A 124,596-nucleotide genomic window follows, 5' to 3' on the forward strand; every position below is an offset into this window, starting at 1 on the left:
TCTTAGCTACAATGTGTCACATTAAAGGGAATGCTATAAAAACACTGCTGGGGCTCTACGGTGTTCTTTGAGAAACATTGACACCTTGTGGAAGCTGACTGTTGCTGCAGTCCAACAAGATGCTGCTACAGCTGCACTAAAACTTCAAGTTAAATTCTCTTTTCATTTATTTATTTCATTTTCCTTTTCTTCTATATATTTAATGCATTTAATGTTTTATGCAAAGCAATTTCCCTTGTGTTTCATAGGTGCTTTACAGAGAAAGGTTTCTTGCAGTGTGGACTATTGTCTTACTGTTTACCAATTTCTTTTATATATATATATATATATATATATATATATATATATATATATATATATATACACCTTTTTATATATTTATTTTTTACATAGTGGTAAAATATTCATGTTTTTAGCTGTATGTCTATTTCTGTGTACATTCTGAGCAACCTTGTACACATACTTGGCCAATAAAGCTTATTCTGACACTATATTAATTCTCCACAGCTGACAGACAGCAACAAATTTGATTGAAAATCTGACAAATAAGTTACATTACTAAAATACTAGTAAAATACTTAAAAAAAAAAAGATTAAGGACGATAAATGACAAAATAAAAGCCTTCATAAATCCTCATCCTTTTCTTTCTCACCACGCATCCCTCACAGTTCATCCTTCCCAGCTCCAATGGGACAAGAGACTCCAGTGCCTTTGAGGCCACAATAGCCATTAGGTACCTTCTTCAGGTACTGCTGGTGATAGTCCTCTGCGTAGTAAAACGGCTGCCCCTCCCGGATCTCTGTGGTGATGCGACCGTAGCCTTTTTTATCCAGCTCCTAGGCACAAAATACAAACATAACCCACAATAATCACTGTACAGTTCCAAGTTTCCAAAAACTAAAGATAAGCTGCAGAAAAATAAAATGCCAAATAAACTGTATAATTAAGATAGTTCAGCTAAAAATCTTCACAGATTAAAACATGTTTTAACCTATCTTTCTATATATATCACACACACACAGTGGTATGACAATGATTATGAGGTTAGATTTAAGTTCACTTAAATTCGGAGATGCAGAACTACTGGCCTCCTTGATCAACAGCAGTGCTGTTAGAGGTTAAAATCACTAAAAGAGACCCATCTGTGAGGAAAACATTCCAAGTATGCAGCACCTTCATGTGTTTGGTTTCCATCACCACAGTCGTGACATACTTTCAGCACTACTTTCTCCGTTTTGCCTAACTTCCTCAAAATGAACACACCTCTTTAAATGGTTGTTCTATTCTGTGGTGTATTGGATGTGAACTTTCAATACCTCTCACTAATACAGTAAAAAGGTTTTGCTCCGTGGCTAGAAAGCCGGGTGATTGAGTGACAGAAGAAAGGAACACCTTTTTCTTTCAGTAGTGCCGCTTGCCTCTGTGGCTCTCTCTGTGGGACAAAGCATCAAAGAGTATCCGCTCTCTTTGAGAACTCCTTAAGACACTTTTATACTTATACTTTTCTAAACACCTTGAGAAAAGGCTTCAAACACTCAAGAGCACACTCACATAGACACAAACATGCACACTCCAAACACCTCTGACAAATATATCAAATACTGTACCTGCTGGGCTGAGTGGTTTTCTCTATCAAATAATACAAGCACTCAGCCCTCTCTAGATCTGTGCTCCTGAGAGCTAACAAAACAACAAGTTTGGGGTGCACTGAGAGTGTCTGTGGGCAACAAGTAGCTTGCATGTAGCGCGCTACACCTCAGAACCGCGTGCAGCACTGAGAAGCTTTGCTTTATGGAGGCGTCAATTGGCAGGGTTCAGCAAGCACCATGAAACAGAAGCTAAATGAATCCAATCCTGGCTCAACGTTTTCTTATCAGCTCCTGCACGATACTGTCATGGATCCTGCTGGAGAATTTAAGGATTCTTCATTCCTCGTAAGGTGGTAAAACTTTAAAACTGCCTGTCAAAGTTTGTAGTTTGCTCCCTTTATGGAGGCTATGGATAAGCTTGAATTCATGATGGATTCCAAGTTTTCAAGGCAGGAAAAAAGCAAAAGGTCTTATTAAAGCTTCTCAAACGACTAAAGCATCATCCACATTTCTATTGTTAAACTGTAATGCTCTTCATGTTCACTTATGAAATATAGTGAAAGACACAGCTTTCATTTTAATGTCAGGCACAACAATGCAGACTTGTGAGACATGTCCCAGAATAGATGTCACTGTATATGTGCAATATATATATATATATATATATATATATTATATTGGCAATCAATATTTTTTTATATATTCAATGACTCAAATGGTGTGTAACGTAAAAGGTGTTGCTCATAGTGATGAACCCACAGAATTATCACCCAACCTTGCAATCCTTGTGAGCAGGTTCTACATCAATGTTTTGGTTTTATGGAAAGCAATGTCACCGTTTTGGTTCACTCTCACTGCTCTCATTAACCTTGTTTCCAGCAACAGCCGGCAACTATTTTTCAGTGAGAAAGCTCTGATAAACCCCTATATGCTACCTGCCCAGCACCAGATGGCAAATGGACAACGTTGGTGAACAAAGTACATTTAGCAGCTAAAAAGCCAGATATTCCCTGAAAAAAGGATCGTAAATATAGGACTTGAATTCTCCAGTTGGCCAAGAACAACTCTTAATTAATCAAAATGTTCAGTGTCTGCTGGGTTAGCTGCTTTGCAACTTCATAGAATGAGAACATGTCACTGTTGTGTTTACAGGCTGTTCTGCTTTCCCCAAGTGGCCATATAAATCAATTAATAAAAGATGTAAATATAAAATACATATATGGCGACAATTTAGAGGACCAACCAACATAAAGTGTCTTTGTAAGAGATTGGATCAACATGAGCCTCCAGAAACTCCCATTGGTGTTTACCTGGGTTGAGAGCTGATGACTGCAAAGACCATAGTATATTATTCACACCGTTTTCATACCCCTTGTGACAAGTATGGAAGCATCTGCATTTGTTATGATCTTCCACTTATGTATTCGGGTTCAACTTAATTTTTCGCCTACCTGTAACTATTAATTGCGAACCTTTCCATTCTTTAAATGTCAACTGTTGGTCAACCAGTTTCGGGCTGCAACTAACAGTTCTTTTCATTATCTATTAATCTACTGGTCATTTTTAATGGACTGCGTTGATTATTGTCAATTAGTCTTATAATATAGTGAGAAATGCCCATCATAAATTCCTCACATTTAAGAATCTGAAACCAGAGAATATTCCAACATTATTGCTTCATATGAGTTTATCATGTAATCCATAATCAGAATTGTTGGCGATTAATTTACAATAAGTCGACTAACATTTTACGCACTTATATTTGCAAGTTAAAATAAGATACATTTTCTGTTTCTAACTCCTGAGTTAAAACCAAATCAAGCCACATATGCTACACATATTTTGCTGATGGTGTAACTGAAGCTGAATAAAAGTACGGAAATGATCATTTTGGACAGAACAAGTTGGTACTTTTAGATCATCTGTAATGTGCATGTAAGAGTAAGACCGTGTGTATGAAAAATAAAATATCACCACTAATTATAAGATGGAATAATGTCAGTGAAGGGCAGCAGGGTAGTGTATAGTTGTATCCACATGGAGGCAGTGTGGCACTAGCTGTGTGTGTGTGTGTGTGTGTGACGGAGGTGATGCAGTAGAGTCAGTAAATCAAAGCTCTGCGCCCCACAGAGAGGCTGAGGCAGCGGCTGACCTCTAAGTCCTCAGTGGCTGCCGCTACAATGTGAGGGCTCTAATCTCCCTGCAGGATGGACCCAGCGTCCACAAAACAAACTACAGCCACAACCCCAACCTCACAAGCATGTACATATTTACCTTTCAAATGCACACTGTGTGCAGTCTGACACAGGAGAACCCATTTTTCCTGCCTATATCCAACAGCATTGTAGTAAACCAGCCGACACGAGCGTGGAAGCTTTGTACATCATGGCCTAATTAATCAGTCATCATCATCACCAAACCACTGTAGTAGCAAACCCTTCAGGGCAGAGGACGCTTCATGTGAGGAGAACACAATGTCCAAGAAAAGGTCTGCTATTCCGAGCAAACGTACACCCCCGCCCTAACACCCACATGCACAACTCCCTCGCTCTCCATCCAGCCCTCTACAGCAGTCACAACACGGCGGCCATTTTAGATCTATAAATCAGAATGCATGGCGTCACGCCACTGTGTATAACCTTATGTGGCTTCTCTCTCTCTCTCTCTCTCGCTCTCTCGCTCTCACACTGCAGCAGAGGAATTGAGGGAAGGATGTGGAGTGTAAAAAACAGCGAAGATGGAGGAGAGAAAATTCTAGAGAGGACGCGCAAACGAGATGTCCTCAAGTTGAGCCTTTTGATGCTGGTGATAATGACGTCCAATGATGCTACATAGAGGGAGAGAAATGTGTTCATCAGTGTTTGTGTATGTGATTGTATTTATGTTTAAGTGTGTGTGAGGATTGAAACAGAGGGTCATGAATCCAGGACACATTAGGTATAGTTCAGAGTGTGTGTGTGTGTGTGTACATCTGTATAACAAATCCCATCACACAGCCACATTATTGGGTCTCGCCTCCTATTTGACGACAAGGTAAACCTTTACATTTTGGGGCAAAATTTGGTTTTTAGTTACAGTTAGAGTTGGGATTAGGCATGTACTGCTTATGGTTAAATCACCAGGGAATGAATGTAAGTCAATGCAATGTCTTCCTGAGTGACAAAAACATTTGTGTTTGTGTGCGTGTGTGTGTGTGTTCACTCAGCCCAGTCAGCCCTTCCTTTCTTCACGCCTGTCGGAAAGACTCCCCTGTCAAAGGCATGGCTGAACGGGTGCATCTCTCTCTCTCTCTCTCTCTCCTCTTTTCTGACTCTCTTTTTACCTCCCTCCATTGCTGACTCCCTCTCTCTCTCTCCCATGTGAGCACAGACCATCGCTTCGTGCTACCAAGTCCTCCCTGCTCTCCAGCCAAGCGAGAGAGCCCCTCTCGCCATCACCATCGCCAGAGAGACGGCCTCGGGACACAAATAGGACGTGACACCCCGAGAGAGGGTGGAGGTGGAGGAGCAAGAAGAGGAGGAGGATGAGGAAAATGTACTCTCTCCTCTCGTCCTACCCTACTGTCTTGTCTCTCTCTGTCCCCCCCCCTCGGAAGGCCTACGGCTGCAGAGTGGTGGGGACGAGACGCGCATTGACATAGAGTTTGTGACACGCGATGACTCATGGTGAAGCCATTTGAGGAGGGATATGACCTCAATTCGGCGATTTATGTAATCATCCCTTAGTCCACTCCTGTTACTGGTGTGTGTGGTTACCGCCATTTATCATTTCTCTGGTTACTCTGCATCAATTTATTCATTTTTTGGTGTCCTCATTTCAGTCTTAATCACAAATATGTAAATAATGTCTTAGGCTTACAAATGTATATATAATAATTTAGCAGTGGTGGAAGAAGTACTGAGATCTTTTATTGCAAGCAAAATTGCAAAGTCCTACATTCTTATTTTACTTAAGTAGAAGTATAATAGTACTCATTAGAAAATCAAATGATGCCTGTAAAGGTGTTACGTTATTGAAGTATTTGGGATTATCATTGTTGATGCATTAATGTGTAAGCAGTATTTCATATTTTAGCTGGTCTAGATGAAGCTAATTTTAACTACTTTATATACTGTTCTACTACTATAATACTGCATATTTCATTAGCTGATCACATGTTTTTCATGTAAAAATATTGATCTTTAACTAGTAACTACAGCTGCCAAAAAATCTTGTAAAATAAAAGATTCCCTGTGAAATGTAGTGGAGTATAAAGTATAAATAAAATAAAAATACTTCAGTAAAGAGCAAGTACCTCAGAAAACAGAAAGTTGTACTTAAATAAAGCACTTCAATTTACTTAGTCAGAATGTACAGACAAACGACAACAAATGGTTTGTACGTTACTGCAAACTCTTGATCTCATTTGCACAGACCTAGAGCCAAGGTATCATTCCCTGCAGATGCACACCTCAACTTCGGCGCATGCAAAGCCCTTCAACCTGTTAAAAATGTAAATACACTTTGAGTACTGCCGAAAGCAAAGCTACTCTGTGGTACAATGCTGGTAACAGATAGACTGTGGTTCTGCCTGAAAACACATGAAGTAGGCTGACATGATACTTATCGACTAGTCCACGGCACCCCGCTTGCCCTCGATGACCTCAGGGAGAGAGACGGAGCGGGAGTGATGGAGAGAGGACGAAGAAGGAAGACAGACGGGGAGAGAAAAAGACAGTGATGGTGCAGAGACACGCAGGGAGAGACTGAGGGAAGGAAAGGAGGAGAGCATGGGAGATTATATCCAGAGGCTGACAGAATGAAAACAGACTGTAGTGAGGTGGTGAAAAAGCAGTCTGAAAGATAGAGGATATAATGAAAGAGTAGTACAATATGCTTCTTGTTCCTGCCAGGTTCTGTAAAATGCCTTATATGTAAAACATTAGTATACATCACTGTGTGTGTGTTAAAGGATGTGCATTTAATCTGTGAGTCTGTATGCACAGAGGATGAAGAGTTTTTTTTCCCCACTGCCCTGCTCTGTTCATCTCTCTTTCTCCGCGCGGGTCAGGCATCCATTTTAGCTGGGCTCTAATCTTCAGCGAGCGAGGAAGCCAACACTCCTACATTTTGAGAGGGTGAGAGGATGCACACACTTCAGTCTCGGAGCGAGGCGGTGCGCGCTCCTACGTTGTTTTGTTGTTGTCGTTTTATTTTCCCAGGGCAAACAACAAGTAGCTCAACATCCGAAGACTGAAAAACGCAGAAGATCATCCCTGCATTCTTGTGAAAAGCGATCGCCTTATAACATTTCAGCTGCACTGTACATAATGTTTTAATATCAATATCTCACGGAGGGGTGGCCATTTACCTTCTGGCAATTAAAAAGTTATTTGTGGACAATATCCCTCATCATTTTCTATTAACAGGTTACATCTTTGCGATCGATCCCTTTAGCACAAAGCAAAAAGATTTCCATGTAAAGCACAGACCGATTATAAAACGCGGGAGCTGGGGAATAGCTGGAAGGGTAAATCTACTTTTGAAGACATTCCAAAATGAGAGACGTGAGCTTGTGTGACCTGAAGCCCGATTATGAAACCTGCTGATGCTGCGCCCCGTTTTAACAACCCCCGGGCTTCTCCTCTAGACTTCTAGCCCCAAACGATCCCCGCCTTTTTTTTTTCAGCCATCATCTGAACCCCAGCTTCCCCCTTTCAAGCTCATTAAGTTAGGATGCCTTATCAGAGGGCACACTCACCCCTCCAAGGCCCTACATACATGCAATATTCAAGCTGGCTTGATAAAACCTATTGTTCATACATGCACACACACACACACACACACACACACACACACACACACACACACACACACACACACACACACACAGAACCCCCGTTCTTCCATTTTTCACTCCAAACCCTAACCCATCTCTAGCCCACCCCCCACCACACTCTCCTCCTAATCAACTCTTCCCAACCATTCTCTCTCACCCTCCACTCACCCCCACTCCCCCTTACCAAGCTCTGGGGAGACACATTTTAGCAGAAAGGGAGGGATAGAGAGAAAGAGAGAAGGGGAAAAGAGAGACAGAAAGACGGGGGAGACAGAGGGAGAGAAAGAGATGCACTCCTCCTCTCTGCTCTGCTGCCACAGCGGCTTGGCTACAGAAGCCTTTGATGTTCTGCAAATTTCAAATTTCATTATAGAGAACCCCCTTCTCCTCTCCCCTCCCTTTCCCTCCTTCTCCTCCCCTCGCTGCTCTTTGCGCTTAAACAAGCTTTTCTGCCCCCGCCCTCCCCAATGCTGAAGTTAAGAAACTGAAAGCCCTGCAGAAGAGACTCTTCATATGGGTTAATTATTCATTGGGCTGTGCGTGTATGTGCCAAATGTATGTCTGTGTGTGTCTGTACGTACATGCGAGTGTGTATGAGTCATGGGCTGGCAGTGGGGTGGAATACTGGATTTTGTGATGCCTGTCTTATCTCCGATCGTCTTGGAGCGCCTCCACGCACTCACTCTTGTCACTCTACCGAACAAGCACTCACTTCCCCCGATACGAGAGCATTGGCCTTTAAGGATAAAACACACAGTCGCACACAACCTCGCGTGCACATACGGATACACACAGAAAGCCCTTCCTCTGTACAGATGCCATTTTCAAGCCAGGGCGTTCTTGAGACTCAGCATCAATGCGGCAAGGCAACCATTTCAGGGCAGGAAGCTGCCATTTTGGTTGAGAGCGTGTCAGCTGCTTTGAGAAGATATGTGTCCCAGTGGCCCTCAGATGAAACTGGGGTGCCACTGAAGTGGTTGACAGATTGGTGGTGTCAGCAGTGTTGGTGGGGAGAGAGAAGGGGAGAACAAGAAAGAAGGAGGGAAGAGTCTGAGTGCTGTTTCTCCTCTGGATGTTCATAAATGAGTGTTTTTTGAGTGTCTACTGTAAACTGGGTTAAGGTTCTCAGCCTTTCCCCGGCATGGAGGTTTTCAAGAAGATAATGCTCGATATAACAGCCTTTTTTGTGCTGTAACCTGAACCCATTGAACCTTTGGCTGTTTTTGGTTGGTTTTCACACCGTTTATTCAAGGGCTTATGGTGTAGTTATTACATGTCTTAGCTAGGCATTACAAGGCTTCTAAATAAAAGAAATGCCATCAATTGTGATGTCAGTGGAACTATAGATAGGACAGTTTTTTGTGAATTTCTAAAAAAAGATATTATCAATATTTTTAGGGAGGGTGGAGGGGGATTAACATATATTTGTATACTGTATGAATCGATAGATATAATCATCAGCAGATGGAGTTTGCTCAGTTGTTAGAGATTTTTTTCAGGGGATTTTATGAACTTGTCATGTTGGCTAAAATTTTTGGTTCAAGCGCATTAAATGATCATTATATCAACATTTAATGATTAACAATAACGTTTAACACACCCAGTAGAGTGTGCGCCCCATGTAGACTGAGTCCTTGGCAGCGGCCTGGGTTCGAACCCAACCCGCGGCCCCTTGCCGCATGTTGTCCCCCCCTCTCTCCTTTCCTGTCTTCAAACTCTCCTATCAAAAAAGGCCATAAAAGCCCCAAAAAATGTTGGCCCTACATTTCCCATCAAGCTTTGAGCAATGCATAAAGTCTGTGCGTTCTTTAATTTCCGGTTTTATGTTTGTAAAGACAGCGATGGTGCATGGCTTATAAACCTGGGTGGTGGGTGTGTGTGTGTGTGTGTGTGTGTATGTGTGGGGTCACCGTCAGTTGATAGCCTGTCAGTCAGTCATGGCCCTCTGATCTGATTGCCCCCCCCCTCCTGCTTCCTGGTCTCAGCTGCCACTCCTCTTTCACCTCTGACCCCAGCCCAAGATCAAGGTTGGGAGGTTGTCGCCCTGGCAACATGAACAGGCCTGTGGCCCGTGACTGCTGACCCCGGGACCCCTAAGTAACCATGACGATCATAATTTGCTCCCCTCTGCCCCCCTGCCAGCTTCTCCATGAATACCATTTAGAAGGGGAGCGATGAACAAACCAAAGTGATGCAGGGATCACTGGATTGACGGACTAATGGACGGACGGCCAGATGGAGTAAAGAACAAAAGGGGGACGCGTGTGCCACTGAAAGGACTAGCTTTAGAAATTAGTGTCGATGATCTATTGACCCTCTTCCTCTCTTAGAGTTCAAGAAAGAAAGGGTCACCGATTGGACAGAGGTGGCTTCGCTTGACTAAACAGCATCAAACTCTAAGAGGTCACCACTCCAGAGACTGTATTTTAATTCTTATTCAAATAACTTGGACAACGCCACGCCAACGGTGTTTTGAGTGTTTTGCTCATTCTCATTTTGTTACAGACATGATATACAAATCACAAACATCTAGTATTTAATGTGGCTGTTTGTAACTTTCAGTTTGTGGTGATTCTAGTGACCAATTTGGTCAAAAGCGGTAGTGTTTTTACCACACCTGCTGTCGTAAGAGATCTTTTGTTTATGGTGCTGTATTGCCCAATCTTTCATTTAGGCTACAATAAGACAATAAGTTACAGATGCATCGTTGCATTTCAAGTGTTGTATACGGTAACTTTAGCCTACTTTGGATGAATCGAGAGCTAAACCGGATATCACTGTCATGAACCAAAGCAGCCATTACTACAACAGATAACTTCTAAAATAAAATACAATAGGCCTAAATGAAGAAATCTCCTGCTACCTTTTACCTGGCTGCATGAATGTGTTACTGTAGAGCCGTTCTGCTTGCCGTAAACCATTTTGTGACTTTGTGGGAAAAATCGTATTAATGAAAACTAAAAATAGCGTTCTTTTCACTGTTAGTCTCGTTTGCTGTTACAGGTCATTTATGATCATCAGATGAAAAAATAAACTGTTTCAGAAACATTAAAAAGTTACATAATAGTAACTTTAAAGTTACCTCAGAACTGTAGACCTGTATGATGTACGTGAGGTTGGGGCAATGGTTTGTATGTTATGCATCGACACTGAACAGCAAATTACAGAAAATGTTATCCATTATTCACACTTTTTCAACAGACGCTTAACTTTACTTCACATATGGTTTGGTTATATGCAAAGCCATGCTCGGGTAAGTATCATAATGAAACCTTCTGATGTGCGTGTGTGTGTGTGTGTGTGGGTATTATACCTGCTGGAAGGCCACTTTGCTTCTCAATGCAAGCTCCTGTTGAGTGGGGTTGGATGTGTAAATGGCTGAACGATACTGAGTACCACTGTCATTCTGCTGCCTCATACCTGCGTAAACACACAAGACACCCCACAAATAAGCATAATTACCACAATCGCCACAGACACAATGTCATTTGCATGTAAAAGGTTTTCACTATTATGTCATCATCCTGCATCTTGAATTCATGAAGCCAAATTAATTCAAAGATCAGAGCAGATTTAGGCTATCATTAGCGAGGCGGTGTGTAGGTGTATGGGCTCATGTACGTAGGTGGGTGTATTTTCTTTTTCTGTCATCTATGTGGCACTGTCAAAATTTTCATCAGCTTTACATCAGTGTGTTTAGAGTAGGGCCAGGCTTAGTGTACCTTGACTAGGAGGCCAAACAGCTGCCATCATTTCTATGCTTTTCAGAGGCTACAATCCTGAGCAGCTCTGGCATCCATGGCCCACTCCACTGCAGGTTTCTGTCTGTCTTTTTCTCTTACCCTCTCTCTCACTCAGCCTTTGTTTCTTCTTCTTTGGTGAAGAGTGTCATTCTTCTCTTCATCTAGCCTTCTAAATCCTTGTCTTTCTTCAATCTTTGGCCTCCAGTTTTGAGCTGGGGCGAGTGGCATGTGTGTGTTCTTTAAGTCTTTTACAGCTTTGCTTTTCAGCCTGCAGATAGCAACTGTGGCTTAGTTTGTTTAAGCAACACATTTCCTTATCTTCCAGATAAGTGCCACTGCCACTTAGGTTGGACAAACTTGAACTACTGTTCAGTGATTCTCAAAGATCAATGGTATATATATCAAAGGCTACATCAATGGAGGAGGTGATTCTGCTTCTGTCGAAGTATGTTGAAGTGTATTTGTCATGCAACAGTATTACTGTTTCTATTTCTTGTTATCCATTTCTTCTTGTTTTCGATGGAATTTCCTTAAAGTAACTATACGTAACTTTTTAATGTTTCTGAAACTGTGTAATTTTTCATCTGATGATCATAAATGACCTGTAATAGCAAATGAGACTAATAGTGCAAAGAATGCTATTTTAATGTAGTTTTTATTAATGCCTCTGCCCGGGTCCGATTTTTCTCGCAAAGTCACAAAATAATTTACGGCTAGCAGACTGGCTCTAAAGTGACACATTCTAATGGGTCACAGATTTCAGCATAACACCGGAAAAAAGCCTCTTAGAGTATCCAGCCAGGTAAAAGGTAGCAGGAGATTTCCCCATATAGGCCTAATTGTATTTTAATGTTATTTTAGAAGTTATCTGCTGTAGTTATGGCTGATACTGGGGCAGGGCCATCACAGAAAAAAAGGAAACTAAACGAAGAACAACTTTAGCTAAAAGGAAAAGTGACAGACGACGGGCAAAAACCCGAGTCAAACTGGGTTGGGCTTTCAACAGATGGAGACAATTATGGGATTGTAAATTATTTAAAACTGACCTCGAATTGGCCCTCAGGTAGCCTATGTAACATGTCTATTTCATTCATGAAATAACTTTACAATGCGCAATGTGGTTCTACATCAGTAGCCAACATTAAATTACATCCCTCTTCTATTTAGCGCCCGATTTTTATTTATTTTCAGTCTGTGTTTGTGTTGGCCTACTATTTTCCTTTCCCTTGTCCTCCTGTACTTGTGTAAAGCGTCCTAGGGTTTCATGAAATACGCTATATAAATGTATTATATAAAGTTATTATTACATTAGTTGCTACTCCTAATGCTTTGGCAGGGATACCCGGTTTAGCGCACGATACATCCAGAGCAGGCTAAGTGACCGTATGCAATACTTGAAATGCAACGATGCACCTGTAACGTTTTACCTTATTGTAAATGAATGATTTTCTGTCTGAGCAAAACATTCATCGCAACCATATGACCTCCCGGTAACACTAACGCAGTAATACAGTGGGCAATACAGCACCATAAACAAAATACCTTTACGACAGCAGGTGTGGTAAAAACACTACAGTTTTTGTCCAAAGCGGCCGCTAGAATCAACACAAACTGAAAGTTACATAAAGCCACTTTAAAGCAATATTACCTAATTATTTTATGTTAGCAAACGGTTGCCTATTTACACATCAGATACAGAGTGGCAATAGCATTCGTTCGGAGTCGTGTTTGTGTCCTTCCAGAAAACTTGAGTCATTGACTTCCCTTTTTGCTCTGTTTTGGCTAAATGCCAGCTAGTTGGTTTTCTTTATTTCTGTTAAAAACAGCTGTCTGCTGAGGTTGGAAAGGGGTTGCTGAGAGCGGTAAGAGTGAACCCAAACATTGAGCTGTAAAACCAAAGCAATGAGCAGAAACATGCTAAAATGAGGGGCAACTACAGAGGTAAGTGATAATTATCTGTGGGTTGGAACCCCTTTCATACTATACATTATTGTTTAATCCATTGTAAATATAAAATATTGATTAGTACTTATTATTTTTAGTAATTAGTAAAACAGTTCTTCTCTAAATTGTAATGCGTGATGAAGGAAGTCAGTTTGTGTGAAGAAATGTCTATTGTGCTCTAACAGGAGAGGGAAATGTGTCAAGTCTATCTATAGGAAGCACAGATGACACGATAACATGATGAAGAAAACAACATAATTAACCAATCAGATGTGGCCACTGTAAGGCCAGTGTTCCTTTGCCACATTTGTAGTGCTCGTCCCCCGTAGGATTTTCTTAAGAGATAAGGTCTTTTGCCCATATAAGCTTTAACACGTTCATTGTGTTCATGTACATTTTGTCAAACAACATACCGTAGGTCACATGTTAATATTTCTCTATGTTGTTTTCTATTTATATTGTGGGAGAAAAACTGATTTTCACTGAATATGCTGACAAGCTGGAGCCACAAGATGCTGGCGTCTCCCCAACACAGTGATCTGCATATCTTGTTCTCTTTAGATTATGTTACCTTACATCATAGAGTGTCACAATCTATCTGGGACATAGTCTGTTTAGATATAATATAATGGCTATAAGTATTCATCTGGTCTTCAATCAAATCAGAGCAAACAAGCAGACGTTTCCCGCTCTCCGACACACTCTGAATGCCTCAAATAATTTGCTTCACTGAAAATTTCCCCAACAATATTAAATGCTTGAGTTGTTCAAATAGATAAAACCTTGTATTGTGGAGTTTACCATGTTAAACAAAATGTATCATTCTCTGTTTAGTACAGAACGTATTGCCTTTAACATCTTCTCTATCAAAAATACAATGCATTTTACATTTAAAATCTTTTATGGCAGCCCTAAGTAAAGGTAACTGACATCTGCATCACCTTAAAGTGAATCACACGGTTAGCCTTAGGGAGAAAAACAAAAAGGAGTATGTGTACCTTCCTCTTTTCAGATTTTTAGAGTTTAAAGTGAAACATTGCAGATTTTCAACCAGCTCTGTGTCACTGCAGTGTTTGCAGACCATGTCAATTTTGATTGGTTGCCAGGCTTCAAGGAGTAGGGTCTTACCTAATATGAGCCTGTCAGAGGTCAGACACCAGTTGAGGAAAATTTTATTTAATTTTTATTTATATTGATTCCAGTGGGGAAATTACAATTTACACTCTGTTAGAAATCACCACACACACAGAAAAACAGATGTCAGAGTGAGTGGGCTGCCAGTGCTGGACCAGCACCCTGAACAGTTGGGGGGTACGGTGCCTTGCTCATGAGCACTATGGCAGTGCCCAGGAAGTGAACTGGGATCTCTCCAGCTACCAATCCACACTCTATATTTTTTGGGTCGGTATGGGGACTTGAACTAGCGACCCTCCAGTTCCCAACCCAACTCCCTATGGACTGAGCTACTGCCACCCCAAAAAGTAGTGGAAGAAGAGGAGAGGGGCGTGCTAGACGATAACCGCAACTCAATGTTGAGACCTTGATGGACCATGAACAATAACCCTCCTTTCTGAAGTATTTGGTTTTTGTCTGCAATTTGATAGTCTTGCATTGCCAGACCTTTCTCCACAGCGCAGCAGAGGAAGGTCTGGCTAGTCCACACAGCAGTAAGGGATGGGAGAAAAACATGCTCTCGTTTATTGGCATTTCTTTAAACCACAATCCTCTTGGGAGGTGCTAAGTTCGGAGCGGAGCCACGGTGCCTTGTGGAACATGTGTACGTTCAAAGGTTGTTTTAGTCGTGCAACAGAAAACTCAGATTGGACAGATAATCCAGCTAGCTGTCTCGAGTTACCCTGCAGAGATCTGAGGAGCCGTTAACCATAGTCCTCAGAAATTGACCGGAGTTTAAAATTACAACACAAAGAAAGCGGAAAGTACCGGGACATCTGAAAACGGACATCCAAAAAGATTGACATCCGGCAGAATTTCCGGCAGAACGAGAGCAATCCGGAAAGTGGAATGCCGTGGACATAGACTAGCAATTTGTTAACCCAAAATTGAAACTGAACCAAAGCTAAGCTTAGTGCAAGATTGGTTACCTGAGAGGACTGGAGTGGGCTGTCCTAACAACGTGGGTAGAGCTACGGAAAAACAAATTTCTTTTGTGTAAGGTCTGCACCCTTTCTTGTTGCTGGCAACCACAGGCATTAAGTGTATGTTGTGGTCTGTTAGTAGCTGGTAGTCATAAGGCTTAGTTTTAATTAAATCCCCTTAACCTAACAACAAATCATTTTACCAGTTGCAATGACACAATCACAATGCTAAAATGGTGATGTTTAGCAGCTATAATCATTTCCACTGTCACCCTCTTAGTTAGTAGTTAAAGTATTGAACAACATTTTGATTTGGTGATCCCACTAAGATGAGGAGTCAGCACCGTCAAAATTATTCCAATTCATCATGAATGTCTGGACCAAAGTGGTGGACCGACCTACATGTTAAGGAAAAACAGCCCAACTCATTACAGAAGCATTTAATGAATTCTCAATCAAGGAGAAATTCAGATTACACAGTACAGTGTAGGTGCCATCCTGTAAGGTGTATTTAAACTCATGCTGGAGGCGTTAAGTTTAGCTGAACCTTAAATGTAAACAAATATATTGTGGGCGCTGTAAACACATATGCTTAACCCAAATTTATCAGCACAGACAGAATGTGCTGTGTTTACTTTCTTCCTGACCTTGCCAGGATGAGCAGCAGTGTGTTATCATACATCTGTTACGTCTCCCGTCTTCTATGGAGACAGAGTTGAACTACTGCTCTATCTGGAAAAGTTAGAAGTTATGTTGGACACTGAACTGAATGAGACCTGGGGTACCACTGTCTCAACTTACATTGCATTAGTTTGTAAGCTGGAAATTCCACCGTACTACAGACCACCATTGCCATCCAAAATGTGCCATGCTGCTAGCGTGGCTAAAGCCACCTGTAATATCATATTCTACATATTTCATAAACATGTATTTTCAAATGTAACTTCTTTCCATATATTTTGTATTTATTATTCAACCCACGCTCTCATATGTCTGTCTCTGCATCCATCTCTACCCTCACCCTCTTTCTCTCCATCTCTGCAGTGCTGGATGTCGGCCATCTTGCCCCCAGCGCTGTTGTTCAGTGATGAGGCTAATGGTGGTCCCTGAATCAAAGGCCACCGAGCCACTCTGCCATTGGCTGTCCACCAGAGCCTTTACTCTGATTGGCTGGCTGGCAGGGGTCTTGTAGCTTTGCTGCTCCCTATGACCTTCCCTGCTGACCCCAAGCTTCTGACCCCACACACACACACACACACACACACACACACACACACACAATCATGTGTGGACAAAACATGCATTAAATCATGAGGAAAGCCTATATGATATAAACATTATATATCATGAAACTATAGTTGGACAGCTGTAATTTGATTCCAGCTATTTTACAGCAGAACAAGGAATATAATGTCTACCTAGCAGGAAAGGTAGACATTTAATATCTCATATAAGAAAGTAAAGACGACAAAGGCTTTTTATCACAAAGAAATAGTTAATGATGTATGGAATGTCAAAGAAAGGTCAAGAGACAAACACCCTTGAGTAGTAGTAGCTGCTTCAAACGCATCAGACGAGGAGTTACTCCCTAATCAAAAAATTAACACCATCCAAAACATCAGCCTAGGATTTGACTATACTAAGTCCAAATGCATTCCCAAAAGCATTCAGTCCTCAAAGAACTACAACGGCAACAAATACCAGCCAAAAAGCTCTGATTCCCCCCCATCCTGCCTCCGCCGTCTCCCTCTTGCTCTCTCCATTTTTAACAGCCCCCTTCGTTATTTTCTCCATCCATCAAAGGCGGCAGTAATTATTAATGAGAGCCTCCCTGTTCTCTCTGCATTATGCATGAGAGCCTTGCCTCTGAAAGCAGAGGGTAATGGGGGGTGGACAGAAGGGGAGGGGCTACGGGTCACACACACACACACACACATAGCCTCTCAGGGTCAGTGACCTACGCCCACAAAGCCAAAAATATTAATTAATATACCCCCCCCCCCTAAATAACAAAATTTAAAAGTAGCCCCTTCAACACAAAAGCCAAAATCAGACAAAATGGAAGGGTGGTGGGGGGAGTAGCTGCTCTCTCGAACAGACATTCATGCACACACCTGCGTACACAAATGTCCATGCATACACTTTTGGGCTTGCTGTGATTAAACCTGCTGAGATTTCTTGCAACTGTAAAATCTCTTCCAGTGTTTTCCCTTGCACACACAAAAAAAAAAGAAAAGAAAAAAGGCACCGCTCAGCTTGTCCCTGCTGGCTGTTGAGGATAGAAGCCTGCCATTTCTCCCATTGCCAACTTCACCTTCACTTCTTCCTTCTGCAAATTGTGCTCATTCAGCCTTTTGTCTTTGGCTCTTGCCTTATCCCTCCCACATTCATTTCCCTCCACCTTCCATTCCCTTTTCTTTGTAACCACAAGTACATATATCTTGTGTGCATAGTGTGGTAGAGGGATAGTGAAAGAAGGGCTGGGGATGCACAGCCAGGCTTGTGATTTTAAGTTGCAGGCTAAAAAAAGGAGAAACAGCAAGAAGGTACATTAATCAGATTAAAAGGGAAGCTGCAGAAGAACTGGTAAGGAGGGAGGTGAAGATGAAGAAACAGAGGTAGAAATTACAGGCCGGCATACGAGTGAGAGCACTGTACCAAGGCGTGCAACGCCCCTCTATAGAACCAGTGGCCTGACCCCGGCTTATTCTCCCTTAGCGTCTTTTTACACGACGATCCTTCATCCATTAACCACTGTAAGAGCTGAGATTAGCCTCACCTCTCGACCTCTTTATGTACCGTTGCAGCTTTCCATATGTCTCTTTCAGCTCCCTCTCTGTATCTCAGGAGCATTCAAATGGATGTCAAACAAAAAGAAAGATTGCAAATGATGCAAAAACCCCAACCCTTTAATCACGGAGACGAAAGAATAAACATTTCAGCAGTCAAGCTATATTGTCAGTGTCCGCCATTGTTCAAAATGTTTTTGCATAATTGGCGATTTTTTGCATCCTTCTGAGCGTGGAGGACAAACATTCAAAGTGAATTCGGAATTATCGCATTTGGCAGTGCTTACCAATTAGACTGCAGCAGAATGAACACTAATGAACAATCTGATGTGGTTTGTTTTTTTCTTCTTAATTTACCTCTTTATGCCTACCACCTACCTGCATTTCCCTACACTGTCACACAATGTAATACTTATTCACCCACTTCAGGTTGAGAGAGAGAACCCTGACACTGCCCTGCGCCCAAGCTGAAACATCAGTGATGATTATTTGGTGTTTTTCACACTGATGGAGTCTGACCAACAATCGTTAGTCCTACTATTTTGTCATAAAAGTACATCACAAAATAAAAAAGAAGTATAATGAGTTATAGGGCATTATACTTATAATTTTTTATTTTATACATCCCTGTGTGTGTGTGTGTGTGTGTGTGTGTGTGTGTGTGTGTGTGAGAGAGAGATAGTACTCAGGGTTGTGCCGTGCCCCGCGGTCCTGTTACGACTGTGTGCGTGCCAGCAAAGCCCTCTCCTCCTCTCCCCTCTCAGCTGCTATTTTTGCCCTGTTATTATGTAAGCCGCTCCTGACGCGAGAGAAACAGAGGCAGAGTACGGAGTTGGGATGGTGAGAGCATCCCCAGTGGACACACATGTACACTCGCCTGCACATGCAAACACACACACACACACACACACACACACACACACACACACACACACACACACACACACACACACACACACACACACACACACACACACACACACACACACACACACACACACCATCTATACTAAGGGGAGTAAATATGTGACATATGCAAACATACAAAGCAAAACAGAAAGCAGTGTGCTGCTGGCTGTCAGATCGCGACACTAACCTACGGAGGCAACCTTTGACCAACAGCAGAACTGTGTGTGCCTTGGCAATAGTATTGTGCATGTGTGTGTGTGTGTATTTAAGGTGCACATGCACATCATGTAGATTACTGCAGTAACTATCGTCATGCGTTTCAAAAATCTGTTACATAGCTCTTCTTAGCTTCCATTTAATTCTCACTACTGGAGCAGTACTCTCTAACATGATCACTTCATGGTTCTGGGCATGTTGTCAGAGCACTGTGACTCTGGCCCTTACGCTGTTTATTTTTAAATCTAACAAGTAGAGCTTTTCCTACTGTTGTACTCAAATCAGTCCAGATGAGATCACAAGTTGAATTTCCTGTATTTAAATCTGTAATATTGTATGTTAAAGTTTGGCCATGACAAAAAAAAATACAGTGTTCACGTCAGCAGTTTCAGCAAATTCTGCAAATATATGGCGAACATTTCTATAATAACCTTCTGTCACTCCCACAACTAACACACAGCTTTGGGATCAATTTGTATACATCTATCATTTAACAATTTAAAAATTAAGTAAACTGAAATGTTATGACTATTATCCATTTCCCTGTAGGCAATGCATTTCTAAGACAGTACAGATTTTTCAAATGTCGCACATCTTATTTCAGAGCAAAAAATCTTTTAATTACAGTTTGTATGATTTTGTGTGATGTCGACTCAATTTTCCAACATTCAAATGACAATTTTGACAGCCTGAAATTAACACTGCAAATATTTAGGCTCTGTGTGCATTTCTGAGTTTGTGTGTGTTATCTGGTGGTAGTCATTATTATGCAAAACACTGATGCTGAGGTCTCTGTCTCTGATCAACAATTACAGCACAGGGTGGGATCTGATGTTTTCTTGTTTTTTGAAGTTGTAACCATCTTTCTTTTTGTTGTGCTCTTTCTTCCTTATCACTACCCCAACCGTTTTCCTTTTTCAATTTTATTTCTCCCATATTGTTTCAATTACTTTCTTATCTGGGAGTGTATTTTTTTCCATGCAAGGTGAACAAGTGCACAATAAATGCTGAGAATTATAGAGTCTTATAGAAAAATACTTAGGTTATAAAACGTATAACATAATCAAACGGAAACACATAACTCAACCCCCACAGCATGCACAGTCACACACACGTGCCGCAATCTCCATAAATTAGGACTGTCAGTGTGTGTGAGGGTGTAATAACTGACACGTGCTAATGAGAACGCCATTCTCAGCCAACCAGTGGACAGGGAAGGGGTTGGGTTAGAAGTGTGGGGGTGGCAGAGGTCACAGGTCAGGGGTCAAGGCCACCTCCTGTGGGGTTTGGCTTTAGATGGCTGGGGCATCCCCAAATTGAGGGATGTGGTGACACAAGGGGGACATGGGGGTACCCCAACAGGGAATTGGCGTGTGTCGTAGCCAGCTGGGGTGAAGATATTATATAAGGGAATATTCATGCTCATTTTAATTGTCAGAAAGTAACTGCCACTAGCGTGACTCGGCAGATGGAAGACTTGGCTTGATTTATGTCTATTTTGTGACCTGACCATATCCATGCTGGTGTATATGTGATAAGCCATTTTATACTCTGTGTGATAAGCTATTTTTTTTAGCTAAAGACAGGCTATAAACCCTATGCAGAAACTACACAACACAGCTTACAAAAAAATAAAAAAAACATAAAAAGCTCAAATGGATAAAACTGGGCACCATCACTGATTTTTGAATTTGGCTTGCTTATTTAAAAGACCTGTAATATATTTCTTTTCTGCTGTGTGACTCCACCGTCTACCTACAAGGGTGAGCGTGCATGTACGTGCAGGCGTTATCAAATGAGGACAGCCGCCACGGCCATCTTAGCTGTGCATTTGTGTTTTTGTGTCTATCGCTGTTCACTGACGCAGCATCAACAGCCCACACCATAAATACTGCATGGCCTCAAAAAATAGAGAGAATGGAGGGAACGAGGCAAGAGGAAGGAAAGGAGAGGAAAAGAGATGAGGAGGAAACAAAGAGGAGGGGAAAAGCCTCAGTTGTTAAGAAGAAGGGTGGCGGAGGACGGGGGGCGGGAAGGGGGACGGGGGGGGGGGAGGGGGGAGAGGAAGAGATGGGAGAATGGGGAAGGGGGGCATGAGGAGCTGGGAGGAGAGCGTTAAAAGTGGAGTGAGTGGATACAAGTCTGTTTGTGTGATGAGCGGATGGCCTCGGGGAGCGGTCGACTCACTGCGCTGCTCTGCGGATGTGCTGACGGGCTCCAGGCCGTTTGCTCGCCCCTCCGCTCTGCATGCTGCAAAGAGGACAGGGGTGGGGGTGGGGGGTGCAGGTGAGATGGGTGAGGGGGAGAGGAGACTGGAAAACTGGGAGAGAATGTGGAAAATGGATGGGGGAAGAAACTGAAAGGTGGAGGAGAAAAGAGGCATAAGAAATCACAGGGAGAGGAGGAAGGGACGTGACCTTATGTTTGAATAGGTTAAGGAGCAAAAAAGGGTGGTAGGGCAACCATGGGAGTAGCAGTAGAGTAAAAGAAAGGGATGAGATGACAGGTTGACAGGGTAAAGAAGTGGTCAGATAAGATGTGTCTATCCTCCACTGGGAGCTGAGGGTACGAGGGATAGAGGGAGCGAAATGGGGCCTATGTTCTGTAACAAGGAAGTATCCAATACACCAACTGACATGCCATTGGTGCAGCTGTGTGCACCCTCGGCATGCACGTGTGTACGTGTGTGTGTGTGTGTGTGCGCGTGTGTTCTGCCTATTTGCATGTACGCACAAATGGAGTAAAAGCTGTCTACAAGTAGGCATAATGACCACTTGTGCATAATGTGAAGTGAACAGTATGGTCCTGTATGGAAATGTGTGCGCAATTGATCTGCAGTGTGTGAAAGAACAGCAAGATGTGTTTGCATCTCACTAGTGATCATTCTAAATACATAAAATCATGTTTTCAACCCCCCACGATAAAACAGAGCTGCTAATGCCCTCTGACATTCAGATGTCACTTTGACTGTTGAGAGTTTACTCATGCTCGAGTGTTTCCATGCACACAAGTGTGAAGGTATGTTGCTGAAGAGTTGCAGACATAAGAAACTTCTAATATAAGAGCAAGTTAAATGGGGGGGTGGGTGGGGGGGTCTTTATGCAACATCCCAGGGAAGCCAGCAGATTGAGACTAGTGTTGCTGAATATGGAAAGAGGGCATACAGCAAAGGCTGCTGGGAGTTTCTGATTGGCTGCTAATGTTGCTATCCAGGCTACGATTGGTGGAGCTGGCGCAGCCCGACATCACGTTGTCGGGACTAAACCCTTTTGAACTGAGGCAAAGCAGAAAGGCACAGATCTCAACATACACACACACACACACACACACACACACACACACACACACACACACACACACACACACACACACACACACACACACACACACACACACACACACACACACACACACACACACACACACTAAAAGGAAGTAATGCATGCAACTGAATATGCATGTGAACAGTGTGTATATAAACCAGGCTAGGCTCTGTGTTGATCGTGTCAGGAGAAAACAGAATTCATAATGTTCCTGGGCTCGTCTCCATATATGATGATCTCTAGTGAATATGTGCAGTTGAAAGTGAAAAGAGCGAACTTCTTTAATTTCTCCATTCTCTTTTAAGCCCGGCTCTAAGGTGGACAGAATAAATTGGAGCTTAAGCATGCGTGAAGGCACAGCCAGCGGGCCCCTTTCCACCACTCCACGCCACATTTGTCAAATCAGAGGAATTTCTGCTACACGTGAACCCAGAATCGGAGAAGAGAGAAGCGGGAGGGATTCACATTTAAGTCACGCACAAGAAGTAACATTCCCATAAAAGAAAGTGTATTTGAGTTTGTGTTATTTCGGAATATGTCGCCTGGTCTCAACTGTAACAAAAAAAGAGAAACTAGCAGAGTTCATAGTCAATAAGCTGCATGCTATTAATAAAACATGAGATGAGACAAGGCAGTGAGTCAGGGGAAATGCATCACTACTCTTCTGGCCTCACTGCCTTTGCCCCGTAGCGTGTCGGCTCGACTCTGCCTGGGTCAGTAGTAAGACGTGTCTCTGCCCTTGGCTACAGTGAACAGGAGAATCTCCTCAGATCGGGATGATGTGGTTCTTGGATGAACCTTAATAGTTACTTGCGCCCCTGCCTCTTATCTTGTCAAAAATGTGAAGAACCTATGAAAACATAGAGCTGATCTGTCAGCTTTTTGTGCATAAACGTGTATTTAGGTCACACGGTGTATGAGAAAACAACCATGACAGATGCAAAAGAGATGACAGAACTGATGTGGGCAACGTCACTGAGTGTGTGAGTGTGCAAGCCTAAGGCTGAAGGTTGGGCCTATGAATCTTTGATCCATCTCTTCTCCAACTTGTCATGCTCCTCCCTACATTCAATGAATGAGCAGAGTACACACACACACACAAACACAGTACACACACACAGTACACACACACACACACACACACAATACACACACACACACACACACACACACATTAATGTTCTTACATCACCTCCTTCAGTGAGCAGAGAAAACAAGAGACTCGAAGAGATGGAGAGATGGGTTATGGGGGATGGGGTTCTTGTCGCTGCTGGTGGGGAGGGAGGACTGAAGAGAGACGAATGTCATTAAAGAGGAGAGGTGAGGAGACCAAGATCCTATGAAGATAAACATATTCGGCATGTTGTACAGAGTGTGTAGAGAAGGAATATGGAACCCAACCTCAGCCAAAAAGTAATTGCTAATAACTCCGTTGAATCATTTTGGGTAAATGTTACACCATCACAGCAAAGCCTAACCAGTTTCCCTTGATTAACAACTTTAGAATTGCTGTCAATGGATTAAAACCTGCCAATTAAACGCACTATGTACAATAAAATTAAAAATTAAAAATCATCAACATTACTCAACCCAGAAAAGACCAAATATAGCATAATCATTGCATCAGTCAGAAGCCCTTATGTGAAGTAAATGACAAAAGGCTGGTTTTACGTTGGATTAAGTACATGCACATGTTCCAACACAGAGGGCTATTCTGCAGTTAGGGCTTGGAACATGCACCACACTTTGCTCTCCATGGATGGCTGGATCTCCAACACATTAACACTGTCTGGCATTGACTTGCACCCAAGAGACCTCCCCCCATCCAACGTCTGGCCATCATCCTTCTGCTCTAATACACCCTGTGACCCTCGGGACGGGTCTTATTTGTGGGCGACTTTTGGGTTTGTGTGTACGTGTGCATGTTGCTACCTTGTGTAGGATCGTGGCTTTCCCAAAAGCGCTTCAACAGTTCCTCAAGGCTGACGTCTTTCGGGGAGAAGACAACCCTCACCACCTCGGTGTGACCAGTCAGACCTAAAGAAGAAGCACAAATTTGCATTATTCAAAATTAGTGCTGTACAATTAATCACAATTTTATCGAAATCGCAATGTGGACTAGTGCAATATCCAAATCGCAGGAGGGGGCACAAAATATGTGTCAAACCATTCTGAATTAAGTATTGTGGTGCTGCAGAGACATCCCAGCCTACAAATTGTATTCTACAGAGTAAAGAAAAAAAAAATCTTTGTTTTGTACAGATCCCCGTATCACACTTTTATGATTTTTATTTTATTTTAATATTTTTCAATGAAAATAAGAATGATAGAGAAATAATCATTCCCTCCAACATTGTGAAACATGTCGCAATATCAGTCAAAATAATACAAGTTTTTTTTCCTCATATCATGCAGCCCTATTAAAAATCAAGTTGTATGACATTTACACTCATTGCTCCCCCGTCCTCCTCATTCTACTCTTTCCCCCTAAATGCTGCAAAATGTTGGACACAATCATTGAGTAACACCCAAGTCATGTCTTCTCAAACTGGAAAAATTGCCTGTTGAAAACTGCTAAGGACAGATTATGTATAGCATTGTGTGTTCGGTGTGTCACTGAGTGCATGTGCCACGGGTAAAAGACATTCAGGATAAATCCACACTTATGGCACAATGGTAGATAAAGAGAGGTGCAGATAGAGCTAGAGAAGGTATACAGTCAAGTTTAAGGCTTACGGTGAAAGTTGCCAAAAAGCACACAGACACTGGCTCTTGTCTACAGCTGCCAGGACCCCAAAGCTTCAACAAGCTGCCTGCAGGCATTCTCAAACTGGTGGAGGCTTTAGGTCTCACATGCAAGTGCATGTGCACACAGACACACAGACACACACACACATTTCAATGCAAACATATACCTTTGCTGGATGTAAATACAGAGGTGTTAGCTTAGTACTGTATCAATAATAGCCATTAACGTCTCTCAAGGACACATGCAAACGCAAACACGCACACACACACGCATCAAGTGCTATGCAGACAATAGGAGACAATGGCTGCCAAATTCATGCATCTGGCCTGAGACCCACTTACTGTCTCTGAACCATACTTTGGCATCATCATTTCATGCCAAATGAACATGGAAGACTTCACCTGTTTAAACAGAACAGACACACCTTTCACTGGATAATAGCAGTCTGTCATTAGTCTCTGACAACAAATAGTCAGTGTTTGCTGGAGCCCTTCACCTTGTTTTAATTATAAAATGCCAACATACAGTATAATAAGGACATGTTATCAACATTTGTGTGCCTTCTTTACTATGTATATAATGTCAAAACGGGCTCAAAGAATCTGCCAAGAAGGGAGTCCATACGTATCTGAAAACAAATGGAATGTATTAAAACTAAGGTCAACACAAATAAGCAATACATAGTCAAAGTCAGAGACTGCAGCCATGAAGGCAATGCATGGATGTGTGGCACGTGTGCTCTAGAGGTGTTGAATGTGAACAAAAGAGGAGGCTGCAGGGTGGACATCAGCTGTAGGAAGCAAGAGGCAAGATAAAGGGCATGTGCCAGTTTATAGTCAAAGGCCCAGGTGAGTTGTCAACCAATTTTCTACTGGAGGTTGGCTGGGACAGCCTTCACAATACACTAACTCTCACCATATGCATTTTTTTTCTGTGGTTACAGTGAGCAGTGAGTTGGGTTGTAGGCTAGCAGTCATGGTGCAGGAAAGCCAACAATAATGGTAGAAAACAGAAGCAGTACAAAAAAGGAAAATGATGCATAACTAGCTGTCAAGACCTGTTAGAAAAACAACATGAATATGCACCATGATTTTCCATACTTGTCCCATCTGAAGGGGGTAAAAGGCTGAGAAGTGATGCCACTAAAGCTGCTAGAGATTTAATGTTTTGCTGAAGGACACTTCAGCAGGGTGAACAGCCTTCTAGGTGAGAATGCCGTCCCAAATCACCAGGACATCCTGTTGCCCTTTTTTGTTCAATTGTCCTCTGCTGTTGGATACAGCAAAACTTGACTACATGAAGAGAATGTCCTCAGCAAAAAAAAAAAAAACAACAGCACTGGCCGCTAGTTCTAACATTTAAAAATACCTATGTTGAAGTTTTCCTTACAAGCCTCCTCTTGTGGTTGTGAGAGTAGTTACTGTCTTCGATAAGTCAGAAAGAAAGAAGTAGCATGGTGTTGTTATACTGTCTGTTGGGTCAACAAAACAGGTGACGTTGACAAAGAAGTTTACGCCTAGTCCCATGCCAACAGGCAACATTGGTTTAATTTAACTATGACCACAATATTTCCCTAACCTTAACCAATTGTTTCAGTTGCCTAAACCTTGGCAGCGCTTTGGCAGAGATGAATCCTTTTTGGAGAGATCATCGTAAGGGTTGTTTTGGAAAACGCTGACAACCTCAGCAAACTATTTGGTCACTTAGGTATGAAGATAGTTGGATTTTACCCCATGCAACACTGTAGAGCTAAAGCACAAAAGGTTCCAGCATCAACTCTTGATTCTGTATTGTAAACACACTGCAAAATGGACTGTATGTGAATTAGTTGAGATAAAATATGCTGATTGGTAATAACATCTCATTCTATCCATCTGTCAGCTGTCCGCGTGGCCTGTCCTCACAAGACAAATTTGACACACCTCAACCTCTCCCATTTCTGTCTGTCAGACCAGCCACCTATCTATCTGCCTGTCCTTCCATCCTTCCTTGGCTCTGCTGACAGTTCCATCAGCTCCTTCTTTCTGTCCATCTGTCTGTCCATCCAGCTGTCTGTCCTGCCCTGGCTGTGTTGACAGCTCCTTGGTCTCATGCCGTCGCAGTGTTCTGCTCCGTCATGGCCACTGGAGCGACGCCTGCACTCTCTCAGCCGATGGACAGGCAACCATTCTCTCTCACACTTTTTTTTTTTCCTCAAATTTTCTTTTCCCTCAAAAGTTTATTTTACCCATTTTCTAACTTGCTGCAGCACTCTTTTTTTTCTGTCATCTGTCTCCATCTCCATCCTCCTCCCATAGCTGACCATCCTGTTGCTGGGAAGCTGACAGAATGAGAGACTTAGAGAGGCAAAAAGATAGAAAACGTACAATCCCTTGAAGGGTTCTGCTCAGAAAGTCTGCCAGCCAAGCCCAAAGTGTCTTTCCCCTCCTCTCCATGTCCCCCATGCTGCGCCTGCACCTAGACACTATCCCTGCCTCTAATGATGTGCCCTCGGAAACGAAGGAGCCCCAAACTAACAGCTCACGACTCCTAAAACGCAAGAGAGGCACATAGAGCTACACATCTTCATTTGAATTATATATGAACTCCCTACATGAATCTACACACACAAAAGGAGGAAAACGGAAAGAAACAAATCCGTATGTAAACAGGTAGCCAAACATTTTCAAGGGCTTTGATAGCGAATACACAGAACTCAAGTTTGTATCTCCAACATCATGTTCGCCAAATCACAGTCTCATGAAAAGAAGCCCGTTTATGGCGCTTCATACAGACTAACCTCTGTTGGCAAAAAACGCCGCAGTACAGCACAGTACAGAGCCCAATCCTTACAAGTAGGTCATGGGGGGTGGGGATGGGGGGTGCAGCCCATCTGGAGCAGTGCATTCTGAGTAGTTGACTGCAGATGAAGGGAAGGCGGCGAGAGGATGAGTGCGCTGTACTTTCAACACCCTTTCCGATTCTGTATCTTTTTCTTTTCCCTTTTCATTTCTTGGTCTCTTGAACCCCGACTGATTTCACAGAGAAATGTCCTGCCAACACACTTCACCTTTTCCCAGGGAGAGAGCACGCTCAGGTAACAAAATCAAAGTGTTGAGGGAATGCATATGGGAAAATGTGCAAATGCGCATGAGGTGTCGAGTATATTACCTGAGCGGACCTCGTGGTAAGTGGGGTTGGGTGTAAAGCCACCGGCGTAGCCCACCTGTGTGGAGAAGACTCCTGGAAGCCGCCAGAAAAGTCTCTCAGGTCCCCAGAAACAGCCTAAACCTGGACATAAAGACAGCATGCAAGCACACACACACACACACACACACACACACACACACACACACACACACACACACACACACACACACACACACACACACACACACACACACACACACACACACACACACACACACACACAGTATTAGTGCTTCTGTGCTACCATAGCATCCACACATTTTATCAAAATGTGTCAATAACCACATATAACAAATGGTAACAGAGGATTCAATATTGGGTTCATTTTGATTACAAGAATGTGTGATTGTGCGGTCTCACCAAACATGATGGTCTCCATGCCTTCTGGAAAAGGCTCAACAGTGGGATTCCCATTGACTGCATGCTTGTCTGTAAAACAAAACAGTGTGCAAATGTGAAATCAAATCATAACACAGCGCTTCAACAGCACAAATTACAGTATGTGTGTAAGGAGGCCCATTAGCGGCCTCAACTAGGCCTTATAGGTCTGCACTTCATTATAGGCTAACCCAGGCCAGCAGATCACAGCCGGAGGCTTCTGTGCTGGAAGACATTTAAGAGATTACACGGCTTTGCCCGGCAGTCTATCCCTTCTGTCCTCTCCTCAATACCTCACAATTAAACACTATAACACAGTTATTTCCTGATTTCTCTCTTACTCAACTGTGTATGTGTATTAAAGTGCTGGGCTTGGCACCATTGGGTATTCACAAAGTGAATCAATGGCGACACTTCCACGGCACGCGCCTGTATAACCTCACGAGCAGGGAAGGACCTCGCAACTAGACCCAATGCTGTCCTAATCTTCGCCATGTTAAAAATACCCGATAAGTAAAACAAACTGAAGTGCTGAGAGGTGGCAGGGGGGTGGCACTTTACTGCCAACTGTGCTGCATGGAATTAGAGCGCTAAAAAGGAAGTGTGTGTGTGTGTGTAGTCCACAGATGTGTAAGGAGGATTAGGGTTTAAGAAGACTGAGGTGATTTAGCATGCAAATCTCCACTAAGCAAGGCTGGTTTGTACTGCAACCACTAATATTAGTCTACAGATAAACAGGCTACACCAAGAGCTTAGGCACATACCAATAATGGACACTTGCTCTAAGTTCAATGTGCAATTGCTCTCTGGCCGCTCAGAAATGTGATGTGTGACATTGACCTGAATACAATCAATCTCTAATCTGATAGAGCCATAACAGTTCATTTCCTAGATAGGCCCGGGATGATCTCCAACTGTGACATCAGGCCAAACACCAGTTACCTGCAGTTTATTTCAGAATGTAAAGCCAGCTTGTACAGAGGCATTGAAAAGAAACAGTGCCGTGTCTGGACCTTAAAGATTAGCACGTGTTTTGAAGAAGACAAAAAGCACCACAGCACATGATCTGATAACACCTGTCTTGTTGAGCCACCTTAAGGGCACTTTTTAATATTAGACAAAGTTGTTTGGTTTTTCTGTGCAGTAACAGATTGCAGAAGCATAAAAGACTCCTAAAATGTCACAGAGGCCTGGGCTGCCTTCAGGCAGTCCCTTCCTGTCCTCCTGTTGTGCAACTGTTCAGTATTTTAGCAGCAGGTTGTTTGGCACTGCCAGGTCATGTTCACGGGCGCAGTCGGCTGCAATCAAAGTATATCTGTGTCAGCGTACTTGCTAAATATTCTCAGTCCACAGGGGTGACTTAAGGTGGTAGGCGGACAGAGGAAATCTTCATCCTTCTTCTGTGAATTTGTTTAGTCTCCATCCTCTGCTCACTCTCACGCTCTTGCATATTCTGGTCACAGAGATAAAAAGTACTGAAGTTGCCAAATGACAGAGAGAGAAAATGTGAGAGTGAGAGAGAGACAAGTGTGTGATAGAGGAGGAGGAGTGGGAGGAGAGATCGCCTGCCAAAACAATACAAGGAGTAAATAGCCAGTGAGAAGCAACAGATAAGGGTAACAGAGAGGCAGTGAAGAATTATTTTGGCTTTCAGACCACCAAGCCTTTGGGCGCTATATGAAAAGACCAAGCACTTCATCCAAGAGAGAACACAGAGAAAACAAACAAGCAAACAAATAAAAAAGAGGAGGTAAAAATTAAGACAGCCAAGAACACGCCGACACAGCCCTGTCCAGAGAAGCCAACTCCGAGCCCCCTGCCCTCTCGCTTCACACTCTCTTCCTCACACCACCTTCCCATCATCCCTCACTTTCCTCTTACAAACACTCTTGCACACCCTCCTGCACGCACACAAGCACGCAATCACTCGCACACCAACCTCTGCTGTGGGTATTTCTCCCATGGAGCAATTGGCAGAGGTCCAGGTGGTGCCAGGCTGGCTCATTACACTGTGCCTAGCCCAGCGTTCCCCCCCTGCCAGCCCAGCGCCCACACCCCATTCTGCCAGAATTACCCCACCTAACACAGAGAAAGAACTGGCTGAATACCCTCACTACGCTGCCTCACTACACCAGCAAAAGAAAGAACAGAGGACGACAGAAAAAAAACAAGCAGGGAGGGTGACTGACTGAGTTTACAAAAGAAGAAAAACAGGCTGAATATGGGCAAAGGATTTATGAAAAGGATTTTTTTCTCAACCTGGATGAGATATGGGCGTAATTTCTTTTGTGCGGCTTTGTTTTTTGAGGATATCTGAAAAGCGCAGTGCAGGCTATACAGTACAGCGGGACTGAAGCGGAGTACTTTGGTCACCTTTTGTTGCTTTTAGCATGGTGGTTGTAGGCGGCTGGACCAGAACCAAAACATCGGACCCTGCCGCTCTGCTTGTATCATGGTTACCATCAGTCAAGGGCACAACAAGCTATCTGTTGCTTAGCAGATAATAACATCCAATTTTAATGGTTTCGGATGGTATTTAGTCTTTGTTACCCTTCGATTCTACCCGTGGTCCTGTGTTTCTCACCCGTAAAACTGAAGTCCAAGCGCTGCTGCCCCCTCATGCAGAGACCTGGGAGAGGTACTATCCCTGGGTGCCAAAACTGGTGAAGGAAAGGTCGAATTCCAGGCTGCTCTGTTTATTTCCTTCCAAAAATCCTTTCCCTCTCTCTCTCCCTCTCTCTCTCTCTCTCTCTCGTTCGTTCTCTCTCTCTCTCTCACTATTCCTCTTCCTAGCTTCACACAGGTTGGCAGAGAGTCAGGCACGAGTCGTCGGAGGAGGCTGAAGCTTTATAGTGGTGCCAACTACCCTCTGCTGTATGGGAGGATGGGTAGGGGCGAGAAGAGTGGGGCAAAGGAGGGGAGGAAAGGGGAGGAAAGAGGCAAGGCTGGTGGGAGGTGGTCGATCTTTAAAAACACTAAGAGGTAAGTTAAAAAAAAAATGCTGCTCTGCTTTGGCCTAAAAACAATCAACCAGCCTTGGTAATGAGAGTCTTACGTACATTGAAAGCTGCCTCTGCTCAAGGAGGGAACACTGAAGAGTACAACTTTGAAGCCATCCATGCATTCCATACATACTGTTTCCTAGCAACGAAAACAGTTGCTATGGAGAAGACTACTGTACCTACTATAGCACTGGCTCCATTATCCCCTTCCACCAAGATGGAGGAACATCCTGTAGAGGCCTGCACAATTATCTTTACTCAAACACTGATGAAGAACAGAAGGGGATGACATCCACCTGGACAGCACAAATTAATAAATGCATCTTTTTTTTTTTAACTACATAGTAAAGGGAAAATCATACTAAAAACTAAATGTACCTTTACACTCTCCCTCTGCAGATACTGTACACCAGAGCAAATGTTATGTTCTATAGCGCTTATACTCTTCAGTGGCACAGTGGGCTTGAGTCAATCCCAGCATGCATTGGGCAAGATGCAGGATAATGCATTCTCCAATTCACCTAACTGTCTGTGGTATGGAAACCGGAGCTCCTAAAAAAAAAAACCATACAGACATGGGCGGGGGGGAACACAAGCTCCAAATTTTTGGTTGGGTCAGAACACAGGACGTCCTTGTGCTGAGGCAACAAGCCTAATCAGTAAGACACAGCGTTGCCCATGAGCAAAATCTCTCATTTATTTATCTACTGTTTGTATACTTCATTTGCATGCTTTCTTACATATTTCTCTTCCCCTCTGAGCTTATTAGAAAAGCCAAAAAAGCAAGGGCATCTGGAGACAGCAGAGATGGGAAAACAACAGAGCAATAATGACAGAAATATATCTTCGCCATGAACCTGCTTTGAAGAGTTATAGTGAAGCATGTAACAGAGATTGATTTTGGTCAGCTGACCTTCCCCCATCCTGTTTGGAAGAAATATTGGCAGTCTATTCTGCACCGACTCAAAATAATAGCTACTGTGCCCCTACCATGTAGCAATCTGCCATTGGATTGTTGTCGCCAAGGTCACAGAGTACATTATATAGAGTGGAGCGAGCGAGGGAACGCAAGACACCGGGACGTCTGAACAAGGAACAAGGAGCTTCTTTAAAGAGGCTGGAGGGGTAGAAGCAACTTTCAAAATTTGTGATCTTCATTATAGAGAGAGGGCAAATGTGTGCACTCTCTCACACACACACAAGACTGGGACAGCACAGGGCATATGTGAAGACAGTGCTTGCAATCACTAAATTACTCACACACACACACACACACACACACACACACACACACACACACACACACACACGAGAATAGCCCAGTCCCCACCTAAGCTGCCCCCCCACGGTGAAAGGGGAGGAACAGATTTCCGCCATGCGGTGTTTCCGAGCTGCTTCGACAGACGGAGCAGGAACTTACGACGGGGCGGAGCCTTCATGCGCATAATGCCCAGATGGGCCCCTGGACGCTACGGCACCGCTTCCTCCTTTGCACTGACACCCAGCTCCCACAATGCACTTTTCGGACACCTCAGTCTGAGTAGGTGAAGACGGGGGCCAGGTTCAAATCGCACCATGTTTTGTGTTTGTCACATACTCCGACAAGCGCTTCTGTCCCAAAATAGGACAAGCTAAATGAAAAGGTGAAAAGCAGAAATGACTCAATACTACATCACAAGAATGGATACAATTATGAATAGGATGCAAAAGAAGGTGTACATGTTCACATGCACTGAAACCAAGTAAATGGGAATAACATCTTCATGTTAGACATCATATTTCCTGTGAGCAGAAATGTGTCTCTGACAGTGCTGAGAAGTTGATCCATACAGATTAGTTTTAGCCTTGATTTAATCATAAACTATATGTAACACAATCCCACCATACATCCCAACAGGCTTTTGCTACCTCTTCAGATTTCATTACTGTCCACATCACAAATACCAAACAGGCTAAGAAGTATAGCAGCAAATGTACCTTGGGTATGCATGGTTTAAAAAGGTAGGTAGGTAAGTATGCTAGATTAGGTTCCCATAGCCATAACTCAAAAGGAAGAAATCACTACATATCTGGGAAGTAAACTGTGTGAAAACATTCTGCCGAGACTCGCAACAATGTATGTGCTAGTCTGATAATAATTTAAGACTTTTTTCATATTTTAAGACAACAGTAGTACAAAGAATATATTAATTATATGTGCTGGCGGATGTCCCGCAGTCAGCCACTATGTGTTGCTTAGACTGACTTCTCTTTATAAAGAGTCCTAAGACCTCACAAATGGTACAACATACTGCACTGTAAACCTACATCGATTAACTTAAAAAAAATATTATACTTTTTGGGCTTATTCAACTTTTTCTAAAAGTATTTTGTGATGACAGACATACAGTGGCTTGCAAAAGTTTTAGTAGGTGTGAAAATGAAGACCATGGAGCATTCTAAAAAAAGTTGGAAATAAAATAGGCCTAACAGACATGCACACATTGGGAAATGGCTAGAAAATAATGTCCAAGTTTGTGAAGCTGCATCAAAACACCCAGGCACTATGCAGACAAGGTCGTCCCTCAAAACTTAGCATCCGAGTAAGGCTGGTTACACACTGCCTGCGTGGCGTGAGCGTGGCGTTTCTGTTGCGTGTCAGCTGCGTGGATTTTTCTATGTCTTTGCACACCAGAAACGTGTCTGACGCGGTGCTGCTGCTGCTAGCCTTGTCTGGACACATGTATGTTTCCCATTGATAAAATGAAATACCATGTTAAACATAAATATATACTGATTTGATTACAGCAAAGACAACGTCTGCAGTAATGACGGCAAAATAGGCTACAGAATATTTTGTTCTGTATGATATGTATTGATTTTTATTTATATCTGCATTTATATCAAAACCTAGAGACTTTCAAACATCAACATGTCATTTATTAATATGTATTTGTGTCTAAATGACATATAAACATCTTTTCCTATTCTATTTTGCCTGGAAACGCTTCCAACACGCTTGCGTGTCCGTGAAAAATAGGCTTTGGTTCTATTTCTAGCATGCACGCGTTTTCGGCGTGGCTCGAGACGTGCGTGTCACGCAGGCAGTGTGTAAGCTCTAACCTGTTAACATGGCAGCCGAAATAAAAACGGACACGCCACGCAGCTGACACGCTCACGCGACACATCCAGTGTGTAACCAGCCTAAAAAGGAGACTTGTGAGGAAAGCCACCAAAAATCCAACACTCAATTTGAAGGAGCTCCAGAGTTCAGTGACAGAGTGAAGATGCACCATATCAGGCGCTTTGCATAAAACTGGCCTGGCCCTTTTGGAGGGCGGCTACAGAGAAGCAATAACTCAAGAAAAAAAACACATCAAAGCAAGAAGCATGAGAGTGACCGAGCTGAGATGTGGAATGGGAGGAAGGTTTTGTGGCCAGATGAGACCAAGATAGAAGTTTTTGACACTATGTGTTGTGCAAACACAATACTGCCCATGCCTCAAAAAACACCATCCCCACAGTGAAGTATTCTGGGGTCAACATCCATCTGGGGTGATGCTTTTCCTTAGCAGGGACTGGCCATCTTGTTAGAATTGACGAAAAAAATGGATGGAGCAAAATAGTGGAAGATACTGCAAGAGAACCTGCTTCAGTCTGCTAAAAAACTGAGTGGTTTAAAAACTAAATAGATTAAAGTTCTACAATGGCTGGATCATGATATCAATCCAATTTGCATAATAATAAAAAAAAGAATGGAAATGTTCTCAAGGACTCCCAATTAAAACCATTAAACAGACATCCTGGTCCCTTTCTGCAGAATGGAGACGCAAAAAAGTGAAAAGCTGTGGTTAAAATATTAGCCATATCAAGCTCAGACTCAAATTCTAACATACACTTTGCAGAGAAAGCAGGGGTAGATGCCCTCAAGTAGGGCTGGGCAATATATCGATATTATATTGATATCGTGATATGAGACTAGAATACGTCTTAGATTTTGGATATTGTAATATCGTGATATGGTAAGTTTTGTGTTTTCCTGGTTTTAAAGGCTGCATTACAGTAAAGTGATGTAATGTTCTGACCTTACCGGACTGTTGTAACTGTTCTATTATTTGCCTTTACCCACTTAGTCATTACTGATGATTATTTATCAAAACTCTCATTGTGTAAATATTTTGTGAAAGCACCAATAGTATTATAGTAATAATATTGTTGTGGTATCGATATCGAGTTATTTGGTCAAAAATATCGTGATATTTGATTTTCTCCATATCGCCCAGCCCTACCCTCAAGCCATGAAGCCATACAGAACACTCATACAATAATACACACACACAAATTATGTAGCCCACAATGTGCCTACAGTAGGCTTTGTGTGCGCGTGTGTGTGTGTGTGTGTGTGTGTGTGTGTGTGTGTGTAGTAGGCTATGTCTATCATACTTCTATTTTATTCAAATACATGTCTTACATCAATACCAACTGAACAATAGCAGTTGTGAGCGCTTCAACAGTTTACCAGGTGTCAGCTCTGAACAACTTCATCATTTTGGATACAACTTGTCCCCGCGTGTTATTTACCTGTCACGACCATTTTCTCCTCTCTTCCTTTCAGAGCGCAGTCTCTGGTCGGCAGCTGGGTCTTATCTGCCATTGAGTCAGCGGCAGCGAGCGACACAGAAACTAGAAGGAGCCAAACGGTTTGTGTTTGTGACATGGATGTATGATAACACCGTTTTTTTAGAACAACTGTGAAAGTCTTCCGGGATGCCTCATAGGCATAGCGACACTCTGTTGCGTTTTACGGCCGGGACGGGAGAGCAGAGAGGGAGAGGGAGGGGTGGAGAGACGGCGGCGAAAACGCCACCAATATGAATATTCATTGTGCGTGGGCAACGTCGTGCACTGCATATTAACTAATCAAGGGGTTAATATGACTTTGGCACAAAAGCTTACGTGTGCGGGAACGTTATTAAATTTAAATAAATAGCGACAACGTTCCGCATGCAAATTAGCTCACGCCAATTATCAGCTCTCATTCGGTGGGAGGTGTTTTGGGTAGATCAGGTTGGAGTATGGATGTATGGATGAGTAGGTCTGCCTTTGTGGTTGATTTTACATCAAGGAATGCGTGTGTGGGGTTAAGCCTGATGTATAACAGCTTCAAGAGTCCACTGTTAATAGCCTACAAAATGGCCCAGCATGTGTTACACAAATGTTAAAAAAACAAATCAGCATAATCTGTCTGTGTATGATAGCTGTCACTCAACACTGAGCAAATGTTTCTTTAAGAGCATATAGAAAGAGAGATTGAATTGCATTGACCATTTAAAACTCTATTCCATAAGTGATTGTATTAAACTATTCTGGTGATTCTGTACTTGTCTTGATATTATGTCTATTGTTGTTGTGTATTTGTATTTAGTATATTATGATGATATGTGCCTTTATGTATATTGTTGTCTCTATTGTACAGTATGTTACTACTACATGTCTATCTGTTGAACATATAGAGAGTTAACACCTACCAAAGTCAAATTCCTTGTGTATGTAAGTATACTACTATATAAATCTGATTCTGATTCTGAAATCTGATTCTGATAAATGTACATTTGTCTCCACACTACTCCATGCTGGGTCTCTTTATCTTTTTTTATTTTTGGTAACTTAAACCGGAACCTTAAAAAAGTATTTATTGTGATATCATATGTAGGCTAGCTACACCTGCATGGTGGGGTATGGCAAAATTGTATAAAAGACACATTTATCATGTTTGGAGACACTTTAAATTTTTCTGCTCTTTACATATGATTATCAGGTTGGTTAGGTCGTATCTGTTAACAAATAAAAGCATCTGCTAAAATGACACGTAACAAATGCCAAACTCATAAAACGCAATCACCTTAATAAGTAATATAGTTGTCTTTGAGTTACCTGGTCAGTCAATGGTATCTTTAATAAAGGCATACTAACAACATTGAGGTCAAAAACCACAACACTACATGCTGTCATCTTCGCTCTTGTCTAGATGTGCAAACTGATGCCTAAAGTCTTCAAGCAAGTCATATCATTCATCTTGACAACTGTGCAACACTGAAAGTTGATGTCCGGGATGTGTCTCAGTGATCAAAAGCTGGATATGCTCTACATTCAGTTATAGATGGAGCCAAAGCAGTAATGTGAAAGCAATGAGGGTGATTCTTTCCGTGTGGGAACTTCTTGTGCATGCTCTGAATCAGCCAGTTTACCAGTAACAAAGAATCCAGGGTATTGTTCCTATCCTGCAAGCCAGAATAACTTCAGACCCTGCTGCAATACCCCCTTTCCCCCCTCTGTCTTCCGCTCTCTTTTCCTTTCTCTCTCTCTTATCTGCTAGGGAAATGAAGCTCAATCACCTGCGGAGGAGCTGAGGGCGGCACAGGGGACTTTGCAATGCAAATGCCAGGTAATTACCCGAAAGCTCGGAGAGTGGAAGCACACAGATGAAAATAGAGCAGGCAGAGAAAGAGAGAGAGTGAGAGAGAGAAAGAGATGAACCAAACACTGGGTTCACATGCCTGTTGATGCAGGATGATTGGGGTGTTTTTGGGGTGTGTGGGGATGTAGGAAGAGGAAAGGGGAGAGGGGAGAGGGGAGGAGGGGACAAAAAGGTGATGAGAAGCACAGGGATGGATAGGAACCACGTACATACATACAGAGAGCCCACGTTGTGTGTGTTAATTTTCTCTCTGTGTGCGCCTGTGAATGTATGTGTGCGTTCCTTTAACAAATGATCAATACATTTAGTATTTTCCCGAGTCTGTGACGGAGGACTTTTAATTCAGAAGACTATCTGTAATGAAACCAGTTGTTTTGTGTGAGTGCGATAGCAGTTTGAGTAGAAGTATGTGTGTGTACACTTGCATGCATAAGTGTTTGCGCATGGGTGCTTGTGTGCACATAGGCATGTGGGTGCTCTCTAATGGGCACTTGTGTATGTAGTGTATGTTTGTGCATGTGGTGGGTGATTGCATGTGTGTGTGTGTGTGTGTGTGTGTGTGTGTGTGTGTGTGTGTGTGTGTGTGTGTGTGTGTGTGTGTGTGTGTGTGTGTGTGTTGTAGCGAAGGATTTAGTGAGTATGCCAGCTTGCAGCTGTTTGATTGTCAGTGAGTGAGAGTCAAGAGATGTGCAGATGTGAGTATCAAAGAGATTATGAAATGACCTGGAAATAAACACTGCAGTAGATGTGAACCGGGTATCGTGGCATTTTAAGCCCTCTGTGTGTTGAGAGGTGGCTGAAAAGCTGTATGGTTGTGTTCGTTTAGACCGTTAAATGGAATTCTTTTAATGAGCCAAAATGCTTATTTGTAATTCAATACAGGACTCTAGCGTTTGTTTGTTTGATTGTTTGTGTTTATGGAAGATAATAACAAGCAAAAGTGTGACTCACAAGCAGTTTGCACCTTGACTCAATAGCTGCCTCTGATTAACATCTGAACAGAACAGGAGCCAGCCAACCAGAAAACTGTTTTGGCGATTTAGTGTAATTGTGGCTTCGCTAAAGTCTCACTTCGCCTAATTAGAATAATAAATCATGCCGCCTCGTTGTTTTCAAAGGGCCCTCCATCGTCTCGCCGAAGCAGGTGGGATTGTGGGATGGTGTGAAAAAACAAAGGGTTTGATTGCTCGGCTGAAGCCACAGTCAGTTAAGAGCAATGTGGCGCTCTCCGGGGATTCATATTCAAAATTGAGCCATATCAATTCATAGACCTGAGTAGATGAAGCCAACTTGACAAATTTTGATTCATATGCTGGCCCATGCTTGACTTCACTTGACATAAATCACTTGGCTCATTGGAAAATGGAGAGAGAAGATGGGGGTTGTTTGAATGACATGGAAGGCTAAGGGTAGATTGCATGGTGGTACCTTTCCAAGATGGTTGTTGTGTCTTTCAGTTGTTTTCTCCAGGGAGGTAAATACACATCTGATATGTTATTCCAGGTGACCATGTAATATAACATCCTTCTCTCATTTCAATGAACTTTACTGAAAGAAAATACAAAATCAATGGCAATAAACCTAATTGTAGTCATAAAGAACATTAGACAAATCACATTCAATAATTAATTATAACAGTTGTAACAAATGGGGCTTCAAATTGTGATTATTTGCATTATCAATTAATCTGCAGATTGTGATCTTATATTAATCTGTGAATTGTGTCACTACAGTTGCCAGAGCCCAAGGTGACATCTTCAGATGTCTTATTTTTTTGTCTGACTAACAAAAATATTCAGTTTACCATCCTAGTAGACCAAAGAAATCAACAAATATTCACATTTGAGGAGCTGGAAGTGATTTGGTCTTTTTGCTTTAAAATTGACATCAAAAAATCAATTGACTAATCGATTAATCCTTTTAAACTTTAGTAACCTCAATATCTGTCTTATCTTATGATCATGGAAGTGTATACCATGTGGTAGCAAAACAGAAAATATTGGTCTTAATCATAAATATTCAAAGTCATGGCAAATGACTGTTAACTTGATTCTTTTAACTGTGAAAACTTTCCTCAGTAAAGGAGGAAGAGCATCTCTTTCTCAGCCATTTTCTGTTTAACAGTGATTACAAAATGTACTCCTGTTGGGGCAGCCATTTCTTTTTGTGTATTCCTCTCATTTGATGGTAGCTGAGTCTATTCTCGGGCGGGAATGGATGTGCCTCTGCTTCTGAAGAGATAGTCTGCCAATTTGTAGTCTGTCTTTAGAGCGGTGTAGCATATCGTTTTACTGTGAGTTTTGGATTTGTTATTTCAGTGGTTCAAATAATTACATTTAATTTGTTCAGTGATTTTGATTCATTGTACAATGTTTACAGTGTGAGGGATGATTATGTTGTAAATATGGAGAACTCATGCAACTAAGGGCTTTATAAAGTATTGAAGGGATTATTAGGGGCTAGATTTTAAGTTTAATAGCTCCTTTTCAATAGAAGAATAATAGAAGTTCTGCTATAATTGTTTGGAACTCTTTCTCATGAACCCATTACCTCTTCAGACTATTACATTGGATTAGATTATATTGGATATTAATAAAATGTAATAAACTCACTAAGTCCTACTTTTCAGCTGCAGTTATGTTGTTGGGGACATTACAATTTTTTTTGTAAGACCTAATTGTGTCTAATTTAATAAAATGTCAGAAACATTTTCTTTGGGAGCATTCACTTTCAGACCAAATTTTTCTACAGACGTTCTGAAGATGTTGTAAGGCAGAGGTGGAAGAAGTATTTAGATAATTTACTGAGGTAAAAGTAGCAAAGCCACACTGTGAAACAACTCCACTAAATGTACTTAGGTGAAGTAAGAGCACTCATTATGCAGAATAGCCCCTATCAGTGTTATAGTATTATATTATTGGATCATGAGTATTGACTCATTAACACGTAAGCATTCATTTCACGTTTTATTTGGTCAAGGTGGGGCACATTTGAACAGCTATACTATTGAGTAGTTTAACCTATAACAATGCAGTATAGTTTATAAACTGATTATATGTTTTGAATGTACAATCTTACTCTGAAAAGTAACTAGTAACTATATAGCTGTCAAATGAAGTATTCCCCTCTGAAATGAAGTGGTGTAGAAGTACAAAGTTGCATTAAGATGAAACTGTTCAAATAAATTAAGTAAAGGTACAGTACTTGAGTAAATGTACTTAGTTATTTTCCACTACTGACAAAAGGTTGTATTCTTTGTCTTCATTTTATTGTATTTCACTCTAAAATAACCTTTCTCTGACTTTTCTCTAGTTGTCCTTCCAAATCAAAAATCATCATCATTCCCCATCTGAACATTAGTTGTTGCATTTTTATAACTTTCAGGATGGCACGTAAAGCTTGTATATCATATCACATGCAAATACGGTAGCGGGAGAGGAAAGAGATGAACACAGAGAAAACAAGATGAGATTTGAGCGAGCCGAGTGCAGCTATATAATGCCAGTCCACTTCCTCTCCCTCTCGCTCTGGCGTTCCACCCGTGCTAAGAGTGGCTGGGCTAAGCCACTCTTGCCCTACATACAGCCTAAACAGCAGATTACTGACTGTCCCTCTAATCCCATGCACCAGGGCATGTGCCACTGTCACCATGCACCAACCACCCAATCACCCTGCAGCCACCGTCACAGTGCCTGCTGTTCTGCTAGCTGTGCAACCCCCACCCCGATCCCTAACCTTCTTCCCTGTTTCTGTTTTTGGTCAGTCTTTTCGGATTTAAGGTTTTATTTCAGAATAAGGCACGCTGGAAGTTAAGATATCGAAATACTTGACTCCACTCACATCTCTTTCTCCCTCTGTCTCTCTCTGTCTTCCTTAGCAACACCCTGTCCCATCCTCATCCCCCCCCAACCCCCCCCCCCCCCCCCCCCCCCTTCCCAGTTTTAACCTCCTCATGACCACCTGGCATGGGATAGCTTCCTCCAGTCCCTCAGCCTCACCTAAACCACCAGGTTTGAGATTAGGGTTAATCTGGACCTTGTGTCATCCTGTATCTATTCACTACCCCCACAGCCCCATTCTTCCCTCCCTCCTCTTTACCAAAGAGGCTTTGGTTTGAAATCCTTTATTGTGAACCCCCGCTCCCCTTGCAGTGTCTTTCTGCCTGCTGCCAACTGCAACTTTTCCTCCCGCACCACATCCTCAGCCAATCCTTAAACAGATACTGGTAGAACCTGTTCCCAAGCTATGTTGGTTAAGAGTTGTGAGCAAAGGATTTCTGCATTGTCTTTCTTTTTAGAATACATTTGGAATTAGGCAAGCACATGCACTATGCTAAAATGAAATGCTTGCTTGTATGTGTGTGCATATGAGCATGGTGTAATACATCACTATACTGTACTTTGATGCGTGTGCATACACTTTAAAGACTTGTCATAATGGTGTGCATACAATAGTGTATGTGTGCATTATTGTACAAGTCTAGAAAAATCATACTTCGTTGTCTCAATCACCCAACCCCCAGTGCATTGAGCCAGCCGTGCTCTCCCGCTCCTCTCACCCCGAGGACAGAGTGAAGGCACGGAGGCCCGAGTTGGATGAGGAGACTTCACAATGGGGCAGAGAGCAAAGATGCGTAGACAATGAAGACAAAAAGCGACAAAGATACAAAAGTGCTAAAGCCCCTTTTCATTTTTTTGTCTCCGAAATAAATGGCAAATTCTCCCTCAAGCAAAGTCTCCTTTCTTGAGTTGAAAAGCCAGCAAAAAGCATTTGGCAGACAGAAAATGGTAGAATGGAGAGTAAGAGGTAGCGAGGCAGCGAGGGATGTAGGCCAGCAATAAAGTGTCTTATCGTAAGGGGCAGAGAGAAAGACCCTTGAGCATGAGAACCTGCATGAGTTGGGCGCTTTAATGAGAAAGCGGCATGGAGGATCCGTTGAAATGATCACAAGATGCTAAGCTTATAATGTTAATGTCAAATTCCTTTGGCAATCATAATCAGCCAATTTGTTGAGCACTGTTTAATTTGTTCCGATTACACAGATAGTCTGTTCGCTTATTAAAAAGTCTGAGTACATGTAACATAATGATTATTTATAGGGTTCACTCATATGATTCCCAGCCAGCCAGAGGTTCCACATGGCTCCAAGACACACACACACACACACACACACACACACTGCTTGATGACATTATCGTTCATGTAGCAAACCTTCATGCATAGAGGTAGGGCTGGATGCTAAAGATCTTCTGAAATGGATTAGGAATATGGAATCCCAATAGCAAAACTAGCAGCGAGATGCAGGAGCGACTGGCAGAGCGAGAGTGACTGATTAAATGCGAGAGAGCGGCATAACATGCTGAGAACGGAAAAAGTCAGAGAGTGAGGGGAGAAACGAAGAATGTTCAAAGTGATTGTGCAAGAGTGCAAAATGTCCACAGAGAGCAAGAAAGAGAGAGCGAGCGATGTAGTTAATGGATGTAAATTAATTGCTGTCATGTGGATTCTGATCCCAATAAATCAGGGTCAGTGTGGTCTCCGGTGCCATCACTGCATGGTTGGGAAAAGGCAGGAGGGAGCCTCGAGCTGATCGACACACACACACACACACACACACATACATATATACACAAATACATACACGCATACTGTTATTCACATAAAAAATTGCACAAGGAACATCACATTTTTTGTTCAACATTTGTTGAACAAAAAATGTGATGTTCCTTGTGCAATTTTTTGTCAGATGGAACTTTGTGCATGAATGTGTGCAAATGTAATGTGTATTCTGAGATAAAATGAAATCTGTGCAACCAGAAAAAAAGTTGTGTAATACATGAAATGACATGTAAATAAATGAACAGCAATATAAAATAAAAGTCACCGCAGCAATCCTAACCCGTCGTATAATCTGCCTACATGTGATATTTTGGATCCAGCGTGCTGCGCCATAAGATCCCCTTCTATTAAAAATGCACCTCAAATCCAAACAGAATACCGAATGCCAACCAGCGCAGCCCTACCTGGGTTATAAATGCAATGTGGTCGAATGAATTAGCCATGCTTATTACTGAAAATTACCACTGTGCTTTCTGCTTAACTAGGCTGCAAAATTGATTTACCTTGTTTCCCTATGACCATCACAAAGACATCCTGTTATTTTGAGGGCTGTGGGTATTATTGTTTGTTAATCAGAAAATAGGTGAACCATGTATTTTAATTACAAATCATACAACAGCAATTTAAAAAAAACAAAAGCCTTTAAATAAAAAAAACGTTGCCCACACATTAAAAGAAGCTGCCATGCTGCAACAACACATAATTCGGGGGGGAAACAAAACTGTCAATGCTGATGTTAATGCTTCCATATTTTTTAAAGCATTCATTACACTTTACAGTACAGTATGCCCCATATTATATACACCATGTTTTCTTTGATACTGTATGCCCCAAAGCAAATCACTCATGTTCAAACAATAATATCTGAACATGACAGAAATGGTGCAAAATGGGAAGTAGGTCACATAGCAATTTATTTGACAAAAAGGGATGGGGGTGGGGAACTGGGGCATGGAGTATGCAGAGGCAGCAGCAAAAATGGAAGATTTTTGGGAACGCAGATAAGATTGTGTGTGTTTGTGTGTTTGTGTGTGTGTGTGTGTGTGTGTGTGTGTGTGTGTGTGTGTGTGTGTGTGTGTGTGTGTGTGTGTGTGTGTGAGAGAGAGAGAGAGAGCTTAAAATCGACCTGGAAGTTACAAGCTCATTCAAGAACTGCTTGGTCATTGAGGAATTGAAAAAATGTCTTCTTGCTGACACATGACTTGTGTATACCTACATTTTTTGGTATTAAGTAAATATTACAAACACACACACACACACATCAGAGGCTCCATTGCCCCCACTGAAATTGAAACTGATATTGCAATCACTGGACCATATCAGCACATCTGACACAGAGAATGTGAGCAGCATTGATCAGCTGTCAATGAACTGCCCAGCTACCCCCAACCCCTGGCAAAACCACCCACACACACACACACACACACACACGCACAGTGTGATCTGTGTGTATCGCCACTGATATGTACAGAGTAAATACCCAAAATCCACATAACCTACTGTAAATACATGTATTCCCATGCACAGACCTCCACACACTCGTAAGCTCTCTGGCTTCCTCCTGATCCTGTTTAAATCCCGTCATCACTGAACATTACTGTTGTATGATTTGCAAGTGCACAAAGGCCACATACCTCTCTATTCTCCACTGACCTACAGCGCTAAATGCTACAGTGTATCAGTTGTACAGTTAGACATAGTGCTGATGCAGAGACTCCTTCAGTTGGCTGCAGGTTCACCTACCTATAGGCCAGAATTGATGTGCGATTGCTGAAATATTGAGATATGTTAATGTTTCGGTTAAAAATAAAAGCTTTCAATAAAAATGCTATGTAGTGTTTTACATACAAATAAATTCTGATGATAGGTGGTGATTTGCAAATTTTAGGATAAAAATACAAACATTTGTTTGCACATGTCCTGGAATAAACATTGAATGGAGTTCAATATCTATTCCAGGACATGTGCTAACAAATGTTTGTATTTATGTTTTTATTCAACTGATGCAAAAAGAAAAAAAAAAGATGTATACAGATTAGTTTTACTGACATATAGGGGACATTCTCGTTGTGACACACTTTAATTCTGCTATAAACACGTCGCAATTGGTGGTATTGCAATGTGGAAGTTCCTCACCCAAAGAACGAAAAAAAAGAATTAACAATTCTGCCATTACTTTCCTCTTTTTTTTAACATAATAAAAAAACTGAAATTGAAAATAGAACGTCAGTCATAAAGATTAGTGTATTTTTGATGGCACCTAACTAACACAGGTATCAATCCGTGGGGCATTAGGTTCATGTGGCCCTATTTACACATTGAAAGACGATCTACTGTACATACTCTCGACACAATCTAGACAATCTGTGCAGACTGCACGGAGGATCTGTAAAGCCACATTAACACATGAGAGAGGCTCTAGAGCACCAGTCTTTTCTAATGACTCGATAATCCGACCCAAATGCTGCCTGCTTGCTAATCTCTCCATCAGATTACCGACCTAGGAACGAGCACTGTCTATTTGTCTCGGCCTGTCTCTGTCTTCCTGCCTGTCTGTCTCTCCCAGCTTATCTCTTTGTATAACTCCTTGCGTCTTTCCCTTGTATTTCTCTGTATGATACATTTTTTTTATTTTTGCTCGAGTCTCTGTGATCTTCCTAGCTGCCTGCTAGTAGCGTTGCATGCCTGTTTGCCCGCTCTCATCCTCGAATGTACAAGCTTTTAAAATCCAGAACGGGGTAGCAGGACATCAAAATGCAGTCAGAAATCTCCTTCCTCCCTTCATGCAAACATGTGCAAGGGTAAACATAACCTAACCTAAATGCATAAAAATATACACAATAGAATGCATGAAATTTATGGCATGTAATTTATGCCCATAAATAATAAGGTTCCAGCCTTCTCCAAGAAATAGACAAAACATATTTGACACATATTGGAAAGAGTGGACAAGATTATTCTAAAGAACAAATATAGGAAAAGGGAATTTATTTTCCTTATATTAATACTGCCTTCACTTACATTCTCTCTTAAAATCCATCTACAGTATCCCTCAGAAATGCCAGAAAGGCCAAGCTGTCGTAATCGTTCCACACCAGAGCTCTGCTGCAATGTTATTGTGCATTTCATGTAAACAAATCTAAACTAATGTCCTATTTGTCACACATCAACCATGTCTGATTCTATATATTTACTATAAAACACTGCCGTTATTTTCTGCCTGCGAAGCCCTACAAAATGTCTCTTTGATTTTACAGAAATTTTGTGTGTGTGTGTGTGTGTGTGTGTGTGTTTGGACTGAGCTGCATCTCTGTCTTATATACTGTAGCTCAAACGGCTGTTGACTGTCTGCAAAAAAACTTTTTACATTTAGCTTTTCACAAAATAACAGTTGACGCAACTTATACTAAGTAAACGTGTCTCTGAATTATCCTACTTTACCTGGCAGTTCTTTCAGATTTGGTGACAGAAGGGAGATCCTATATTCCATGACAAATATATCAAATTCTAGGACAATTTATCCCATCAAAGTATGTCATTCTGCATGATATTGAAATAGATATATTACGCTTTTGATAAAACAGAGATTGAAGGGCGAGAAGTAAATCACTACTGGGCAGACATGCAGCCGTTAATCCTGATCCTGTTTACCCTAAAATATACTTTAAGTGTTAATGTTCATAAAACAATTATTGCAATAAATGTTAAGCCCAAAAATTTATTAGAAATATTAAAATAATACAATACAAATATATTGTATTATGACGAAGAGTGTTTCATTTGATTTCATGTGTAAAATGTCATTGCCTTAACTCCGACATGTAGGACTGCGAATGTAATATGACAGCGCTGTAGGTCTAAACAGTTCTAGAAAAAATGGCAAAACTAAGACTGACAGCCAAAAAAAGCAAAGATTTGTGAATACAATGGGATCAATCAAAACATGGACACATAAAAAAAAAGAATTCTCCTTGCATAGATATGACAGTTGTAGATGTCAACACATTTCAAAATAATGAGACAGGTTAGGAGCGGGGATATCAGGACGAACTAAGTGGTGAAGTGAGGCATGAAACGGAAAAGAGCAATGGAGGGCTGGAGGGAGCCAGAGATGGAGAAGGATTAGTGAAAAAAAAGAGGTGAGTTGGGCCCTGGTAGATTCAGCGCTGTTTGTGAACTAGTGTGTGTGTGTGTGTGTGTGTGTGTGTGTGTGTGTGTGTGTGTGTGTGTATGAGAGGGAAAAGGAGAAGAGGAGGGGGGTGTTACTGCGACTGTCCATTTCCCGGGATCAGCTGATGGCCGTGGATGATGGAGCGCATAGGGGTCAGGGGTCAAAGCCTTGCATTGTCAGCCTGGTCCCCTTCTCCCGTGGGGGTTCCCCTCCCTCCCTCGGCCCCCACCTCAATCCATCCCCCGCTGTCTCCTGCACATTTACATACATTTATCAACACTGTGTGTCGGCGTGACTCGCCGGGCGAGAGGATGCACCGCATGCATTACTGCCTGGCTACCCCTGCAGTCTGCAGCGCCGCAGCCAGTGCATCCATCCACCGCATCCACCGCATCCACCGCAAAAGCCATATGTGTAAGCATTTTATATTGTGTTCAGGCACCGGTGCATGACAGATATGTGCATCTGCATCAAATGTGTATATGTGTGAACAAATTTGTGACTGTCTACATGCACATCTGTGTGTGTGTGTGTGTGTGTGTGTGTGTGTGTGTGTGTGTGTGTGTGTGTGTGTGTGTGTGTGTGCAGGACAAGACAGGGCCTCCCATCCACCCCCCCCCCCCAGTATTAGGCTTACCCTCCTCACCCCTCGTCCCCCCCTCCCATTACCACCTCCCCCACTTTGCCTGTGTAATCCCTGCCAGCTGGCCTCGTTGGCTAATCCCTCTGCACTGATCAGCTGGGCCACGCATCCAGTACGGGACAGGACAGGGACAGGGGCAGATAGGGGCGGGACGCTCTGTGTGTGTGTGTGTGTGTGTGTCTGCATGTGTGTGTGCGTGCGTGTGAGGTGGGGGGTGGTGTCAACCAGAAAGCATAAATTGAAGCCTGTGCCTTTGCCTCAGCGCAGTGTGTCTGTGTGTGAGCCAGTTGCCTGTTCCTCCTCGTCCGTCCATCCCTTATCTCTGTCCTTCTCCTCCTTCTCCCTTGGATCCGTATACATATATACCTTCCTGGCTTATATATGTATATTTTACATCTTGGGCTTTTTTGTCTTCCTTTCTGGTGTTGTCTTGAGCAGATCCAAATGGATTTTTCTAATTGTGGCGACTGGGTAGAATTTAGCTGAGTTTTTTTTTTTTTTTTTTTTTTTTTTTTTTTTTCTGCTACCCTCTCTCCTCTTTCCCCTGACTGCATGCGTGACACCTGCCTGCCTCCCGTCCCTTCAGCCCCCTTGTCCGACCATCCCACCACCCCCCTGTGTGCCTGTTCCCCTGCTCTTCCCAACCCACAAGGACCTTCACCGGATGGAGCTGCGCAGTCCCAGCTACAACTACAGCAACAATAACAAAACCGGGACCAAGGACCAGAAGGAGGAAATACTCTGCAGCTCCTCTGCTATTTCTTTGCCTCGTCTTTAGAGAGAAAGGATGTATTTGATCCGAGCAAACTCTATTCTGCTTGTGCTACGGCAGTATTCTATAGGCATAGATAGACAGGAATTGAGCACAGCGGAGAGTTTAAAAAGCGAGGGATTTTAAACGTAACTGTTAGCAGCTTTTCTGGATGTGAAAGTCTTGCATAATGGCAAAAATGCTAAATTTCTCATCTTTTTGCTATCCATCAGTATTTACTCTTTGCTAAATTATGTGTATGTAGTTATTAATCAGTGGATTGAGACTGTTGTTATTTAGATCCTGTTTTCCAATCTGTACATGACTATGGTTACATGCACAGAGTGCAGAGAGAGAGAGAGAGAGAGAGAGAGAGAGAGAGAGAGAGAGAGGAACAGTAGAGAAGAGATGGAGAGTAGGAGGGAGGGAAAGACGAAAGGTAAGATAACGACACAGCTATACCAACTGTAATGAAGAACTGCTTGGTCTGATTAAACCATACCAAGCTCTTAACCAGGAACAGCGGAGGCAGTGCTATGGTGAGGATAAGGCATAGCGGCGCATCGCAGTGTGTACTCATAAATATCTAGTCGTCATCCTTTGTTTTGCTCTGAGGGGAAGATGGTCTGCAGGAATGGTAGCAATCAGGTAGCTGGGCTGCTGCTCTCTTTATGGTGCAACAAAGGTAGCTTTGCTCGCTCGCTCTACCTCACTCCCTGTTTCTCTGTGCTCTCCTCTCTCTGTGGTGCTTTTTAATGATGTTATGTGTATACAGAGAATGCCTTAATGGTGTGAATGCTGCTTTGATGGTCACTACATGTATTTTTTTTTTTTCAAATTTTGTTGCTGGAAACCCTTTCTTGCACTTCCACAAACGCATGCATGCATTTACAAACTCTAAGCTGTTCAGTCAGAGGAATCACAATGTCATTGGCTTGTATCATGTACTGTATGTTTTTTTTCCCCTAAATTATCTGTATAGAAAACCTGTTTTCAGGGAGAACGCATGCTGGTGTGGGATTAGCATGCAATGTACTTTGACGTGTGAAAGGACCGCATAGCCGCCTCTGAGCCCACAGAGAGGAGAGATCACAGGTGAGGAGAGAGGAATGAGGAAGTGAAACAGGCCTAGATTGACAAAATACAACATTAGTATATACTTTTAAGAGAAAGTGACAGCGTTTGGAAAATTGTGTTCATGTTCAAAATTGCTGTAGAACGTCACTACAAAGGAGGGAAAGTGTTGCAAAAAGCGGGGTAAGTGACAGAGGAGAACAGGATATGATGATGAACTGAGAACATTTTGGGAAGTTTGGGTTTGAGCTCTTTGTGTTCACAGTGGACCTTGATTTAATTTCAATACAATTAAGGCACGCGGTGAATGCCAAGAGAGAGGCCACAGTCTTCACTTACCTGAGAGACCAGCGTACAGCCGCTACAGGACAGGAGAGAGGTGCTGATACCTACACAGACGAATGTTCGCTACAATCCTATGAGAATAACAAACGACATTATTAGCCACAGAGAAGAAGCATTAGGCAAAAAGGTTACAGAGCCGTGACCTAAGGCATGTGCACAGATCAGTTAATGCAAGCCAGAGAAATCTAGGAGAGACATAGGAGTGCAATGAAATACACCAAACTCACTGGGCACCAGTCTAAGTGATATACTGGTTTCCATAATGACAGAACAGACAGAGCCGTAGGCAGCCTACCAGTGTCGGTCCTGTGGCCAAATGGACAGAGGGATCACACCAGGGGGATTTGCCATGTGGTGACAGAGGGCCACTTCAAAGGTCTGTGTGTTTACGCATGAGCGTACACTTGCCCTGTCTGAGAGGAAGATGGAAAAACAGGGTGAGAATGCTATAAGAGCACGATGTGCTGGTGTAGGGGAATTATTTCTATCATAAAAGTCAATAACCTCCTGAATCATTCTCATGCACACAGATTTATTTTTGTTCAACTAAACATGATTCCATGACCATCCATACTCTGAAAATACAGCTTTGCACTTTTTTTTGTAAATTGAAATTATAAATTAAATTAAGTGTTTTTGTTGTAGGTTTCAATATCATGCCTTTGTTTGTGTTTTTTTCTGCAAAAAAGTCTCAATAAAGAAGTCATTTCATGGACTACATTTCTATTTGTACTATCTAGTGTTTCTTTTCAAAGTAAAAAGGCCCAAAGCACTTTATGTGATTTAAATAATGAGCTTTATTTCTACTCCTATAATCACAGAGCTGCATCAAATGATTCAAGCTGTAAATCGCTGTAGGCAATAGAGATGTGAGTTGACCTACATCTCAGATGATGGAAGCGAAACATGCACACAAAAAAATTTTATAAATGAAATAGCGGATTTTTGGTCAGATTTCTTTCGATGTATTTTACTTACTACTGTAGCATTTTGTAAGGCTATAGTCTATTCAAAATTTTACTCTGTGTTTATTGTAGGAAGAATTGATAAATTCATCATAGTAAGTACAAAATTGAGGCTAGCGATGCAAAAGGCATTCCCCTCTCCTTCCCCCCAGAATACTTCCTGCATCTATATTAAGCGTATGCTTCTTTATGTTTTGATATACCAGTGGATGACATTTCATTATTTGCTGTCATCTCCACACAATTAGAGCTTGCAGAGGGCAAGTGTGCCACATATGTTGAGACGGAGGTTATCAATTGTTTTCAGGCCCCTTCGCCTGTCTACACATTATGCATTTTCAAAACTCTCAATAGAATTGGGACACTGGGAGAAATGAGGGGGTAATACTCAATACGTCACAACAGTGAGGGACCCCTGGCAATGGTGAGCAGGTGACCGCATGTAGGCCCCCCCTCACATGCTAAAAACACTCATCATCATGACATATTCCTTTAACTAAAAAGCCTAGTTTTATTTATTTTTTTAAGCTGCTTTTAGCTATGATGCTAATTAATGCTGATAAATGAGTGACAGGTTTGGAATTACAGGGCTAAAGTCTAGGAAAGGCATTTTTGTCCATGTTAAAAAAGTAATTAAAAAAAGACTTAAATATTAAAAGAAAACATTGTGCCATATAAAGAAGTTATAATAGCATTTAGTAGTAATTGTTAAAAACAAATATGATGAAGTGACATATGTGTTTTTCTATTGAAAATTAAGCAGTCAAAAGCTATTGTCCTATACTGCTGCGGGTTTCCCCATCATTACATTTTTTCTTTCTTTTAAACATTAGAATAGGCTTTCTGAAACAAAACACCCAGAAAGAGAGCAGAAATCTAATTTAGTCATGTAAATAGAGGTTGGGTTGGCGACATGGTGAAGCGTCACTAATGGAAGAAAGAGATGGATGCCTTATGATAATGAGGGGAAAATAAAGCAGAACCATGACCTTGCAGTGCGATATGAACGCACAGACACAACGCAGCTATGTGTAGCTCTCTGACTGAACAATACTTCCTACAGGACAAAGTAGGACAAATAGTATCATTTTTTCCCCCTATATATAATTGCATAAATGCAAGGTCGCAGAGAGTAATATTGGAAATGTTAACAAGTATATAAAAGCAAAAATAGGATACCCAGTGAATTGTTAGCCTACTTGCAATTGTTATATTCATATATTTCTTAATAGTTATGTCCAAGTTACAGCCTATGACTACAGCACATGACAAATAAACAAGGAGTCCTCACTACATACACACACACACACACACATCCTAACAGGGAGGAATTTCTCCTCTCACCACTGCAGGGCAACTTATTTATTTGGTTTCTCCGTCTCCTCTTTAGCTTGTTGTGCGCTCTGAGATGTGAGTGCTGACCTCCTCCCCTCCTCCTTCATGGTCCCATTTCCCTTTCTTCTCCTCCTCCTCCATCGTCTCGGTGGCTGTATCTGCCTCTCTTTTATGGCCGTTCATTTGCATCCCAGGAGGGGCTAAAAGGCGTCCCCAGAGACGCGCAGATAAGGGTCACAGGAGATCCCCTCGAGGCAGCGTTTTCGCCACGCACCCTCAACGCAGACACGACACGTGCCGTCGACCCCCCTAGCTCTCGACACCCGCACAACGCAAGCGTGCGCACACGTGCACTTCTTCACTTCTCTGCACTTCAGCTCCAAAAAGGAGTGATGCTCGCAGTTATCCCCTCAGTAGTAGCCTACATCAGCCAAATACCTTGCCTTTTATAATATGCCCTTCATTGCTACATTCTGTCATGAAATTATTAAGGCCCCTGTGTGGGCTGTGGCTATATGTACAACTCCATCAATTTCATCACAATTTGGACTTAATCCACCTTTTGGGAAGGAACGTCATCTCCTACAGCATATGCAAAATTCCGTGTCAATAAAAGTAATTATTTTAATAATTCACCGAGGCTACAATCACTAAATCTTTGACATGTAGATTAAATGCATGAATTGGATTTAATACAGCGTATAGGCCTACCTAGATTATGTTACATGTCTGCAAACCGTGTAAACAAAACTAACACGAGAAAACTTCAGCCCATTGTCGATAAGTCCCTGTATAATTGGGGGAGGTATTTGTTCATTTTGATGGCATTTACCATCTCATTTATGGGTTGTGTTTTTATGCCTCAGGTAAATTCGAAATGTTGTAAATTTCATCCGTGTCTTGCTGTTGGCTGTTTCAATCTGCTATTCCTGCACACGGACCCATCCAATCGCCAGCATATAGAACCACATAGCCTGGCACGGATTCCTTACGTTCTTATATTTAACTTTTTTGTTTAACAGTTTCTATTGGCGGTGATAACCGGCAGCGTTTAGAGTGATTACAAAACAAATAGCAATACATACTACTCGACGAATGTACAGGCCTTAAGCTTGGACCCGTTGACCCTCTGCTGAAGAGCTTGTCCTCTAGTCAGGATAGAAAATGAACAGTAACTAATGCTGGGTCTCCCTCTTGTGGCCGCGACGTTCAATACAACCACACGGACGAGGAGAGAAAATGGCGGATTGCAGATAATTTCAATCAGTACACACACAGGTATACAAGACAGGATTTAAACATTTCCCCTGGGCATCACATTTTCACAACGTAAAAAAACTGATAGAGCTTAGATGGTAACGTAAAAATACATATAGTCCCTCTTGCAAAAATAAGTTAAATTTCAGAGGGTGTACTACCACAAAACATTACAAGTACAGCATGGGAAAACAGTTTACCAATTTGGGATATCCAAACATGGATTATGTTCCGCCTGCTTTAAAAGGAAAATGATACCACACAAGTAGTCAGGTTCAACAGGCCACCCATGTGACTAAAAAAAAAAAAAAAAAAAAAAGCGAATGAGAAAAACCCACACAACACTTTGTGGAGCATCTTTATTATGCCACCAATAAAAGCCAGTAGTTCTGAAAGAGGACCTTGCAATTTATTTATTTTTTTACTCCCAACAATTTCATTCTGAAAATGGTGGAAGCTGATTGTGATATTATAGTGTGTATGGTTGGCTGAACAGTCAGAAATGGAGTGTGGAGGATAAGGTGGGTTTGGAAAATAGAGCGGTAAGAAATGCAGGTGAAAATGGGAAGTCAGGTTGGGGAGCGGACGGGTTGAGTATGAAGGTTAGCAGAGAAACATTCATTCGTATACCCATCTGGGAAAAGAAAAACAGATGAAAGGAATGCACAGACTGCATGACAAAATTGCGGTACAGTCAAACAAGGGGAATGCACACCAGTTCTGCTTAATATACCACATTTATTACTTTTGAACTGATTAATAGAAAGAGTGGGGGCAAGGCCACTCGCATCACTGTTTTTAGAAAATGGAGGAAAGAGAAAAAACAAAAACAGCCCATAGCAACGATGAATTAATTTGTCCAAGAGAAAGAAGGGTAAATAAAGTCCAATGAAGACTGTTAACAGAGGGCCCCAATTTTTTTTAGACCATAAAATTATACACTGAGCAAGGCTCATCAACATAACATTTCTTCTGCTTTCAAACTCTTGACCCCCCCCATTCCCCTACTCTTCCTCTCCAGATCCTCCGTACTCCACCTTTCCCCACACACAGTCCAACATTCCACATGCGAAAACAAAATAGAGGGCCATCCTGAACATAGTCCTCTCAAACAGAACCATGGCAAGCATGTACGAAACAGATTCTGGAGTGAGCGCAGTTGATACCAGTATACGATGAAAATCCACTTAAGAGGAAACTCCACTGGGTCTTGGTTAAAGATGTGATCATCATCAGAAGACAGGGGGTGAGAAGGGGTTTACAAAGAAAATGAGACAAACTGCCCATTCTTGCCTTTGGGACACTATTATAAGCCAACACTACGAATTTCTATTGGATTTGTGTTTGTGTGAGAATTACAGACTTGCTCTTGGACCATAAAAACAGGATGATCCTTTCTTAAAAAAAAAAAAAAAAAAAAAGAAGGAAAAAGCAGCATACAAGGGAAAAGCATATGTAATGGAATGGGGTGGGGCAAAAAAGATTTCACCTAAGGATGCTATGCATTTATTTGTAGTCCTATGAATAATCGTTTCCTTTTCTTTTTACTACAAGTTCGAAGTAAGTCTTTAAAGTCAAAAGAAATCAAGAATGTCTTCATTTAGTTTTTTTGTCCTTAGTTAATTCTTCACCCCTATTAGAATTTCTTAGAGAGATCTGGATGTAATGATAGGGTGGGCAGGGCTTTTTGGGGAGGGGAGGGGGGCATTGCAGTCTTTTGACCAAAGCACCAACTGTTACTTGACTCGTCCTTGGCGCTCCTAGAACACAAATAAAAAAAATACACAAGTTACACACAACATACAAAAAGGTTTGCATTTTCAAACTACAGTTGATCCAGATTCCTTCAAGTCCTTCTGGTTCCTTCTTTAAACAAGCCAAATGTGCACATGCCCTCCCAGTTTCCATTTGTTTATGAAAGTTGCAATTCTTTCCCAACTGTAAAGGACAGTTCCAATATAGTAACAGATACAGGTTGTAGATGTTTGACTTCTGCTTAACATTCATGAACTGCAAAAACTTAATATGAACCTGAAAATGTCTGAAATTATAACTGCTCCTGCATCTAGTGACTGATGAAGCAAGTTACCTGCAGCCTGTAATGACTCCTGTTGCTTGGGTTGCTGGGATATGGCTCACTGCCTTGGACCTCCACCTGTCACACACAGGAGTAAAGACTGAGTGTAACTGGAACAGACAAGTCACTAAGACCAGATTTCAGAAATTTGGCCAAAAAAAAAAAAAAAAAAAAAAAAAAAAAAAAAAAAAGGTACATATGCTGCATTTTCACTGCATGGCACGGCTATGCTCAACTTGCTTTTTTTGGTTTTCCATAAGAAAAAGTTATAGATAATATCGGTTACTTTTTTTGGCACCACCTCTGAATTGAGAAATCATTGCGGACCAGCGACTGGTCAGAGAGAATGGTCACTGCCGCAACATCCTGCACAAACCCGCCAATTTCAAAATTGCCAAGCTTCCGTCAATAGCTGTGCAATTTTTTTATTCAATCGACCTATATTTTTAAAAATGGCAGCCCACAAAACTACACTGTACAACAAATGAAGTGCAGACAGTCCTGATTGGTGGCCAATGAAAGGATTCAGCGAGTGTCACACTGAAGATTATGTCACGGCAGTTTAACACAACAATTCTATGGGCGATCAGCTGAGAATCCCCCTACACTGAGGGAGTGCTTCCTGCAGTGGGAAGCAAACCTGGTAACAAGAGAGTTGATGGAGCCATGCAGTGGAAACGAGGCATTGGAAACTAGTCTGATCAAAATCCTCTGCTGATAAAAGTCTGGCAACTTTGCATTAACCACACCCCTTCATGATAAACTAAATTATAGCTTACAACTTTGTCTACTGACATTACACAGGCATTTGATTTTGGTAAAAATGTCTCACATGCCAAATCTATAACCTAATTAACAAATTACCTGAAAAATTAAAAAGCATAACTTGAATTACTAATGTATGCTCTGGATAAAAAGTGAATATACCAAGCTCATCCCTTGTAGATGTTCTGAAGTCGGGTGTTAATACAAGTTTTTAAGAATAATTCACTAGTTTTGGACAACTGCTGTCAGTCTTATTAAAATTTTGTACATGAATCATCATCTAAAATGTGATGATTAGTTTCTCACATTTCGTAAATGAATAGCTGAAGAAAAACAGGGGCTGTACAATTGCAAAACAATGAAAATACTTAAATATTTTAACCTTTAAGCAACACATTTGTGTGGCTTTAACAGGCTATATACTATGCTTATAAGCATACCTCAAATATACAAAAGATACAGTGGAGTAAATAAAGATCAAACTAAAACAGTTCTTTGCATGAACACACTAAAATAAACACCGAAAAATAAATGCTTCTGTATCTACAGAACAACAAGTTTTTCTACATCTAATAAGAAATTAGGCAAATAATAGCAATTACGGTTAAGGAGCTGTTATGTAAAGGAAGTAATTTTATGTTGTCTTGGAATACTTTGCCCTAATTGTTCCTATGTCAGGTAAAAGGATGCAATACAACGGTGCAGGACACCCAAGCCTCAGTATTAAACAGTACCTTTTTCATAATAAGAAATGCAAAAGATGCATACAAGTATCACTACATTATATGAGCTGCAATATACATTTGCTCTATTTTTTCCTCATGTTAATGCTGAAAGTTCCAACACAAAATAAACTAAACAGATTTCACCCAATACCGATGTGTGTTCAGACATAAGGCATTAAAAAAAAAAAAAAAAAAAAATTAAAAACACATTTCACATATCTTCAGGAGAATGCACAGCCGAGTATGTGTTGACGATAACAGAAACTCCGGATAAGGCTATCAAAATGAAACAACTTAACCACAATACAAACCGATAAATTCAATTTCCAGAAGTTCTCATGTAATCCACTGAATAGTTCCATTTTGTAATATTAGCTTTGAGAGAGTATTGACAAGTAATTCATTCTTCTGTGTCCATTATTCTATTGTAAAGCAGTGCAATACATATGAGTGACACAGAGAAACAGGTAAAACACATAACACCACAGTGAAAAAAGAAAAAAAAAAAAAAAAAAAAAATACCCTACTATGTATAATCACACTGAATTTTGACAAGGATCCCAATCCAGCTTTAAAACATTGAGCTGCTCCCGAATTTCTTTGTAATGCAAAAGGAAAAGTTGTACATGCACACCCAAACCGGCTTCATATAGGGCCGCTCGATAAATGGGAAAAAAAATATTTGGTCAATATTGAAATTACGATTATTCAACACAATTACTCGTGGACTTTTGTAAAGATGTTGCAATTATTTAATTAGGAGCCAAGATCGTATTTGCAATTAAAATTTTGAGTAATTGCACAGCCATAGCTTCATATACTGCCCCTTTTTCAAAGCAGCACACTTTCATTCATCCATTTTATCACTCACTTTATTCAACAGTAACTTTGGTTACCTTTTTCACACACTCTTCCTCCTCCTGACGCTTCTCGTAGTGAGAAAAGTCATCGAAGATGGAAGTGGTGTGTTTATATCCAGCGATGATCTTTAGCACCTGCCTGGCCTTGTCCAGTGGTACCTCCTGTGTGTCCCGAGAGTTGGTCACTGGCTTGTTTTCGTTGTTCTCTAGTCGAATGTGCCGTAGCTGACTGTTGGGAACGTCCTTAACAAAGATCCAGCGCACATCAAAACGACCCTTCCACTTGTCCTGTGACCACACGCCAGCAGACGTGTTATAGTCCACGGGTGAGCGCATCTCTGCTACGCCACAGAAGTGACCACTCCCATTGACACTGAACAGAAGATAAAGCGGCCCTTTGCCACCCAATGAACGGTAAGCTGCATCAAGCCTTTTGTTGCCATGCTCCGTGCTGCACCAGATGTTATACTTGATGGAGCGGTGGATGTCATCCTCTGAGTAGCTCTTGATGATAAACACTCTACCCTGCTTGGGATTCCAGTCAAAGTCCTTGGGGTTATAATTGTTGACCATGCGCAACTTCTCTAAGACTGGGTGAGGCTCAGAGGAGACTCCCGGAACCACACCCACACCAGACGAAGTGGGAGGTGACTGGCCTGTACCACTCCCACTGCCATCCCCAAATCCATTGGCCCGGTTCCGTGGAGGGACCCAACGAGTAGGTTGAGATGGTTGCTGTTGGCTGGGAGGAGGACCCTGGGAAAGAGGAGGCTGGGGCATCTGACCCATACCTGGTTGCCCACTGGGTGGAAGCTGATGCTGCCCCATCTGGGAAACAGGAAGTACCAGCTGTCCATTGCTGAGGGGCATTTGTGGGTTCCCTACAGCAGTAGCTCCTGGCTGTGGGGAAGCCTGATTGGGCGGCTGCCCGTTGCTGGGAATAGGGGGCACCTGCTGTGGGGTGGCAGCTTTAGGCATGTTGCCCTTGTTGTCCCAAGTGCCGATGTCCATGTTGTGTTTAATGGGCGGAGGAGGCAAATTGGCACCGGCCATGCCACCCTTGGTTTTCAGCTTGGGTTGAGGCTTGGCTGGCTTGCTGGCAATATCGGCCCAGGAGGCGGGCTTGGCAGGGGCAATTGAGACAGGAGGCATGCTGGGAGGTCCTACAGATGATACAGGGCCAAGGGGACCCCCACCAGGTAAACCAGAGCCAACCACCTTAGGAGCCATGTCCCCATTACCACCAGGAGCGGCACCACCGATCTTGAGCCCTGCCATGCCCTGGTCAAGGCTGTTCATACCAGGTGCCTTGTTCAGGGGCTCATTGGCAGCAGGTGCAAATGGGGACTGTCCATCGATCATGGCACCCCCAAGTGAGCTGGGAGCATAGGCATAGCTGCTGCTGTAGCCAGAGCTCTGCGGTGTCCCCGACTGTCCCTGAGAGCTGTTATTGCCCCATGCCGAGAAGTCGATGCCACTGGGGAAGAAGTTGAAACCGTGCTGGCCAAGGAAAGGATTGCTCCCCAGGGGGCCTGGCTGGCCAAACATAGCGTCCGGGAGGTAGTGGGGCTCCCCATTGCTCAACTGTCCATAGGAGGCCAGGTAAGGCATAGGAGGGTCCCCACCTGTGGACCATGCTGCCTCATTTAAGGAGTAGGAAAATCCTATGGAGGGGCTGTAGTAGCTGGGCATGTACGAGTCCGACATGGCCGTATAGGCATTGCTCTAAAATAGAAAAATAATTAGTTTTAGTGACAAGAGGTAAACAAAACAAAAAAAGAATTCTTTGCAACAACAAATTCTAATTTAATTGATAACAGATCATTATTAACATTGTTTTGATACGTTTATACCTTGTTGTAGATCCAAACAGTCAGACCAAGATAAAAGATGAGCAAATACATTGAATTGTCCATTATTAATTTTTATTATTAATAGAATCATAATAAACCAAGAATTCACCACACAATGATGCTTTCTTAGTGCCCTTCCTCTCCTCTGACCTGATCTGTAAATGCACAGCACTGCACTATACATTAAGAAAAAGGTTTAACAGTCTCTTTAACTAAAGGATGGTGCATTCTGATGGTGATTTCTGATTCTTCTCAGTGAAGGAAAACACAGGCTCCATTATTTTCCTCTACAGTCCCCCTTCAGACAGTGGGTCTGTTACTACACAAAAGGGAAATCCATCTACCAAAGAGAAATACAATTCAAGGCCACTGAAAACTTAATATACAGAAGCGCTCATTCCCACTGCACAATCATTGTTTTCCTGTATTCTTTGGTTATGCAAAAAGCAAGGATGTGCACACATAAAAAGAGGCCCCTGAAACAAGGCAGTCTACAAGTACGTATATGAATCTTCGGGTAGGGAAATTTGTTGGGAGTTCTTACCAACAAATCAGATGAATAAAACTTCCCTCTTAACTCCCAAATCCCAAATATCAAATACATCAAACAAAGATGCATTTTACCAAGGTAGCATTAACAAGTCAATATTAGGGATATTCTGAGCCAAACTGCAATGTCAGTACTGATCAGGCCATCATTACTGTTGACACCGGATACGTGCGACTTATTTTAGGAATTGAGCTACTTTTTTTTTATAAATACACCTAAATGACTAGATAATCATCTAGTCCATGTAGATCCATTAGGTATTATTTCTTTGCACTATTTGTATAGTTTAGAACTCACAAAACACTTGCATATAGAAGTTTTGTTTTAATATTAAACATTTTTTTCCATACTTGTGTACATAATAGTCCTGTCTAGTCTTTACCTTATTTGTCCAGCTTGTTATCCTAGTTTTAGCTGTTATGTCTATTTCTGTGCAAGTGCATTGACAGCAACGCAAAACCCGGGGTCATATTCCTTATGTGTAAGGTGATTCAAATTCAAAGGTGATTCAGATTCAAAAGACAAAAATAAATTCTTAAAATAAAAAGCCATGTACTGAAGTCCAGGTTGAAACTATAACTTGTTGATTTAAATCGATTGAGAGACAAATTAAAAGATTTATGATTAACCATGAAGAAAAACTAACTTGAAGGTACTTCAGTCGTTTGATAATTTGAGGGTACTTTAGCCTAAAATAATAAAAGCGGTTTAACTGAAAAGCAGCACCTGTTGGCAAACCCCGATCAATAAAAGCTTACCTGTCTGGCCTGAGTATTCAGGTAAGGCTCAAACTCATCGTCATTCAAGGTATCCTTTTGGGTCACAGCTCCGTTTTGCACTGAAAAGAAAACAACACTGATGTAAACACAGAATATAGGTTTGTGTGACTACAGAGATGTGAGCGGTGACATATCTGGTCATCACATCAGAATCATCACCATTTGTTACACAACATAACCACTCCTTGCAATTATTGAGTGACACAGGAAATGCCTGCTTGAACATAAGACATCAAATACTATAACTGCTCATTAGGCTTCTGATTACACAGCATAATCTTGCATAAAGATGAATCAGTCCCAGTAAAGAATTGAATGCACTTGGCACAAAACACTTCATTGAGACATTCAGATTCTCTCATCAAAATAGATTTTAAAATGTAGTCTAGGTACACGCAAATACTGATATTTCCAGCGCAGATTTAATGTATGTCTATTGCAAGTGGAAAAGTGTTTTGTTTTCACAAGTTTCTGAGTGTTCCGTTATTGCTGAGGTTACGGTGTTGGGCGACATGAGACTCTGGGATGGGATTAGCTTTTCAGAACATGGACAAGTTCAATTATAACACAGACAGGTTAGTAAACACATGTTAACTTACATTACAGTCTGAACAACATGATGACGGGAAAGCGCGAGGCCCATTAGGACACAGAAAAGGCATGTCGGAAGACGTGTCATTTTGGGTTAACTTAGCAACCAGCTAATGTTAGCGCGCTAGCTGGGTGGTTAGCTGCATGCAATGCGCAGCGTCTCCATGTTAACGAGCGCCAAGAGCCCTTTCAACATGACGGACTTTGCTAACATTAGCCAAGTGTCCAGCGTGATAGGACGGCACCTGTAGCTAAACACTGCAAAAATATGTTGCAGTGACCAATAAAAAGAGAGCCCGAGTAGTAAGCGTGTATTCTAGCACCTGTCAGTGCATTAAAAAGCATTGCAAGTTCAACCAGGAAAAGGATGCTGATGTGTATCATGTTGCCATTTAACATTAGCTAGTCAAGATAGCTAATGCTATCGCTAACTGTGGGAACCTGCCATTTCAGGGATGTTAAGGAAACTCACGATTTTTGAGTAAAGGCGGAGAACATTTATTAAAACACAATGTAGTTTTGAGTTTCATTGAAGTAGCAAATCAAAAGCAAAAACATTTGACAACTTAAAACAGACAGGCCCATTTGCCAAGCAGCTATAGGAGACAAGCTATCGCATCCGCGCACGTAAGGTTTTCAAAGCGCACCGCACATAAAAAGATCCGCATTCACTCAACCCAAGTAGATGTTAGCGAATATTTGTTCTTACCTTTATTAGCTTGGCCTTTCGGTCTCTGGATTGGGTCCAGGTGATTCATGAAGGTTTGATTTATGAGAAGAGAGGAAGGGGAAAAATAGATGAAGAGATATATTTTCAGCAGTCAGTTCCTTTAGCAGGTGGTCAGGCCTACTGCACTACTGAGCCACAGCCGCTGCCTCTGAGCTAAGCTATCCTCGCTAGCCGTCGCGATGCTGAGAAATTTGGCCCTCGTAAATGTTCAGAAAATACCTCTCTTTACCTGTTCAAGAAGGCTGCTGGCTGACATGTCTTTCCCCCCCGGAGTCTGTGTAACTGTATTTACTCCTAAATAAAAGCGTAAGGGTGCAGAATTGGTCTAGCTATTGAAGAGTTTCACCCAAGCGCCCCTATCTCTCTATAGAGCCTGGTTTCTACACAATGGCGGGCTGCAGTTTGCTTGACAGACTCCTCAACATGGCTGGGCGGCCCTCGTCAACCCACGATGGCATTTATTAACAGCGAACACGCGCCCCCTAAAGGCGCGGAGGAGCCAGGTTTAACCCACGAGCTGTCACACTAATATCTAGCACGTAACGTTAACATGAATTTGATATTAAATAGACAACAAATAAATGCATACATTGTGTAAATAAACCAATGAACTGAAAAACTTAAATCACGTATTACAACTCAAATCATTATTATGAAATGTTATTTCATAATTTTAAATTCTCATAAAACAGCGTCTCACTGGAGAAATTATGTCGATTTATATTAAACAATTAAACATCTCATTGTATCTTCTAAGGTAAAGAAAAGAAAAACCTGTTTGGCCACCATTTGACATGTGAGAGGGAGCCAAGTGGGCATCACTAAACTTTTTAACGTTAAAAGACACAAGGGTGCTCCCTTTCAAATTGGATCTGCCTCTTCTCAGTACACTTAAATTAGGCCTGTTGATTGTAGATTAAAATTAATTCTATATTTGAAAGGAGAAAATAATTTGACTCAATTCAATTCAGAAATGGTAATCACAAAGAGTTCAATTCAATGTGATTGTGCTCAACTTTCTTCTTAATTGGGTACAGAGTCTAGATTCCTATGTATTGCATCAACATATGCTTTACATACTGAATGTATTGACTGATGTTAAATACTTTTTGTGGAAATAATACTGTTAACAGTTCCTAACGAGAAAAGGTAATTTTATGTTGTTTGACATAAAAATCATATTTTCCATCTTTTTTCAGTTATTTCTTACTGGGGTTCTTACATCAGTCAGTGATGCATCACAAATCACCAGAGTGAACACACTCTTGTAAAACAGTTATACATAATTCACTAGCTTAAGGTTTTATGGTATTTAAAATTATGTATTACCACAATATGAAGGTAATTTCCATCAGACAAAGAACAGATATTTTAGACAGTGTTTTGGCCCAGCATTTGCTTTCTAATGTGTGATTCTGCACTCTCGTCGACCCTCCGCCCATTGTGCCCTTCTAACTCCAGCCCTCTCTGGCACACTAGCAGGAATGTCAGGCAGGGAGGTGACAATCCCTAACCTGACTCCGCCAGATGGATTGCTTCGCATTTGCTGATCTGCGAGTGGAAAACTGGAGCTCGCGAGATCTGGATGGTCTCACGAGGCTAGACAATCCCACTGCTCAGATAAATGTTTGTGTGCATCTTCCATGTGTTTGTACGTGTTCCTTTGGCTTTATATCTGTGTGTGTTTGTATGCGAGTGTGTGAATTTGTGATTGTGTGTGCATAACTCCTGTGACCCAGTGGCAGCATGGCAGCAGGGTACTCTCTGTAATAGGATGTTAGGAATGTAGCACTTGTCAGCCTCTCTGAGGATGCTGTTAATTCACATTCTGCCCGTTTCAGAGGGTTAGCCTTAAATAAACAGTCAACATTAGCGTATTTACATGTGTAAAAGCTCTCTCTCTCTCCATTTGCGTGTGTGTGTGTGTATGAATGGAAGTGTACAAACTGCTTTCTTATGTTAATGACATTTGAGGTTGGTTGATTTGCTGAAGCTCTGTTTATTACACATTTTCTCTGACAACTTGCCTCCCCTAATGCTACCACGCAGTGTTTTTGCATTACAAACCACAGTAATACTGCTGACCTCTTTTCAAAGCATATTTTTTAGATTCATGAAAGTGTTTTCACTATCCTCTACAGTACTGTTCATTTCAGTATGACATGAAAATCAACTTGCATGTACTTGAAATTTCCGGGAGAAAACGTTGGAATTAAAGGCAAATCAATCAATATGGACATCATAAAACAATCAAGGTATTTTAAACCTTAAGCACCCACTAGCGTTGTTTCACAGAATAATTTGTTTCTTTTTCTCAGGAACTCTGAAAAAAGTGCACTTGCCATTTCATGCCCCTGCCACAAGAGGGACTCCTAATCTCTGTTTTGAAAGTGTGATTTAAGTAAGGTCAAGAATAGCTTCTGTGTGGTGTGCAGTTACCACACATGGCCATTCAGCACTAGTCCTATATTTCTCTTCCTATGAATTGCACAAAGGTTTTCTACTCACTCACATATGCATAAAAGACATTTCATCAGCAGATCCTTTCATGGGTGTGGGGGAGTTTTGGTTTTCAGGCCATTCATTTGTGAAGTGCTCTTGTTGGTGTCTATTCAAGCTCTGGCAATTCTGACACTAATTAGAAGTGTCTCTGCACCAAGCTTTACTAACATTAAAATACAATACATTAGACTCTCCAGGTATCATTCATTTTTCATCTTCTTGAGACCTTTGGTTCTGTAAGAAGGCAATAATTCTAGTTTTCCTTGATAGTATTTTGAAAGCTTCTTTTTCAACACGACATTTTCATATATTTTAAAGTGCTCATTTATGCTCATTTTCAGGTTTATAACTAGATTTAGAGGTTATATCAGAATGGGTTTAATGGTTTCATTTTCAAAAAACACCATATTTTTGTTGTACTGCACATTGCTGTAGCTCCTCTTTTCACCCTGTGTGTTGAGCTCTCTGTTTTAGCTACAGAGTGAGGCATCTCACTTCTGTACCATCTTTGTTGGGAGTCGCACATTAGAATTTAGATTCTCTGCCCGAGCCAGAGCCCGAACTGTATATGTCCCGCCACTATCCTCGGGCCGGCCGGGCCCTTGAGCAAGCATTTGTGTTTTTTTAATCATTACTTTATTAGCCTAATTGGGTGGGGAGAAAGCTATGCCTCTCCAGCTTCTCCCAGCTCTGGGCTATGTCCTGCACTGACCTAAGGGTGAGGTAAACTGTGCTTAATCATGTCTCCCCCATCTGTAGCACTGTCTTCGATAATTGCGCAACCATGCCAGATATGATCTCTCCTATATCCGGCGCCTTGTTGGCCAGTGCGTTGGCTTGCAGACCGTGCCGCAAAACAGTATTAATTAGGTGATCAAGACAAAAAGGTCTCTATGGTTCCAGGGCTTTTATTATGTTGCTGCCTTGATCCGTTACTCACAGGTAAAAGGAATTGTAGAACGTCAGTTATAACGGCCCACGTATTAAAAAATTGTCGGGTTTAATTTGGACTCGGGCTCATAATTACAGTTAATGTGTCGGCCGGGCCGGGCTTGGACACAACGTGCACAGGCTCGGGTAGGGTCGGGCTTGATTTTTTTGGCCCGATCTAAGCTTTATCGCACATGCGCAGTACCTAGGTAAGCAGGGACGGATTGGGGCTAAAAAAACAGCCCTGGATTTTCTCCCAAATAGGCCCATCGTCCGGCCATTCGCCCCTAGCCGTGCGCAAAAGACACTAGCCAGGATGTCCTTATACTATGCCACAAAACTGTAGCCTATCAGACAAGGTATTTACAGCAAATAACATCTCAAAACCAATGATGATAATTGGGGTTGTGTTTATTTATGAAGCCTCAGCCTTCAAATAAAAACTAAAAATGTACAATGCCATTACATCTGCATTGAAAATAAAACACAAATAATGAAATGTCACTGGCTACAGAAACCCCAAATTACACAAACTTGTAACTATAAAACAGTACAGAGTATTACTGACAACACTTTCAGAGATAAAGTATTCTACTTGCTGTACCTGAACATGGGGATTAGATATTCTGTATGCCTATACCAAAACTTCACTGAGAGTAGTTACTACCCTGTCATCATTTGTGCTGCAACCATGTTCAACCTGAATAAACAAATGATTTTAAAGATAGGTTATTAGCTATTATTGATGATATAATACAGTAGGTGTTGCTCTGTGTTAAAGAATTAGCATTGAATAACCTATTTAATATTTTGTCATATTACGCTTTTGATTCATATTAAGGCTGTGAAATGATGAAAATGACTAGGCCCTATCAATGTTGTCTGTGAAGCTTTCACAAACAACCACCAGGTCTTTGCCAGTTCCACAATAGTAAATACAAATATGAAAGACAAGGAAAAACTGCACTCTGATGGAAGACAGACAGAAAGTGCAAACTATAGGATTTTTTGTTTAAACTTTTGGTTAAATTTGGTGAATTATTTAGCCCCCTTCCCTGTTTCTTAGCATGTTTAGAGTGGTACCAATGCATGCCTGATGTTGTCCCGTTTAAGTCAATACCATAATCTTCATCCTAGCAGCAAAAGTGAGCTCACTACAACCTCTCATATACAACAAAGTGAAATCGCGGTCAACCCGCGATTAATTTCTAACGCATTTAATGTTTCAAATTAACCTAACAGAAATTATTAAACACATTAAGTTTGACACCATTAAATGGCACAATCATTTTCATAATCATGATGCACACCCATGTTAATAGCTGGCTATGCAATTCGCTAAGATAGGGATAAAGGCAGCCTAATGTGTCCTGCTCCTGGCTTTTACAGTAGCCTACCTCTAGCTGATGTGAAATTAACTCTGCTGTCTGTCCCTCAACATGTCCCTCTGTGAGCTTTTTGCATTTTGCTGCATCAGTCCCGAGAGACTTGGCCCTCTTTTCTTTGAATTTTTCCCATCCACCTTTCTGCTGGGTAAACCCAGCCCAATCTGCCGGCGATTTGATTTCGCCCTGTAATGTTCGATCTTAAAAGATTGAGTTTGGTCTGGTGATAGCCAGACTAGTAGGCCTACTCTTCTTCCTAATTTTTTGAAATTTTTTTACATGTAGCATATAATCACGTGTCAAACTCAAGGCCCGCGGGCCAAATCCGGCCCCTCGCAGATTATGATCCGCCCGCATATCAATTTAGGTTCACAATACATTTTGGCCCACCTAGGTTTTGTCACTTTTTCTGATGTTTTTGTCACTTTTTCCAAAATTTTTGTAATTTTTTGTGACGTTTTCGCCACTTTTTCCAACATTTTTGGCCGCTTCTTTTCTATGATGGCTCAGGAACTTTTTTCCCTTCTTTAGGAATTAATGTTGACCAAACTGTAAGTGAGAAGACTATATGACACATGCAATGATACAGTCAAATATATTTTACTTTTTTGATTAAATAAAAGCCTATCAATAAACTAAACATGTTTGGCCCTTGATGTGATTCTTATTTTCCAGTTTGGCCCTCTGGGAAGTTGAGTTTGACACCAAGTGATCGTATTAACACCCCCTGCTGTAGTTGGCTGTTAATATCGCTTTATTAGACTTTTTTTTTTTTTGTGCCGACAGCCGTCTGTTGGACAGCCGTTCTGGACTTTTCCCGAACGCACAGGATTACTACCCAGTCAGAAGCAGAGTATAAGGGCGTGCCATGCTAGCAGCTAGGCGAGCATTATAAGGTGTTACAAAGTGACACACATTCGTCACGGAAGTAAAGGCTGGACTACAATAGAGCTGTTTGGAGCAGTTTGTGAACAGTGTTTTCTGTTGGAGATGGTAAGTCCCTTTGGGGTGGACTTTGGGCTTTTTCACTTTGTAAACCTATAAACGTGCACAAAAACATATATAACACAATAAAGGAAAGGGAAAAAGCCAAAAAGCATAATATGAGTACTTTAATGTGTTCTTTAATCAACACTGTCATCTCATATATGTTTTATTATCTACAGTCATTCTTTACCTTTAGCATTATAGCTCCCCTAACCTGCTAAAAGATCACATCAAGCAGGGTAGTGGGGTGTGAAGACCCCCCCTCCCCCCACTGTACTTAATAATTTTTCAGGGCCAATGGTTGGTCGGATGGCATGTGACTAAATTGCACCTCAGAACACACAACACACGGCCAGTAATACCCCCCCCCCACACACACACACACACACACACACACACACACACACACACACACACACACACCTAATTCAATTCAATTTTATTTATAGTATCAAATCATAACAGAGTTATCTCGAGACACTTTACAGATAGAGTAGGTCTAGACCACACTCTATAATTTACAAAGCCCCAACAATTACAGTAATTCCCTCAAGAGCAAGCATTAGCAGTGGCTATTGCGACAGTGGCAAGGAAAAACTCCCTTTTAGGAAGAAACCTCGGCAGACCCAGACTCTTGGTAGGCGGTGTCTGACGGGGCCGGTTGGGGGTGTGATGGCGATAATAGTCGCATTAAAGATAGTGGAACAGTGACTTTGAAGGTAGTCGTTGTAGTTCATGTCACAGCAGGACGTTGCGGGATGAAACGTGGCGCTGCAGAGCATGGGTGGGTGCAGCAGACGCAGCAGGATGCGGCCGGGCGTTGAAGGGAAACATAAGGACTCTGGGGAGTAAACTCTCCAGAGCTAGGTTAGTAACAAGCAGTTCTGGGACAGGATGCATATAATGGCGTTTTTCCATTACATGGTACCTGCTCGACTCGCCTTGCCTTGCCTCGACTCGACTCTACTCGCCTCAACTCGACTCGCTGTGCGTCCGTTTTCCATTGCAGATTTTAGTATCGCCTCAGCGTGGCTGGTCGTCATAGCGACTGCCGTGGGCGTGGCTTAGTGGCGTCGCATTTCCCCCAAGGAGGTAAGCTTCGCTTCAGAACGCAAACCTCCGATGGTGCCATTTTGTTGCTACGAAGCAATCACCTCTTGTTAGCATTACAATGACCGCCATTTTTTTTTTACGTCACTTGACTGCGAATAACTTTACATCTGAAGCGTTTAAAGACTCTATTTGTCCATTGTTTATTTCTAAAGAAACACGACAATGTATAAAAGGCTCCATTACCTTGTACCTCACGTTATAGCTCCGTAGCAGACGTTTTTGTAAAAATAAGCTAACGATTGTGTCATAACCAAGTGACTTACTGTAGTAGAGGAATTACCGTATAGTACAGGAGAAGCTCGCAGGCAGTTTCGACTTACATTAGCTGTTTAGGTTTAATTACTAATGTTAACTAGCATGTTAGTTAGCAATAATTAGCCTGTGCTTATGTTATCTCCTTACATATACCTACGCTCTCTGTCTCTGTAAGATTGGAAATGATTGAGATTTCTCTTGTCACAGCCACCAGAAGACTTACAACTTTCAGACACGTTGCTCACGTCACATTTACGTTGTCTCTCTCAGTTGGAGGCTGGGCAGTAAAGCAAGAGATCACCGGAAAAGTGCTTGTAATAGCCTTCACTGGTCTCCGTCCAGAGCAACGGGGTCTATTGGTCCATTATATACTGTCTATGATTTCCCCCGACTCATTTCCTGGTTCTCCTTCTCCGTAAACAACATGATATCAAAGAGATAGTTAACGTTTACTGCTCCAAATTTCCCACCGTGGTCACATATATATGACTCTAGAGTCGCTACTCGCTTTGTTTCTCTCACATATATATGACTCTAGAGTCGCTACTCGCTGCGGAGATAATCGCCGTCACTCTCTCACTTCCCCCTCGCTCACTAGCTCCCCACACACACACGTACGGCGACTCGACACACACACATCACACATGCACTCACCAGCGCACCAGTATAACCATCAAGCCACTTGTATGCTACGGAGAAAGCTCTGCGTGGAGCCTCCGGCAGCAAAAAAACACCGCTGGCTAAACTATTTAAAAATGCCGTCTCTCGCTAGCAATGCAGTGATCAGTGACGCTTCTTTCCGACCAATCAGCAGCCTGCAGGGTTTCACGTCACCTTCTCGGCTCGCCTCAGCTTGCTTGGAACCTCGACTGAGCAGGTACTAAAAAAAGTACCTGTTAGCAGGTACCAGGTACTTTTTTTTGTAATGGAAAACCAAAAAAGGAGTAGAGTCGAGGCGAGGCGAGTAGGTACCATGTAATGGAAAAGGAAATATATAAAAGGAAACAAATGAAAACATTGATGAGAGGCTGTACTGGCCTGCCTCCCTCTACTCACACTATATTATTGATTATATGATCAATAAATCTGGTGACTACGAAGAGAAGCAGGTGGGCCGGGTTAGGCGGACGCTGCAACTCCTCACTTCTTAACTATAAGCTTTATCAAAGAGGAGAGTTTTCAGTTTATTCTTAAATGAGGTGATGGTGTCTGCCCCCCTAACCCAGACTGGGAGCTGGTTCCACAGGAAAGGAGCCTGGTAGCTGAAGGCTCTTGCTCCCATTCTACTTTTGGAGACTCTAGGAACCACAAGTAACTCTGCATTCTGGGAGCGCAGTGCTCTAGTGGGACAATAAGGTACTAAGAGCTGTTCTAGATAGGATGGTGCTTGACCATTTAGGGCTTTGTAGGTCAGGAGAAGGACTTTAAAGTCAATCCTGAATTTCACAGGAAGCCAATGCAGAGTAGCTAAAACAGATATGATCTCTTTTCTTAGTTCTCGTCAGAACACGTGCTGCAGCATTCTGGATCAGCTGGAAAGTCTTAAGGGACTTATTTGAGCAACCTGATAGTAGGGAATTACAATAGTCCAGCCTGGAAGTAACGAATGCATGGACTAGTTTTTCAGCATCGTTTTGAGACAGGATATTCCTAATTTTGGCAATGTTACGAAGATGAAAAAAGGCTGTTCTTGATGATTGTTTTAGATGGGCGTTAAAGGATATATCCTGATCAAAAATAACTCCTAGATTTCTGACAGTAGTGCTGGAGGCCAGGACAACACCATCCAGAGTAGCTATATGTTTAGATAATGAAGTTCGGAGGTGTTTAGGGCCCAGCACAATAACTTCAGTTTTGTTACAGTTTAACATCAGAAAATTATAGGTCATCCAGGATTTTATATCTTTAATACATGCTTGAAGTTTAGCTAACTGACTTGTTTCGTCTGGTTTGATTGATAAGTATAATTGGGTGTCGTCCGCATAGCAGTGATAGTTAATTGAGTGTTTCCTAATGATATTACCAAGAGGAAGCATATATAAGGAGAATAAAATTGGTCCAAGCACTGAGCCTTGTGGAACGCCATGTTTAACTTTCGCGTACTTAGAGGATTTATCATTAACATTAACAAATTGAGATCGATCAGAGAAATAAGACTTAAACCAGCTTAGTGCAATTCCTTTAATTCCGACTAAGTGTTCTAATCTCTGTAACAGGATTGTATGGTCAATAGTGTCAAAAGCAGCACTAAGATCTAATAAAACAAGTATGGAGACAAGTCCTTTGTCTGCAGCAGTTAGAACGTCGTTAGTCATTTTCAACAGTGCCGTCTCTGTGCTATGATTCTTTCTAAATCCTGATTGAAAGTCTTCAAATAAGCTGTTGCTATGGAGAAAATCACATAACTGATTAGCAACTACTTTCTCAAGGATCTTGGAGAGAAAGGGAAGGTTAGATATAGGTCTATAGTTTGCTAAGGTTTTTTCAGAAGAGGTTTTATCACAGCTACTTTAAATGACTGCGGTACATGACCTGTTAATAGAGACATATTGATCATATCTAGTAGAGAGGTGTTAACCACGGGTAATGCTTCTTTGAGTAGCCTCGTTGGGATGGGGTCTAAGAGACAGGTAGATGGCTTTGCTGAAGATACCTTTACCATTAGTTGTTGAAGGTCTATAGGAAAAAAACAGTCTAAGTATATGTCAAGTCTAGCCGTTCTTTCTAGCAGTCCTGCGTTGAAAGGTGAGCCATTTGAGGGCAAAAAGGTGATGAATTTTATCTCTAATTGTTATAATTTTATCATTAAAGAAGCTCATGAAGTCATCACTACTCAGAGCTAGAGGAATAGATGGCTCAGTAGAGCTGTGACTATCTGTCAGCCTGGCTACAGTGCTGAAAAGAAACCTTGGGTTGTTCTTGTTTTCTTCTATTAATGCTGAGTAATAGTCTGATCTGGCATGTCTGAGGGCGGTCCTATAGGTTTTCAGACTGTCTTGCCAGTCCAAACGAGACTCTTCCATTTTGGTGGAGCGCCATTTACTTTCAAGTTTTCGCGAGTTTTGCTTTAATTTACGAGTTTGGGAGTTATACCAAGGTGCTAGTTTCCTTTGCTTCATCTTCTTCTTTTTGAGTGGAGCAACAGAGTCTAAAGTAGTCTGTAGGCAGGCCGTAACACCATCTACACAATTGTCGATTTGAGAGGGACTAAAGTTTACATAAAGGTCCTCTGTTGTATTAAAAAAAGGTAATGAGTTTAGAGCTGTTGGAATGTCTTCCTTAAATTTAGCTATAGCACTGTCAGATAGGCATCTAGTATAGTAGCTTTTATCTAATTTTGTATAATCGGGTATTAAGAATTCGAAAGTAATTAAGAAGTGGTCTGATAATAAAGGATTTTGCGGGAATACTAATACATCTTCAATTTTGATACCATATGCCAGCACGAGGTCGAGGGTGTGGTTAAAACAGTGCGTGGCCTCATGCACACTCTGACTGAAGCCAATAGAATCTAGTAGTGAGTTGAAAGCAGTAGTAAGGCTATTGCTGTCAACGTCCACATGGATATTAAAATCACCTACAATAAGTACTTTGTCTGATTTAAGGACTACTACTACTATAAAAATTCAGAATACGGACCTGGAGCTCGGTAGACAACAACAAATATAATTGGCTGTACTGATTTCCGTGTTGGATGTTGAAGATTAAGAACAAGGCTTTCAAAAGAGTTATAATTTAGTTTGGGTTTAGGATTAATTAACAGGCTTGAATCAAATATGGCTGCAACTCCCCCTCCTCGGCCTGAGCCTCTAGGAATTTGAGTATTAATATGACTGGGAGGAGTCGCTTCATTTAGACTAATATATTCTTCATGGCCCAGCCAGGTTTCTGTAAGACAGAATAGATCAATTTATCAGATATCAATTCATTTATTAGTACTGTTTTAGAAGACAGAGATCTGATATTTAGTAATCCACATCTAATTTTCCTATCCTTTTCTATCATTGCAGTGGTAGTTTTAATTCCAATTAGGTTGTTAAGTATTGCCCCTCTCTTGGTTACCTTTGATTTAACTGATCTTAGTCGAGGAACAGACACCGTCTCATTTTCTTTTGGGACAGGCTGTGGCTGGCGTGAACTGGATGCTAAATTGACTATGTTTGCAGTCAACTTCTTATTACTTAGGGGCTTCACCACTTTGTATGGTCTGTTGTTGATTATAATTGGAATAGTACTAGTACTACATGTTACTGGAATAGTACTAGTACTACATGTTACTGGAATAATACTAGTACTACATGTTATCCTGCAGAAAACATTTTCAGATTCATCCACTTGTATAGTGCTATCAGGATCAATACCTGGGGGACATGAATCTGTGATATTTTCAACAGAATGTCAATACTTGCCTTTCAGTGTGGTCATTATGTTGTCAGATAGCAGCCTGGCTCCGTGTCGGTTTGGGTGGAGACCATCATGCTTCAGGAGGTTGGGCATTTCCCAGAACAAGTTGAAGTTGTCGACATAGGGAATGCTCAGAGGAAAACAAGGGGTGCAGAACATGTTGTAGATCACAAGGCCTCCTAAACAGAGGGGTATTTTATTTTAAATTCACATGCAAAACTCAAAAGAAATGTATGTTGAGCGAAACAGAAAAATATATTACACTGGATAGCTGTGTGTATAAGTGTGACTAACGTAAGCAAATAGGGATAGTAAACCAGTAGCAGTGGCAAGTCATTTGACTTGTGAAACATGCCTAGGACAGTAGCATGGCATGCATGTATCATATTCCGCCTTTCAACTCTCAATCATTTTTGGGTGCTTGACTTTTTTTTCCCAGGGGCTTGTTGACTGGTGCAGCTTGGACAGGTGGCATAGCATGGAGAAGAGCTGGCCATTTACCAGCCAATAAAAATAGCTGTGGTCTCCATGATGTCACCGGTAAGTAAATCATAGCTCCTGACTGTAGATATAGAAATAAAATCAGAGAAAGAAAAGATCGGCTGTATTACTAACCCAAACCCTTTCATGTTTCTCCTTTGGTTAAACTAATTTCACACTACACTGCTTTTTGTATTTTTGCTTTCACTCCAATCCGTATCAGTTTTCTGCATGTCTTTCCCCTCATGTGCTCACACCTATTTTGCTACATCTGCACGTTCAGAGTTATGTAAATCTATACAGCCAGGAAGATACAAGACCAAACAATGAGAGACTACCTTCCCTACGGCAGACCCCAATAACACTGCCATCTTCAGCCAGTTAAATTGGCTACAGTTGCCAGAAAGGGTGTACAGTCTAAAGCTAGAGTCTGATCTCACTCCCATACCTGGCATTCTGGAGCCACAACACCATGCTGCCGATGTGGAACCTGATCAGTCTTAAATCTTCTCCGTTTGACCATGTGACATGCCAAATTTGTGATTCTGCCCTCTCGTCCACCCTCCGCCCATAGTGCCCTTCTAACTCCAGCCCTCTCTGGCACACTGTAGCAGGAATGTCAGGCAGGGAGGTGACAATCCCACTGCTCAGATTAGTGTTTCTGTGTGCATCTTTCATGCGTTTGTACGTGTTTCTTTGGCGTTATATCTGTGTGTGTTTGTATGTGAGTGTGTGAATTTGTGATTGTGTGTGCATAACTCCTGTGACCCAGTGGCAGCATGGCAGCAGGGTACTCTCTGTAATAGGATGTTAGGAATGTAGCACTTGTCAGCCTCTCCGAGGATGCTGTTAATTCACATTCTGTCCGTTTCAGAGGGTTAGCCTTAAATAAACAGTCAACATTGGTGTATTTACATGTGTAAAAGCTCTCTCTCTCAATTTGCGTGTGTGTGTATGAATTGAAGTGTGCAAACTGCTTTCTTATGTTAATGACATTTGAGGTTGGTTGATTAGCTGAAGCTCTGTTTATTACACATTTTCTCTGACAACTTGCATCCCCTAATGCTACCACGCAGAAATCTTAACCAACAGAGCTCAGTAATGGCAAACCAAAGCAGTGTTTTTGCATTACAAACCACAGTAATACTGCTGACCTCTTTTCAAAGCATATGGTTTTAGAGGCATGAAAGTGTTTTCACTATCCTCTACAGTACTGTTCATTTCAGTATGACATGAAAATCAACTTGCATGTACTTTGTTTGTTATATTTTTGTGGGAGAAAAGCATTGGAATTAAAGGCAAATCAATCAATACGGACATCATAAAAGAATAAGTTATGGCTGGGCAATAGTGACATAGTCAAACATCAGAAAACTACTCCAGAAAATTGTTATGATAAGAAAATATTGTCTCATTGATGATTTATAGTATTTTGTAATATATTTCAAGAAATATTTGAGAAGAGAAATTCTTAACTGAACTGTAATGTAACACTTAAGACCAGGGAAAGATCAATCAATCACAACGTGTTCAGTATCCGGAATCCCAGATGATATCTTCTTCACAATAAAATATAGATACATTGGTACTATTAAAGCAACATAATGTTTTCTGTGATCCCTATCAGGTTTCATGATCCCTGTAAGTTAGTTTTCAAACGGTGCTGCAATGAACTGAAACTGAAGACTGCCTAGAAGGTAGGAAAATGCATTAATCAATGTAAAAACTTATACTGCATTCACACCAAATCCGGTGTTGCGGCAAAAAAAGCCAGACCATCCATTCATTTGAATATGGGTAGAGAGTTTAGGCTACAGCGGTGGGGACAGCAATGCAGCAGCCCTGCGGCGAAAAGTTAAAACAGGCGATCAGACAAAACACAATGGAGTGTAATGTCATCTTTTATGTATAGTCAACTCAATTTGCCTTGTGAACCGGTTTCCACCGTAATGACAGGCTTTGCATCCTGGTTAGTTATTGAAAGTAAATGTGTTTTTTGAATCTGTCAATCATACTAGCAGCATGGCTAAATGCAAGCACCATGGGGAACACAATGGAGACACAAATTGGCCAACTAAGGGACAACCCCACCTTGCGCAAATTGCCGAAACGTCTGATTTATATATAGGTATAAGGAAAATGTTTTTTGAAGTGTACATGAATTTTTTTTTTTTTTTTTAAGATTATTCTTTTGGGGTTTTCCCTTTATTTGAAAGTGGATAGATATGAAAGGGGGAGAGAGATGGGGGATGACACGCAGCAAAGGGCAGCAGGTCGGATTTGAACCTTGCGCCGCTGCAGGACTCAGCCAACATTTCTAATGAATGGGCTAAAACAAATATGATCCTTAAAATTCTTTATTCATATTTAACTGACTTCTAGACTTGCTTTGGTATCCTGGTGGTCTGTGTGGACACAATGGGGGAGTTGTTTTAGGAAGAAAATAGCTGCACACTTGCACATTCTATGACAGAAGATTTATCACCAACATTTGTGTAGAAGGATGAATAAGCCAGACCTGTCCATATGTGGCCTGTGTGTGTGTGTGTGTGTGTGTGTGTGTGTGTGTGTGTGTGTGTTTCCGATGACACTCACTGATGATATTGAACAGCTGAGATGAGTTTGTGTGGAACTGGACAACGGGGCAGCTGTACATCTCTGTCTTGGACATATACACACATACGCATTGAGGCATTAAAACAACAGTGGAATCCTGAGGTCCGAGCCTCTTGGGACCAAGCCAGACTGGGACCTTAATAAAGGCCTTGTTGTTTCAGGAGGTAGCTTATGTGGTTTCAGGTTCTCAACAAGCCCCATTTTACAGACCACTACCATAAGCTCGTTGATCACATTGTCCTGATTTGTATTTGCATACATGATTCTTCAATTGCTTTTTTTTTTTACATTGACAATTTTACTTTAATGTTAATGTAAAGGGTTGATAAGAGTACATGTGCGCACTTTTTTCTTTAATGTACTCAAGGTATTTGTAGCATAGAGTATATGCTATTAATGATGGTGTTGCAATGTGAATAGTGGTCTAAATAAAACCAAGTTGCCATTACTACCTCAACAGGCCCTGCAACATCTCAGCCAATGAAAGGCGCTGCTTGGTCAGACCTCTTTTAAGAGAGGCGGGGCCTAGATGTGCTGCAGGGTCACAAGGAGTGATGTAACGTGTGTTTATTTTCAGCATATACACGTAAATGTAGACACACACACACACAGCAACTGTAGACGCTTGCACATACTGTTCTTTACATGCAAAGATTTTAGCATGCACAGTCCAGTATCATTGACAAACACAAATGGACTGACTTAGTTATGGACTTTGGGATCTCTGCCACGTTTTTGCAAGCTGGTTGTTTCTCTAGCTCTTTTCCTAGTTTGGTCAGTTGATGACAACTGTTGCCACATGTATGTGCACACGCACAATCCATGGTGTGTGTGTGTGTGTGTACACACACACACACACACACACACACACACACACACACACACACACACACACACACACACCAGTAGGTGTTGGCCTGTTCCAGGGGGACACAGGGTGAGTAAATAGAAAAAAGGGTGCGTGTATCACTATGGAAGACAAGTAGGAGGGAGAGGCAGAGATAGAAAGAGAGACAGAGGGAAATTTAGTCATGGCCATTAATACTAATAGTGGCCTCCCTTCCCTTCTGTCAGCTGCAGCTGTTGATCACGCTGGTGCAACACTGAGCTTTCAAGCATTGCATCACTCTCTTTCTCTGACTCTAATGCTCTCCTGCATTACCCTGCATGTATATGGGTCTAGTATCATATTGCACATCATGCTGTGAGGGTAATGGACTGAAGTAGGATTAGTGCCCCAATAATGTTAACACTGTAACTCTGTTTGAAAAGTGAATTTACTGATTTTAATCTATTCATTCATTCGTTTTAGAAACGTACACACTGTTGATAGTCTTCTGACGCTATATGCAATTCAATACTGTCCAATTTACAATATTATATTGCAGTGCTATGCTGTGAAATCGTGTAATCAAAACAGTGATGCAAGAAAAGGTAAAAGTGAGAACTACAGTGTTGCATGGCAGCTTCATCCACTGCTATTTAAGAGCATGTTCAATTAATTAGCATGCCAATCCACTAGTTATTCATACTATGTGTGATGTATGCATAGCGAGATGTTGGTCATGTTCTCCATCTAGAGAACGCAGCGGAGGGACGATGTAACTTCCAAAGGAGCTCGTCCACTCGCATACATCAGAGACATTCCACCTCATCTGACACTCGTCCATGGAATTCTGCAAATTTTCCACACTATTCTACCAGGCATTCTGAAGTGCTCGTCAAAAAGACTGGCATGCCCAAACATCAGGCACCTGTAAATCCTTGAAACAAGAGAAATAGACTACATTTTCTGAAGAACGTATCTAACTTGTTGTTTATCAAGTTTAATGTTTTGAAGATGCATTTTTAGGCATTTTGTACATGGATGCGTGATGAATTCTTAGCTCCTGGATCTGGTTGTGATTGTCATCAGGTATGTTTGTGTGTGTGTGTGAAAATATCTTTTTGTTTGCACTGCTGATAGGTGATAATTTGTCATAGATTTGTGCAGAGTCCCTTTCTCCTCTATGTTGGTATGGCCAGTGTATGCAACCTATAGTTGACACCTATGTGTCATTCTGGGAACACACTAAATACTTTAGATGACTTGAAGGTTTACTTGGCAACCGATGGCTGTTTTAAGACCACAGATACACTTTCAGCTTGGACTGAACACAAAGTGTTTAAGTATCCACAGTACATGGAAAGAAATAAAATGTCACTTAACCACATGTATCATGTGCTCATTGTCGTGTGGCTGGTTATAAAGCTCAATGACTTCATCCAACTCTATTTGTGTAACTGGATGACATAGTTAACCTTTATTTTACAACAGGATTAAGAAGTTGTGGAGCCATAATTTGTTACAGGTTGTTTCCAGCTTTTCTAGAAAATACTTTTGCCTGTTTTACGTTTGAACGGAAAGGTTGCAATCTCAGACTTTGACATGATTTATATCTCTACGTTTGATACCTATCATAGGCTTTCAACGATTATATCTTTTAGCCAATTGATTCTTAATATGAAAGGAAACAATCAATTTACTCGTGTGCAATCTATACTCTGCTTAAGATGTTGTGTGGTGATGGTGGTGGTAGTGGAAGTGTTGGTGGGGGTCATGTTGGAGTGCTGGTAAAGGTGGGAGGGGTTGACACAGAGATGTACAGGACAGGACACCCTCATGCTTGCTCCATAAACCTCACCACATTTTGCTGCCGCAGCTGTCGTGGCACACACAGTGAGCGGAGAGGTGCGCTCCTTCTGGGATGATTATGTCGAGTCGGACAAAGGCTTTTTTACACTGATCAGCGAACTCCGAGCCTGTTTCTCTTCAGCAGAAAAACGGAATGTTGTCACTTTCTCACTCAGCAAGGTCGGTTTCCACAGAGCAGTGAAGACACCGCTCATTTACCATGAGCTGTTTGGATGTTATGTTCCCAGCCTATGGACATTACGCACCGTACGCACCGACTGTTCCTGCTTTTATCAATAGCGTACAGGTAGGAAGTGAGCAAATATTTAAATGTTCTCATAATATTTTTTTTTATTTTCAGTGTTGTTTTCAGTGTTAGCGGGGAGATGGGTTGCTCGTTGAGGTGAGGAACAACTGCTAATTAATGCAGCTTGTGCGTAAAAGCAAGTAACCTGATGGATCGTTAAAAAGTGTTTTCTATTTTGGCGAAGTATTCGTTTGAAATTAGTTATTTACAAATATCTTGATTAGCAGTGCTGTATGTGTCTTACCAAACACAGAAGTCGTTCTGCACCCACAAAACTCATATCTTGACGCACTTATGGTCGCTCGCCCGCTCGCGCACGCACACACATGCCAGCGCTGCCACACACAAAGAAAAACATTATGTAAAAATGTCTCATAGACAGCTCCAGGACGGTTTGCCTGCAACACCTGTCTAACCCTCTCTCCCCCCCTCCCCCGGCAGGCTCCTACTGGTCTGAGCAGCACTTCTCTCTGCCGGGATTTTATGGACACTCCCAGGGGTCCAGAGGGGATGTCTGGGGGCCCAGGCACTGGAGGATCAACTTCCTCTTCGTCTTCATCCAACTCTTCCTCTTCCTCCTACACGCCTGCGACATTAAGGCCAGAGGAGGGCCCCAAGGAGAAGCAGGAGGCCCCTGAAGCAGAGTACCTATCTTCTCGCTGTGTCCTCTTCACCTACTACCAGGGAGACATCAGCAGCGTGGTGGACGAGCACTTCTCCAGGGCCCTCAGCTCCTACATGGATGGAGAGGGCAAACGGCGGGCGCTAGACCAACAGGACACAGGTATACCACTTTGTAATGACTAGTTGTATAAGACAAATAAAAGTGCAGACCTGTACTTTCGTGAGTAATGCAAACAAGTAGTGATCTTGGAATCAAAACAATGAGTTGGGTTGGCTTAGTCTTCATGGAAAACCCCAAAACGGATTCCAGTAAATCCTTTGCCCAGTGTATGAATATAAAGAAATCAAAGCAATTAATCAATTGTTTTTTCAGGAAATTAATTAGGGACCCAATCTGAATGTCATTGCACCATTTTAAGCTGACTCACTTTTATGTCAAATTAATTTCATAAAGACTAACACCATGTAGCTTAAAAAAAAAAAAAGTTTGGTTTTGACCTCCACAACATCCCTGTGGTTTCATAATTTCTAATTTATTTATGTGAGCACAGGTGCCACAGTCGTCTTTGTGGTGTCTTGCGCTTGCTTTTGAGGCCACACAGGGTGAGTTGACAGTTGTGCAAAGCGCAGACAGGTGATGTGATCAGGTGACAGGACTAAAAAGCTGCTTGCTGAGACTGTTGTCCCTGAGGAGGTCTGGAAGTAAGGTTCAGAGGTCATGAAGGTCAGGAGCTGTCTTTGGCTCTAGTTAGGGCAAACATTTCAACAAGAGCAAGAGAAAGCATGCACAATAATTACATTCAATCATTTTTTTATAATTAGCAACAAAATGCAAAGTATAAACTTAGTCATTTTGAAATCTGCTGATTGGTCTCTTGAATATCCATATAGGGCCTATAGCCTCGCTGTTAGTTGCTTTCCTAGTTCATTCGGAGGTCTTCATTTTGGCATTAACACACGCTTCCTGCCTCACAACAGATGCTATGTTTATACATGGCCGTAAGCGCACAGCCTCGCCGGCGTATCCCCTTCAAACGTCTCTGCGGCTGACTATCGGTTCAGCTCTTGCCCCACAATGGTTGCTCAGTGAGTTGCCTGCCTGCTGGTCAGATTTATACATGCTGTGGTCTGTGCGATAGGGGCAGAGGGAAACACTACCTCTCAGGGTGTCGCATGGTGTCTTTTTTCAGAGGAATATCTATATATCTCTCTCATATATATATATATATATATATATATATATATATATATATATATATATATATATATATATATATATATATATACACACATATACAAGTATACTGCTAAAAACATATAATGGCTTGCTGACATTCTGTCAAGGGCGCGGAGAGGGGGGAGTAGAGAAAACAACAGGTGGGGGTGCAGGAGACAGAAGAGAGGGGCGGCGGGTGCTAGCACAGGGCAAGAGTTGCATGTCTGATTGTGTGTGTGTGTGTGTGTGTGTGTGTGTGTGTGTGTGTGTGTGTGTGAAAACATTAATGTGTTGTGAGACTTTCAGAAGTACTCGGCTGACGTGAGAGTGAGAGATGTCACCACAGCGAGTGATTTAAGGCTCTGTGAGCCTTGGGCTCACTCCTGGTCAGAGCGTCTACCTTATATAGAATTCTAGGATATAGGGACGTCTCTCTTTCTACCTTTCTCTCTGTCACTCTCTTTCTCCCTCTGTCTGCTAGAACGTGGTTGTGTTTATTTCTGTGTCTAGTTGGGGCTAGGGCTATGCGACAGTATGACCCAATGGGGAAGATATCTGGGCCAGAGGGTGTAGCAGTCATGTGAGTGACATCTACGTTTTAGCCAGGGTTGCTCCTCCTGCACAGCTCCAGCCTTTTCCATTCGTCTCTATAAATCAAGCGATTCACTACACTGTGCAACGGTTTGTGACTTGGCCTATATTTGATGGTTGTTCATCCTCTTTTCCTCTCTCTGCCACTCTGTCCCATTAGATACCCCTTCACCTGGCAGTCGACGAAGTTTCCCCCCATCCTTCTGGGACAGTAACTACTCCTCGCCTCAGAGCCGCTCCCACTGTGAGACCGGAGCACCTTCCTATTCCATGGACCCATACGCATCAGCCTTGCACCCGGGCCTAGCGCACCCACACGCTCATCCTCACCCACACGCTCATCCTCACTCCCACCCTCACCCACCAGAAAGCTGGGGATATGCCCAGGCCCAAGCCTACGGCCACCCACGGCCTCTCCACGAACTGTATTCACCTTCTGCTTTGGAGCCCCACTACGGGCCCTTGCTCATGCCCACAGTGAGGCCACCTCATCCCCTGAGCTTGCCAAGCCACTATGAAGTGAGCAAGCTGGAGCCCACTGCCTCCTGGCCCGGTCTGCTTCCACCAGGAGATGTCAGCCAGGCGCTGGCACTTAACATGGATGCAGGTAACCACTCAACTGTGTCAGGCTTTCGCAAATACTGTCTGGACAAAGTCTTCCTTTAATTACAGTTTATAAAATGTCTCTAAATCAGACCAGATGTGAAAATCAGTTTACTTTAGACAAATGCAAATGAAAAGTTCAGATTATTTATGGCTACAAAAATATGAGAAACAAATCTTTTTTGTGTCACGTTGAACATACTGAGAGCTCGCTTGAAATTCTGCACTGTATTGATTTTGCTTTTTTGTGCCATTAATTGCTAAAGGATTTTTACCCCAGGTATTGAGTATTGATTTAATTGTGTGTGTCTGCATCACCTTTCAACCCTTGTGCACAGATGCATACATTTGTGATGTTGAATACACTAGGCCCTGCCACACACTCCCACACATGCTAACACACACACACACACACACACACACACACACACACACACACACACACACACACACACACACACACACACACACACACACACACACTTTATAATCATCACAGAAGCTCTCTTTTCCCCCCCTCTAAAACAGGATGTTTGGTAAAAGTAGGCTCCATGACAACCTGTGTTCTGTTGTTCGCCATTGTCCTACTCATTGTTTCCTTGTCCTTTTTTCTCAGGCCTCCAGCAGCACAAGAAAGGCAAGGAGCTGTACTGGTTCTAACGAGCCCTTCAGTCACATTGACCAGCCATTACCAGATCCAATTAGTCCCTGGACCTGCTCCGCTATTGAAGCAGCGTGTCCCTTTATCCCCCCCACACACTGCATCCCCATCTATCCACCCCCTTCTCTCTGCTCCTGGCCTCGCCTGCCAGTATACAGCCTTGCTCCAGGTTGACATGTGTGCACCATGGAGATAAAGCAGAGAGAGGGACACAGAGACAGAGCGTCACTGTCTATAATCTGTGCTGTTGCTCTCTCTCTCTTTTGCATCTCTCTTCCACTCTCTATCCTGACGCTGTCGGTGCTGCACAGACCTTGGCAAGGTGTGAGCCACAGTGACCTGTTTGGACTGGGAAAGACAGGATCATAACAGACTTTTGCAGAGGACAGAGAGATAGAGGGATGAATGGAGGGACAGGGGGATGAATAGCGGCAAGCAGGGATTCCCTCCAACGTCCCTGGTTATCTCGGTCTCATGCTCTTTGTTGGTACAGTGGTTGTCATCATCCACTTATCTGCATTTGACAAATGCAACATACAGTGATAAACAGGAGCAGCAAGTATGGCGGTTTATGCTTTGTGACTCTCATGACACTTTTTTTTTGGTTGTTATATGATTTTGGTCTCTGAAATAGTGTTTCTATTTATTGGTGTTTAAGTGCATTTCTAAAATGTTAGGCCAGTGTTCTAAAATTATTGTGATTCAGTTGAGATGACCATATCTTGTGCTTTTGGTAGACTTTCTCATATATATCCATGGAGGAATTTTTTGTGGAGAATGAAGGCAATTTCTTTAAAAAAACATATCGATAAATAGTTCAGTTCAACAATTATTTGTTTGCTCTGAACAGATTAAAATAAAAAACTTTCAAGTTCATGATGGTGTTCCATTTTAGTTCTTTATTTCTCGGTGTCATTCTTAGAGGTTTTAAAGTTGGGCTTTCTAAATATTTCTGGGAAGTTTTTTGTGTGCGTGTCATTTCTCATTTTTGTGTTTAAGAAAAGTGTGATGTCAATAAATATTTTTATGGTGAAGTGCCACATCTTCTAAAGATTTACCTTGCATGACATTATAAGTAATATTATCGGGGCTTCTACTAATTTAAAAGGACGTTGTAAGTATAGCTAGAGAGATGTGTCTCAGTATTGGGCAGAACACCCTTGGTAGACAATGAAGGCTTGGTGGAGGCTTTTAGATGGGTTTCTGATTTTACACACGGTTATATAGAATGTGTTGATATTTTAGTAGCTGTGTGAATCTTAGAGACAGTAGTACAGCCAGATGTGATCAAGGTTGTGCTATGCGACTCGTCTTATTTAAAAAGCCTTCCATTTAAATTCCGGCTCGCATTCACAGTTTGTCACCTATAAAGTGGGAACGAGTGGTGAATGTCAGCAATGTGTAACCAGAGGAGAAGCCAGCCATCCCAGCTATGCACCAAATGTTGCCTTGTTATTGATCCGATAATCAGATTATGTGCTAAGGTATGCCAGTCTGGGCCACTGTCACAATTTTACGGCTGTTATGTGTGACCCCCACTAGAGAGCAGCCAACTATGTTATTGGCACTAAGCTAAGGATACATGTAGAGTAATGAAATTAGAAGAGTTTACCGGGGATAGCGTTCCTCTCAGTTTCCCATGCCAAGCATCTTACTGCCTTTTCACACTAGTATTGTCACTGGGCCTGAGGGTTTCCTTTTCACACCAGATCCTCCAGGATCTAGTCCATAGTTAGTATGCACCCACAGTTATTGTCACATTATATTACCTAGAGGTCACTAAACTCTACATAGCATTAATAATTGCCATTTTAACCATCATACTGTAACAGGTTGTTTGTAGGAAAACTCACTGTTTCATAAAAGTAGTCATTATGGATGCTGACTATTACAGTGATATGAACTGATTGACACAGAATTTTCAGATGAAGCAGCAGAATAACTACTGTAGACTCATGTTATTATGGACATACAGTGAAATGTGTGGGAGCTGAGTGCATTTACTGAGCAGACATACTGTATAAGCAAGCCTAAGCAAATGCTGCCCTCTGCTGGTGTGTTTCTAATACTGCTAAAAGCCAGCTACAAAATGAATGCCTGTTTTTCCTGACTGGACTCCACAATGACCAGTTGTGACAAAAATCTAAATACATCATGTGGAGTTTTCAACACTTGAATGTGTGGTAAGGTATATTGCCCTACAAAGATTGTAATGTTTTTATTTCATGCCCTTTTGGATTGATTATTTTACCCAAAAAGGTAATTGCCATAGAACCCACATAATGCCAAAAACATGTATATACGGCACTCTGACTTTGGATAGTCTTCAGGAAATGCTTGGAGAAATTGAAATAAAAAATAAAACAAAAGAAGAGAACAATTAGTTGATAGCCAGAAAACCTTTTGATAATCAATTGATAATTCCAGTTTATTTTAATGTAAAAACATTTGCAGGTTCCAACTTGACTTCTAAAAAAATAAATAAAAAAAATAAAAAATAAATCACAGATTCAGCCAAATCTGTAAAATGTTTGTGTAAAAATTATAATCATGAGTGCAGTGTGATTAATTTGGACCAAAAGCATTTATGGTTTTGATTTCCCCGTGCACTGTACCGGGTAGACTTCAAAAAAGGAAGTGTTATCAGTCCACAACATTAACCAGCATTTCCTGAGAACATGCATGTCTATGCACTTTTACAGTAAGACAAACCCAAAGATGACACAATGTCATCCTCAGAAATAGTGAGTCACCCGTGACAGTCACATGATACAGGATGCAGATTCACTTTCAGTTTTAGAAATATTAAAATCGTACATATGTGAAATTAATTTGACCCAAATTGAATATTTGCTTTTAAATGATTTAATCAATGTTGAAATTCCACCTTCAATAAATAGCCTACTGTGAAATTGACTCTAATCTTTTTACAACCTGACAACATGTAACTGCTTGTATAAGGCAGTAAACAAAGGCTTGTTTTATTCACCTTAATTTCAGACACATTGCATAACTGTGTATATCTGTCCTGCAGTTCAGATAGTTAATGTGTCATTTCCAGAGCTGTAACATAACTGTCATGCTGAAGGCGGATGGAGACAACTCAAACACAATGGCATGCAACAAGCAAGTGGTGGTGGAAATCACAGAAAACTTTTCTTTCTGTGCAGTATAGTGAGTTCCTGTTTTGCCTTTGCAGATTCAAACAATTTATCAGCCCCTACACATGCAAACACACATGTTCTTATCTATGTGTGTCATGGGCACAAATGCATCAAAAAGTATCTTGTTACAAATTATAAATACTTGTTCATCAAATGTAAAAAAAAATAAAATACAAATTTCTGGTATGAGAAAATGTAGGCCTATTTAAATAAAACACGAGATATTTGTAATTTGAAAATACATAAATACATCCTATACAAAGTAATATTACCACTTTGTATTTGCACTTTGTATAGATTTGATACTATCACTTTGTATACATTAAGTAGCCTCAAATTTTACCTTAACCCCCCAATATTGTAAAGATGAGCTCTGTTAATTTACCACATCATAGATTTGAAGTGGCCAATCAGGATATTTTGGAGGTGGGAGGCTGTGAATATAGGTGTACTGTGTGGTTTCTGTTAGCCAAAGTGACCATTGGCTGATGGCGTGAACAGCCAATTAAAATCAACTGGGGGAACTGAAAAGTTCTTTCAGATGACAATAAGACTAGATACCTTTTTTGAGAGAAAAGAACATTGGGTACATAGGTACATTTCTAACATCTCCAACTTTACATGCAACCAATTAAACCAGTGCAAAAGGCACTAACAGTACCATTACAGCAGAGTTGGTACAGTACAAAATAATAGAAGAGAAAGATGAAGTACAACAAAACCTCAGTAAAAGTCTTATTTGAAAAATAAAATGGCATATTAAATAATGCATTATAAGTATTTTAAATAGACAAATACAAGCTTCTTAAGTATTTTGTATCAAATTACATCTTTTTGTCTGACCAGTGAAATACTCTCCAAAATACTCAAAAGAAATGAAATATGTATTTTAAATACATTTAATTGAAATACTGCCCATCTCTGCTCAGATGCTTTACCTCAAGCTCTTCCTCAAGGCCATGCACAAGCACACACAAACCTTGATCTATGAACTCAGACAGTTTTCCTATTGTATTTGTACAGTATTGTGCTGACTCATGACCCGTTCTTGTCACTTGACTGTTGCCGTAAATGCTTTATAGTACGCAAGGTACATCACAAACTTTATGCCTGTGTAAAGTTGCATTTGACTTCTTGGCTATTAGCTGTTCTCTTCATACTGTAAGCCAACATTTTCCAACCTTTTTAACGGTGTTGCCAGTTATGGCACACATCTATACTGGGTTAAAAACAAAAACATTACAAAGCATCACACACACTGAGTTCATGTGGTTGAGAAAAACAGAATCACTTCGTTTCAGTATTTGTCAGTCCTCTAACTTTTGATACTTGAAGTACAAATTGCGGATGATACTTGGATTTTGAATGTGGACTCTTACTCGCAATGGAGTATTTTTATATTTTAGTATTAAGTAAATAATCTGACAGTGTTTCCTCTATGTTGATTGGCAAGTGGCGGTACGCCACGGTTAGATTTCTCCCGCCACGGTATCAATAATGTACAAAAAGCCGTCTATCAGCAGTGATCGTTAGAAAGCACGTCCAAGAATAGCGCGAACACGCGCTTCACAACGCGAGTGGGCACACGTGCCACTCGGAGAAAAGGGTGAAGAAAAAAAAAGAGACAGGCTGTCCGGAGGACCCGGTTGAGATGGCATGTGTGCATCCTTGAGAACTGTAAGTCGTATAACTTATGTTGTCAGTTCATTTAAGCATGTATTAGTCTATAGTTCTTGCACATTTTTAGTTTCACCTTCTGATTCAGAACAGAGTCCATCCACGCCTACGTTACCAACTCGGCCCATCGGTGATGCCCACACTTGTTACTCGAGTTACGTTTCTCTGACAGAGACTATGATTATTACTAAGCAACCAAGATGCATCTTCAACCACGCAAAAGATTAAAAACAAAACCGCGAAAAAATGGCCAAAATTAGGTAAAAGTGATTGTATTTTCTTTGCCTTTTGTGTAATGTAGGCTATATAAAAACAATTTTAAATAAAAATACAGACTCTTTCAGCAAAAGTCAGGTACCAGCAGGATTGTATTTTTTTATTTAGCAAATTTATTACACATATAAATTTCAAAACATCCTGGCCATTCTAGTGTTAAAGAAAAGGCCACAGGGGGACCATCTAGCAGCATGTATGCTACTCAGCATTAATGGGCCACCTCTTTCTGAATTCCCATAGTCAAGCCTTGGAGTTATTTTTGCAAAAGACAAGAAAAATCAAATGCACACAGCAAGGCTGCAAACTTTGCCACTGAGGCAAATATGCAATTAGTTTCAATATGAATGGTTTCATACTATAGCTTACTTTGGGTTTTGGTTTCCCTATGAAGAAGGTAGGAAACACTGTCTGAGTACTTCTTCCACTGCTGGTCAACTGTTCTCAAAAGTCTTCCTGGCATTTTTGCTTTTTCTTGTGTCTTGTAAAGCTATAGCACTAAAATAAATCCAAACTTCTGTAATATATTAAAAGCATCAGCTCTTGTTCTTTTCCATTATGTGCCAGTGTTATAAGTTTTTAAAAGAAGGAACCCAAGCATGTGCACAAACACTAATGACTGCTTATCCTGTAAAGCTGAGAAACTGGGCAATAACCGGCACAGAAACATGAGACAAGCTGATAGAGTTCAATGACATCTGTAAACTTTTAGCTTAGCTCTGAGTTTTTCCTCACTTCACAGCCTCTTTATGGTCTTAAGTATTGTCATGACCTAAAATCCTTGTGACAGATGGACAGACAAGCAGTAAGACAAGAGTCAAGCAGGAGGGCGGGGCAGAGAGACACTCCGACAGCAGTAAATGCAGTGAACTACAATGGAAAACATTTTCATAAATATATTGAATGAATAAAAGTCCAAGAATTTACACATTGGTTGCCTTTTTCTTTGTTGTTCAGTTTCCCTTTGTGTGTTGGACTGCTAAATAAAACTTCCACTCATGTTCCTGACAATGACGGATAGGTAAAATTTGCAGAGCAAATTAAACCTTACTGGCAAGTTGAAAACAGGATGTGTGTGTGGGAACAGAAAGGAAGTCTTGAACTGTCACTGGAAACACTTGTTATTCATAAATCAAACAATATCAAATGTAGAGAAGAGTGCAATTTATCAAAATGTGTGTATATGTATCAATCACCGGCCACTTCATTAGATACACTTGTACGATCTGATGTGGTCCAATACAACAGCTCTGCTTTAAATTCTGCCTTTACAAAGATAATAATGTTCATGTGTTGATTGACACTGTCAGAGAGGTATTCATTTAACAGCATGCTTATTATTGAGGTTGTAGTTTGCAGTGGTGTTGAACTGGACTCCATCATTTTGAGAGGTGTTCCCAATATTTTGTCCACCCCATTTACAAACATGAGAGGGGCAAAATATTAAACACACCTTTCAATATACTAAACTTTAGTTCAACTTTACCACTTACTATGACCTCAAATATAAAACATAACTAATACATTTCTGACAGTGACAGCTAAAACTGAAAAATACAAGTTAAAGTAGAATTCATGAGCTGTTGTATTGGATCATATTAGATTGCACAACTGTATCTAATGAAGTGGCCGGTGAGTGTATTTGTCTGTGTTCAGAGTATTTCAAGACCTCCATCTCTGAAAAACATTTCGGTTTGAGGCAAACAATGGTCAAAGCTCTGTATATTTGTGGGAATGTGTGCATTTTGACAAGTTTTGTTGAAATTGTTTGGTTGGTTTTTGAATTGGAAATTATGAGGTGACACGACTTCAAATAAAACCTGATCAATCATGTAAATCACTCAAACAAACTTAGTGGATGTTAACTGAAGTACCACCTACATACAGTATCGGGGAAATAAAGAACGCCTCCATTAGCTACTAACACATTTTCCAGCGTGGCAGAATTTAGTTGGGAAGGTTTCAACTTAAACAGGTAGGCACATATTAGCATATGCATAATGTTATTGTAAGTCTGTTTTACTTTTGGTTTTTTCAGAGGATTCCCTATCACTATGTGACTGGAATTAGAAAGCACTGCCAAAAAAACTCCCAAAAATTCCAAAAGGGTTTTTTCACATGAAGGTATCACACAGACAGGCTGTGTTTCTTCATTATGTAACTGCATAATTCACAAACAACAAACTGTTAAAACTGCTCATGTGCTCACAGGAAATACTTGATCCTGATGTATATGTTTCCCACAAGAATGGCATCATGCTTCTTATAATGCATAACTAGCCCATTCCCTATTTCAATGATTGACTCCCTCTTCCTTTTCTCCCCCACATTATGAGTGGCTGACAACCACCTGACTGGACACACTGCAAGTCATAACTGTACTCAGCTATATAAGAACATCTCTCTAACACAGCCCTGCATCAGATACAGGTGGCTATACCTCAAACTTCACCACACACACCGACATAGAGACAGGTAAGCAGCTACAAGAGACATAACAAGAAACATGAACAGACAGACAAGCACACACTTCCTGTACTGCAGGTGCATTGATGCAAAGACAAAACAGAGACTCATCAAGATAAGAAAGAAATGGAGGGAGAGATGAAAGAAGAGATTCAACGCAACCGGGAAATAAAGCTGAAACAGTGGTAGCATACATGTGACGTCCAACGTCATGGCAGAAAACTTTTTTTTTGAGGCTGAAGTGAAAGAGTTCAACCTGTGTGGTTTCCCACAAGTCACAAGGGATCTCTTTGCGTTCTCTGCTTGTGTGTCAGTCAGGATGAAGCTGTTGCTGGTTGCTGCTGCTGCTCTGGCCATGGCCAGCTGTGCCAGCATCTCTCTGGAAGACCTGGAGTTCCACGCCTGGAAACTCAAGTTTGGTGAGACAATCTTATCAGACTGTATTCTTGTATTGTGGTCTGTCATCAAATACAGTAGATCTTGTTCTGCTTTCTGTGAAATACTGCCGGTGAAGCTTACACAAGTGTGGGCGTTTACACACAACACAGCTAAGGTCTAACATAAATCTGCCTACATGCTTAAAAGCTTACATTATGTTTGTCAGCTAATAAAAGCATAATTTATCACAGATGATTTCCTTCTCTGATTGGCAGGAAGGTCCTACAACTCTCCGGCAGAGGAGGCTCACCGCAGGGAAATCTGGCTCAGCAACCGCAGATTGGTGCTGGTGCACAACATCTTAGCCGATCAGGGTTTCAAGTCTTACCGCCTCGGCATGACCTACTTTGCTGACATGGTATGCACAGAAAAACAGAAATGTGGTTTCTGACATCATGTGTGCCATGTGTGACTAACGTCAATCATTCTTATTTGCTTGGAAGCAGCTCGTGAGGATACAGTAAATGACATTTAGGATAAAAAACCCAATTACATGACACTTTTTATCCCTTTTAACCAGGCAAATGAGGAGTACAAACGCCTGATTTCCCAGGGATGCCTTGGTTCCTTCAACGCTTCTCTGCCTCGCCACGGCTCTTCTTTCCTCCGGCTATCTGAAGTAGTTGATCTGCCCAACAGTGTTGACTGGAGGGACAAGGGATACGTCACAGATGTCAAGGATCAGAAGCAGTGTGGCTCCTGTTGGGCCTTCAGCACAGTATGTACTACAATAAATTGTTGTCCTTTCTTTCAGTAACTTTACACAACATCTGGTTTCAATTTAACTCATATCTTTTTTAGACTGGCTCTCTGGAGGGTCAGACCTTCAGGAAGACAGGGAAGCTGGTGTCTCTGAGCGAGCAGCAGCTGGTTGACTGCTCAAGCGACTATGGCAACATGGGTTGCATGGGAGGCCTGATGGACAACGCCTTCCAGTACATCATAGCCAACGGAGGGATAGACACTGAGGACTCCTACCCTTATGAGGCTGAGGTAAACAGAAAGCAGTTTGGATGATAAAGCAGAGTTGGAGATGCAAAACAACTCATTCTGACAGTGTTACTTAAAAGGTACTCTAAGCGATGTCACGCATTTTTTAGGCTACAACATTTTTTGTCACATACAGCAAACATCTCCTCACTATCCCCGAGCTGCTGGTCCCCTGAACACACTGTAACAAAACGCGGTCTCTGTAGACAGCCTAGGGTCCACACACGCCAACAAAAACAAAGTGGTCCAACCTGGACCATGCAAACATACACAAACCGTGTTCCATTGTTTAGCCAATAACGGACAAGAAGGATTGGGGGGGGGTGTTAGTGCGCTGAAGCACAGAAGGGAGGGAACGGGATGAGGAGGAGGGAGGAACGAGCTAGTCTTCGTTTTGTTTGAAAATACTTTGAACGTCAACACAACAAGTAGTAACGTCACCCAACATCGCTTAGAGCACCTTTAAATGTGATGTCCCTCCATGTGAGAGGTGTACAATACTGCCATCTTGTGGACAAAGTGTAAAGTGGCCCAAAACCTTGAAACAGACTTATGAGAATGTAGTACTTGGAAAATCTTGTTCTCTGGTGTACACCTAATGATCACTTTCATAATGTGTTAGTATGGTTAAAATGTTGGAGATTGTAAAATATTTTCTCTTGATTAGGATGGTCAGTGCCGTTACAATCCTGACACTATTGGTGCCACATGCACAGGCTATGTTGATGTGGAACAAGGCAATGAAGGTGACCTAAAGCAGGCTGTGGCCACCGTCGGACCTGTGTCTGTGGCCATTGATGCTTCTCATGTTTCCTTCCAGCTGTACCAATCAGGTAATCCGTTTTAAACATTGTCCCGCCTGCCATAAAATATTCTTATCACGCAAGAAGAAATATGATATAATCTTCTTTTTCTAACCTATCAATATGTCTAATCTGTGTTTGTAGGAGTGTATGATGAGCCAGAGTGCAGCAGCTCAGAGTTGGACCATGGTGTATTGGCTGTGGGTTACGGCAGTGACAACGGACATGACTACTGGCTGGTCAAGAACAGGTAAACACCCAAATCTGTTTCTAATATTTCAAATGATCGACAGTTCTCCTGCTAACACTGGAGACAGAAAGTTGCTGTTGTCACAGACAGCAGCAGTAAGGAGTCTTATTTATAGCTGCCTAACTAAAGTGAAACTCACTCAGGATGTTGTCAACCCCCTAAACTACCCCATTACTATGAATTGCTGCTATTATTTTACTTCTATCAGAATGCAGGTCATTATGTCTCTACATGCTGTTGTTACTAATATTGTGATTAGGATTCTTTACATAGAGCAGCTGAATAGTGTTGGTTATGTATGTGTTTCTGTAGCTGGGGTCTAGAATGGGGAGACAAAGGATACATCAGGATGACCAGGGACAAGAACAACCAGTGTGGCATTGCTACTGCAGCCAGCTACCCCATGGTCTGAGCAGGTGAGAGGACATTTCCTTCCCTTCTGGCCAAATACTATTCTGAATCCAAAATGCTATTTAAACAAATTAAATTTCTAGGTGTCTGCACAGATGTACCTGAAAGAATGTGTGTGTGCAGTTTTTATTGTCTGTTAACTGATTGCTGTTCTTATTTATTGGATTTTCAGGTCCAGGACTTTCCTCATTGGAGGAGGAGAAAAGTGGCATAATTTACCTTAATTTCATAAAGAAATAGAGTGGAACAAGATGTTCTTTTGTTGCTCCATGGATGTAAGACAGAGTGTGTCTGCACTTTTCATAGAATAACATTTTTATGAAGATTGTAAATAATGAAATAAAATGTTTTACATTGAGAGATAAAAAAATAAATAAAGATTTATGTGTTGATGATTTTGTTGCTTTTCATTGTCCACTATTATATTACTGGGACTGTGTTGATGTGTATTGTATAGCTCTAGAGAAGGCAATGTCCGTCTAAAGTTCAATCTACCACTTTGGTCCAGACTGAAATATCTCAGTAACTATTGGATGGATTGCCATTAAGTTGTGTACAGACATTCATGGTCTCTAGAGGAGGAAGCTTAAAGACACGTCTAGCAGATCTGATCTAGCATCTACCTCCGAAGTGTCTTATGCAAGTAACTACATTTTGGAAAATGGCTGCGATGGTCATGATAATGCTAATCTGCAGTGGCCCAATATCCACATCTCTTCTAAATACATTGCACTATATACTGTATGTACCAATTTTGGTGCTTTTATCACAAAATGAACAATAGGTTAGCTATGCCGCCCCACTAAATGACTTTAATGATCCCCTGACTTTTCCTGTAGTGACACTATGGTTGACATTTTTTTTTTTAATTGTAAAATGTCATCCATGAAATGGTACAGTAGCATGCATGTGCCAAAACATTACCTGATGCTTGGAAAGGATTTATTTTCATGACAAAGTCAAAAAGTCAACTAACAGGGTTGGCATTTATTTATTGACTTATTATCACTGGTTTGCCAAAAAAAACATGGTGCAGATATTCATTTCCCCCGTAAGACGACTTGTAAAAACCTTGATTATTGCCTAAAATCTAGAGACATCATCAGGTCGCTTTTGAATTTGTACTTTGGTTTCAGCTCAGGTTTTCCAGTTGCTAATTTGTCATTTGACTATGGCAGACTTTATTCTATTTTCAAGGGCATGTAGGGATCTACCAATGATTTACATAGAGTTATAGATTATTTGTTGCTTTAGGCCAACAAAGTCTAGAAAGTTAATTTATTTGTATAATTTTGCAAGTTGAACATTTATAATAAAAAAAAACAAAAAACATTTCTGAAAGCGGATTTTATCCTCACATCTTGGGGCTTTATGTCATATCTGGATTCATTGCTTATACTAGTTTTGACGGAAATAAATGATTCACTAAGAACAACTGTGTTTGTTGTTCAAAAAGTCTGATGTTCAGACTCAGATGTGGCCTCTGATACTGGCTGCTTGCAAACCTCAGGCCAAAGATCCTGACGGCAGGGGGTTTCAGAAGTGGAAAATTCATTTTGGTAAAAGGAATATCTCCTCTTTGTTTTTGTGTTTTTCTGGAGTCTTGGTACTTTTTGTTTGATTGGATAGCATTTTCTGTTTTTTTCGCATTCTGCGGTTTGTAAAAGATATTATCTTGATTCAGGTGGGGATGCAGCCACAGAAAAGGAAGAGGTAAAAGTAAAAGGAGATTTGGGCGGTAAATGTGAACATAAAGAAACATGACGACAGAGCCAAAGAGATTAAGAAATTATCCTCTTTTGCGGTTGTAATCTCTTTTTTTTTGATGTGGTTAAAAAAAGCCATTATGGATTTTAGAGAAATATCGTAGTTGGATGTATTTTGACCTCTATTACCTTCAATATATTTTACAGACAGACAGTCTTTTGCTTTCAAGATCAGTCTCTCCTGCTGTCACATCTTCCCATCATAACACTTGAGCCACCCAATCCTTAATAATAGGTTTCCATATAAACTGTGACTATGACACTGCAGAAAAGGAGAAATGGCAGAAATAAATTTTTATCCTCATCTTTTGAAACCACTGAGGGAATACTAAAATGATTTATCATATGTGACTCACTTAAGTGTGGGAATAACTCATAAGCAAGAACACAACATGCTCATAAAATAAGTCATATAACTAAATAAAACAAAATATATATATAAGTATAGTTTGAAGTTAATTGTGCACATTTTTGTTGTTTTATTCATAGTAAACATTGACTTTGTTTTGAGTGTTTATTTGAAGTTATTTCAGTTAGTGTGTTTTGGCCATCTCTGTGTGTCGTGTTGGCTTGGCCAACCAACATATACTGTTGGCCTATGTTCCTGTCTGTGTCAGTTTAGTTTTGTTGCAGTTCAGTTTGCTGTATTTTGCATTAAGTTCTGTTTTGTTGACTCTTTTAGGGCGTGTTTTAGCAAATATTCAATTCTTTGTCTTTTCTCATCTTTTGGCTAATAACTTTTTTTTCAAAATCTAAAACCTGCATCCTCACCCTCCATAACTTGTGCATTCAATTAAAGGTTTTGTTTAAACGTGATGATTTTATTAATCCTCCCTGTTTTTATATTTGTTAGATAAAATATTACATGGAAATATAACTTTGTTTGGCATCTTTCTTTTCCCCTGACTGCTCTGCCCTCTCTCACACCTTCCAGATGCAATCGCTGCTCAGGTGCATAACATCCCATTGACCTTTTAGATAACACTAATTAACTTCACCAATTAAGGTCAGGTTGGTGCCCAACTCTGGTTAATACTGTACATGTGTATGTGTTAATATATTTGTATTAACCAGAGTTGCACGCCATATGTGTGTAAAGTAATACCATGATGAAATCCTTCTTTCAATAGTAATTTGCAATGCTTAAGGGTTTTGCGTGTAATCCCACTAAACAGCAGTACTTAAGCCATTATTGTTACATCTCTATTTAACCTTAGGCAGTGGAAGGGTACTTCACTCATCTGTAATCCATGAAGTCGGCTATAAATAAATTTACAATGCTTGAAATTATTTCGTTAATTTGTCAAGGGCTATTCAGCCTAACTGCATTTAATTTTACTGCACGCAATAAAGCTGAAAGAGTTCAGTGCACCAATCTGACTTTGCTTCAGTCACAAGACAGTAACAGATGATGCAAACTTCTCGATCTGGCTTTGAATATTTTATAGTTAGCTGAAAAAAAGATGACTTTGCTTATAAAAGTCATCAGTGAGAAAATGAGTGTTCTCCTTTTCCCCTGAGGTAGATGACATCTGTTTTAATCATACACAATAGTTGCCCCAATGCAATTAATGAAATCACATTAAGTGATTGTAATTTTCCCATTCTAAATGTCACATTAGGTCTGGTCGTGATAATATTTCTAATGGGAGGTGGAGAAACACTGAAGCAGGGATACAGAGGGGGGAGGCGGGAGGGCATATTAGGGGATTCAATCAGCTTGTGTGACAAAATGTGACCTTGACATCTTACTTTTTCCTCCCTTGGCTGAAGCAAGCAGCAGCAGCAAGAGCTGCCGTGTGGAAGCAAACAGGCAACGTAATTGAAAGAGAGATTTAAATTATCTTTCGTCAGGCCAGTCTCGTAACAGTAGACCTGGGAAAAAAAACATTTTATCAGCAACGGAATGTGACAGTATTCAGCCAATTAGGCCTGAATGATTGCTATCCAGTGACGCTATCGTCATCCCTTTTATTTTTGGGAGTATGAAGGACGGCATTAGAAAGTGGAAAAAGCAAAGATGAAAAAGCTCTCAGACAGAGACAAAGGGAAACAGAGGGAGGGCGCGTAAGAGGTGAGGCAAATTAATTGGTTTTGCTAAATCCTCCTCAAACAACAGAAGCCAACGTGGCTCCACAAAAGGCCATTACTGGTAATCAATTCAAATCTGTTTTACCCTTCCCAAGGAAACCAATTAGGCAATTTAATTTGGCTTTTTTGATGCACAGCATAACCACTGCACAGGATAGGACGTCCAATTCGCATCCTGCAGGGAGGGACAAGTGAAAACACTGGGAGGTGTTGCTGGAACAAACAAAGCTATTGATCTGAGGGAGGCTGAGAGATGCAAGGAAGAGTGAGGAAGATACACAGGAAGTATGACAGAATGATAAATTTGTGATTTTTTTTTGTTGTAAGGAAACCGTGATCGTGCTGTGTCCATTTACAACTGCCTCAGTAATTAAAGATTATTGCAAGTTCAGCTTTTAGCTGGATCTACACCTCAAGCTCAGTTTAACATTAAATGGGATTCCATATTTAAAGCAGTTGATCATTTTAGATTATATTTCTGTGTTAGAAGAAGTTATTTTTAATGTCACTAGATGGCAGTACTTGACTGCTGATGATTATCAGCAATTTGAGCTCTGGTTCACAGTCAAATGTACTCATTTGATTCTTACAGTCACATGTCCTTGAAATGCACATGTAACACACATACAAACATCCATATGTCAATACATACACAGACTGCATTTCCCTGCCCCAGTAAAACCATTACGCTGTCACAACTTACGCACTGTACAGTGAATGTCTGCTTAATCAACAATGCCACCACAATTTCAGTAGATTGGCTGTTGGGTTGGTATGGAGGAAAGTGTCAGTCAGCCGTGTCACCCATCATAGCGAATAAACAGTCTCTCTCCTACGGGGATACAGACTGGGCCATGTTTCTACGCCCATGTGTTATCCATCTCTCATTATAACTTCCTGTGTGCGTGCATGTGTGCAGCTACTTGCATGTGTGGTGTGTTTATATGCGTGTGCGTGCGCATAAGGGGGAAATGGGATGTCAACTGGTTTGTCATGGTAATGAAGAACATGTGTGATTGTGACAGACAGGCGTTCTGGATGACCGCACACAATACTGATGCATTTGCGCGCGCATGCACGCACGCACGCACACACACACACACACACACACACAAACAAACACGATATTTTTATAAAATGAACCCAGAGGCCAATACTTGCCCCTCCATCTTGTTCTTTTAAACCCTTACTTCCTTATCTTGATCCACTTTTTCTTTTCCTCATTTCATCTCTCCATCCTCCTCTAGCCAGCTGCATTTCTTAGACAAGGCTCCTGGCTGCAGTCTGAGAGAGGCGAGTGAAGCTAACCGTTTGAGAAAAACAGCTCTGGCAAGGCCAATTACACTCAGACAAAGCACTTTGCATGTTATTGTGTTAGGAATTCATGCTTGATTGACTGAATGGGTTCTAATGAGGCTGGGGAACGACGTGCTAGAAAGGAAGAAACACTCCTCAGCTTCCCTGATGGATTGTATCACCCACGCACTCACATAGACAAACTCACGCCGGTGCACAGTAACAGTGCTCAGGTGTGCAATCACATTGGCGTGCACACCTGAGCACGCTTACAGTGAAAAAACACGCAAATCAACACTGACCAATCAACGGTTCTCATGTTATAGCTTTAAAGTTGGCACTGTGTGCATCTGTGAGTGTGTGCAGTGGGTGGCAGATGAAGAGGAGATAGTGGAAAGGTAACCTGCTGTATTGTCTGTGCAGATACTCCTATATGAAAGCCTCACTCCCACTGGCATCCTTTTATAGTATCACTTCACTAGGTAGAGTTGGATATAGCAACAGATGGATAGGTAAAGCCTACAGCAGTGATAAAATATATTCGCCGTTACTCTTGTTGAGCCTGTATAACAGATGTTAGTTTTATTTCTGTGGTGTGTTGCGCGCCGGGCTTCGACTCCACTAAGTTTCACATCTTTGAAGATTTTTTTTGTTCTCAGTGAAATTAAAGTTGAAACGCATATTACTGGCCACAGGCCAATGAAAATAACAAATGCCAGCTATGATGTCACTGTCAAACAAAATACAAATTGAAAATAAATTAGCTGGCAACTCAGGTCCAGTCTCTGAATTTTAAAAGGCAGGTGTGAGCCGCATGTATTGAAGCAGCGCAGCATGAGTTAAGGGACTAATTGCAAATCCTAAACTTGTTAAATATTCTTCCAAATGATATAGTCGTTAAATTGTTTTCATTAGTAACAAGCCAGACATGTATCTAGTATTAATCATTTATATCATATGTTAATTTCATTTGTGTGTCATTTTGAGTGTGGCCTTCTTCTTTATACCATCTTTTTTTTGTCCTGCTTCTGCAACACCCCCTGCACCTGCTCGTCACCTTCTCTTCCACATCCCTCTCATTCATCATTTCTTGTTGCCCCTCCTCGCCTCCTTCTCAGCTCTCTCTTCTACCTCGTCCATCTCCCTCATCGCATTAAGGTCAGGGTGAGGGGTCAATTGCCTGGGCGCACCACAGAGCCTGTTCTTAAAGGAGTGCTCATGTATCTGCGCTCCATCTTATCTTTTTGTTTTATATCACCTGACAACTCCTTCCCACAGGAGATGGCCTCACTTTCACCTGCAGCAACCCACTCCTTGCACATATATATGTGTGTGCATGACTTCCTGCATGCATGTCTGTGTGTTAGCATGTGTGGGTGGATGCTTCTCCATGTCCTCTAGTCCATTGCCAGCCCCCATTGCCCACCCTTGTTTATTTGCCTTGTTATCTTTCCTCGTCTCCAGCTCTCCTCATTGCCTGACCTTTTTCTCTCTCTGCCTTTCCTCCTCCATCGATAGCCAAAGCTAATAAGGCAATTAAAGCCTAATTAAAGGAGTCTTCAGAGAGAAAGAATGTCTCGGGCAACTTCATAAGGGTAAGGGAGTGGTGTGTTTACTCATGTCTCTGGCAAGCTCTTATTTACTCTATCTTGACCAACACAACAAAGTACTGAAACGATGAAAGACCTGTAGGAAAAATACACACAATGTCATCACAAGTTTGCAAGTCTTCAGATTTATTTCTGTATTTTTAGTGGTGTCAAGAAAAGGGTAACACAACGTAACTAGCTAATTTGTTCAGCTTCAAGTATCCAAACAGCATCAGCCCATTCATTGTTGTCAAATTTGCCAGTGCAGATCAAAGGCCCCCGTGCAGCGTGTCAGCCAGGTTACCTCTGCTTGGCACTCTGAATCAAAGTCAAGGATTAAGGAAAAGTGGGGGAGGGGGTTCAAGGCCATGTGACTGACAATCCTCCTCTCTTTGGCATGTGAGCTGCTTGTCACAAAGGTCTGCAATGGAGCTGTGTTGTTTTTCCACAAACACCCCAAAGCTTCTCTTACATCCCGTTGCATATACGATCACTGTGTGCACTTGTAGTCTGAAACAAAATCTTTACCCCTGATTTAGAAGGCCCTTACAATGCATTAGCCTTGTGGTAATTACTAGAAACGCAATTAGAAGAAACCGCTGAAGACCAAGACCAAACTGAAGGGCTTAAGCTGCAACGCTGGTAAATGGATTTGGAGTTAATTTAGTGAGTCAGAGGGTGAAACAGCCATCAGTGAGGTTTTAAGCTGCAGCAAGCAACCTGAGCACTCAGAGCTCTGTACTGTGGGCTGCTCTACTCTGTAGTCTGCTCTCAATTGGCATTCAGCTTCACTATTGGTTTGAGTGTTACAATTAAATTGCTCTGGGAATTTATTTTACCCATGCGTGCACACATCTGTGCGCACACACACTCGCATGTTTGTGCAAGTGACAATCCTTCATTCAACATTTCTTTATTGGTATATTATTTCTCAGTGATTGAGTTTACACATGTGTACTGTATATGTTACATTATATTCCTCAGGTCCTGTTCAGTGTAGAAGTATTATATTTTATTCTACCATCCTAGGGGCATTTTGATTACCTTAAGCGTTGGTGAATATCTAAACGTTTTTGGTGAATATCTATATTTAACGTCTTCCAGTGAACATGTTTTTGTGTCTGTTTCTGGTGATTTGTAGAGCCCAGCTGACTAGACATTTTAGACTGATACTAAAATAACCTAAAGTAACATAATTTTATGAAATGTAATGAAATGTTTGAACAATGCAACTTACATTTTGGTGTCTTATAAACCCAGAAAAATCTAATAAAATCAATACTTTCATGGATATACAGTATAAAAAAGACATTTTGTAAAGGGATCCTTTAAATTTTGTCATTAAAGAATTGTGACATTTTACAGATAAATAAACTTGCCAGCGCTCATGATTTCTTTTACTAATCTGACGACTATTATTTTGATTAATCGATTAATCATTTGGTCTACAGAATCTGAAAGTGAAAAATGTCTAACAAATACTAAACCCCAAGCTAAAGTCCTCAAATTCCTTGTTTCATCCAACTAACAGTTCAAAACTCAAAGACATTCACACATAAGAAGGGGGAAAAAAGCAGAAAAATCCACATATTTGAGAATCTGGAGCCAATGAATGTTTGACATTTTTGCTAGTAAAATTTACTTAAATAATCATCAAAATAGTTGCAGATTAATTCTCTGTCGATCATGTGGTGGTATGTCTTATTTATTAGCTGATATGATAGCATTATATGTGAGAAACTAAAATCAGCAAATTATTCTGGCTGTGCCAGTGTATTGGTCAGGCTCTAGTGGTGTGTACCTCAGACACCTGTACGTATTGAGACTGTAATGTGCAGCAAACTGGTAAGTCATACTACAAATTGGACTCTGCCATCTAAATCCATAGAAAGAGGTACAGTGAGCAGATGGACTGCACGGCGCAGAAAGTGTGGGTGGTAAAAGTCTGCATGTCCCTCGATGTGTGCTTGTGAATGCTTCTATTGGTGCCAGCGTGTGTATTGGTGTGTGTGTGTGTGTGTGTTCATGTAGGTGCTACTGCAGGATCTTGGCTTTTGCCTTGGAGTGACGGTGTGTGTGTGTGTGTGTGTGTGTGTGTGTGTGTGTGTGTGTGTGTGTGTGTGTGTGTGTGTGTGTGTGTGTGTGTGTGTGTCCTGTGGGTTGGTGAGTGGGTGTGCATCGTGAGAGCACTGCTGTGCCTCCCTCTTCTGGAGACCAGATGGTGGTGGAGCCTGTCGCTCCACCCGACTGTTTCTGACATCATCACTCAAAGACAAAGGGAGAGACACAGAAAAAGCATAGGGTTATGTAGAAAGTATGTCACTGTGTTTTTGCTTTTCTGCAAAGATTTGAATCCCGTCTGACCAAACAGCACACTCTTCAAGGTTTTTACCCACAGACACTGTTGGGGCTCTGAGACCTTAAGCTTATAAGCTTGTTTTCTTCTTTGTTTGACATGGTTTATTTTATTCATTTAATTCACAAGACTAACATAAAAACCTATAGTAACACAGCATCATGCAATTTTCAGTGATCAAAGAACTGTTCAGCTCCTATACTCTACTAACTAATTAGCAGTATCACAATGTAAAAAAATATCCTGCATTCAAAAGTATTATCAGGAAAATGGACATACAGTATCAAAAATTGAGAGTCTGATTGTTGATTGTTTATTATATGTCTTGTTGATGGTTGATTATTTTTATGTCCTGTTAAATTGTTGATTTCTTATTTTATGTCTTGTTGATTGTTTATTTTTATATCATGTTAAATTGTTGATTGTTTATTGTATATTATCTTTTCTATTTATAGAAACTTATTTATTTTTATTGCATTTTGCAGCGGGGGTCCGAGAGGACTGAAATTTCATTTGTGCCGTATGTCATGCATGTATAGCACATCTGACAATAAAGCTGACTTGACTTGAAAAGTTAAAAAAGTAATTGTCCTCATTAGAGATAACGCATTATTGCCTTAAAAGCAACATTAGCATTAAAAGGACTCATTCTGCAGAAGAATGTTCGCTGTCAGTGTTATACTTGCTGTTTTTGGATTAATATTACGGTTGCAATAATGTGTATTTTTCATTTTACAGCTGTAGAAGATTAAGGTGTGCAAGTTTTAACAACTTTACATACTGATGAGCAGTTTCATTTACAGCAATGCACCATGTTCTATCAGATCATCATATGTTTGTAGCATCAACGCTGTCCTGTGAGAACCACGCGTCTCTGAAAAGTCATCTTTTTTATGAGTTCAGTTGTTGTGTTTAGTTTTTGTGGAGGTGGTAATTCAACATAATAGCCATTTTGGAGGCTTTAGTTTGTGGTGCTGTTGAATTCTATAGAGTTAAACTGAGCAGAAGTGTTTCTAATATTTAGTCGGATATAAATAGGGTGAGGAAATTAATTAAAAACCATTTCAACTAAATTCCTAGACAAAGCAAAATAATAATCACAATAACTTATGCATGTAGGGTAACATTGAAATGAAACAGATGTGAATGTATGTATTCATTCAAGCAGAGCACATCTGATAATTCTCCCATATTGCAGCGGGATCAGGCCTTAGCCAATTATCTTAAATTACAACTCTATATTGTGCTTTTTCTTGTTATTCCTATGTCAGTGATTAATTATAGATTACAACGAATGTTTCTTGTATTCTAAATGCATTCTAAATGCAATCTTAGAGATGAGAATTTTACAAAATTTCAACTTAAAAACAAAACAAAAAGGCTATCACAGTATGTCTGAGACCGAGGAGATGAGGAAAACATTTGAAGAAGCTTCATGGCCACAGTACGTGCTAGAATAAAGCTACATTAGCTAGGACTGCTTGCTCAGCATTAGTGATAGAAACTCACATTCTGCTGTTCAAGTGCATGCTGTGCAGTATGATTGGGACAGGTGTGCAAATTACACAAGGAGAGCTAATCACCTGCAACACTCAGCTGACAGCCTGACATTGCCTTGTGGTGTATTCTCACTCTCCAAAGATTGTCTTATTATATGTGGAGGCAATACGCCAAATGACAACATGTCTCAGCAACATTATGGGACATGAATTATAGAGCACACAAGCCTAATCGTGCTTGTGTTAGATGTGACTCCATGATGATGTGATGTAATACATGAGATTATTTTGGAATATGACAGCAGTAAAGGAAGAAATTATTATTCATAGAAATTATGTTTTAACAGGCATCAAGCATGTCCCGCCAAACCTGTTAAATTTCCGATTGTAAATGTACTGTAAAATGCAACATATTAGATCTCTTGGTTCAGTCTTACAAAAACCACCTGCAGTGAAAAACGATACAGTAGCTTAATTTTCCTCTCATACGGTCTTAACTCCTCCAATATTCCCACAATCCCTCAGGTCCAGAATTACAACCGGTCTTCAGCGGATTGTGGCTCAGCTCGTATATAAAGGTCATACGTGACTGTTAATGAGTACCTTTGTACCGGTCTCTGTCTCTGGAGCTTGCTAATAGAGCTAACATCTCGCTCTCATCGCTTTCCTTGGATGTTTAGCCGACGCACGGAGAGACATCTGACAAAAGTGCCAATGCTGCTAACTGTGGTGGTGTAGCTAAATGAGGCCTGTGATGGACGCCGTGCCAGGCAGAGGCGTCTAAGCTCTCGTTTCCCCTTCCCTTACTGCACTGCCTGGTGCGCAGTGCAATGGCCAATCAACTGCTCACACAAAGGAGGAATTAACATATTCCCTGGCACAAAATTGCTCCCTTATTTGCAGCTGCATTGAGCCCGTGTTCTCCACACATCCTTTCCTCTCCCTCCTTTCTCCATCTCTGATTTTTTTTTGTGTGCACTCTCCTCATCACCAGCCTCTCCAAGTGGGTGTGTTTTCTGTTATTCTTTCACGTTTCACTTCGTTCCCCCTGCAATCATTCAGTCTTCATCAGACGGCTATTGTGTGAGCTCAGGGGGAGAACGCAGAGAGAGAAAGATGGGGGCTGGGACTGTGTTTGGCATGCTGTACTATAGGAACAAGGTTGTCTGTCTCAAATGATGCTCTCATAATCAGCACATTGTAGCTAGGTTACTGCACAGAATGGCAATATCAGCGTTATGTACATTTTTGTGGTCTCCCTTTTGGCCTGTCAATCTTTCTTTAGCTCTCTTGGTTTGCTCTGCCTCTCACTGCTTCCCTTTCTTTCCCAACTTTTTTGTTTGTTTCTTTTAGTCTTTCTATCCATGCTGTGTTTTCTGGCATGCTTTACCGTTTTCCTGCAAATTTTCTTCTGCTAGCGCCTTGCTTTGCCTTCATTGTTTCATCTCCATCTTTCGCTGCTGGTTCCTCGCCACCCCCTCTGCGTCAGTTTACCCATTTTCTACTTTACCTTTTTGTCTCGATTCCTCTTTCTTGTGTTAATTACAGGCAGCAAAGAGCAAGGTGGGACTTAAAAGGTTTCCGTAATGCTAGTTTTGTTTTCCTAAGTGTCTGGGTGTGCTAATACCTACCTGTACTCTAAAGATCTCTTTCACTATGCCATCTTCCCTGACTAATAATACACTCAGAACAGTAGCAAAGTAAAACACTAACCCTAGTTAGGATTATATTCAAAGTCAACCGTTCAGTCCTACTGTCACTGCCTCTACCAAATATCATCATTTAAAGTGTCCCCACCCAGAGCTCCTCCTGTACTGTCATATTCATGCGAATTTTCTCTCACACTATCATGCTCGTATATCTGCCTCCTCGTATATCTGCCTCCTCGTATATCTGCGTGCACACACACACACACACACACACACACACACACACACACACACACACACACACACACACAGATACACACACACACACACCTATCTCCACTAACACCGTCACAGCTTTATCTCTCATGCCCCGTACCATCACAGTAGTGATGTGTCTGTCTACCTCTCTTGTTGCTTGTAGTTTGTCTCGCAGCATTGCTGTTGTGGTATACAGTGTTTATTCTGCCAGTCAAAGACAAGGTAGAGACAGCATCACTCATCCCTATGTTGTAGAAAGAGGTTGTGGGGAGAGAGGGAGAGAGAAAATGAGAGGCAGCAGTCACATTTCAGACTGTAAAGAGTCCCAGGCAGTTTACACAGTTGTGCGTCTGAGATAAGCTGGGGTCTTGACTGCTGTTATGCAGAATTTCCATACAGTTGGAAGACTCGTGCTGTGATGCCGGCACTACTCAAGTAGTCTCACATCCAATAGAATGGGCGTGTAAGATTTACCTATACTGAAAGCTCTGCACCCAACCTCTGGCAGCTTCTTCTTTAACAATGACCCCACTGGAATATTTAAAACTGAGCAATCAAGCAAATAAAGTAAAAACATTTACAGAGGTAGAAGGTTGAGTGATCCTCTATCAAGGTCAATGTTATTAATAATATATTGCAATATTAGTATATGTTATGATATAGTACATTTCTGGGAAAATCACTTAAGAAACTGTTTATGGATAAAATAACCAGACATGCATATCTGATTTGGGCTAATCCAGTAAATGAAAAACATGATAAAATCAAGGTATTGTATCATAATTTATGATTTATTTTCACAAAAATCTAATATTGCCATTAAGCAGCCCTGCTCATTGATTTGCAACATTGCCCACAAGGGCCTAACACAGCCAAAGATATTTAAGAGACACAGTAGCAACCACAATATAAAAGGGAATAACAAATCTCAGATCTATCTATCATCCGCTATATATTGTCATATCCAACCCTGGGTAGAATAAGTTTGGAATTTGACTACATCCTAGTGTATTAAAAAAAAGACAATGTAGCAGACTGGATCCAATGTAGGGATTTGTTAAAGGGGCTGAAAGCTATGCATATACTGCATTCTTTAATGTTTCTACATACAGTATGAAGCCTTACCCCACTGGAATAATTCAATGATGTTATATAAATTATAAATCACATATAAATTCTAGTGGTGACTGTCACCTGGTCTCTTGAGCAATGTTGTGGCAAGGTTGTGACTGGACTGTGTAATAGGTTAACAAATGACTCTCCAATGTGACTATGTGTTTTGGATGAATAAATATTGTATTAGCATGTTTTGTATTTGTACAATAAAAACACAGATACCAACATATATGAGGAGTCACAATGACTATTAACAGTATGACCAGCTGATCCCGGTGTTGTGTGGGTAGAGAACTGATCTAATTAGTGCCGCCATATACAGTACATAGAGTTTGTCCGGCTGATGTAAAAGAAAAGTCTCTAATTTTCATCCAGCTCTGGCAGTCTTTCAAGTTGCTCAATATTTTATAAACCTAAAACAGAAATTTGCTCAAACGTAGGCACAAGGGATCACAAGCTGCAGATAATGCAATTCTTCTTTTGGTACAAAGGGACAATACATAAATAAATCTTCAAAATGTCTTACTTACTTACTTAACAGAAGTTACATTGCGCTCAGTGCTGCCACTGGTGACAGGAAGCTATACAGTACTGTAAACACCAAGAATCCTATATGAGTGTGAAGCGTATAAAGTACTTGCACTCAATTTGTCAATCTGTCAATCAATCCATCATATCTGAATTGTTTTCAGCTGGTAGAGATTCTCTCATAATTTAGTTTGACATTTTAAACAAGCAATTCCATGTACTGCAAAATATTTCACTTGATCCCCTTCGTTGTTCTTAAAATATAAAATCCCTTAATTAATTAAGATCCATTATATTGAGTAACACTATTATTGTCATTTCATTAGGGATGCTGAGTTATTCTCTCTTCAGACTGGTGTGTTTATTCTGTTTGTAATCACTTAAATGAGCTCACGAGTATGTGATAAATATTTTATTTAGAGATATGCTGATATTAGCTGGCTTACTGACACATGTAAACATCCAATGCTGTGCAATTTGCAGTTTGTGGTTATGGATGGTAATACTAGTGCTTGGTATTGGTGTTTTAAATACATTTTCAAAGCTCCTCTTCAAGCGTGGTGACCGCAGTTTCTATGTTTTTATTCATCCACTGTCTCTTTTGATCAATTCAAAGCTCAGAGAAATCATACACCAATTACTCTAAAACTAATCTGTCACAAATTGCTTTTGTTATTAGCACATCGAGTCTGTTATGATTACAGTGCAATACTCCAGCAAGTAGAATTGAATCCTAAATATATTCTCCTCTTTTCCACATAAAGAATAGGGTTAGTAATTCCACATGTATATGCTCTTCCTTGTTCCCAGTGACAGTTTAACAGCGTAATACAAAAGGTTTGAGAAAATGTGGGTATAATATGAAAGTAATTGTTAAACAGTCTGAGGACATTTATAGAAGATGTTGCCAAAAACATATCTCTGCTCGTGATATTTCTGGCGATAGTTGTACTGGAAATCACAGTCAATGATAAAACAACAAATACACAAACATGTTGAATTTTGAATAATAAAAACTGTAATGAGTTAACGATGCAAGAATGAGTTTTCACCTTCTTTTAATCTGGTTTTACAGTGCAACCTTGTTCATGAATCTTGCTGATAAATCTTAATAAGCATGGCTCTCTGGAATTAACATTGTTTAAACTGGAAGGCCTGCACAAATAGCCTCTTTATTAATAATGCTTGACAGGGCTTCTGGTTGGAAGCTAAAGGCTCATTAGAACACACTAACTAGTCCCTGGTAGCAGAGACGCATGGCTGCTGCTGGTCTCTAATAAAGAACTAGAGACTAATTGGCTAATTACTTTCACAGACAAAGCTCATGAGTGCTTTGCGTATGGACCTCATTTTCAAGGGGCCAGTATTTAGAATGCATGGCGTAAAACCGGGGTCGCTCTTCAGGAAGCTGTACAATGCACACACGACCACACATGCAAATGCAGGTGCTCTCGCACCATCACACATATCATGCACTACATATCGGCAGAGAAGGGAGCAGTGACTTCTCATCATGCAGCTCATTAAGGAAAATGCATTCATTAACATGCTTTGTGTCTAAACTCTTATTACTACCAATCTAACTGATTAAAAAGAGAATTGCTTTGAATGACGTGAGAGAGCATATATGTGTCTCTTCAATCAATCTCTTTGGTCTGTGGCTATTTAAAAAGGTACAGGTTGACAACCTATTTCTGGCACATTTTACAGTGTACTCAAACTTTTGAAATAGGTCCCAGTAGTGAGCTATTTAAAGCAGAGATGGGAGAGCTGGAAGATGAAGAGCTGGATAAAAAGATGGGGAGGAGGAGCGAAGAGACAGAGCATAGCTGACCTGACAGGAAGTCTTTGACAGGGACCCACACGGCAGGTAGCAGAGGTGCAGGACTCTGACACTGAAACTGAGCGCACAGTCATCCATCACCGTGGCAACTCCACCTGTCAGTACGGCAAGCCGAGGGACAAAAAAGGCGGTGCTGGGGCAGATGGGAAGGGAGAATGCTCCACACACACACACACACACACACACACATTAAAATAGGGGCTAAAGTGTGTGTTGACCTATGGCCTTCCCTGTCCCTCTGTCCACACTGCAGACCGGCTGTCCAGAGGAAGTAGATACAACACATCCATCATCACACTCCGCCTGTCTCTGAGACCTCTACCAAGGCTGTTGTAAAAGTGCGAGTGTGTGTGTGTGTTTAAGCATGTGTGTGTGCATTTGGCAAGGGGTATGTAGGCTTTTATTCTGCCTCTGTCCTCTGCATGTTTTCCATGACTGGCTACTTGATTATACGCTTACGTGAAGACAAAAAGAGGACCAAGACAATGCATTGCTTTGAGCTCATCTCCTTGTTATCTTATTTACAAGACTGCTAACAAGTGTAGGAGTGCATGATTTATATAAGCCCCTTTACTTATCAAGTCCTCGCGGGAAAGGGAATGATTAACATTTCATCTGACAACGTTGTCTTTGGTGTGGTTGTGTGTCTCCATGTTACAGAAGTATCTCACAACACAATCAGCCAATGCTTCAAGCCAATCAATAACAATCAGACTTATTCGGATATGGCCCGAACCGTGAGCTCTTCTGAGTTTACGCTCGGTCTTAATTTCAGAATGACATCAAATTCACAATTAAGGCTGATTACCATTATCACTGGCTTGTTGCCAAAGGATTAAGGGAACACAAACAAACCGTTAGCAGGCAGATTAACAAGTATGAGCAAACAACCAGCCTGCCATTATATGGCAATATACTCAATTTAATAATTGTTTGTCTGTGATAAAAAAAGCTGCTGTGGTTGAGTTCAGTCAAAGTCCTTCGGGAGCAACTATAGTGGAATTGTGGGTAATTGCCAACCATGGTTTGAAAGTTGTGCGAACAAACTGTTGCCGCCCTACAGGCCACATCACTGTGTTTAAACGTCAGTGTGAGAAATTAAATTTCTTGTATACACAGTGAACAACACAGGACATAGAGCACAACTTTAATTTCCCACAATTATCTCTCTCTCCAATTACTCCTCTGCAGATCTGTTTCACTGTGTCAAGTTTCAGGTAGGAGCAGACCACTTCATTTAATTTAGACACAGTAAGTCATAGTGCTTAGATTCAAGGGAAGATTAAAATGTAACTCAGTTTAGAGTCTCTGAGGGAAAAGTCATTCATCAGAGTATCTTGTATCTAGTTAAATTCCATGCAAGGCAGATGTAGTGCAAACTGCGATATTGATATTGCTCCGTATTAGACCAACAGTCACATAATCCTCTGTGATGATGACTGATGCTCAAAGTGCTACAGTCAAGGATCACTTCTGTGGGAAGATCTCTCAAGGCCACAAATGGAGATTAATCCCCAATTTATAACAGTACTGGCTTGACACAAAATATCAGTGGAGAAGAGATATGAAAGGAACACAGTGTCAGGGGAATCAAAACAAAGCAAAAGGTAATTAATTGGGAGACAGTTTGGGACATGTTCCACTGTTCCAAGAACTCAAATCACCAGCAGATCCACTTCAACGTATGTCATAGGACATATTGGACTCCTCAGAAGAGTTACGTCTCTAAAGTCATTCCCACTCCCTACTGCACGCTCTGTCAACCTGAACAAACTGGAACTTTCCTGCATATGGTCTGGGAGCGTGAACAGGTGCATAAGTTCTGGAATAAAACAACATCAATAATATCTGATGTGATAGGATGTTGAATTCCTACGGACCCAATTGTTTTTTTACTTAACGAAGACTCTAAATTACACCTGCTTGGTAGACAGAGGAAAATTTGGCTAGCCGGCTCAACTGCCACCAAGAAAATCATAGCTCAGCGCTGGCTCCTCCCCACTCACTTTGTATTTTCTGGACATAGTTATGCTTGAGCTCTCTACAGCAAGGATTAACAAAGCCAAATCATCAATTATCAATTTATGGGAAAGCGCAGTAGCACAAATATCGAGTGATTGGGCAAGGTGTGATTTCTGTTTGTTTGTTTGGATTTGTTAAGATAGCCTAAGCTAAACCTTATGCCCCCATCTTTTGTTTTTTCGTGTACTATTTTGTTGTTTAGTCTAGTTTTCCCTCTTGTCTTGTATTGTGTCATATGTGTTTTCACGTTGATCACTTGTTTTGGACTATACAACAACAAAAAAGCCTAACCTAATGTGGGAATATTTCCTTGCAACAACAGCGTGTCCCAGGATGCGAGTAAATACTTGTTCAAACACTAAATAAATGAAGTCTCGACAGTCAGAATTCTTTGCTCAGGTGATCTGAAAGTGGAATGAATCTTTAACTTCAGCCATTTATTGTTTGTATCAGACTATTGGATAAGGGATAGATTATTCAAGACCTACGGTAACAGAAAGGGGAGGGCAGTGCTCTTCTTATCGATCCCTTTCATCAATATTGAATCTGCTTCACGAGGCTGGGGCACAGAGGGGAATGGAGAAGCAGGAGGGAAGCAAGAAATAAAAAGAGTAGACTTTCAGATGTCAAATGTGCAGAAGAGGTGGATTGTAAAGTTAAAAGAGATACAAAGGAATCAGAGCTACTAATGCAGCCCTTGGGAGAGCCACGCAGCATTATCTATAATAGAGATGGACGAAAGTTAGACTAAATCACCAGCTGTGGCTCTTTTAGAACATTGCTTGTAAAATCAAACTTAAACTGTCTAACTCCAGCAATAATGTGTTTGTAGGCTTCAGACAACTTAATAATGGTGCCTTTACTAAAATACAATGTTTGTGTAAAACTCAAGCAGTGATCAACACTCAAGACTGGAAGCATTGCTAGTGGTCCTTAAAGGCAGAGCTGCTCCTTCCTCCTGTGTACTTTGACATTGCCATCCATAGAGAATCTGCATTCTCATTTCCATGGCTAAAAATGTAAACCCTCCCATATAGGCTACTACACCTAAGATGTTTATCTTGCCCCACAGAGTATGAGTACATCATCAAAATAGAGAAGCAGAGACCTAGCTCTCATCTGTGGCTCGCCAGTCCATTAAAGCTCTTAAAACATCAACTCAACAGGCATCACCATGGCCGGCTCCATTACTGGAGTACAAGGAGAGCATGGCGAGATCACAGTAATCACCTCCTGTTGCTCTTCAGTGGTTTGAGTGATGTTCCCCTGAGGTTACTGTATATGAAAGTGTGTGTGGAGAGGGGGGGGATTCAAGTTTGCAAAATGTGTGAGTGCATGCAAGTGTGTGCAGGTAGTGTCTATTTGCCATCCATGCATATCTAGAAATAGTGGCTTCAAAGCAGGCACAGTTCTACAGGGGTGCTTGTGCTCTAATATAGAGGCTCCCTGAGATGACTTTGTGGTAAAACTTTTCACCACATCTGTGCTAACTGGCCCACAGTGCTAGACTCTAACTGTAAGTGTAATGAGTATAACATGATATACTGTACCTAATCACACTTACAGTTAGTTTATAGGTGGTGAAGCAGAGAAACTGCCTGAAACTTGCCTAATACTAGCTGAATCAAGCCATTAGGAACATTAATATCTACAATAATGTTTGCCATATTGTAATGATTATGTTCTATTGAGAATATATTAAGGTTTAAAATGGGGCATCACACAGAAATAGAAGGCATTATGGTTGTGTATTGGCTGATTTCTCAAAGTAGGCTCACCGCTGTCTAAGGTTAGCAAGCCAGCTAACACTGACACAACATGCAAATACAACAACTTAGTTAGCAGAAGTTACATTTTTCCTTTTAGTAGATGCCACCCGACTTCCCATGCATCAAGCTAAAACGAATGTGAACTGAAATTCACTTACACTACTTGTTGCTGAACTTTACGGTAACTGCCCAACACCAGCCATATCATTTTTTAGACTTTGTATTGTGTTTTGCTGGATTGGCGCCACCTGTAAATACATCAATTCTCATTCAGCAGTATGCAGTCAGCTATTTTTAATTGCCATTTCTTGCCCATACAGTCTTTGCTGTAGCTATTGTGCACCCCTCTAATTTCAGAAGCAGCCTGAGATTTTTTTTGATGTAGACCTGCTTCAAAGATGGTTTTAGTGCTTGTGTGGTGAGGAGTGTTAAGTTCAGCTAACAGGTGCTTTGTGTGCATGCTTGTGTGTGTATGAGATTGATGGATGTAGTTACAGCTACAGAATTACTGTCAGCCACAGTACCTGCGGTTCTCTTAAACAAGGAATTGTACTCCGTCATTATAACGGTGCATGGAAAATTACAGACATTCTAATGAAACAGTGTAGTCATCATCCCCCTGAATAATGTTCTCATTTCTACATGGAATGTAATAGGAAGCATCTGTGAGCAGGCCTTTTCATTGCTATGCAATGACTTAAATAAGCACTGATACTAAATGAACATCATGGCAATAAATACTGTATGCTATGCAGGGACGGGAGACAGTCACAAAGAAGGTAATGAGATTGATTGATTGATTGGATGCTCTTGTTACTAATTGCCTTAATGAAGAATTAATATCATCATTGAATATTTGTGAGAGTGATTATATTATGTTAACGTTGATTGTACCAAAGGAAATGAATAGTCGGGGAGTCTATTGTCAGCTACCTGCTGGCGACTAAAAAGCTGCAAACAACATACCCATTAGTATGGAGGTCACACATTTGGTGATACACAGCTAATTAGCCTCGAGCTCAGTATGGCCACAGTTCCAATTATTAGTCAATGTGCCCTTTTCAGTGCACAACAGTCATTCTCTTGGCTGCTGTGTGAGTGTTGCTTTGTCTGAATGGCAGTGACAGGCCAGCCAGTGGTGGACCATCAGCTGAGAGGTGATGGATGGATCTCAAGTGCTGGGTTGAACAGCTCCACACACACACACACACACACACACACACACACACACACACACACACACACACACACACACACACACACACACACACACACACACACACACACACACACACACACACACACACACACACACACACACACACACACACACACACAGAACCCTCCCATCCTGTAACTAACATGACACAAACCTCTGAGATTTAAAAGTCAAAGGTTTGTTTTGTCCTCTTTTCTATTCTTTTTTCTTCGTAGGTCAGCTCATTCATCTTGAGGCCTGCTGAGACGTCAGAGCAGGGCAGGGCTCAATCGATCAGGAAGTCTAAATACCCTTTTGTGTGTGTGTGTGTGTGTTTTCTTATGCATGTGTGTACATACAAGAGGTCTGACTGGAGCATTTTATTAGCGGCCACAGGGAATGGCAGCAGTGGCCTTTGCCACTCGCATCACTTTCTCACCTCCCACTTCTCTTAGTGCATATCTATTCTTCTCATATCTTCTCTCGTTTTCAATCCTCCTTCCTTCTAATTCCTCCCAATCCCTTCATCGTCCTTTCAGTGCTCTTCACTCTTTTGCTGACCTCCACACCTAGTCTACCTTTCTTCCAATCCTCCTCCTCTCTTGCCAAAAGTGAGACAGTTAACAGTTGTATGGCTTTACAATATCTACCGTCCGTTTACCTTTCATTTTCCATGGTGACACCTAATTAGCCAGTTGTCATGAGAGGAGGCCGGTTTGTAGGAGGAGGCCCAGCAAGGTGGGGATATTTTACTGATAACAGGCACATGTTGTTGGAGATGCAACAAGAAGGCCCGAGCCTAGTGAGGGATTGGAGAATTGAGGCAGGAGAGAAGTGAAGTAAGAATGACAGAGGGATTAAGGTGTGGAAAGGATGGACAGGGTAAAATGTAGGCAGGATGATTTGAAGGAGCTGAAACGAAACGGGATCGGAAGACAGATGAGAAGGAGCAAAAAAAGTTCAAGATCCACAATGTCACAGTTGAGTTCTCAGGTGAGATTCTCGCTGGTCCCTGAGCATGAGCTAATGAAATATGGCATCACCTTGGTGTCAGAGAGACAGTCTTAAACAGATTCCTGCACATCACCCCCCACTCACACATACACAGGCTTAGCGCGCTACACTATGCGATGTAGGAGAAAGCCAGGAATACCAAATACAGAAGTACACTATTGGCAGATCAATAAGAAAGGTAAATTATGAAGAAAAAAAAATCATGTTTCCGTTTTATTTTCTGTGCTGTGTGCGTGTACTGTATATTTGCATGCATATGAGAACACAGACACCCGGTAGCAGCTGCTTCCCACCACTTCTCATTGATAAAGGATGAATGACAGTAATTAGGCAAGCGGAGGTAGCTAATAGTTAGTGTGGGCAGAGAACATACTGTACATGAATTGGATTCTCCATCCGAAAGTGATTGAAGACATTCGACTTGAAGTGTCAGCTACATAAATACACTAATTAGATGGTGTCAGCTCTACTTTCTCCCTTATGGTTGGTTTGATGGTTAATAATGGTGCATTCCTGGTCACTTGAATGACTTGAATGAAGTAATCTCTCTCTCTCTCTCTCTCTCTCTCTCTCTCTCTCTCTCTCTCTCTCTCTCTCTCTCTATCTATATCTATATATATATATATATATATATATATATATACACACACACACACACACACACACACACACACACACACACACCCCTAATGGATTATTAGGAACACCCTACTAATACCATGTTTGACCCCCTTTCGCCTTCAGAACTGCCTTAATTCTTTGTGGCATATGATTCAACAAGGTGCTGGAAGCATTCTTTAGAAATGTCTGCTGTTTTGTTTACAGCAAATTCTGACCATCTGAATGTCTCAACAGAAATCGAGACTCATCAGACCAGGCAACATTTTTCCAGTCTTCAACTGTCCAATAGTGGTGAGCTTGTGCAAATTGTAGCCTCATTTTCCTTTTAGTGGAGATGAGTGGTACCCGGTGGGGTCTTCTGCTGGTGTAGACCCACTGCCTCAAGGCATTTCCGCCCCCCAAGACTGCAAAATACTGGATGTTTTTCAGACCATTCTTTGTAAACCCTAGAAACGGTTGTGCGTTAAAATCCCAGTAACTGACCAAATTGTGAACTGTACTCAGACCAGCCCGTGTGGTACCAACAACCATGTCACGCTCAAAGTTGCTTAGATCACCTTTCTTTCCCATTCTTACATTCAGTTTGGAGTTCAGAAGATTGTCTTGACCAGGACCACACCCCTAGATGCATTGAAGCAGCTGTCATGTGATTAGTTGATTAGATAATTGCATTAAGAGAGAAATGTAACAGGTGTTCCTAATAATCCTTTAGGTGAGTATACAGTGTGTGCGTATATACACTCACCTAAAGGATTATGTATGAATGTCAGAATGGGAAAGAAAGGTGATCTAAGCAACTTTGAGCGTGGCATGGTTGTTGGTGTCAGACGGGCTGGTCTGAGTATTTCACAATCTGCTCAGTTACTGGGATTTTCACGCACAACCATTTCTAAGATTTATAAAGAATGGTCTGAAAAAGGAAAAACATCCAGTATGCTGCAGTCCTGGGGGGCAAAAATGCACACAAAGAATTACTACACAACCTCTGATCTAGATTATCTGGGCAAGGGAAAACAACATTAGTTCTTTTTTTTTTGGTCAAATTGGTTCCTACCACAGCATGAGTCTGAATTTCTGCTGTCCATAGCTGGATAGACGATGTGTGGGCTCCTCGAGCTCAGTAAAGCTCCACAGAGTGTCAAGAGGATGATCAAACAGTCGGGTGTGCTTTTAAACCCTTAAGAAAGTCTACTGTAAAATGCTTTGAACATGAACACACATTATACACCCCATAAGTGGTCCACAGGGATTGCGTGGATATAGAGTCTCCTTCTGTGTGAGTCTGTCTGTGTGTGCTAATTGCCTGCTATACAGCTATGAATCATATCATTTCCATAACTGTTGAAGTCAAACATGAAAGAATCGTTAAACTCAGCATAGAATGACAAGGAGCATTAGCACATGTGATGCTATTAGACTTACCAATGCAAAACTAACTTCAAGACTTCCAAGAGATCAAACTTAGATAATGACAAACTTCCTGTCACAGAGTCTTTTGAGGGTAAAGATAGACAAGAGAGATGAGATAAGATGTGTAGGAGATGAAATAGGATGGGACAGAGAGATTTTTACAGAATAACAAAGATCTAACATATGTGTGAAAAGCGTCTGAATAGAGAAGGAGGTGATGAACAAGTAGGTGAGAGAACTCGTCGTTTCACAGTTTCCCATGCCACACACCGTAATCCATACAATGTGTTGTCTTATCACATCAGAAGGGAAAGGTGTCATTATACAGAAGTGGAGGATTTGGTAATCATTTCAATCTGGGGATAACAAAGGCATTTACACAGACAAAACACACAGCTCTCTGATGCATTCAAAAATGCAGTAGTACTACTTCTAGCTCAAGTTTTGCTGTAACGTCATTTGGCAAGGTGCTCTGTTTGCCCATCAAAACGCAAGCGAACATTCTTTGCTAGATTACTTTGTGACATGAATGCTGTATTTCCACTGTTTAGCTTGCAATCACTGCGACAAAAGGTTAGATTATTATTAAAACTTTACAGAGTTGTAAAATCCCTCCTTGTAATATTATAAACCGCTGTGCAGTGTTTTGGCATATAAACCTTCAGAGTCATGGATCTAGTGTATTACTCAAACTGGACTTCCCAGGTTCTATTTCATCTCCGCGGTACTTAAAACAACACGCCCCTATCAATGCAGCCCTTGAAGTCTTTTTATTTTAGTAAAGCAGGGCTGTTTTCAGTCTGAATGCCTACTTGACCCTTAAACAGTCATACTGTATGTTCCAGAAAATGTTCTCACTCTCTAAAACTCAATTTACACACATACAACTTACTGCAGTTAAAAGTAATGATTATTTTCTCCTTTTGTAGCTGCTCACCCTCTTAAAATGACAATATAAATTAAAAAACAATATAATTCATTGGCACTTTTTTTATTGATCAGTGACTTCTGTAAGAGAGGAAATCTGAGTCTCCTCTGACGATTAGCTGGACTTCATGCATTCCATGTGTATTTGTATAACATTTTCCATCCATTTGAATTTAATTGCAATGCTAATGGTTATGAACCGGAACAGTCCACAAAGTCAAACTCATGTTCACTGCAAATGGTGTGTTTGATTTATGTTTGCAAACCTAAGACTGTCCAGGATCACAGGAAAATATATCCTAACCACCCACCCCCACACGCACACACCATAGATTGCATCAAGCAGTCAATGATGATCTAAAACAGAGCAGTCTATAAAATATTTTTTTAAATTGTGAATTACCGCAACCACAGGAGGTCCATGAGCATACAGTCATAAATGTGCAGATATTATCAATTAGGGCTGTCAAAATGAATGTGATAATAACTAGTTCCTTTAAATTAATTTTAACGCTAATCATTTTGGCACACATGTTCTGGAGGGAGGTTAGGTTTCTGGTTGAGTGTGTGTTTAGTAAGGCCGATTACACACTGGATGCGTCGCGCGAGCGTGTCAGCTGCGTGGCGTGTCCGTTTTTATTTCGGCTCCCATGTTAACAGGTTAGAGCTTACACACTGCCTGCGTGACACGCGGCTGGATCCGCGCCGAAAACTCGTGCCTGCTAGAAATAGAACCGATGCCTATTTTTCATTGGACACGCTAGCGTGTTGGAAGCATTTCCAGGCAAAATAGAATAGGAAAAAGATGTTTATATGTTGTTTAGACAAGAATACATATTAATAAATGACATGTTGATGTTTGAAAGCCTCTAGGTTTTGATATAAATGCAAAAAAAAACAAAAACTGTCAATACAGAACGAAATATTCTGTAGCCTATTTTGCCGTCAATACTGCAGACGTTGTCTTTGCTGTAATCAAATCAGTATATATTTATGTTTAACATGGTATTTCATTTTATCAATGGGAAACATACATGTGTCCAGACAAGGCTAGCAGCAGCAGCGCCGCGTCAGACATGTTTCTGGTGTGTAAAGACATAGAAAAATCCACGCAGCTGACACGCAACAGAAATGCCACGGCCTAAGACATCGCAAAAACTAGTTTACAGATTTCAATGAATTATGGTGGAAATGGGGCTATAGGACCAAATTAGTTGGAAAAGATCCAAAAATATGTTGATTGATTTGTTAACAACACATGATAGGGCCTATGTGCTATGTACAGTAAATCGAAGAGAGAGAGAAAAAAAATAAATAAATAAAAACACTATCTGGCACCTGTGTGCCAGTTTGATGCATTCAGATGCATATTAAAACATTTCTTGAAATAACAAATTTAGAAGATTGTGCAGCCTTGACAGAGGTATGCACTTTCTGAGTGCTTTCTTGTTTAGAAATGGGCCAGCCAGGTGGTGAGGCAGTAGACAGTTTTGGCCCATCAAATCAGTCTGAGAGTTAGTTAAATCAGTGTGTGTCTGTCCCACTGTGCAAATCACAACTGCAAATTATACCAGCCCAATAACCCTTCCTGTGAATATTTTACGATAACTGGAACAGCAAGAGAGAGAGAGGGCACAGAGAAAGAGAGAGAGAAAAATAGAAAAATAGAAATCTGTTTTTATCACACAGTCTGTAAATTACTGATTCTGTAGACAGCTTGTTAGTTTCCCCGCCTCTCCGTCTTTCTTTTTTGGAGCAATTAAACCAGACAATTGCTCCCCTGGAATTGCCTGTTTGAAAGAGGCTTGATGCCAGCTACTCAGGAGCCAATATCCCCCTCTTGCTTTTACTGCCGCAGGCTAGCCGGGCTTCTCGAATGTGATAACGTGAGTGGCCAAACAATAGAGCCAAGTTTCTGCCAATCACAGTCACAGTCAATCAAACACAATTGGCTCTCTACTAACATGGCTGCAATAAGCACAAAGCAGTTATAAACTTTTAGGAGAACATGAATTTGACATCTGTTATTGTTGGGGAGAAACAGAAGCTTTCAGTGTTGAGCACAAAGACGGCAACATGAGCGAAACTGAGCCATTATCGAAAACTGCTACTCCAACTCTCGGTGTGCTGTATAATGTTTTCCGCGACACTTGTGCATGTATATCAGATGAAGGAGAGAACAATTCAAAAGGATCAAGTCCCAAAGTTTAACCTGAATTCTGCTGACTTTTGGGCAGAAGCATTTCCAGAGCTATTCTACTCTACCTTCTGTTTATTCACTCCTTGTTAGTGTGACTGAGACTGGGAAATGAAAAAAAGGAAAAGAAACAACACTTTTTGACAGGAACCCACAACAGCTGTCAGAAGGATTCAGCAGTATAAACAAAATGCAGCATTGTTTCGAATAGGAAGGGAGAAGAAGAAAAAAACATCTTTTGTTTTTTGGTACCCGACTTGGGTTATAGATGAGATACAAACAGAAGCTGTGACAGAACTGGGGTGATTGAAGGCTTGGGAAAATAATTTCTGGGAAGTCCTCAAAGATTCCAGAAACAACTGGGTTAAATAGAACAATAAATACAGTATGGAAAGCCTGTATTTTACAAATATAAATTTACAACACTAACTTTGGCCCAGTATTTTGGTTTGAAAATGAAAACCTACGTTCTTAACAAACTCTTACTATAAGCTATGGGATTGTACATGAACACTGCTATCTGCCCACGTTAAAATGGGCAGGCTTCTCTTGGAAAATGGTGATATTAAGTACAGTACATCCAGGATCAAAATCTGAGGACCGCTAGCAAAACAATCTCACCACAAAGTCTATTCAGGAGCTGCACTGGAGCTTTTGACCATCTACCTTAGCAGATTGAGCAGATTTACAGAGTTATGATTAATTTCAATGTCAACTTAGAAGCATTCAGTGGTATGTGCTGTTTGCACCACACGGTGAGGCGCTTAGCACAGTGCAGAGGCAAAGTTAAGCAAATGTTTATGTCACCTATGTGCACACATTATGCTGACGCATTTTTGTTGATGCAATCCTTGCACCTGATATAGTGCAGGGGAACTCTTTGTTTAAGGGAAGTGGACGGATTTGCAAAAACACGACTGATGAATGAATGCCTGGAACAGTTATCAGGTCGGGTTTCTGCCCAGCTGATTAAATGGCCAAAAGGGGGCACTAATACAATACTGTCCCTTATTTACCCTCGTTTGGAATTGAATGACTTACGGTCTCTTTTAGTCCAACAGTGCGTCAAGTTGTGCACATCCTGCCAAGACTTTAAAATGGCTTTGTGCAGTTATGAGAATAGAGAAAATGAGCTTTTCATCTATCGCCCTAACCCTTTCAAGTAATGTCATCTCATTGGTTGCCCATTAAAAAAGGTCAAACAAGGTTGAAGTTGAAACTGAGGAAATTGCAAAAATTGCCCACACCGGCACAAAGTGATTTTGATGCTGATCATGTGTGGTTGACCTTATAGTGAATGAAGTAAGATTTAGGTGCTTTAAAATCTATTGCAAAGCAAAGCAGAGATCAAAAAGAATATTCACAGCTGATTATTCTCTACTTCAACCTTTTCAGCACTCCACAGGCAAAGAGGCCTTTGCACACACAAACATATTCCACATGCAAGTGTGTAGGAGTATTAAAAACGATTTAAAGTCTTACATAGAATAAAGAATCAAATATTTGTACAGGTTCATTTTGATGCTACTTTCCGTGAGATGAAGTCTGGTACGACCGAACTGAATGAGATAATCTCTGGAAGCCACGGGAGGCGGAGATTTACCAGGGCTCCCAGCGTGTCAAGCAGGTGACCGACAGATGGAGCTGGGCAGGCCGGCCTGCTGACCAGCTGGTTCTCCTCAGCAGGGAGGCCGCGCTTTCCCTCCGCTGGGCCACCAGTCCTCTTCTACCACTTCCAGTCACAGCCCTGACCTCGTGATCCCACACTGGTGCCACAGTCACCTGCTCATGGCAACACGGCGCTTCCTCGCAGAGAAATGTCTTAGCTGCATCACGAGGAGGTATAAAATAAGGCTGGGTAGCAGAAGGTTGGCGGATCAATCTCAGCTGGGAGTTGGCGATGTGATTTGCGACAGCGTGATATTCCCTGACATGATTTTCCGTCCACCGGCCTCCTGCTATGTCTACACTAAGCTCATGCAGTTTTAATGCAACATCTTGATCTTATGCGCCCCACCTTTGCTCGATGTCCTCCTTCCTGTTCATTTCTTCATGCATCACTTATTTCTTCATTCCTCTCCCTCAGTTATTTCTGTATCTCAGCACATATCAAATTTACTTTATTTCACTCCTCCGTTTGTACTTCTGAAAATCATCCAACAGAGTTTGCCATCTGTGATATATGCTTGTCAGAACACTCTAGCCAAGTTGGATATGCTTTTTTCTAATATCTTGTTTTATCTGTCCAATATCAGCACCAGTTTGCCCTTTCCACCAAAAGCCACAGCTTCAAATTGCAATTTATTCCACAGGGATCGAAACTCAGAAGCAGCA

The 124,596-nt window shown here is 41.3% G+C and overlaps 4 protein-coding genes across 16 annotated transcripts; 2 read left to right on the forward strand and 2 right to left on the reverse strand.

Moving 5' to 3' along the window:
• Positions 1-372: 372 nt before the first annotated feature.
• msrab (methionine sulfoxide reductase Ab) lies at positions 373-54,655 on the reverse strand. Of its 9 annotated transcripts, none has more exons than XM_028566647.1 (8): positions 54,564-54,655; positions 51,102-51,219; positions 50,801-50,877; positions 28,727-28,795; positions 28,328-28,447; positions 24,361-24,465; positions 10,722-10,828; positions 373-837 (listed from the first exon to the last, which is right to left on the reverse strand). In XM_028566647.1, exons 4-8 carry the CDS (start codon positions 28,743-28,745, stop codon positions 664-666), a joined length of 525 nt encoding a protein of 174 aa, XP_028422448.1. In that variant the 5' UTR covers positions 28,746-28,795; positions 50,801-50,877; positions 51,102-51,219; positions 54,564-54,655; the 3' UTR covers positions 373-663. The 9 variants fall into 9 exon arrangements, with proteins under 9 accessions (XP_028422448.1, XP_028422449.1, XP_028422447.1 ...); XM_028566648.1 differs by lacking the exon at positions 54,564-54,655 and adding an exon at positions 54,192-54,356; XM_028566646.1 differs by lacking the exon at positions 54,564-54,655 and adding an exon at positions 53,194-54,356.
• Positions 54,656-56,052: 1,397 nt separating this feature from the next.
• On the reverse strand, positions 56,053-63,745 carry ythdf2 (YTH N6-methyladenosine RNA binding protein F2). The gene is made up of 6 exons (XM_028566636.1): positions 63,523-63,745; positions 63,273-63,297; positions 61,952-62,031; positions 58,827-60,515; positions 56,453-56,518; positions 56,053-56,123 (listed from the first exon to the last, which is right to left on the reverse strand). Exons 1-6 carry the CDS (start codon positions 63,547-63,549, stop codon positions 56,100-56,102), a joined length of 1,911 nt encoding a protein of 636 aa, XP_028422437.1. The 5' UTR covers positions 63,550-63,745; the 3' UTR covers positions 56,053-56,099.
• Positions 63,746-75,314: 11,569 nt separating this feature from the next.
• On the forward strand, positions 75,315-85,535 carry vgll2b (vestigial-like family member 2b). Of its 3 annotated transcripts, none has more exons than XM_028566638.1 (4): positions 75,315-75,409; positions 81,388-81,730; positions 83,538-83,984; positions 84,597-85,535. In XM_028566638.1, exons 1-4 carry the CDS (start codon positions 75,398-75,400, stop codon positions 84,638-84,640), a joined length of 846 nt encoding a protein of 281 aa, XP_028422439.1. In that variant the 5' UTR covers positions 75,315-75,397; the 3' UTR covers positions 84,641-85,535. The 3 variants fall into 3 exon arrangements, with proteins under 3 accessions (XP_028422439.1, XP_028422440.1, XP_028422438.1); XM_028566639.1 differs by lacking the exon at positions 75,315-75,409 and adding an exon at positions 80,434-80,819; XM_028566637.1 differs by lacking the exon at positions 75,315-75,409 and adding an exon at positions 80,544-80,946.
• Positions 85,536-89,335: 3,800 nt separating this feature from the next.
• Positions 89,336-95,508, forward strand: ctsl.1 (cathepsin L.1). Of its 3 annotated transcripts, none has more exons than XM_028565420.1 (9): positions 89,336-89,482; positions 92,536-92,640; positions 92,875-93,017; positions 93,180-93,377; positions 93,461-93,652; positions 94,317-94,482; positions 94,597-94,702; positions 95,015-95,118; positions 95,286-95,508. In XM_028565420.1, the coding sequence occupies exons 2-8, from the start codon at positions 92,541-92,543 to the stop codon at positions 95,112-95,114; spliced, it is 1,005 nt and encodes a 334-aa protein (XP_028421221.1). In that variant the 5' UTR covers positions 89,336-89,482; positions 92,536-92,540; the 3' UTR covers positions 95,115-95,118; positions 95,286-95,508. The 3 variants fall into 3 exon arrangements, with proteins under 3 accessions (XP_028421221.1, XP_028421220.1, XP_028421222.1); XM_028565419.1 differs by lacking the exon at positions 89,336-89,482 and adding an exon at positions 92,106-92,230; XM_028565421.1 differs by lacking the exon at positions 89,336-89,482 and adding an exon at positions 92,106-92,230 and having other exon boundaries at positions 92,540-92,640.
• The last annotated feature ends 29,088 nt before the right edge of the window (positions 95,509-124,596 follow it).

The sequence above is a fragment of the Perca flavescens genome, chromosome 20, assembly GCF_004354835.1.
Source record: "Perca flavescens isolate YP-PL-M2 chromosome 20, PFLA_1.0, whole genome shotgun sequence".
Taxonomy (NCBI): domain Eukaryota; kingdom Metazoa; phylum Chordata; class Actinopteri; order Perciformes; family Percidae; genus Perca; species Perca flavescens.

Bases quoted from the DNA above. Each gene is read 5' to 3' on its own strand.
- msrab (XM_028566640.1), bottom strand. From the start codon at position 36,442: ATGTCACAAACACAAACCGTTTGGCTCCTTCTAGTTTCTGTGTCGCTC. The intron at 24,466-28,327 runs GTAATATACTCG...CTTCTTCTTTAG, and splicing joins TTACCACGAGGTCCGCTCAG to GTCTGACTGGTCACACCGAG. The intron at 10,829-24,360 runs GTAGCAACATGC...GTGTTTACGCAG, and splicing joins AAGCCACGATCCTACACAAG to GTATGAGGCAGCAGAATGAC.
- ythdf2 (XM_028566636.1), bottom strand. From the start codon at position 63,549: ATGTCAGCCAGCAGCCTTCTTGAACAG. The intron at 56,519-58,826 runs GTAACCAAAGTT...TGTGTGTGACAG, and splicing joins AGGAAGAGTGTGTGAAAAAG to GTGGAGGTCCAAGGCAGTGA. The intron at 56,124-56,452 runs GTAACTTGCTTC...TTTGTGTTCTAG, and splicing joins GGAGTCATTACAGGCTGCAG to GAGCGCCAAGGACGAGTCAA.
- vgll2b (XM_028566637.1), top strand. From the start codon at position 80,860: ATGAGCTGTTTGGATGTTATGTTCCCAGCCTATGGACATTACGCACCG. The intron at 81,731-83,537 runs GTATACCACTTT...CTGTCCCATTAG, and splicing joins GCTAGACCAACAGGACACAG to ATACCCCTTCACCTGGCAGT. The intron at 83,985-84,596 runs GTAACCACTCAA...CTTTTTTCTCAG, and splicing joins GGCACTTAACATGGATGCAG to GCCTCCAGCAGCACAAGAAA.
- ctsl.1 (XM_028565420.1), top strand. From the start codon at position 92,541: ATGAAGCTGTTGCTGGTTGCTGCTGCTGCTCTGGCCATGGCCAGCTGT. The intron at 93,018-93,179 runs GTATGCACAGAA...CCTTTTAACCAG, and splicing joins TGACCTACTTTGCTGACATG to GCAAATGAGGAGTACAAACG. The intron at 93,653-94,316 runs GTAAACAGAAAG...TCTCTTGATTAG, and splicing joins CCTACCCTTATGAGGCTGAG to GATGGTCAGTGCCGTTACAA.